The 144,179-nt window shown below is 36.1% G+C and overlaps 1 long non-coding RNA gene across 2 annotated transcripts; it reads left to right on the top strand.

Moving 5' to 3' along the window:
- The first annotated feature begins 55,984 nt into the window (after positions 1-55,984).
- On the top strand, positions 55,985-132,995 carry LOC147581977 (uncharacterized). Of its 2 annotated transcripts, none has more exons than XR_015249820.1 (2): positions 55,985-56,056; positions 132,522-132,995. It is a non-coding gene; the product is annotated as an uncharacterized LOC147581977 (long non-coding RNA). The 2 variants fall into 2 exon arrangements; XR_015249819.1 differs by lacking the exon at positions 55,985-56,056 and adding an exon at positions 97,554-98,678.
- The last annotated feature ends 11,184 nt before the right edge of the window (positions 132,996-144,179 follow it).

Below are 144,179 nucleotides of genomic sequence, written 5' to 3'. Positions count from 1 at the left end.
CAAGGTATACCTATACTAAGCAAAGGCTCTGAAGCAGAGCTATGTAAGTCTTCATTCTGGGTCTTCCATTTAATAAATGTGTGACACAGGAAGTTTTTTACCCCCTTTATATCTCAGTGTCTCCTCTACAAAATAGTGTATGTTAGTATGTTACTAACCATTCTATAACCTTCTCTAAAGTTTGGCCGATGTATGAAAAGTTACTGAAACTGAGTTATTTTGGGGATTAAGTGAATATATGTGATAGTTAGCCTTTTCCGTAGTGTCTGCCACACAATAAGCTTTAGCTAATTTCAGCTATTTTTATTAAATAGACTGAGTTAATGTGCAAAACAACAACTGAACATATTATCTCCATATTTTATATAAGACTACTGAGGCTCTAGAGTGGTAACTTACTTAAAAGTCACCAAATGTGTACATGTTTCAGCTGGAATTCAGATGTTGTTTTGACTTTAAAGCTTTTATCACTGTATTAAGATGCAATTTCCTGTAGTCTTCGGATTATTTTCACTGAAAGTGTCTTTTGACCTGCATTATGCAGTCACCAGCTTTTGCTTTTATGGCAAACAGCTTACATGCCATAGTCAAACATGAAATGAAGTGTTATGCTGGTTATCTGGACTTCTCAAATTGCTAAAAAAATCTTATCCATAAAACATTGTATTTTCTTTGATTGGAACAAAATATCGCAAAGAAAATTCTGTTGTTTTGTTTGTAATTACTCCGGGAGTTTTCTTCTGGTATATGTTATTGCTAATACAGAGAAAATTTGCTTTTCTTTATTTTTTTATTTTTTTACATTTATTTATGTATTTTGAAAGAGAGAGAGTGTGTGCAAGTGGGGAAGGGGCAGAGAGAGAGGGAGGAGAGAGAAAATCCCAAGCAGGCTCCAATGCATTGTCATTGTGTAGCCCAATACAGGGCATGAACTTATGAACCATGAGATCATGACCCAAGCCAAAATCAAGAGTTGGACACGTACCAACTGAGCCACCCAAGGACCCCCAAAAATTGTACTTTTAGAGTTAATATAATGTTACCTAGAAATTTTTTGGCCCTCATTTTATTGATTTCCCAACATTTGGCTCAGTAACTTTTCTTATATCAACCAAACTTTATAGAAAGTTAGAGAATGATTGGATAAATATTTATTGCCTAAAATGTGTTACAGCATATTTTGTTTGTTTATTTTTGAGAAAGAGAGAAACAGAGCCTGAGTGGGGAAGGGGCAGAGAGAGAGACACACAGAATCTGAAGCAGGCTCCAGGCTCTGAGCTGTCAGCAGAGAGCTCCATGTAGGGTTCGAACTCACCAACCGTGAGATCATGACTGGAGCCGAAGTTGGACACTTAACTGACTGAGCCACCCAGGCACCCTGGTATGTCTTTTTATTTTTGATTACTATTGCAGAAGCATTCATGAAAACAAACTAAAAAGTCAATATACAATATATATTTTTAAAAAATCAAGTACCTAAAAATGAATCCCCTTGTGGGATTCAGTGTAGCAAATATTGTTAAATTTTGGTGATTGTTAAATAAAGAATCTCGTGAATTATTTAGTACAATGAACAAGTAAGATACTGTTGGTGTTAGTTTATTAAGTTGAAGGCATTTCATGATGTTCTCTATCCTTGTATTTGAATCCAATTATATCTAAACCCACGTTATTTAAAGGCACGGCTTCATAAATGAAGGGCTGTGGTTTAATAGCAAAGTCAAGAGTACAGTTCCTAGACCACTTTTTTAGCATTGACGGGAAGTACTGAACACTCTGGGAGTTCCTCATTCATAAAATGAGGAGGCTAAAAAAGGATACCATTTAAGTCTCTTATATACCTGTGGAGATAGATATGGTCATGCTAGAGTAATAGCATATTATAAAATGAAAAAAAAATGTGTTTTTCTTTTCTCAAATTCATCTGTATTTTAATTTTCACTTAAAAAGATCAAAGCAGTTTTTATATTTAAACTTATATAGTTGGCTTAAACCATGTATTTTTCTTTTTTCCAATTCATTATATTATTACTAATAAGAACAGATAGTAAATAATCATTTAAAAATTTTTAAATGTTATTTTAGTAGTATTTGAGAGATAATAAACTAGAAGTGATAACATTTAAAATCAAGCCTACTCAAAAAATAAATTGAAAAAAATAAGCTTGTTCATCATATCACTTACATACATACTTGACAATTTCACAGATTGATGCATTCCAACTATATCACTTGAATATGAAGTTTTATAAAGGATCAGTGACATAAGATTATGTGTTCTTCAAAAACATTAATACTCAAAGTGTTTTTATAATAAAGTACTTAAAATTTAGGCAAAGTTAAAAATACTTAGGGGAAATTTGTAGAATGATATGTTATTATAAAAGGGACATTCAGGACAAAATAGATTGGGAGATAATCTATTATGTTATCAGCTGTAATTACTTTGGGTTTCAAGGTCATTTATAAAATAATCCCAGCTTCTTATCCAGCTTTATTCCTTCTCTTTCTTCAATAAATTCTTCAGATGCTCATTTAGGTTGGCTTCCTTGCTGTCTCACAGAGTTGTCAGACTGGGGTAGGCTGAATAATGGCATCCAAATTCTGAAAATTAGATTTGAACCCTTGAAACCTCTAATTGTTACCTAATATAGAAAAAGATCTTTTCAGATATGATTAAATTAAGGACCTTGAGATGGAGAGGTTATTCCAGATTACCTGGGTGGGCCCTAAATGCATCACAAGAACAGAGGGTGAATGAAGAAATCAATGTGGCCATGCAGACAGAGATTATAGTGATTCAGCCACACCCCAAGGATGCCAGTAACACCGGACACTGTAAGAGGCAAGAAATGGATTGTCCCTTAGAGCCTGAAGAAGAAGCGCACTCCTGCTGATACCTTTTGGCCCAGCGATCTTAAATTTTTTTAATGTTTGTTTATTTTTGAGGCAGAGAGACAGAGAGTGAGTAGGGGAGGAGCAGAGAGAAAGAGGGAGACAGAATCTGAAGCAGGCTCCAAGCTCTGAGCTGGCAGCACAGAGCCCGACACGGTGCTCTAACCCATGAACAGTGAGGTCATGACCTAAGCCGAATTCAGACACTTAACCAACTGAGCCACCCAGATGCCTCTGGCCCAGTGATATTAATTTTGGACTTCTAGCCACAAGAACTGTGAGAATAAATTTCTGTTGTCTTAAGCCACTGGTTTGTGGTAATTTGTTACAGCAGCCACAGGAAACAAATGTACATGCTCATTACTGTTCCTTTTTCTCCTCACTTAGAAGTCCATCCCATTTCTCCTTGACCTAGTCAGATTGTATTTGCTCTACAAGTACTGTCAATCTTGATTTCAATGTTTGCTATAAATTTTCTACTGTCACACCAGCCCTCATGATCTCTCATCTCTGAAAGCTTTGTAATACCCTTTTATTACCACATACTTTTAATACTTTTTGATACAAAATCAGTACTTAGTTCACAATCTTGTAATTGATTGATTTTTTCATCAATTTTTTTCTCAAATTTTATTGTACTTCCCTTCAATTTGTATCTGTTATTTCTATATAGCTCATGGTCCTGCAATGTTGATCAGGTGTAAAGTATTCAATATATTACCTCTCAATCAAAAGCATTTCTAACTTTAAACTATTCATTTTTTTATTCTCTTCTTTCCATGCATATTTTTTTCTCCTCATTGTTGTGAATCTCTCTCATTGTCTTATACTCTAATCTTTCATTCAAATGGCAATCTTGGCTTTCTTTTAGATGAAAAATCATTTTGTGGGTTTTGAATGCCATATTAGAATCCAAATTCTTAACACTGACAAATTCTTCAGTGATGAAGAGGTTATGCATATCCAAGAGAATACAGATTTGGATGCGTACCCACTCTGTTTTTATTGCCAACATATAGCTGGCATTTAGGAGATTGTCTGAAGCTGTGGCCACATAACAATATAATTTGTAAGTGAACTACAGGCTTTATTTCCAACTGGCTCTTTTGTATACAAAGACATGGCTAGAGACAAAAGGATCAGTTTGAGCATGGCCTCATACACGTATTCTTACTGGTTAAACCACGAAGGAATCAGTCATCCTGACTACTTGGAAGCCTCAGTTTCTAAGATAAATAGACTGAAGGAAATTAAATGTGGGTATTTGTGAAGTATAATGACTCCAGACAAAGGAAGCTAATGCTATGCTAAGGCAGAAAAACTACTAATTAATCAGATCTTTGAGATAGAAAAACAGAGCCCTTTGAATAAATTTAATGGTTCTGACAGCCCAATTGGTCAGAGAGAAGAAAAGGTATTGATTTGACTGATGTCATTTTGACAACAGTCAGACATCTTGTCTCTAAATATTATATAGCAAACTTATTTGGCAGATTTTCTCTATATCTGATAGTGAGTTTGAGATCATAGAGATATAACTACAGACAGAGCACACAAACACACGTGCATACAAACATGCACACCTTACCCATAAAATGCACACATGTATGACAGACAGCTTGTAAAGAAATGATTAAGTCACCAACTGTATAAAACTTACTAATTGCTTGAGATGAAGAGAAAGAGGGTTTATCTGGCTCTTTCTTAATCCCCAGTGATTCAATCTTGATTGAAAAGAATTTAGTAGCATGAGTAAAATTAGAAGGGAGAGAAGGCCAAAAACAAGTTTTATAGAAGCATCAGGATGCATTTGCCCCTTGAAGTTGATAAAGAAGATGTGGTGTATATATACAATGGAATATTATTTGGCCATCTAAAAGAATGAAATCTTGCCATTTGCAACAACAGTGTGGATGGAACTAGAGTGTATTATGCTAAGCAAAATATGTCTATCAGAGAAAGATAAATATCCTATGAATTCACTTATATGTGGAATTTAAGAAACAAACAGATGAATACAGGGGAATGGGAGGAAAAATAAGATAAAAACAGAGGGGGGCGAACCATAAGAGACTCTTAAATACAGAGAACAAACTGAGGGTTGCTGGTGGGGTGTTGGGAGGGGGATGGGCTAAATGGGTGATGGGCATTAAGGGAAGGCACTTGTTGGGATGCGCACTGGATGTTATATGTAAGTGATGAATCACTAAATTCTACTTCTGAAATAATTTTTACACTATATGTTAACTAACTTGGATTTAAATAAAATTTTAAAAAAAGAAGTGCCAGGGAAAGCAGTGAGACAAAGGCTCTTGTTGCAGAGTGGGGCCCTTTGTGGAAGATACAAATAAAAATCTTGAGAGGAAGTCACACTTCATATTTTGCCTTTAACCTAGAGAAAATAGTATGTATGACAACATCGTTGACAATCAAAGAAGTCCAAGACTTAGAAAGAAATATTTTCAAATACCACAAAAATGATTCACATGCTGCACGACTCATGTTTCTCTTCACAAAAGTTATGTTATATTTCCCAGCCAAAACCCTACCACTCTATTTTTGCTAGGTTTTTAGAATTTCTCATCTGTTCTTTTCCATTTCTGAATCATTTGCAATTTTATGCTACAATAGCTTTATCCACAATGTTAAAAAGTAAAATACATTTACTGAAAATTGTATATATAAGTGTACACGAGAACTATTGATTTAAAATTCATTACTCAGCAGCCAGAAAAGATAATTTAGCGCAGGATGGTGTTCTGACTTCAGAAATAATTTTCTTCTGATTAGCTTCTCTATCTTTTCCTATTTGCTTCCATCATGGCTGCAAATGCATGTAAACTTCTTGTTTATTTGGTTCAGAAGTTTGGTAGTTCTAGTTGTCAATAGCTGACCCATTTCCTCCACTTCTGTAAATGAGCTCCTTAGCCCCAAGCCTGCTCATATCAACTGCACTTCACTGAACAAACTGGTGAGTCTCACGGACCCTGGGTTCCTGCTTTCAGGAATATGCTGCTTTTTTCTAAGATATATATATATATATATATATATATATATATATAGATATATGTATATATATGTATATACATATACATATACATATACATATGTATATATATGTATATACATATACATATATATGTATATGTATATACATATATATGTGTGTATATATATATATATATACACACATATATATAGATATAGATATATATATCTATATATATATATAGATATAGATATATATATATCTATATATATATCTATATATATGTGTGTGTGTGTGTGTGTGTTCTCTCTCCTATTTCTGACCCCTTGCTTCTGCACATCACGACTTAGAATTCATTTTATCAGAGAAGTTAACAAGGAAATGGAAAATGTAGTTCCAATAGTAGGGAGGACCCAAGTTTTATTTTTAAATGAAATGCATGAGATTGGCCGAGCTGCTCATAGAAATTTAAAATATCTCTCTTTACTCACCTTAGATATCCCCAAGTAAGTTATCTCCAGTAAAACTTGGCATGTGTGGATTTCCTAATTGGGAGAGAATTTTTGTCTGGAGTCTTAGATGAGGTGCAGAAAGTTATGATAATGACCCTTACCTTTTCAAGACTAGTCACCATTTTATTTCTAAAGATGTTCAGCTGGGAAGCTAAAGCAACACAAATGAGAAGATTTCAGGGTATTATTATTATTTTTGCTTGTTAGGTAAAGCCAGGGTGCTACTGAAAATCTGCCCTTCCTGGGACAATTATTCCTTTTTTAGCTTTATGTATGAACTTTATGTATCTGAAAACGAAAGTCTGAGGCCTTTCAGACTAAGATGTTCAAGTACTTTACCTTATTGTTTACTGGGACATCAGGGATATTCACAAGCGTGCTTTCTCTTCCTCTGTGAGGCTGTGTCTATTACTCCAGAGTACAGTGGGTTTAACTTCTGTACTAGATGCCCTTGTTAATTACCATAAATAAAATAGTAAATGGATTACTGCTCTGTTTTTTCTTTTTCTACAACCCTTCTAAGTTCTATGGCTACACTGAGTGCGGAGGGAGTGAGGGCGAATTGGTCAGGTAGGCAATTCCCAGTGATGTCCCTTTCTCATCATAGTCCTGTGGGAAGACAGAAGAGCTTTTCACTGCAAGGGTGTTTCATTTCAAATTCCTTTATTAGGTACCCCTTCTTGAGTTTCAATTCCTGGCTGTTTATCTCTCCGGAGAGTCTGCTTCGTCTTGTTAGCTACTCCCCATGTCACCTCTGCAAACCACAGACCACATCCTAAGTTCCACAAAGGTTTTCTTCTCCCTCTATTTGCACACTTATTTTCTGTGGTCAGATACTTGCATTTACTAATTGTGATCTGTTACCTAATTTTGTCTTGGTCGATGCAGAGAATTTCTTCCTCGTGATTTCTACATCACCCAGGTATAGAATATATCAGTCCCATTAAAAGAGGTGTTACTTTTAAGGGAAATAGAAGCAAAATAGAATTAATGCTTCTTTTAATATGACCTTGGGGAAAATAAAATGAGTCAAGGTTCACTGAGTCTTTAGGGTTTTATTGTTTCCAGTTGGAATAAAGTACCTGGGATTTGTGACAGAAAAGGAAACAAAAATAAAATTATATAAGGTGTGTAAAGTGTGGGAAGTTGGCAAAACAGCCCTAGTGAATGTTACGTTTTCTTGTTTAGTTAAACCTTGCCAAGTATTTCTTATGAAAATAATTTGAAGATTTTCCTATTAAAATATTTAAAATTTTTAAGCATCTCCAAAGTTGGAAAGAATTGAAGGCTGAGACTGATAATTTTATGACTGTGCTACCCAAAGTGGACAAATTCACCCAACAGAAATAAACATGAAGTGAATAATAAGGCCTCCTGGGGATAATGTATCATACAGCCGGTATTAGGTATTCTAATATTAGAGAATTACGTAATTCTAATATTTTCTATCTACTCATTATAGTACAGTTAAATATATATTTTAATCCTCATTTTATTTATTTATTTTTTATTTTTTACCTGATAATAAGATAATTTATTGCACATACATATTTTTTAAATATATGAAATTTATTGTCAAATTGGTTTCCATACAACACCCAGTGCTCATCCCAAAAGGTGCCCTCTTCAATACCCATCACCCACCCACCCCCTCCCTCCCACCCCCCATCAGCCCTCAGTTTGTTCTCAGTTTTTAAGAGTCTCTTATGCTTTGGCTCTCTCCCACTCTAAATTCTCTCTTTTTTTTTTTTTTCCTTCCCCTCCCCCATGGGTTCCTGTTAAGTTTCTCAGGATCCACATAAGAGTGAAAACATATGGTATCTGTCTTTCTCTGTATGGCTTATTTCACTTAGCATCACATTCTCCAGTTCCATCCACGTTGCTACAACGGGCCATATTTCATTCTTTCTCACTGCCACATAGTACTCCGTTGTGTATATAAACCACGATTTCTTTATCCATTCATCAGTTGATGGACATTTAGTCTCTTTCCATAATTTGGCTATTGTTGAGAGTGCTGCTATAAACATTGGGGTACAAGTGCCCCTATGCATCAGTACTCCTGTATCCCTTGGGGAAATTCCTACCAGTGCTACTGCTAGGTCATAGGGTAGGTCTATTTTTAATTTTTGAGGAACCTCCACACTGTTTTCCAGAGTGGCTGCACCAATTTGCATTCCCACCAACAGTGCAAGAGGGTTCCTGTTTCTCGACATCCTCTCCAGCATCTGTAGTCTCCTGATTTGTTCATTTTGGCCACTCTGACTGGTGTGAGGTGATATTGAGTGTGGTTTTGATTTGTATTTCCCTGATGAGGAGCGACATTGAGCATCTTTTCATGTGCCTGTTGGCCATCAGTTTAATCCTCATTTTAAGCTGACAGTTCAGTTTTACTCATTTATTATTTTTGCTTTTGCAAATATTTTGTACAGTATCTTTTTATTTTCCTAAAAGAAAAACATTGGCCATATACATGGCTCAGTTTCATGTTCGATTGAATGGACATTAATTTGAACGTGACATGCTTCATGTTCATGGAATATTCAGCCATTGGTTAAAGCTGTTGAAAGATGCCACAAATTACTAAATTCAATTTTTCTACTATTGTATAGCTACAGATGACAGTATTTATACATTATTTGATTATGCATCATTATACTACACACACGTGTGCACACACACACACACACACACACACAGCCATGTACATTTTCCATGCCTCAGTAGCAGTCTGGAACATATTACCAATTGAATTTAAACACATTTACATTAAAAAAATACCTAAAGAAGAATGTATTAATTTACCATGAATTTAAAGTAGTGCTCTTAAAAGCTTTCTTTCAGAAATAGAAAAATAAAAAATGTCTAAGTAAAAACACAAAGAAAATGCATATGTGGAACTACAATTTCCCACATATCTCTTAAGCAGAAGTAAAAGTCTGTTTCCCTCACAACACAGAGTTACTGTTTATCCACTCCAAAGCCTTAAAAGTTTCTTTTTATTGAAAACCCAAACGGGAGATTTTTGAGAAAGACTCAATAATAATGCTAAAATTTTAATTCAAAGAGACAAGCAGGGGAGGGGCAGAGATGGAGGAAGACACAGAATCCAAAGCAGGCTCCAGGCTCTGAGCTGTCAGCACAGAACCTGATGTGGGGCTGGCACTCATGAACTGATCCAAGATCATGATTCCAGATCACGACCTGAGCCAAAGTCAGATGTTTAACCAACTGAGCAATCCAGGCACCCCTTCAGTACATCATTTTATATTGTTTGCTTATGCCACTTAGCTCCTTTCTGCCTCCCTTGCATTGCTGATGACAATGCATGAGATAGCACTCTACACTTTACCATGTATTTTGGAATGATCTCCTAAGTGAAATTGTCTTTCAATTTGTCTTGAAATTGACTAGCTTGTCTTTCAAACTAGTCATCTCCTTATTAACCTATTAAGAATTTCCATAGGTACAGACAACTTATTCGAAAATGCCCTATAATTTGTTTGAGACCAATGAAGATACTTGCAGCACCCCTACTCTTCATATATACTATTACATAAATTCCCATATTTTCCTATTCAGTTGTAAGTTAATAAAGAGTAATATGCCCTGTATTGCTGCTGCTTAATTTTAGAAGTGAATTTGAAAAGTAAACTCAAGTATTTTCTCTGTAAATTTAGGAAATCTCTTTCCTAAGTTTTTCTTGAGCCTTCGATTATAATTTTCTCTTCTAAAATGATATGACATAATTAGAATTTTAGCTGTTAGGTCTGTCTCACCAAGATATATACAAGAAAAATGAAATGAAAATAGTCATTGCTGCAAATGAAAATATAGTTTAAGATGCTCAACACATTCTATTTTAATGACTATTAAAAAGACTATTGAGCCTGTGAGATTTTAAATCAATGTTATTTATACCTGATAAAATGCATTATTAAACTGGACAGATTTTAAGCAAACGGTTTATAAGTTCTGAAATATATATATATATATGTATATATATATATATATACACATATATATATATGTATATATATATATATATATACACATATATATATATGTATATATATATACATATATGTGTGTGTGTATTTATATATATATATATATATATATATATATATATCACTCTAATTAAGATTTGAAGTATACAGAAAAATATAACCAATGCCTATTCACCCCAGAAAGTTCTATTGTGTCCATATTCTGTCACAATTGCTCTTTCCCCACCACCCCTGTAAACCACTAATACATTTTCTATTGCCCTATTTTGCTGTTCCAGAACTTCCTGTAAGTAAAACTATACAGTATGTATTTATTCGTGTTTGGCTTCTTTTGCTCAACACGATGATTTGAAATTCATCCGTCTTCTTGTGTGTGTTAGGTGTTGTTTTCCACTTTTATTGCTTAGTAGTATTCTATGTTTAGAGTACACCACAGTTTGTTTATGCATTTACCTCTTATAGACATTTGGGTTGTTCCAAGTTTTGGCTATTAGAAATAGAAGTGCTATAACATGTGTTCTACAAATCTTTTCATTAAAATATGTGTTTACCTCTCACAGTTAAATGTCTCAGTGTGGAATTGTTGGATCATAAAATAGGTGTATATAAAACTTTATTGTAAGAAGCTGCCAAATTGTTTTCCAACATGTTTGTACTATTTTAAATTTCCACCAGCTGTATATAAACGTAACAGTTTCTCCACATCCTTACCAATTGGTATTGGTATTGTTTTAGCCATTTTAGTGGGTGTGAATGATATTCCATGGTAGTTTTAGTTTGTAACTAATGATGGTGAACAATGTTTTATGTCCATATTGGACATCCCTACGCATTCTTTGGTGAAAAGTCTGCTCAAGTCCTTGCCCATATTTTGTTAGGTGGGTTGTATGGTATCCTGTTTCTAAAAATGGTTCCCAATGAAATACCCCTCTTGGTATTCATATCCCCACCTACGTTGAATCTAGATGGATCATGACCCATTTTAACTAATTGAACATGGTACAAGAAATACTATACCAGTTTCATATATAAACTTAAAAAAAGTCTGGAAACTTCTGCTTGGTGTTGTAGCATGCCAATTGCTATGTACGAAGGCCAATTATCCTGTTGGAAAGAGAGGCCAGGAGGATGACATGCTACCTGAAGGGAACAATCACCTGGAGGGACACAGAGGACCAGACTTCAGCATGAGTTATCTTTGGCATCCTAGTCCCACTGAGGACAGCCTCTGCTACTAACACTCTGGCAAAACAGCCCATCTCATTCAGATCAATTCTCAGAGTTATGAGAAGGAACAGAAAACACTTGTCTTAAGCCACCATGTTTTAGAATGTTTTTATGCCTTTATATAGCAAGTCAGGTTATTTTTATTTTCATTATACAGGTTTAATAATTAAACATTTTTGATATGTCTTTTGTCAAACATATTCATTACGAATTCTTTTCTCCCAGTATGTGGCTTAATTTTTCATTTTTTAACCAATTTTTTATTAAGAATTTTTCACTATTCGTGGAGTTCAATTTATCATTTTAACAGATAATAGTACTTATTCTGAGAAAACTTTACCTATATATTTACAGAAATAGGGTAAAAATAATATGCCTATATTTAATTCTATAAATTATATTGTTTTAGCTTTTATTTTTAAGTTTATAATATATTGATTATTAAATTTTTATGTATGGCGTTTGATAGAAAATAAGGTAGTTTTTTTTTTCCTAAAGATATCTAATGGTTTAGTACTATTTGTTAAAAAGTTTATCATTTTTCCATTATATTAACTTTGGACCTTTGTTAAAAAGTTGTTTAAATCATCTCTTTTTAACAATAGCAATTATATTAATGCATGCTGTAGGCTCAATATCTCTCAGCTTCTGTATTTCTTATTTTTTGACCTTTTTTTGTTTTATTTTTTAAATGTTTATTTTTTTATTTTGAGAAACAGAAAGCACATGCAGGGAAGAGGAAGAGAGAGAGAGGAAGAGAGAGAATCCCATGTAGGCTCGGTGCTGCCAGTACAGAACCCAACACAGGGCTTCATCTCGCCAAAATCAAGAGTTGGATGCTTAATGGACTGAACCACCCAGACGCCCCATCCTTGTTTTTGAAGTATGTATATTTCTCTTGGGTAAAGATTTACAAAATGATAAAATTCTATAAAATTATTATATTGTATCAAATTGTTAAAATTACATTTTGTGTTATAATAATTACATATTATAATTACTATATGTTATATATAATTGCATGCCATAGTATACAATGTATCATTATATTTATGTATTATATACATTTTGCCTATTTTAAAATTTTTTTAATGTTATTTTTGTTTATTGCTGAGATAGTTAAAGAGAGACAGAGAATGAGCAGGGGACAGGCAAAGGGAGAGGGAGACACTGCATCTGAAACAAGCTCCAGGCTCTGAGCTGTCCGTACAGAGCCCGATGTGGGGCTCTAACTCACAAACCACCAGATCATGAACTGAGCCGAAGTCAGAAACTTAACCGACTGGGCCACCCAAACAACCTGCTATTTTAATAATTTTTATTTTAATCTTTGGGTTTCAGCATTATGATGCTGAGTGTCCTATTGTGAATTTTTAAAAGAAATTATTTATACTTGGGGCAACTTAAAGTTGTAAGATTTAATTACTGGCTTTTGCGACATTTTGTTTCTGCTAAATTGTCTCCTACTTTGTGGGATTCTGAATAATCCATATATTGACAATTCAATATTGTCCATAGGTCACTGAAAACTTTTTCTTTTTTTTTTTTTTTTTTTTTTTAAGGTTTTTATTTATTCTTGAGACAGAGAGAGACCGAGCATGAGCAGGGGAGGGTCAGAGAGAGAGGGAGACACAGAATCTGAAGCAGGCTCCAGGCTCCGAGCTGTCAGCACAGAGCCCGATGCGGGGCTTGAACTCACAGACTGTGAGATCATGACCTGAGCTGAAGTCGGTGCTTAACCGACTGAGCCACCCAGGCACCCCTGAAAACCTTTTCTGTTTTAGCATCCTTTTTTCTTAGGTTATTCTTCAGCTGAATGATTTTTATTAAGCTAACTTCAAGTTCATTAACTCTTGCTTCTACAGTGTCCATGATGATGTCGACCCAGCCAATTTTTGCTCAGATATTGTGTCTTCAATTCTAAAAATTTATTTGATTTTTAAAGAATTTTATCTTTTTTTTGCTGAGCTTGCATATCAGTCATCCTAAACAGTTTTCACAGCAGCAGTTGGATAAAATGATTTTTCCCATAGATTTTGGACTATTAGTTGGAAATATATTGGTAAATGTGTTGCTTCTTTAGTTTTTTTTCTTTCTTAATTTGTACCAGGCATTCAAAATATACTAAAAATAGGGGCGCCTGGGTTGCTCAGTCGGTTGAGTGCCTCACTTCAGTTCAGGTCATGATCTCACCGTTCGTGGGTTCCAGACCTGCATCCAGCTCTCTGCTGTCAGTGCAGAGCCTGCTTCAGATCTTCTGCCCCACCCCTCTGTCTGCCCCTCCCCACTTGGGCGCCCTCTGTATCTCTCAAAAATAAATTAAAACGTTAAAAATATATTAAAATATTTTACACTAGGCATTTTTATAGAAGAAAGGTAGAATTTAAAAACGAATTTTCTACATTGTTGACTCTTAAGAGTACAAACTCCTTCCTATGTCCAGCAGCTAATTGAAGAAATCACTCAGATTTCAGTGAGTTTTGAGCTAATTTTATATTGGGCTTTAAAAAGACTGAGTTTCAGGTGCCTCAGGGGTGGCTCAGTCGGTTAAGCATCTGACTTTGGCTCAGGTCATGATCTCAAGGTTCTGAGTTTGGGCCCCATGTCTGGCTCTGTGCTGACAGCTCAGAGCCTTGAGCCTGCTTTGGATTCTGTGTCTCCCTCGCTCTCTTCCCCTATCCACTCACACTCTCTCTTTCACTCTTTCTCTCAAAAACAAACATTAAAAAAAATTAAAAATATAATAAAAATAAAAAGATAAAAATAAAAAGACTAAGTTTCACTCTGGTTAGCCCAACCCCAATCTTAGGCAACAACCCTGAGTGTTAATTTCTTTCATTTTCATCAGTGTTGAGCCAGGAGGGGATTGGCTTAGGTTTCATCTTTGGACTCACTGGGTCTCCACGCTCAAGAAGCTACAAGAAAGTAGAAATCTGTGCCCTCAGTGAGAAATTCAACCGTGTTTTACTTTTTCTTAGCAAAGCTTAGGGAAGGAGAGAATTGCTGAATTAGGTACATTATTCTTAGGCTTGGGCATCATTTAGACTCATTTTCTATCATAATTTACCCCACACTCATTAATAGCTTGTCTGGCCTTTCCTTTGTCCAGCAAAGTCCCTACGTAAATAAGACCTGGCTTCTGTCTCCAACTGGTGTGGTTCACTTCTCAAATGTCTCCTCTCTAGTTTTTCTAGTATCTTTCCATGTGCTTTTCATTGGGAACACCCTAAACATACATGATTTCATTTCATCTAGATTTTCCTTGGCATCGTAACAGGAGTCAAGGGCTTTCCTATTCTTTTATGTTTTAATCAGGAACAGTCACTAATTTAATATTTGTCAAGATCATATTCATGTAATATTTATCTATGAATGAATTATGTGTGGTCAATATATGTCCAACATAAGGAATTCAGCAATGAAACACCAAGTTAAAACAAAAAAAATAACTGCCTTCATGGAGCTTATATTTTAAAGATAATATGATACTTCTCCAAAGAAGACATTTAGATGGCCAGCTGACACATGAAAAAATGCTCAACAGCACTCATCACCAGGGATATACAAATCAAAACCACAATGAGATACCACATTACACCTATTAGAATGGCTAATATTAACAACTCAGGCAACAACAGATGTTGGCCAGGATGTGGAGAAAGAGGATTTCTTTTGCATTGTTGGTGGGAATGCAAGCTGGTGCAGCCACTCTGGAAAGCAGTATGGAGGTTCCTCAAAACACTAAAAATAGAACTACCCTATGACCCAGCAATTGCACTACTAGGCATTTATTCAAAGGATACAAAAATGTTGATTCAAAGGGGCATGTGCACCCCAATGTTTATAGCAACACTATCAACCATAGCCAAAGTATGGGAAGAGCCCAAATGTCAATCAATGGATAAATGGATAAAGAATATGTGGAATATATATACATATATATATATATATATATATATATATATATATGTATATATACGTATGTAGTGGAGTATTACTCAGCAATAAAAAAGAATGAAATCTTGCCACTTGCAACTACGTGGATGGAACTGGAGGGTATTATCCTAAGCTAAATTAGTCAATCAGAGAAAGACAAATATCATATGACTTCACTCATATGAGGACTTTAAGAGACAAAACAGATGAACATAAGGGAAGGGAAACAAAAATAATATAAAAACAGGGAGGGGGACAAAACTGAAGAGACTTATAAATATGGAGAACAAACTGAGAATTACTGGAGGGGGTGTGGGAGGGGAGATGGGCTAAATGGGTAGGGGGCATTAAGGAATCTACTCCTGAAATCATTGTTGTACTATATGCTAACTAATTGGTATGTAAATTTAAAAAAATAAAATTAAAAATAAGATAATATGAAAATGTTTGGGATATGGTGCAATGTAAAACTCGACTTCCTGTCCCCATGCCTCAACACCACTCTTCTGCCAATAGATCTCAAGTTCCATCTTCCCATCTCAAAGTAGAAAATTATGTGATTGATTGCATGTATTCCGTTTTAATCTGATAAACATATCTGCTCTTGATCTTTGCATTATTGGTTATTCAGCTTTTCAGTTGTTATCTTTTCACATTTCCCTAGGCCTTTCCGAAATGTCTATAAACATTTTCCAACCCCCTCTTATGTTAAAGAAACAAAATTTATCTGCAGTCTCTTCTATTTTCTATTTAATACTTTATCTTATTACTTTCAGAGCCAAGGGACTTGAAAGAATGGTCTAGAGTCTACTTCTTCATCTCTCAATTATTATGTTATTCTTGAATCAGGCTTCTGCCAACAACACTGGTAAAAGTTGCCAGCATATGCATTGTTTCCTATCCAAGTCAATCTGTGAGCTCAATTTACTTAATTTTGTAAAACTACCAGTGGTTTGCCCTTTGACATTGTTTTCTTTCTGGGCTTTCAGGAATTCATCCTTTTCTGTTCCTTCATTCTTATCTCTTTGTTGGTTCCTCTTTTACTGCCTGCTTATTTAAAACCAGTATTTAATTTGCATCTCTGATTTTCATGGATCTAATTTAATAATTGCCCCCAGGTTTTTAATATATATTCTAGATATGCCTCCTTAGCTTAACAGTGTATATCAAGCCATACATTGGACATTCTCATCTCGGTACCATTGGAATGGATAAAATGTACTATCTCTACAATTGAATCTATTATCATTCACAATAAATCCTATTCCTAATTTAAATAAATCAATGAACATGTCACTACTCACCCTCTTACTTAAGATGTCATCCTTTCCTAAAATCCCTATAATTTGTTCATGAATATTATTTTAGTTCCCTCTTTCTATACTTACAAATATTGAAATAGTCCATGGGCTAGAATTAAGTGACTGAAGTAAGAGCCAGAAAAAAAACCAAAAACAGGGGGAAGGGAAGTAGATGTACATTAAGAGATATGAGATAAATTGACATGCTTTGTTATAATTTTTTAGATGTTTGCCTATTTATTTATTTTTATTTATTTTTGAGAGGAAAAGAGAGAGTAAGCCAGGGAGGAGCAGAGGGAAAAGGGGAAAGAGGATCTGAAGTGGACTCTGCTGACAGCAGAGAGCCCGACACGCGACTCGAATTCATGAACCATGAGATCATGACCTCAGCCAAAATTAACATGCTTTGATGATGTAAAACAGTGTGGGTGAATTAGCAAAAGGAAAAGGGCAACTGAAAGAGAAAAAATACAAGTTTGAAAAATAAATCAATACTTCTGGTGGCATTTTGAAGAGTGGGAAAAAAAGGGATAAAAATTTTTCAGGATTATTTAAACTTTATTTGATAAGATAGAGGCATGCAGGGGCGCCTGGGTGGCTCTGTCGGTTGGGCATCGACTTCCGCTCAGGTCATGATCTCGCGGTCCGTGGGTTCGAGCCCCGCGTCGGGCTCTGTGCTGACAGCTCAGAGCCTGGAGCCTGTTTCCGATTCTGTGTCTCCCTCTCTCTCTGCCCCTACCCCATTCATGCTCTCTCTCTGTCTCAAAAATAAATAAATGTTTAAAAAAATTTAAAAAAAGATAGAGGCATGCACATTAGATGAAAAGGCAAAAGAACAAAGAATGGATCTAAGATATATAGAATGTCTACATAATCCAAAAGTTTTTGTTAAAACATTTTCTCATTTACTTCTCCTAAGAATTCTACAAATCACCTACTGATGACCTTATTTTATTATATAAAAAAATTATGTTTTTGAGTTGTCAAGCTACTTCCCAATGTCACACCACAATGAAGTATCTAAGTTGGAATTTAAGCAAGATTATTGTAATAGGAGACCCGATAGTATTTTCTTCCCATACTTCTCTAAAAGTAAAATTTAAGATACTTAAAACAAACATGTATTCAACATCGTTTTCATTAATTTATGAGAAAACACATAAATATAGTGAATCCTCTTAATACCCCAGTAGAATTTTCTATGATAAATTGCATTTTTTATATCAGTGATGAGCATTATATATTCATGCACATTCTGGACATATTTTCTTATGATTTGTAAGTAATAAGTTCTGGAGAGCAATACCTAATAAATATTCTACCTTATACATTCTGTTATATTTATGCATAGTTAAAGCATGAAAAATGTTTAAATGAACATAATTTTGTAATTTAGGGTGTCAAACTTTAGCTTTTTTGTGTTTTGATTTATTTATTCCATCACTCCTAATCAGGAACTATTGATTTGTGGGGGGAGGCAAGGGTGTATAGATGTTTTAAATGTGTTTGAATATGAAATAAACTGGGAAACATGTCTGTTCTTGAATGCAAACTTTATGTGGGTATAAAAATTAAGATATTTAGAATATTAATAGAAACTTAAATATCTATGGCTTCTGTACCAAAGTGTAAACCCCTGTCATTTCCATTCTTCAGTTTTATTGCACACCTGATTACGAAGCAAAGCAGGGTTAGGTTTGTGCTGCCATATGCTATCACCAGTCGTAAACTACCTCATGGATTCCACTATTATTCCAAAAAATGCAATCATTTGGTTACCTTACTATGTATCTCTTAAGTAAATATCAATTTTGCAAAACATATAAGTGGATACCCTTCCATCATATAATAAGCCATTCCAACAATTAACCTTTTAACAACCTACTATGTTGTGATCACTGAAATAGGAAGTGGTGAACAATACTGCCACAATTGCTTTTAAAATTCTTACTGGGAAACACAGATTTAAAAAGGAATAATTGTACTTATTTAAATAATTACTTATATGCATGCGCTCTACATGAGTATGTATAGGATGTAATATAAGTTTAAACCCAGGAAAACTAACAACCTTGGGGTGTAAGAGCATATGGGAAAAAAAGTTCCTTAAGAAAATGATTTTTAAGACTAGTGATAAGTATAACAAGGTAAGGAGAAGGAAGACATATATTTCAGATATGTGAAAATTCAGAGGTCAGAGAAAGTATGATGGGTTGTAGGTACTGTAGGAAGTAAATCACTATGAGTTTTAGGTATTGTAATATCAAAATGGCTTGAGAAAAGTATAAATGAAGGACTGAAACTAGATGAGTTTGGAAATACAAGAGGAGCTCAGATTCTAGAACTCCTAGGACCTATTAAGTACTTTCACTTAAATCAACATTGAATATCCTTTGAAGAGTATTAAGCTTAGGAGTGATACGAAGAGGCTTACATTTTAAGATGCCCACACTGGATTAGGGTATGGAGGGTGAGTGAATATACGAAGCCCAATTAAAATACTAGTACCATAAAATGCTAGTGCTTTTGCCTGAAGTGGAAGAGTAGTAATGAACTTTCTCAGAGATTCCTTAGCTGAAAATATTCAATTTTTGTCCATCTCACATTGAAGCAATATTTCTCCAAGCACTAGCACACAGCTGAATAAACTGCCTAGGTTTTTAAATAAATTGCTAACTCCTTGGCAGTTAGGTGTGGTCACATGACTGCATTACAGCCAATGAAATATGTGTGAAAGTGATTGGCACCTATTCCTGTCTTGCCTCATAAAACTATCCCACCTGTGCTCCTCTGTGTTTCTCTGCAGGAAATGTGGGAACCAAACTGTGGAATATGGCAGAGCCTACACCAAGCTGGATCACTGACAACTTTTTCACCTGTCCAGTATTCTTAGGAGAACAAAAATGTTACACATGTGGAGCCGGCTTATGATATCAATTAGGCCGTGCTCATACACAACCTTGGATTTAATTTTAAAAATAAAAAAAGGATGAGATGGGGGCGCCTGGGTGGCGCAGTCGGTTAAGCGTCCGACTTCAGCCAGGTCACGATCTCGCGGTCCATGGGTTCGAGCCCCGCGTCGGGCTCTGGGCTGATAGCTCAGAGCCTGGAGCCTGTTTCCGATTCTGTGTCTCCCTCTCTCTCTGCCCCTCCTCCGTTCATGCTCTGTCTCTCTGTCCCAAAATAAATAAAAAACGTTGAAAAAAAAATTAAAAAAAAAAAAAAAAAAAAAAAAAGGATGAGATGGTGCCATTTGAGACAACATGGATGAACCTAGAGAGTACTCTGCTAAGTGAAATAAGTCAGACTGAGAAAGATAAATACCATATGATTTTGTCTGTAAGTGGGGAATCTAAAAAAAAAAAAAACATGAATAAACAAAAAGCAGAACCAACCTATATATAAGTATAGAGAACAAGTTCAAAGTTGTCAGAGAAAGGGGTAGGGGTGGTGGAGTTTGGGCAGAATGGGTGAAGGGGAGTGGGAGATACAGGATTTCAGTTATGGAATGAATAAGTCACAGGGATAAAAGGTATAGCATAAGGAATAGTATCAATGACACTGTAACAGGGATTATATGGTGACAGATGGTAGCTATACTTGTGGTGAATGTAGCACAACATATAAACTTGTTGAATCATTATGCTGTATACCTGAAACTAATGTAACATTATACATCAACTATACTAAATAAAAAAAAAAATAAGTTGATTTTATATACAATAACTTCAAAATCAGATAATTAGTTATGTATCACCTATTTTTTCTCTAAACGAATAGTTATCATCACCTAAGCTTTTCTTTACTAATTATCATGACATGCTACATATATTGTTTACATATATTGTTCACAATATGCTCTTATAACATTTTTCAAAAGTCAGCTTTACTGGTATAAAATACACTATATTAATTTCCTTAGACTGCCATAACAAATTATTACAAACTGGGTGGCTTACAGAAATTTATTCTCTCCCAGTTCTTGAGGTTAGATGTTTGAAATCAAGATGTCATTAGGGGGTTCCTTCTGGAGGTTCTGAGGATGAATTTGTGCCATGCTTCTTTCTCAGCTTCTGACAATTGCCGAAAACCTTTGGCGCTTCTTGACCTAGAGATGCAGCACTCCAATCTCTGCCTCTTCTGATGCATGGCATTCTCTCTGAATGTCTCTGTATCCTATGCCTTCACATAGCTTCCTCATAGGGACATAAGTCAGTGAATTTAGAGCATACCCTAATCCACCATGATCTCGATTACATCCACAAAGAGCCTGTTGGCCAAATGTCACATTCCCAGTTACTTGGGCTTCAAAATCTTCTTTTCAACTGACAACATACACATACAACAAAATTCACTACTCATAAAAATATAATTGACTTTTAGTAAATGAAACACTGTATGTAAACACCATCATACTCAACATATGGAATACGTTCATCACCCCCCATAGCTTTCTCCTGACACTTTGCAATCAATGCACCACCCTGCCCCAATACCTAGCAATTGCTAAAGTTTGCTCTTACTATAATTTTGCCTAATGTCGTATGTCACATTAATGAATCAACATTCTGAAATATTTTGTGCCTGGCTTTTGTCACTTAGCACAATGCTTTTAAGATCCAATTACGGTGTTGTGCCTATCTGAAATATGTGCTTTTTGTTGCTGCATAGGGTTCTGTTATATGAACCTGCCACAATTTGTTTACGCTCTTACGGATGGAAATTTTGCAGCATCCATCTGGGTGTGGTTCTACATCATCCCCATGAGATTTAGGGGGCAAGAGAAACTGACAAGAATACAAAGCACATGCTACTTGTCATTTTCTGAATAATAAAGCCCTTTTTTTCCCCTCATACCAGAAGCCTCCTGTCTTCTATCGGTAAGTGTGAAATCACGACAAACTAACTTAACAGCTTGCAAGTCGGGTAAAACACGTTTTCTTCGTAATTGCTTTGTTGATACTTATTCCAAGGACTAATGGTTTCCAACTGTGTGCCATGGTTTTAGCTTTGGCTTTGTTGTTTTTCTTATTTTATTTGTTGTACGCTGCCAACCCAGTTTACAGATATTGTTTTAATAGCTATCTTTATATGAATAACTTTCAAATATTTACATCCAGTTCAACTATCCTTCTTTAATTCTAAATCTGTATACCATATCACATACCTGGGCACTCCCTCTTAATTATCAAATACTCATATCAAATATACAATATCCCAATTAAATGTATTAACTATTCTACATAGCATGTTTCTGATTCAAAATATATTATTGAACACCACTTTCTCCATCCATTTACTTAAAGGATTTTTCACTACTGATCTTGCTCCTAAGTATTAAATACTGCAGCTTCCATATCAGTCATTTATCTTTAATCTGATGCTAGTTTCCAGCCCCTCCCCCTTTATTATTGAAATAATTTTCAAAGTTATTGTGTCAGATAAGTAGGGAAGTTAAGGGATAATTTATATATTTTGATAATAAATTGATATGCTTTTGTCATTGCTGACTCAGAGAGGGAGGGAGGGGAAGAAAGAAAGAGACAGAAAGACAAAGGGGTGGGGGAGTGGCAGAGACAGAGACAGAGGAAGACAGAGATGGAGAGACTGAAGATGATAGCCAGTTTGATAGGATACAGATAATTAGAAGAGAAAAAAAAATTGTGAGAAGAATGAATTTTACAGAGAAACCTACTATTCCAGGTTCTTTTGTAAACATTTTCTCATTTATTTCTCATAATAAAATCATAGAGTAACTATCAATATTACTCCTTTCCATCGGTGAAAAATAAGTTCCTGTGCAGTCAAGTTACTTAAGTCTACACTTAGGGTCATTCAGAATAGAATTAAGCTACTTGAAAAAGATAGGATCAAACTAACAAGAATTTGTTTTTCAATAATAGCTTCTGATATTTTCCTTATAAAATATAGCACAGAGAAAATACACAACACACAAAGGTACAATTCAATGACATATCAAAAAGTGAATTCACATAACCAGAACAATGCTAGTAAGTGGAATCTTACTAGCTCCCCAAAGACAGTCCACTCTCATTCTCAATTTCTATGTCCTTCTTCCTCTTCCCTGAAGATAAATATTATTCTAAATTTTATGACAACAATTTCCTTGCACATTAAGCATGTGCACTAAAAACTATAGCTTAATTTGGCCTGCATTTAAAACTAATATAAAGGTGATCATCCATCGTGTATTATTATTTTTTTAGCATGTATTATTTTCTGTCTGGCTTCTTTTCTCACTAAATATAATCTATTGTTGACCATAATTCCTTTGTTTTTTTGACTGCATAATATTCCATTGTATCCATATATTGCAATCTAAGCTACTCTTGGTGGATGGATATTTGGGTTGTTTTCAAGTTCTGGCCTGTTATAGTGTTCCCATGAACATTCAGCTATGTGAATCTTGGAGCTATACAGATGAAGAGAAGTGGACTTATTGTTTCATGAAGTATTCGAATGTTCAATTTTATTTTTTTTTTTAATTTTTTTTTTCAACGTTTTTTATTTATTTTTGGGACAGAGAGAAACAGAGCATGAACGGGGGAGGGGCAGAGAGAGAGGGAGACACAGCATCGGAAACAGGCTCCAGGCTCCGAGCCATCAGCCCAGAGCCTGACGCGGGGCTCGAACTCACGGACCGCGAGATCGTGACCTGGCTGAAGTCGGACGCTTAACCGACTGCGCCACCCAGGCGCCCCGAATGTTCAATTTTAGTAGATAATGGCAAATAATTTTCAAAAGGGAATTTTAACAGTTTACATTACTTCAGGTAGTCTATGGGAGCTCCTCCTGTTCCATATTTTTGTCAACATTTTGTTATGTTTTCTCTTTCTTTCTTTCTTTTTCTTTCTTTCTTTCTTTCTTTTTCTTTTCCTCTCTCTTTCTTCCCTCCTTCCTTCCCTTCTCCCTCCGTTCTTCTTTCTTTCTTTCTTTCTTTCTTTCTTTCTTTCTTTCTTTCTTTCTTTCTCTTTCTTTTCCTCTCTTTCTTTCTCTCTCTCTTTCTTCCCTCCCTCCTTCCCTTCTCCCTCCATTCTTCTTTCTTTCTTTCTTTCTTTCTTTCTTTCTTTCTTTCTTTCTTTCTTTCTTTCTTTCTTCTTTCTCTCCTTCTTTCTTTGCCATTCAGTTGAGTACACATTGGCATTCTGTGGTTACATAAGAGTTGAGCATCTTTCCATATTTATAAGCTACTTAGAATTACATAACTATGAAGTGACTCTATGTCTCCCAACCTTATAAAAATCAAGTTCTTTTTTTAATGTTTATTCATTTTTTGAGAGAGAAAGAGAGCGCGCGAGAAACAGAGCATGAGTTGGGAGAGGGGCAGAGAAAGAGGGAGACATAGAATCCAAAGCAGGCTCCAGGCTCTGAGCTGTCAGCACAGAGCCTGATGTGGGGCTCGAACCCACAAACCATGAGATCATGACCTAGCCGAAGTTGGATGCTCAACTGACTGATCCACACAGATGCCCCTAAAGATTGGGTTACTGATATTTCTCCTGCTTTAAAATAATACTTTACATAAGACAGATATATGGCTTTAATGGGTCATATAGGTTAAAGATACTTTCTACCATTGAACAAATTACCTTTTTACTCTTAACTATATATACTGACGAAAAATAATCCTCAATTTTATGAAGTGAATTTATTACAATCTTTAAATGATTGGTGATTATGTTTTCTATTTTTTATATATCTCTGGATTTACATTACTAATATATTATTTAGGATATTTGCATCCATATTCATGAGTGATATTAGTGTGTAATTTTGTTACAGTATCTTTAGTAGGTATTGGTATCAAGGGTATATGATCTGCATTGAATGCACTGTGGAATGTTCCCTCTTTTTTATTCCCTAGGAGATTTTTGTAAGATTAGCAGAATTTATAACCTACAATTTTGTTATAATTACAGGTGAAACCACTTAGGCTTAGAGGTTTATTTGTGGAAAAAATTCTAAAATTAAAGATTCGTATTATGAAATTAATATATATAACCAGATTTTCTTATATCATTGTTGTTCTAGCATTTTTCTAGGAATTTGTCCATTTCACCAAGTTTTTCAAATATATTGTCATATAGTTCTTTCAAATTATCATCTGTATGTATGGTACTTTTCTCTCTTTCATTCCTTTACTCCTCTAACCTTACTCTTCAACCTTATATAACTCTTTCCACTGTTGCTACTTTGAACCACCTTCATGTTTTTCAGAATTGACCAACTTTGCATTCCTAGAACACTTTTGTTACTTCCAGTACAACTCAGCATTCTCTCTAGTCTGGACTCCTACAGCAATTTCTTAACTTTTTTGATTCTACCTTTTGTGCCTTTCAAATATGTTCACAATGCCACTGGAGTGATAAAAGTAAAACAAATATATAATTGCTCTTTTTAAAAGGCCAACTTTCCCAGCTGTCTACATTATAAATTTGAGTAAAAATATTCCACTGGAATGTTCTTGTCTCTAGATTTTTACCTATTTTATTCATATTCATACTTTGGTTTAGCACAGGCACACTAACCTTAGCCAGAGAGCATTTCCCACCAACCACATTGACATAAGCCTTTTCAAGGCCCTGTGTCCTTCTATGTATCTGCACTATGTCATTGCATCGAATGTATTTTATTATCAGTTTCTGTTTGTATGGCCTCTCTGTAACTAAATAATTAACTATCTACTTCATTCTTCGGATTTTTTATCTTCATAATTATGATTTTTAGCTCAGTAACTGACACTGCTGAAACTCTCAAGAGATATTTACATATTATCCTTCTATATCCTTATAAATATAAGGATTTAAGGAATTTATTAATTATAATAAACAGATGAATGAATGAGCTATTTTCAGTTTGTTTATTTATTTTGAGAGGAAGAGAGATCATGCATGCGAGTGAGGGAGGGACAGAGAGAGGAAGAGAGAGAATCCCAAGCAGGTTCTGCACTATTAGCGTGAAGGCCGACTCAGGGCTCCATCTCACGAACCATGAGATCACGACCTGAGCAGAAATCAGGAGTCAGATGCTTAACCAACTGATCTACCCAGGCATCCCAATGAAACATTTAATATGAATGTAAGTCAGTCTGATAATTAATATAAAGGTTAATGGCAGAACTGAAAGTTTGTTTGTTAGTGAACTTAGAGAATAACAATAAACATATCCCTGCCTTTATTTCTCTGTTACTGCCCACTTTGTAATCAGTACTACTATTATTCAATAGTTTAAAAGGTAAGGGGCAAACCACATCTCTTAAAAGGTTTCTAAGAAGTAAAGGCAGAATATCAAATGTTTTTGAAAATTGTCAGGTTTGAAAAATGTTAATATGTAAAGTTAGGTTTTGGGATGTCTGTATTAATCCTCTCAGTTATTGAAACATGTCATATCCTGGCATTTCTTTTTCAAGCAGTTAATGGAGGAAGAGTTTTTGATATACAAGTTTTCTAAAGAGTAAAATTTTCATTAGACATTGTGGTGATAGCTGTGTGTTGAAAAAGCTGACCAAGGACTGAATCCAATTTTCATATTTAATTATTCTTTGTTATTCTATTTATTTAATAGATAATATTTATGATGCATTTTCTTAGAAAAAAATCTTAATATAGTGTACCTTTGAGTGGATTTCAAGGACCTTCAAGGATTCCAATGCTTAATAGTTGGTTTCTTGGCAAATTCTCCCCACATGTCCTTTTTACCATAGCTTTTTAAATACAAGTGTCCTTTAAAAAGTTCAATATAGATTTTGCCTCCCTGCATGGAATCTCTGACACCTAAGTGCATATCTCTTCACATCATTCTTCTTCCTCTCCATCACCTTCAAATTAAAATACCAACCCTTGGGGGGCGCCTGGGGGGCGCAGTCGGTTAAGCGTCCGACTTCAGCCAGGTCATGACCTCGAGGTCCGTGTGTTCGAGCCCCGCGTCAGGCTCTGGGCTGATGGCTCAGAGCCTGGAGACTGTTTCTGATTCTGTGTCTCCCTCTCTCTCTGCCCCTCCCCCATTCATGCTCTGTCTCTCTCTGTCCCAAAAATAAATAAACGTTGAAAAAAAAAAAAAAACAACCCTTGGGCATAGCACACAAACTCATTCGTACCTCGAGCCATTTTAAAACCCTTCCAAAATTCATCTCTTTCTGCTTCTTTCCTCTGATCTATATGACAGACACGGTGGAGGACCCAAATCCCAAGAACACTTGTTGCTTGCCTTCATGCCTTTGCACATGCTTTTTCTCTGCAGGTTTTCTTTTCCATTTTCTCACAATTCCAACACATCCTTGAAGGGTTACACTCCAGGTAGGATGAATGCCTTTCCTAACCCGCTAATTTGCATTGAATGCTTTCCCTATGGCTTCCCAGAGCACCACTGAACGGCTACTCACAGTGATACCACAATGATTAGTATTAGTATTCCTTCCCAAATCTTATTCAACTCTGGACCCCTAGAACCAAGCACAGAGCCAGAAGGCAAAGTCATTTGGTTAAGACAATGAATGACTAGACCATTTCTGTGGATATGCACTTACAGAGGGCCATTACCAGTTCTGCCAGGTAACTAGTTTCTCTGTTCTTTCTTCTCTCACTCTTCTCATTACAGGACAGTTACCATCCTGTGGATACATGTTTCATTTATGTGCCTGTTGTCCCTGGCAGATTTCTGCAGTTCACCCTCAGTGCTCCTTAGCATCTGCTAGCTTCCCTTCAGCTCCTAGTTTAAATAACGTTCCATATGCATTCTTCAAGGTTTATTGATTCTGCTCTCCAGAGAGTGCCCTATACTTCAAGTGAAGAATTTGAAAATATGGGGATCATTAAAATAAAATCCCGTGTTTTGGCCAAAGTTCAGTTATGGAGCTGTGGTTGCTTGCAGATTTCAGCCTGGAAGCAAAGTTACATAATACAAGAAATTGAACGTAAACACCTAAACAACAGATTAATAAAGAAATTTTCTGGGTCTTAATTTTAATCAGTTTACTTGCCACAGGAGAATAGTGTTTGAAGTCAAGGTTTAAAATTCAAATACATATTAATAGAATTCACTATTGCCAAGCACAGAAGTTATAAATAAAGCTAAATTACAGGTAAAACAAAGCCGGAATGTGAGGAGAGGCTTGGAATGTCACCAATATTGTGGTATAGTTTTATTTACTTGTTTCATAAGTGGAACTTGTAAAATGTATCCAGTAGGTCCCACAACATTCACATATTATATCTCAGAACCTTAGATAATTAATGTAAATATGCCTTGAAAATCTTTACCTCAGAGTTTTACCTTGGGGTTGCAATATTAAAAAAAATTGTCTGCAAATACCCATGTGACTGTCCCATAAACCTCTCAAACTCAGCATGTCTAAGACTAAATTTGACTGTTAGCATTCTCTGCAAATCTCTGGCCACTTTAATTATCTGAATTATCGGAACCTTCATCAACTGAGGACACCACGTATAAATCACCTGCCTCTCTAAGCTATCTACATGACAACCTTTTGTCATCAAATTTGACCAAATTTAGACACTGTAGTGTATTTCTAGGCTTACTATTAGAGATTGTAGTGACACTGTCATTTTTACCCGAATAATTGAAATACATGTCTATCTACCTCTTCAGGACAAACTCTTAGAAATTACTTTTATTTTCATTATTTTCTCAATCCATATCTAATCTTTCAGTAAACCTGATAGGTTCTATTGCTAAAATCTATCCCTAATTTGATCACACTTAATCATTTCCTTTGAAATACCAGCTCAGGTCACCCTTATCTCTCTAAGACTACTGCAATGGCTTCCAAACTGGCCACCTTATCTCTACTCTTGCAACATGGCTTTTGTACACGAGTCTGAAACATTGCTCTGAAGGATAGGTCAGATCATGATTTTTTTTTTTTACTACTTTCAGTGTATTTGTCTAAAATAAGTCTCCCAATGCACATGTTGAAAAGCTTGAAAAAACATGCATAAAAATTCTTTTAAATATATCGCTGAGACTTTAAGAAGTTAAGTAAATACCCAAAGGCTAAAACATAAAAAGCAAGCATGAAACTAGGGAATTTACGTTACACTGATACTCAGCTGCCCATGGGGCATTTATCAATCCTTGTAACTGAGAAGATTATATTTAAAGGTCCGGGGGAAAGGAGGCCACATCTTGGGACCGCACAAAATAAAGAGAACTGAGAACCCAGATTAAATTCTAAAAAGACCTCATCTTTTCGGAGAAATTGTGGGACAAAATAAAACATCACCCATCAAAAGAAATGACAAGGCCCATCTTTGTCTCATCTATGCTTTATATAGAAAAATACAGTTGCAGGGCACCTGGGTGGCCCAATTGGTTAAGCGTCCGACTTAGGCTCAGGTCATGATTTCACAGTTGGCGAGTTCAAGCCCCACATTGGGCTCTCTGCCTTCAGTGAAGAGCCCACTTCAGATCCTCTGTCCCCCCTCTCTCTCTCTGCCCCTCCCCCACTCTGCTCGCTCTGTCTCAAAAATAAATAAACATTAAAAAATATATTTTAAAAAAGTAAAATACCATTGCTCATGAAAATCAGCACAAACACAAACACTGCTGGTTTGACATAGATATATAAATTTATGCCATGGTTTGAACAAGCAATGCAGGCTATATACTAACCAGAGGCAGGTGATTTACCCGTGGTCCCCAGTAGAGTGCATGTCACAAGGAATGCTGTGCACTTCCGAGGGGACACACTCTCAAGGCTAGACTGCAGATCATTTCCACCAGCAAAGCCCTGCTTCAGACTGCTACTAGAAAAAGAAAACCAAATGACAAGCCATAGAAATGAAACCGAACTAATCAACCAACCAAATATCATAAATAATAACAATCAGAAAGAACACAAAACAGAAAGAGACACCCCCAAATCTTTATGTAATTAACATAATGGCCATAATTTGGTGATTGTGCACAGTGTCATAGAGTCCTTTGCAGGTGCTAACACTTAATTATCAAAAGAATACAAACTTGTGTTGGCAGTATTCCAATTTTCCATTTGAGGAAAATTTTAAAAAATAAGTTTGGAGTATTTCTTCTTTTCACATATGAAATTAAAGTTACACATTCAAATTCTGGAATTCTTGCTTTTAACTACTATGCTGTGCTATTTCTTTTTTTTTTTTTTTCAATATATGAAGTCTATTGTCAAATTAGTTTCCATACAACACCCATGCTCATCCCAAAAGGTGCCCTCCTCAATACCCATCACCCATCACCTCCCCTCCCTCTCACCCCCATCAACCCTCAGTTTGTTCTCAGTTTTTAAGAGTCTCTTATGCTTTGGCTCTCTCCCACTCTAAACTCTCTTTTCTTTTTTATCCTTCCCCTCCCCCATGGGTTTCTGTTAAGTTTCTCAGGATCCACATAAGAGTGAAAACATATGGTATCTGTCTTTCTCTGTATGGCTTATTTCACTTAGCATCACACTCTCCAGTTCCATCCACGTTGCTACAAAGGGCCATATTTCATTCTTTCTCATTACCACGTAGTACTCCATAGTGTATATAAACCACAATTTCTTTATCCATTCATCAGTTGATGGACATTTAGGCTCTTTCCATAATTTGGTTATTGTTGAGAGTGCTGCTATAAACATTGGGGTACAAGTGCCCCTATGCATCAGTACTCCTGTATCCCTTGGGTAAATTCCTAGCAGTGCTATTGCTGGGTTATAGGGTAGGTCTATTTTTAATTTTTGAGGAACCTCCACACTGTTTTCCAGAGTGGCTGCACCAATTTGCATTCTCACCAACAGTGAACGAGGGTTCCCATTTCTCCACATCCTCTCCAGCATCCATAGTCTCCTGCCTTGTTCATTTTGGCCACTCTGACTGGCGTGAGGTGATATCTGAGTGTGGTTTTGATTTGTATTTCCCTGATGAGGAGCGACGTTGAGCATCTTTTCATGTGCCTGTTGGCCACCCAGATGTCTTCTTTAGAGAAGTGTCTATTCATGTTTTCTGCCCATTCACTGGGTTATTTGTTTTTCGGGTGTGGAGTTTGGTGAGCTCTTTATAGATTTTGGATACTAGCCCTTTGTCCGATATGTCATTTGCAAATATCTTTTCCCATTCCGTTGGTTGCCTTTTAGTTTTGTTGCTTGTTTCCCTTGCTCTGCAGAAGCTTTTAATCTTCATGAGGTCCCAGTAGTTCATTTTTGCTTTTAATTCCCTTGCGTTTGGGGATGTGTCAAGTAAGAAACTGCTACGACTGAGGTCAGAGAGGTCTTTTCCTGCTTTCTCCTCTAGGGTTTTATTGGTTTCCTGTCTCACATTCAGGTCCTTTATCCATTTTGAGTTTATTTTTGTGAATGGTGTGAGAAAGTGGTCTAGTTTCAACATTCTGCATGTTGCTGTCCAGTTCTCCCAGCACCATTTGTTAAAGAGACTGTCTTTTTTCCATTGGATGTTCTTTCCTGCTTTGTCAAAGATTAGTTGGCCATACGTTTGTGAGTCTACTTCTGGGGTTTCTATTCTATTCCATTGGTCCATGTGTCTGTTTTTGTGCCAATACCATGCTGTCTTGATGATGACAGCTTTGTAGTAGAGGCTAAAGTATGGGATGGTGATGCCTCCTGCTTTGGTCTTCTTCTGCAAAATTACTTTGGCTATTCGGGGCCTTTCATGGTTCCATAGGAATTTTAGGATTGCTTGTTCTAGTTTCGAGAAGAATGCTGGTGCAATTTTGATTGGGATTGCATTGAATGTATAGACAGCTTTGTGTAGTATTGACATTTTGACAATATTTATTCTTCCAACACATGAGCACAGAATATTTTCCATTTCTTTATATCTTCTTCAAATTCCTTCCTAAGCTTTCTAAAGTTTTCAGCATACAGATCTTTTACATCTTTGGTTAGATTTGTTCCTAGGTATTTTATGCTTCTTGGTGCAATTGTGAATGGGATCAGTTTCTTTATTTGTCTTTCTGTTGCTTCATTGTTAGTGTATAAGAATGCAACTGATTTCTGTACATTGATCTTGTATCCTGCAACTTTGCTAAATTCATGTATCAGTTCTAGCAGACTTCTGGTGGAGTCTATCGGATTTTCCATGTATAATATCATGTCATCTGGAAAATGAAAGCTTGACTTCATCTTTGCCAATTTTGATGCCTTTGATTTCCTTTTGTTGTCTGATTGCTGATGCTAGCACTTCCAACACTATGTTAAACAACAGCGGTGAGAGTGGACATCCCTGTCGTGTTCCTGATTTCAGGGAAAAAGCTCTCCGTTTTTCCCCATTGAGGATGATGTTAGCTGTGGGCTTTTCATAAATGGCTTTTATGATCTTTAAGTATGTTCCTTCTAACCCAACTTGCTCGAGGGTTTTTATTAAGAAAGGGTGCTGAATTTTGTCAAAGGCCTTTTCTGCATCAGTTGACAGGATCATATGGTTCATATCTTTTCTTTTATTAATGTGATGTATCACGTTGATTGATTTGTGAATGTTGAACCAGCCCTGCGTCCCAGGAATGAATCCCACTTGATCATGGTGAATAATTCTTTTTATATGCTGTTGAATTCGATTTGCTAGTATCTTATTGAGAATTTCTGTATCCATATTCATCAGGGATATTGGCCTGTAGTTCTCTTTTTTTTACTGGGTCTCTGTCTGGTTTAGGAATCAAAGTAATACAGGCTTCATAGAATGAGTCTGGAAGTTTTCCTTCCCTTTCTATTTCTTGGAACAGCTTGAGAAGGATAGGTATTATCTCTGCTTTAAACGTCTGGTAGAATTCCCCAGGGAAGCCATCTGGTCCTGGACTCTTATTTGTTGGGAGACTTTTGATGACTGATTCAATTTCTTCGCTGGTTATGGGTCTGTTCAAGCTTTCTATTTCCTCCTGATTGAGTTTTGGAAGTGTGTGGGTGTTTCGGAATTTGCCCATTTCTTCCAGGTTGTCCAGTGTGTTGGCATATATGTTTTCATAGTATTCCCTGATAATTGCTTGTATCTCTGAGGGATTGGTTGTAATAATTCCATTTTATTCATGATTGTATCTATTTGGGTCATCTCCCTTTCCTTTTTGAGAAGCCTGGCTAGAGGTTTATCAATTTTGGTTATTTTTTCAAAAAACCAACTCTTGGTTTCATTGATCTGCGCTACAAATTTTTTAGATTTTAAATTGTTTATTTCTGCTCTGATCTTTATTATTTCTCTTCTTCTGCTGGGTTTGGGGTATCTTTCCTGCTCTGCTTCTATTTCCTTTAGGTGTGCTGTTAGATTTTGTATTTGGGGTTTTTCTTCTTTCTTGAGATAAGCCTGGATTGCAATGCATTTTCCTCTCAGGACTGCCTTCACTGCATCCCAAAGCATTTGGATTGTTGTATTTTCATTTTCGTTTGTTTCCATATATTTTTTAATTTCTTCTCTAATTGTCCGGTTGACCCATTCATTTTTTAGTAGGGTGTTCTTTAACCTCCATGCTTTTGGAGGTTTTCCAGACTTTTTCCTGTGGTTGATTTCAAGCTTCAGAGCATTGTGGTCGGAAAGTATGCATGGTATGATGCCAATTCTTGTATACTTATGAAGGGCTGTTTTGTGACCCAGTATGTGATCTATCTTGGAGAATGTTCCGTGTGCACTCGAGAAGAAAGAATTGTCTGTTGCTTGGGGATGCAGAGTTCTAAATATATCTGTCAAGTCCATCTGATCCAATGTATCATTCAGGGCCCTTGTTTCTTTATTGACCGTGTGTCTAGATGATCTATCCATTTCTGTAAGTGGAGTGTTAAAGTCCCCTGCAATTACCACATTCTTATCAATAAAGTTGCTTATGTTTGTGAGTAATTGTTTTATATATTTGGGCGCTCCGGTATTCGGCGCATAGACATTTATAATTGTTAGCTCTTCCTGCTGGATAGACCCTGTGATTATTATATAATGCCCTTCTTCATCTCTTGTTACAGCCTTTAATTTAAAGTCTAGTTTGCCTGATATAAGTATGGCTACTCCAGCTTTCTTTTGACTTCCAGTAGCATGATAAATAGTTCTCCATCCCCTCACTTTCAATCTGAAGGTGTCCTCATGTCTAAAATGAGTCTCTTGTAGACAGCAAATAGATGGGTCTTGTTTTTTTTTTATCCATTCTGATACCCTATGTCTTTTGGTTGGCGCATTTAGTCCATTTACATTCAGTGTTATTATAGAGAGATATGGGTTTAGAGTCATTGTGATGTCCGTAGGTTTCATGCTTGTAGCGATGTCTCTGGTACTTTGTCTCACAGGGTCCCCCTTAGGATCTCTTGTAGGGCTGCTTTAGTGGTGATGAATTCCTTCAGTTTTTGTTTGTTTGGGAAGACCTTTATATCTCCTTCTATTCTAAATGACAGACTTGCTGGATAAAGGGTTCTCGGCTGCATATTTTTTCTGTTCATCACATTGAAGATTTCCTGCCATTCCTTTCTGGCCTGCCAAGTTCAGTAGAGAGATCCGTCATGAGTCTTATCGTCTCCCTTTATATGTTAGAGCACGTTTATCCCTAGCTGCTTTCAGATATTTCTCTTTATCCCTGTATTTTGCCAGTTTCACTATGATATATCGTGCAGACGATCGATTCAAGTTATGTCTGAAGGGAGTTCTCTGTGCCTCTTGGATTTCAATCCCTTTTCCTTCCCCAGATCAGGGGAGTTCTCAGCTAGTATTTCTTCAAGTACACCTTCAGCACCTTTCCCTCTCTCTTCCTCCTCTGGAATACCAATTATGCGTAGATTATTTCTCTTTAGTGCATCACTTAGTTCTCTAATTTTCTCCTCATACGCCTGGAATTTTTTATGTCTCTTTTTCTCAGCTTCCTCTTTTTCCATAATTTTATCTTCTAGTTCACCTCTTCTCTCCTCTGCCTCTTCAATCGGAGCCGTGGTTGTTTCCATTGTATTTTGCAGCTCATTGATAGCATTTTTTAGCTCCTCCTGACTGTTCCTTAGTCCCTTGATCTCTGTAGCAATAGATTCTCTGCTTTCCTCTATACTGTTTTCAAGCTCAGTGATTAATTTTATGACTATTATTCTAAATTCACTTACTGTTATATTGTTTAAATCCTTTTTGATCAGTTTGTTAGCTGTTGTTATTTCCTGGATGTTTTTCTGAGGGTAATTCTTCTGTTTCATCATTTTGGATAGACCTTGGAGTGGTCGAGTCTGGGGGGCACTTCCTCTGTGCTGTGGTGAATAACTTGGGTTGGTGGGTGGGCCTCAGTCTGACCTGATGTCTGCCCCCAGCCCACCACTGGGGCCACAGTGAGACTGGTGTGTGCCTTCTCTTCCCCTCTCCTAGGGGATTCACTGTGGGGTGGTGTGTCCCGTCTGGGCTACTTGCACACTACCAGGCTTGTGGTGCTGGGTATCTGGTGTATTATCTGGGGTGGATTGGCAGGGTACACAGGGGCGGGAGGGGCAGGCTCAGCTTGTTTTTCCCTCGGAGACCAGCCTGAGGGATGGATCCGCAGAAGAAGTGTTGGGTGTTTGCGTGGTGCAAGCAAGTTCCCTTGCAAACTCTTCTAAGTAATACTTCATGTTGCCACAGCCTAAAGGGATTATGTGTTCATCTTGAAGAATAGGAGTCAGCAGACTATAGCCTAAAGGCCAAATGTGGTCTGCCCACTTGTGTTTTGTTATCTTTTTAACAGCCAATTAAGAATGGGGAGAGTTTGGGCACCTGGGTGGCTCAGTCAATTAAGCATCAGATTCTTGATCTCAGCTCAGGTCTTGATCTGAGAGTTGAGAGTTCAAGTCCCACATTGGGCTCTGCATGGGGTGTGAAGCCTACATAATTTATGCTAACCATCCCTGAGCTTTCAGTGAGATGTAATCACTGACCACAGATCATTTTACTTTTAAATCTTGCCTCACAATTGACTACGTTTTCCAAGAGCACACGTGGAGAGAAGCCCCACTGTGCTATTTCTTATTAGAACAATCAACTACTGACTATATTAGTGTATTTAAAATGATTAAATAATAAAAAGATGGACCTGAAAACCTGAACAAGAAATAGGAGCTTATCACACAAAAAAAATCTTAGTGTTTTAAAACAGAATGAAGAATAACTTATTAAAATAAAATATTGTCAACAAAATTAATCTGTGATTATATAACTAGCTGAGTTCATTTTTCATTTTTTTACTTTGTAAAATAGTTATATAAAATGTATTTTTAAGTCTTTCCAATATAACTTTTAATAATTATTTAATGGAAGTTAAGGCAATCAAATTCAGCACTAGTATAAAAGAGACTTCTATTTTTTAAAATCCATCTTCAGGGTCAAGGAATAAAACTGAGAATATTGCACATCTGGTCCAAATTGCCTAGATTCCAATAAAATTGAAAGCTTGATTTGTTTGTATTCTCTAATTTTCTTAGAGTCCTTAAAGTTTTTGTTATGATGTGAGCTAAGACAAATAATGGGATTTTGCAAACATATATTTTCCGAGTATAAGCTCTTTAAAAGTTGGCATGCTTTCTAAATTTTGTCAGTGTGGATTAAGTTAAAATAATCTATGGTGTCCTAAGAATCTCTGCAAAGTATGTTACATAAAATATTCATTTAAATCTAAGATCCTGAGATAAATATGGGCAGTATAGGGGAAAGGCACACTGGGCTGTAGTCACTGAAGTAACTTCAAGTCTCCCCAGACAGAGAAATATCTCTGGCTGGGATTTAATATAGTAAGACCTTGAAGATAATGGAGTTCAGACTTAATTTTTTCAGTACTTTTGACTAAGAAGGTTGAGTGCTTGATCTCAGACTAATTAATTTGATGTTTATCATTAAGAAATTTAGGTTTTTACTTTCTTCGCACTCTAAAATCTTGGATTTTAACCATTAGTTAACTATATATATGCTGTATATAGTTCAGTACAATGGAGTTTGTTCTATATGTTTCTATAGGTCTAAGTTTCCACATGCATGTGTTATCTGCAAGCATAAGTCACCTTATAATTTTTACCACTCTTTTGTTTATTTTGCCTTTAAATTTATAAACTCTCAGTAATATGATCATGATTGTATGCTAGTGTCATTTTTTTCCCCCTAGGAAAAAAGGTTGGCACTGAGTTAATTGAATAATTCAAATTATGAAATTATTTGTGCATTTTATATGACTTTTATAAATTGGTGATATCTAATAATCTCTAAAACATAGTAGAAAATATGATGTTAAAAAACAATCTACGGACCCCACCAAAAAAACTATTAGAAACAATAAATGAATTCAATAAATTTGTAAGATAAAAATCATTATACAAAAATCTTCTGTGTTTCTATACACTAAGAAAAAACTATCAAAAAGAGAGGTTAAAAAAATCACATTTACAATTACATCAAAAAGAATAAAATACCTAGGAATAAATTTAACCAAGGAGGTGAAAAACCTATATACCAAAAACTATAAGACATACATGAAAGAAATTGAAGACACAAATGAATGGAAAGCTATTTTGTGCTTGTCTATCAGAAGAATTAAATTGTTAAACTGTCCATACTACCAAAAGTAATCTACAGATTCAATGTAATTTTTATCAAAACTCCAGTGCAAACAAACAAACAAACAAACAAATGACACTCCAACGCCACTTTTCACAGAATTAGAACAATCTGAAAATGTATATGGAACCATAAAAGATCATGAATATCTCAAGCAATCTTGAGAAAGAAGAAAAATCTGGAGGCATCATACTCAGTGATTTCAAACTATATTACAAAGCTATAGTAATTAAAACAGTATAGTCTTGGCATAAAAACAGACACATAGATTAATGGAACAGATTATAGAGCCTAGAAATAAATGCATATATATGGTCAATTAATTTACAACAAAGAAGCCAATGATATGCAATGGGAAAAGGACAGTCTTTCCAACAAATAGTGTTGGGAAAACTCAACCGCCATATGCAAAAGAATGAAACTGGATGACTATCTTACATCATACACAAAACTAACTCTAAATAGATTAAAGATTTCAACAAAAGACTTGAAACCATAGACTTCTTAGACAAAATCAAGGGGTAAGTTCTTTGACTTCAGTCTTGATGATTAGTTTTTTGGATTTGACACCAAAAGCAATGGCAACAAAAGCAAAAATAAACAAGTGGAACTATATCCAATTTAAGAAGCCTCTGCACAGTGGTGCCTGGGTGGCTCAGCCAGTTAAGCATCCAACTCTTGGTTTCCATTCATGTCATGATCTTATGGCTCATGAGTTTGAGCCCTGTGTGGGGCTCTGTGCTGATGGTGTGGAGCCTGCTTGGGATTCTCTCTCTCCCTCTTTTTCTCTGCTCCTCCCCCACTCACTCTCTGTCTCTGTCTCTCAAAATAAATAAATACATATTTAAAAAAATAAAAAAGGCTTCTGCATACTAAAGGAAACCATCAACAAAATGAAAAAGCAACCTACTGAGAACTCCTACAACTTAGGAGCCAGAAAAAAAATCTGATTAAAAAATGGACAGAGTATCTGCATAGACATTTTTGCATAGATATACAGATGGACAATTGATACATGAAAAGATGTTCACATCACTAATCATCAGGGAAATGCATATCAAAATCACAATATTGCCTCACCTGTTAGAATAGCTATAATTAAAAATAGAACTACTGTATAATCCAGCAATTCTTTAGGTATTTATCTAGAGAAAATAAAGACATGAACTTGAAAAGATATATGCAACCTTATGTTTATTTCAGCATTATTTATAATAGCAAAATATGGAAACAACCTAAGTGTCCATCAGCAGATAAATGGATAAAGAAAATATAACACACACACACACACACACACACACACACACACACAGAGGAATATTATTCAGTCATAAAAAAGAATGACATTTTGCCATTTCTGATAATATGGGTAGATTTTGATGATATTATGCTAAGCGAAATAGTGACTTCACTTATATGTGGAATCCGAAAAAAAGAAGAAAAGGAAGAATAAAAAGTCAAGTTCATAGATACAGAGCATAGCAGATTGGTGGTGAGTGTGGGGTAGGCAAAAGAGGTAAAGGGAGTCAAAAGATACAAACTTTTGGTTATAAAAGAAATATCATGAGAATGTAATATACAGCATGGCAAGTATAGTTAATAATACCATCTTGCTTATTTGGAAGTTGCTAAGAAAGAAGATCTTAAAAGTTCTTACCAAAAAAAAAAGTTCTTACCACAAGAAAAAAAATCCATGTATAATGATGGATGTTAACTACACTTACTGGGGCAATCATTTCACAAAATATGGAAATATTGAATAATTATGTTTAATAACATAATGTGACAAATATAATGTATGTCAACTATACTTCAATTAAAATATTATTTAGTTTACAATATTAGTAGGAAATTTTATTTAATTCTTTACAAGGATTTAATGACATGTATCAACCATCTCTTTCTTTTACATATGCCCACATACATGTGCATGAAACACTAGGATAACAAAATTAAAACTCAAAGAAAATTATAATTTGTAGACAAAACTGCATTTATAGAAATTATAGATAAAAATGTGCCCAATATATAAAACTTGAAGAATTGAGTAATTAAAAAATAAAGGGAAGTTTAGTGGTAAAAATAACAAATTGGTAACAATATCTTATAATAAAAATGATAAATGTTACATGTTGATATTAGAAATATTTCACATTCAACATTAATTGAATTTTCAAAAATTAGTTTTCAAAGAATTATGCAAAATTGGGGATTTAAGTCTTTGTGATTGAAAAATTTTTATCAGAAGAACTCATATGTTTAGAAAAAGGAAAGAAATTTTAGGATATAATAGATAATGTGAGAGGAAAGAACATGTAAATAACACCAATCCAAAACTCAGGTAAATATTCCCAGTACTGTTTCTCTGGAGGATTTTGGAAGTATGGAAACCATCTTTTCTTCCCTCATGATTACTGAGGAATGCTACTGGCCTATGTTGAGTAGGTGATAGAGTCACTACTGTTCTGTAGAGCATAAAACCATTTTGCTCAAAAACTCTTGTTTTTAGCTTTTGGTTATTATTTTCAATGTGGACTGTAGTTTTGTTTATAATTTCAGGTTCTGAGAGAATTTACCATGATACCTAATTTTTAATCTTCTTATTATATGTTAATAAACTCCATGAAACATGAACTTTTTGGTGAAAATTAAAGTATGAATAATTCACTTAGGATGCTATACTTAAGTTTAGGATGACGATACACAATCACATGAACACTTCTCTAAGATTACGTATGTTAATCATTGTGTATTTATTAATTTTACATTTATAGTACAGTATTACTTTATTGGCCTTTAGTTCCGTCTAGAACTCTTAATATTCCATCATTAAATGAAGGGAATTGGGAGAATTTTTTACATGTTTACTACTCATAATACAGTTGCATTATATTTAAGAATATTTTGTATTGGGGCGCCTGGGTGGTGCAGTCGGTTAAGCGTCCGACTTCAGCCAGGTCACGATCTCGCAGTCTGGGAGTTCGAGCCCCGCGTCAGGCTCTGGGCTGATGGCTCAGAGCCTGGAGCCTGTTTCCGATTCTCTGTCTCCCTCTCTCTCTCTGCCCCTCCCCCGTTCATGCTCTGTCTCTCTCTGTCGCAAAAATAAATAAACGTTGAAAAAAAAATTAAAAAAAAAAAGAATATTTTGTACAAAAACTTGTCTTCCAAATATTACATAATATATTTAATGAAAAAAATATAGAGAGAATAATCTAGCTATATTAAGAAAATGTTTTGAGATAATTAAACCATATCTACTTAGAAACAGAAAAAAAAAACTCAAAAAAAAAAAGCAAAACCTCCATTTGACAAACAATATAAGAATTTGAGAATTTAAGTATATCCCTACCTCATGGGCACAGATATATGCCTGGAAAAGCTTGTTTTATCTGTCCTTCAAATAAGGTAGACTTTAAATGTGAATACTTTATAGAAGTTATAAATGTGTGTCTACTCTGAGGGTTTTCCATTTTTTCATTTAATTAATTTAACTGGGAAACCAGGTTGAGATCCTTCTAGCTTGTCTCAGCATTTAAGAAATAACTAATGTGTCCATTGCTACAATGTAGCTATACCTTACTGTCTTTCTACATTAGACTCTTGGTGGCCCAATGTACTTATTTAGGAAACACTTTGGTATGTATTCAAATTCCATTAAAGATTTCATTTTCTTATAAAGATGCATACTTAGAAAGATAGCTTATTTTTGTTGCATTTTCACACACACACACACACACACACACACACACATATATGCCTATATTTAAAATTCAAATATTTTCTGTAAAACTGTAAACACAATACTACCACTTCTATAGAACATCAATAACAAAAATCATATCAGTTTAATATTCAATTTAAAATTAAATATTGATTATTAATATTTAATCAAATAAATTTTTTTAATAAAATCAAGGTAGTATAAACTGGGCATAAATTTACTACTGAGTTAGTATTTCTGTTTTATATACTTTTGTAGGTAAGAATTAGTAAGAAAATATTTTGAGAAAATAATCATCAATATGACAAAGTACCAAGCCTGGAAGTGTAGTGCAGATATTTTGAGAAAAAAAATCAATAAAAACATATACATATTAGATAAATTATAGCAAACATATTTTAAAATATCTTTAAACTCTTTAGACATACAGAAGTTAACTATAAATAGTAAAACAAAATGCATAACACAGAAAGTAAAACCACAGTGGTATTAAATACAGAAAAAATGGCTTTTTTAATTTCTTAACAATTCTAGAAACAAAATGTATAGAGATGAAAGAATCCACAGAGATAGGATTCTGTTCTTGAACTCTTATAGGAAGTCATCATTCAACATAATTTATATAGATTTAGTGCCGATAAATATGAGTTTACAATAAAACCATAGTAACAAATGCCATGAGAAGACTATCCATCATAAGCATAGCTTAGCAGAAACAGTACAAAATAAATTTATATCTCAAGTAATTCAAAATTAGAAGTATTAAGTACAGGTTATAAAGTTTTAAAAATAATGCATATAACATTTTTGAATGAGCAAGAAGAAGATAAAACAAAAACTCAGAATATTACTGCATGTTAGTTTAGAAATAAACAAATTGCATCTTCTAGTAATTAAAAGTATTAGAATCACAACAAAAACAAAACAAAACGAAATACAATCTTAGGGAATATTTTAAAAGGCATATTAGAAACCAATGCAGAAATACCTAGTAGATTGGTCTTAAGTTATGACACAGCCCAAAGAAAGAAAAATGTGAAATTGAAATAAGATGCACACTCAGAAATGTAAGGTGCACCATACATCTAATCTGAGTTCAAAAAAAGAATAAAGGAAACAATGGGGAGGTTATATTAAATAATGTAGTGAGAATTTTCTAATACTGATGAAAAATAGAAATCCTTCATTTCATGAAGGACATCATATTCCAAGCAGCATAAAGAAATTTATATCTGGGGCGCCTGGGTGGCGCAGTCGGTTAAGCGTCCGACTTCAGCCAGGTCACGATCTTGCGGTCCGTGAGTTCAAGCCCCGCGTCAGGCTCTGGGCTGATGGTTCAGAGCCTGGAGCCTGTTTCCGATTCTCTGTCTCCCTCTCTCTCTGACCCTCCCCCGTTCATGCTCTGTCTCTCCCTGTCCCAAAAATAAATAAACGTTGAAAAAAAATAAAAAATAAAAAAAAAATAAATTTATATCTAAGGAATATCAAAGTCAAAGACAAAGTCTAGAAGTAGCCAAATAGAAAAGAAAAATTACATACAAAGAAATGAGTATTAGACTGATAGCACTTTGTTCAATAGTGGATAAAATATCATATTGATAACATCAAAGTGACAAGTGAAAATATTTGTCAATATAAAATCATGTACCCAGGAAAACTATCAATATTGAAGGGAAAACAAACACATTTTATGGTTAGCTAAAAACCATTTGCCAGCAATAGATCTTCTCTAAAAAAGACTTCTTCACAAATGTGCTCCTACAGAAGGTCCATTTTTAAAATTTTCAGTATGGTTATTGTATTATACTCTTCCACTGACATAGATTCCATAACACTATGGAAATTGGAGCTACAGAATACACCAAAATGTTCTGTGCACACTGTTTTTAATCAGAGCTTCATATTATGCAGCAAATGTTTCTTCCAATTCCATTAACTTGCTGGACAACTGATTTTATCATTTTCTTGGACATCAGCGATAGTTTAGAAACAGTATTAGGACAACAGGTAACTGTTTTTAGTGTTGATTTATTTTTGAGAGAGAGAGAGACAGAGAGAGACAGAGCGTGAGCAAGAGAGGGGAGAGTGAGAGGGAGACACAGAATCTGAAGCAGGCTCCAGGCTCTGAGCTGTCAGCCCAGAGCCCAACACAGGACTCAAACTTGTGAACTGTGAGATGATGACCAGAGCCAAAGTCAGATGTTTAACCAACTGAGCCACCCAGGTGCCCCACAATTGGTAATTTTTTAAAAGTGAAGAAAATTTCTGGTAATCTAAAAAAACTGTCCTGTCTCTCAAGCTGTATTTCTAACCGCAACCATTTGCTTAGAAATCTATCAATTTAGCATTTTATTTGTTACCTGAGGTGTTTATATCCTTAGGGTCCTGTAGCATAAGGCATGCTTGTAGCACCTAAAGAAACAAAATAAGAATGTTGTATTATACTAGATTATGTTTTCATTATAAAAGGTAGAATATGGAATAGAATATGAAATATGCATGACTTTAAGATATAAACTAATTCAGTGAAAGCATGCTTAGAGGGAAATTTATAGCATGGAATCTATATATTAGAAGAGAAGAACAATATTAAATCAATGATCTAAGTTTCAACCTTCATAAAATTGAAAAAGAAGAACAAATTGAATCCAAATTAAGCAGGAGAAAGTAATAATAATTAGAGAAGAAATCAGTGTATTTGAAAACAGGAAATCAATAAAGTAAATGAAACTAAAAGCTAATTATTTGAGAAGATCAATAAAATTGATATACCTCTAGCCAGACTATCTATGAAAAAGAGGACACAAATTACCAATATCAGAAATGAAAGAGGAGACATCACTACAGAGTCTATCAGCATTAAGATACTAATAAAGGAATAGTATGAACAAGTGTATGCCCACAAATTTGATAACCTAAATGAAATGGGCTAATTCTTGAAAAACACAGCTGCACAAGGCACAAACTTACACAAATAGAAGAGATACTAAAATAGTCCTATATCTATTAAAGAAATTGAATCTATAATAACTTTTCGAAACAGAATGCAACAGGGCCATATAGACTCACTGGTGTTGGACCAGTTAAGGAAGAAATTATACCAATCCTTACAATCTTTGTCAGAGGATAGAAGCAGAAGGAATATTTCCTAACTGATTTTATAAGTTCAGTGCTACACTAGTACCAACATCTGACTAAGACATTACAAGAAGATAAAACTACAAATATCTCTCATGAAATAGATGGAAAATTCGTAAACAAAATATTAGCAAATAAAATCCAACAGTATGTAAAAAGAATTGTACACCTCTATTATGTTGGATTTATCCCAAGTATGCATGGCTGACTAAAAATTCAAAAATCAATTAATGTAATCTTTCATATGAACAAACTTAATGAACAAATGACATGATCTTATCAATAGATGCAGAAGAATCATTTGACAAAACCAACACCAATTCCTGATTAAAAAGTCTCAGTAGACTAAGAATAAAGGAGAAATTCCTCAACTTGATGAAGCATACCTACCAAAACCTACAGCTAACATCACACCTAATGGTGACAAACTCAAAGCTTTCCTACTGAGATCAGGAACAAGGCAAGAATTTATTCTATTACCATTTTTTTCCCCAACACTGTCCTGGAAGTCCAAGCTATTACAGTAAGGCAAGAAAAGAAAATAGAAGGTATACTGATTTGAAAGGAAGAAATAAAACCGTCTTTGTTCACAGCTTACATGTGATCATTTATGTAGAAAATCCAAAAGAATTGACAAAAAAAGTCCTGGAACTAATAAGCATTTATAGCAAGATTAAAGGATACAAGCTAACACACAAAGTCAATAACTTTGCAAATACCAGCAATGACCAAATGGAGTATGAAATCCAAAACCAATACTATGTAAATTAGCACTCTCCAGGGGTGCCTGGGTGGCTTGGTCAATTAAACAACTGAATTCAGCTCAGGTCATGATCTCGCAGGTCACAAGTCCAAACCCCACATCAAACTCTGTGCTGACAGCTCAGAGACTGGAGCCTGGTTCAGATTCTGTGTCTCCCTCTCTCTGCCCCTCCCCCCTCACAATCTGTCTCCTTAAAAATAAATAAACTTAGGGGCGCCTGGGTGGCGCAGTCGGTTAAGCGTCGGACTTCAGCCAGGTCACGATCTCGCGGTCCGTGAGTTCGAGCCCCGCGTCAGGCTCTGGGCTGATGGCTCAGAGCCTGGAGCCTGTTTCCGATTCTGTGTCTCCCTCTCTCTCTGCCCCTCCCCCGTTCATGCTCTGTCTCTCTCTGTCCCAAAAAAATAAATAAACGTTGAAAAAAAAAATTAAAAAAAAAAAATAAATAAATAAACTTAAAAAAATTAAATTAGCACTCCCTAAAATGAAATCCTTAGGTGTAATTTTGTTTTAATGTAAAATTTCTTATGAGGAGGCATTTACTGGGGAAGATGGTGAGTAGGAAGACGCTGGGCTCACCGCATCCTGCTGATCACTTAGATTCCACCTACACCTGCCTAAATAACCCAGAAAACCACCAGAAGACTTGCAGAATGGATTCTCTGGAGCCAAGTGCAGACAAGAGGCCCACGGAGAGGGTAGGAAGGGCGGAGAGGCAGTGCTCGCTACACGGACTTGCATGAGGGAGCCAGGGCAGAGTGGCAGCCTGCCAGCCAAGAAGAGACCCCGAGTCTGGCTTGCAAAAGCAGAGGGGCCTGATGGAGTGCGTTCAGACAGCAAGTGGGACTTAACATCTGGAAGGTTATAAGTTAACAGATCTGCTCGGAGAGCAGGAGGGCTGGAGGACAATGGGAGGGAGAGTCGTAGAGTCCTGGTCAACAGAGCTCAGCTTGGCGGGAAACAAAGGCGCTCGCGAGCAACATCTTCCTCGCCCATCCCCCGGCCAAAATCCCAAAGGGAACCAGTTCCTGCCAGGGAACTTGCTTGCACCACGCAAACACCCAAGGCTGGGCTTCTGCAGATCCATCCCTCCAGCAGCAGGTCTGACTCCTTCCTGGTGCCACAGGGCCCCTCCCAAAGGAGATAACAGAAGGATAAGTGAGCTGAGCCTGCCCCTCCCCACCCCCCCACCCTGTGCACCCTGCCGCTCCACCCCATCTAATATGCCAGATCCCCAGCACCACAAGCCTGGCAGTGTGCAAGTAGCCCAGACGGGCCATGCCACCCCACAGTGAATCCCACCCCTAGGAGAGGGGAAGAGAAGGTACACACCAGTCTGACTGTGGCCCCTGTGGTGGGCTGGGGTCAGACATCAGGTCTGACTTTGGCCCCGCCCACCAACGCAAGTTATTAAAGACAGCACAGGGGAAGTGCCCTGAGTTCCCTACCACTCCAGGGACTATCCAAAATGATGAAACGGAAGAATTCCCCTCAAAAGACTCTCCAGGAAATAACAACAGCTAACGAACTGATCAAAAAGGATTTAAACAATATAACAGTAAGTGAATTTAGAATAATAGTCATAAAATTAATCACTGAGCTTGAAAACAGTATAGAGGACAGCAGAGAATCTATTGCTACAGAGATCAAGGGACTAAGGAACAGTCAGGAGGAGCTAAAAATGCTATCAATGAGCTGCAAAATACAATGGAAACAACCACGGCTCTGATTGAAGAGGCAGAGGAGAGAAGAGGTGAACTAGAAGATAAAATTATGGAAAAAGAGGAAGCTGAGAAAAAGAGACATAAAAAATTCCAGGCGTATGAGGAGAAAATTAGAGAACTAAGTGATGCACTAAAGAGAAATAATCTACGCATAATTGGTATTCCAGAGGAGGAAGAGAGAGGGAAAGGTGCTGAAGGTGTACTTGAAGAAGTACTAGCTGAGAACTTCCCTGATCTGGGGAAGGAAAAGGGATTGAAATCCAAGAGGCACAGAGAACTCCGTTCAGACATAACTTGAATTGATTGTCTGCACGACATATCATAGTGAAACTGGCAAAATACAGGGATAAAGAGAAATATCTGAAAGCAGCTAGGGATAAATGTGCTCTAACATATAAAGGGAGACCAATAAGACTCGTCACGGATCTCTCTACTGAACCTTGGCAGGCCAGAAAGCAATGGCAGGAAATCTTCAATGTGATGAACAGAAAAAATATGCAGCCGAGAACCCTTTATCCAGCAAGTCTGTCATTTAGAATAGAAGGAGAGGTAAAGGTCTTCCCAAACAAACAAAAACTGAAGGAATTCATCACCACTAAAGCAGCCCTACAAGAGATCCTAAGGGGGACCCTGTGAGACAAAGTACCAGAGACATCGCTACAAGCATGAAACCTAAGGACATCACAATGACTCTAAACCCATATCTCTCTATAATAACACTGAATGTAAATGGACTAAATGCGCTAACCAAAAGATATAGGGTATCAGAATGGATAAAAAAAAACAAGACCCATCTATTTGCTGTCTGCAAGAGAATCATTTTAGACATGAGGACACCTTCAGATTGAAAGTGAGGGGATGGAGAACTATTTATCATGCCACTGGAAGTCAAAAGAAAGCTGGAGTAGCCATACTTATATCAGACAAACTAGACTTTAAATTAAAGGCTGTAACAAGAGATGAAGAAGGGCATTATATAATAATCACAGGGTCTATCCAGCAGGAAGAGCTAACAATTATAAATGTCTATGCGCCGAATACGGGAGCCCCCAAATATATAAAACAATTACTCACAAACATAAGCAACCTTATTGATAAGAATGTGGTAATTGCAGGGGACTTTAACACTCCACTTACAGAAATGGATAGATCATCTAGACACACGGTCAATAAAGAAACAAGGGCCCTGAATGATACATTGGATCAGATGGACTTGACAGATATATTTAGAACTCTGCATCCCAAAGCAACAGACTATACTTTCTTCTCGAGTGCACACGGAACATTCTCCAAGATAGATCACATACTGGATCACAAAACAGCCCTTCATAAGTAGACAAGAATTGACATCATACCATGCATACTTTCTGACCACAATGCTATGAAGCTTGAAATCAACCACAGAAAAAAGTCTGGAAAACCTCCAAAAGCATGGAGGTTAAAGAACACCCTATTAAAGAATGAGTGGGTCAACTAGGCAATTAGAGAAGAAATTAACAAATATATGGAAACAAACAAAAATGAAAATATAAGAATCCAAACACTTTGGGATGCAGCGAAGGCAGTCCTGAGAGGAAAATACACTGCAATCCAGGCTTATCTCAAGAAACAAGAAAAACCCCAAATACAAAATCTAACAGCACACTAAAGGAAATAGAAGCTGAACAGCTAAGAAAGCCTATCCAGCAGAAGAAGAAAAATAATAAAGATCAGAGCAGAAATAAACAATTTAGAATCTAAAAAAACTTTAGAGCAGATCAACGAAACCAAGAGTTGGTTTTTTGAAAAAATAACCAAAATTGATAAACCTCTAGCCAGGCTTCTCAAAAAGAAAAGGGAGATGACCCAAATAGATACAATCATGAATAAAATGGAATTATTACAACCAATCCCTCAGAGATACAAGCAATTATCAGGGAATACTATGAAAACTTATATGCCAACACACTGGACAACCTGGAAGAAATGGACAATTTCTAAACACCCACACGCTTCCAAAACTCAATCAGGAGGAAATAGAAAGCTTGAACAGACCCATAACCAGCGAAGGAATTGAATCAGTCATCAAAAATCTCCCAACAAATAAGAGTCCAGGACCAGATGGCTTCCCTGGGGAATTCTACCAGACGTTTAAAGCAGAGATAATACCTATCCTTCTCAAGCTATTCCAAGAAATAGAAAGGGAAGGAAAACTTCCAGACTCATTCTATGAAGCCGGTATTACTTTGATTCCTAAACCAGACAGAGACCCAGTAAAAAAAGAGAACTACAGGCCAATATCCCTGATGAATATGGACGCAGAAATTCTCAATAACATACTAGCAAAACGAATTCAACAGCATATAAAAAGAATTATTCACTATGATCAAGTGGGATTCATTCCTGGGACGCAGGGCTGGTTCAACATTCACAAATCAATCAACGTGATACATCACATTAATAAAAGAAAATATATGAACCATATGATCCTGTCAACTGATGCAGAAAAGGCCTTTGACAAAATTCAGCACCCTTTCTTAATAAAAACCCTCGAGCAAGTCGGGTTAGAAGGAACATACTTAAAGATCATAAAAGCCATTTATGAAAAGCCCACAGCTAACATCATCCTCAATGGGGAAAAACGGAGAGCTTTTTCCCTGAGATCAGGAACACGACAGGGATGTCCACTCTCACCGCTGTTGTTTAACATAGTGTTGGAAGTGCTAGCATCAGCAATCAGACAACAAAAGGAAATCAAAGGCATCAAAATTGGCAAAGATGAAGTCAAGCTTTCATTTTCCAGATGACATGATATTATACATGGAAAATCCGATAGACTCCATCAAAAGTCTGCTAGAACTGATACATGAATTCAGCAAAGTTGCAGGATACAAGATCAATGTACAGAAATCAGTTGCATTCTTATACACTAACAATGAAGCAACAGAAAGACAAATAAAGAAACTGATCCCATTCACAATTGCACCAAGAAGCATAAAATACCTAGGAACAAATCTAACCAAAGATGTAAAAGATCTGTATGCTGAAAAGTATAGAAAGCTTATGAAGGAAATTGAAGAAGATATAAATAAATGGAAAGACATTCCATGCTCATGGGTGGGAAGAATAAATATTGTTAAAATGTCAATACTACCCAAAGCTATCTACACATTCAATGCAATCCCAATCAAAATTGCACCAGCATTCTTCTCAAAGCTAGAGCAAGGAATCCTAAAATTCATATGGAACCACGAAAGGCCCCGAATAGCCACAGCAATTTTGAAGAAGTAGACCAAAGCAGGAGGCATCACAATTCCAGACTTTAGCCTCTACTACAAAGCTGTCACCATCAAGACAGCATGGTATTGGCACAAAAACAGACACACAGACCAATGGAATAGAATAGAAACCCCAGAACTAGACTCACAAACGTGTGGCCAACTAATATTTGACAAAGCAGGAAAGATCATCCAATGGAAAAAAGACAGTCTCTTTAACAAATGGTGCTGGGAGAACTGGACAGCAACATGCAGAATGTTGAAATTAGACCACTTTCTCACACCATTCACAAAAATAAACTCAAAATGGATAAAGGACCTGAATATGAGACAGGAAACCAACAAAACCCTAGAGGAGAAAGCAGGAAAAGACCTCTCTGACCTCAGCCTCAGCAATTTCTTACTTGACACATCCCCAAACGCAAGGGAATTAAAAGCAAAAATGAACTACTGGGACCTCATGAAGATTAAAAGCTTCTGCACAGCAAAGGAAACAAGCAACAAAACTAAAAGGCAACCAACGGAATGGGAAAAGATATTTGCAAATGACATATCAGACAAGGGGCTAGTATCAAAAATCTATAAAGAGTTCACCAAACTCCACACCCAAAAAACAAATAACCCAGTGAAGAAATGGGCAGAAAACATGAATAGACACTTCTCTAAAGAAGACATCTGGGTGGCCAACAGGCACATGAAAAGATGCTCAACGTCGCTCCTCATCAGGGAAATACAAATCAAAACCACACTCAGATATCACCTCACGCCAGTCAGAGTGGCCAAAATGAACAAGTCAGGAGACTATGGATGCTGGAGAGGATGTGGAGAAATGGGAACCCTCTTGCACTGTTGGTGGGAATGCAAATTGGTGCAGCCACTCTGGAAAACAGTGTGGAGGTTCCTGAAGAAATTAAAAATAGACCTACCCTATGACCCAGCAGTAGCACTGCTAGAAGTTTACCCAAGGGATACAGGAGTACTGATGCATAGGGGCACTTTTTCCCCAATGTTTGTAGCAGCACTCTCAACAATAGCCAAATTATGGAAAGAGCCTAAATGTCCATCAACTGATGAATGGATAAAGAAATTGTGGTTTATATACACAATGGAGTACTACGTGGCAATGAGAAAGAATGAAATATGGCCCTTTGTAGCAACGTGGATGGAACTGGAGAGTATGATGCTAAGTGAAATAAGCCATACAGAGAAAGACAGATACCATATGGTTTCACTCTTATGTGGATCCTGAGAAACTTAACAGAAACCCATGGGGGAGGGGAAGGATAAAAAAGAAAAGAGAGGTTAGAGTGGAAGAGAGCGAAAGCATAAGAGACTCTAAAAGCTGAGAACAAACTGAGGGTTGATGGGGGGTGGAGGGAGGAGGGGGTGATGGGTATTGAGGAGGGCACCTTTTGGGATGAGCACTGCGTGTTGTATGGAAACCAATTTGACAATAAATTTCATATATTGAAAAATAAATAAATAAAATAAAATTCTTATGAGGAATTATGTGACTAATGAAATCAAAGGAAAAATTATCTAAATAAATGAGAGATAATCCATGTTCATGAATATGAGACTCAATAGTGTCAACATGTCATTCTCAATTTTGTAGATTCAATATAATACAATTAAAATCTAAGCAAGTTATTTTGTGGTATCTACAAAATGATTCTAAGATTTATATGCAACAGCAAAAGACCCAGAATAGCCAACTTATTATTAAGGAAGAACACAGTTGGAAGACTGAAACTACTCAACCTCAAGACTTACAATAAAGTTATAGAAATCAATTATAGTATGGTTTTAGTTAAAGTATAGAACAAGAGACCAACGGAATAAGATAGCCCAGAAAGATACCTACACAAATAGAGTCAACTGATTTTGACAAAGGAACAAAAGCTATATAATGTAAGAAATCTGCTATTTTCAACAAATAGTGCTGGAACAACTGGACATCCACATGCAGAAGAATGAACTTAGATATAGATCTTACACCTCTCACAAAAATTCACTAAAAATTGGTTATTGGCCTAAATGAAAAAAGAAAGGCTATAAAACTCAAAGGAGATAACATGACAAAAACCTAGATGACCTTGGGTATGATACAACACCAAAAGCATGATCCATGAAAAACAAAATATTGATAAACTGAAACTCATTACGAAATGAAACAAAAGCCAACCAACCAAAGAAACAAAATACTTGTATCATGCCAAAAACAATGCCTAAGAATGAGAAGAGAAATAATAAACTGGTTGAAAAAAAAAAAGTACTCGGAAAAGACACATCTGATTAAGGATTGTTACCAAAATATACAAATAATTCTTAATACTTAACAATAAGAAAATAAACAACCTGATTTTTTTTAAATGACCCAAAGACCTTAAACAGATACTTCATCAAAGAAGATATGCAAATGGCAAAAAACATATGAAAAGGTGTTCCACATCATAGGTCATCAGGAAAATGAAAATTAAAACAACAAGGAGATACCACTACACATCTATTATGATGGTGAAAATCTGGAACACTGATGATACCAAATGCTGGTGAATATGCTGAACAAGAGGAACTCTTGTTCATTGCTGGTAAGAATGCAAAATGGTACAGGCACTTTGGAAGACAATCTGGCAGTCTCTTATAAAACTAAAAATACTCTTACCATACGATCCACCAGTTGCACATCTTGGAATTTACCCAAAGGAGTTATAAACTTATGTCCACACAAAAACCTGCACATGCATGTTTATAGCAGCTTTGTTCATATTTGCCAAAACTTGGAAGCAACCAAGATGTCCTCCAGTAGGTTATTGGATAAATAAAATGTAGTACATACAGATAATGTACTACAGTGCTAAAAAGAAGTGAGCTATCAAGCCATGAGGAGACAAAGAAGAACCTTAAATACATCTTACCAAGTAAAAGAAGGCAAATCTAAAAAAAAAAATGATGATTCCAACTATATGACACTAAGGTAAAGGCAAAATTATGGAGACAATAAAAAAGATCAGTGGTTGCCAGGGACTGGGCAGCTGGAGAAGGGTGGATGCTAGGTGGATACCAGTGAAAATACTCTGTGTGATACTATAATGATGAATACATGTCATTATATATTTGACCTAACCCATAGAATATATAATACCAAGAGTGAGTGGTAATGTAAATCACAGAATTGGGTGATTAGGATGTGTCAGTGAAGATTTATCAAATGTAACCAAAGGACCTCTCTGAGAGGGAGGACCGCAAAGTTGATAATGGGGGACGCTATGTATATGGAGGGGCAGGAAGTATCTGGGAAATATCTGTGTTTTCTCTCAATTTTTCTGTGAACTTAAAAGTTCTCTAAAAAATTGCTCATTAAAAAATAAATTATAGAATATCAAATCAATTTTGCACTTGTGAGGCTCTACTTCAAAGTAGGTGTCCCTCTAGCAGTGCAAATACTATCTAGTAATAGCCCAGAGGTTCCATGAGATCATGTGGGCATCCTATGGTCAGTTTCCAATGTTAAGAAAAATTTAAGAGTCCTCGTTTTTAATGAAACCCCCTTATAATTTAATGTTGACAACTAATTCCCAAATGTAAATTGGGATATTTGAAGATTCAATTTACATGACCAAAAGCAAACGAAATATGCATTCAAACTCTATTACACAGACCAACACTTCATTCTGTTTGCAATAAAATCTCCTTATAATCTTACACACAACCTCTACAACTGGTGAGTTGACCTAAATTGAACATATTTTACCACTTTAGATAACTCTAGAGGCTCATTGTAAAAGCTAATAATCCACTATTGTATAAGTCCCATAAAGGCAGGCATGTGGACTGTGCCACTCATTATGCTATAGTGACCACTGACTAGAAAACTACCTGGCACGTAACAACAATGGAATATTTTTTAAAAACAAACAAACAAAAACAAAAAACCAAAAACCCCACATGATATACATAATTAAAACCATTAAAAATATGTTTTTTAATTTATATGTGTATTACTGATATATAATAAATAAATGGTGGAATGAAGTAGACCAAGTAATATCTATAGACCCTGTAGCCTACATTCTAATATCTGTTCTTCAAACTAATATGAAGTTTTACCCACAACCTCTAATTTGTTATTCAGACTAATTTCGGAATGAATAAATTTTTCTGGAGTGCCCTTGCTAAATTTCTCATTTCCAGTGTAGTCACTTTAAAATGCTAATTAAGGAACTGTAGTCTGAAATCAGGAGGTGGAGCCATCTCCTTCTGCATCTCTACCATGAGGGGTAGAAATAACAAAAGTTATAAAATACAACTCTTTTTGCTGTAAAAATTGTAGAATATATCTTTTTATGACATGACAAGGTCTGAAGCAAATAATGATTTCTTCTATGTCAATAGTGATATTGATCCAGTTCCATTCAGCAAATTTTTTTTTATAATTATGTCATATTTTAAGATGAACACAAACAATTTTACAATTTTAGCTCTAAAACTTTATTTTTTTCTCTGAATATACTTTTTCTGTTCTGGTCCATTGCCCTTGCTGTCAAGGCTGCCTGAATGCTCTTCAACTTTCCCTCTTACTGGCTCCATGAATCTTTCTATGACACTGCAGGGCTGTGAGAGGGGTCCTCTGTATTATAGGTACTATGTTTACCTGACTAAATTGCCCATTAGACGTCTTCTCTCTTGAGGACTGTGACTGGATCTTGTTCCCTATTATATTTATAGCTCTTACCCAATGCACTGGTCCATTATTGATGTTCAATAAATATTTGATGAATGAGTGAATAAGTGACTTTCACTGGACTTGTAAAGAAAGTGGCTGATACAACCATGGATTTGAAGTTGTAATGCTTAGCATTGGAACATGTAGGTATTTCCTTCACTTCTCTTTCATCCAGTATCATAGTCATCAGAATTATATTAACAAGAATTTCAGCATTTATTTAGAATGATGATAATGTGAACACCTTGATGTTATCTGACTCATTATCTATTAAATTCCTTTCAGCATGATTTTAACAACACTTTTAATATGCTGTATTTGGATTTAAAAAACATGATATGCACAATAGCATTAATCCAAATATTTGATTAACTATAATACCACATTTCCCTGTCATTAAAGATAACAGATAATTTATTATTCCTGTTGTAATTATATTAATATTCTAGCTAAATGTGTCTATTTAAATCTAACATTAAACTCTCAGTCTGGCTGATTAATATACACCAATAATTTCTTATGCTGATTTAGTATGTTTTAATGCAGTATATCTTTTTTCAAAATGCAAAGAATCTTTAGTTTCTTCTAAATATATTTATGAAATGAGAGTAACATCTGAAGAATCACTAACTAATACTCATTTCCCCTCTATACTTTTTATGAGGAGTATATCATGAACATAACAGACCTTGGAGTTTTCTGTGAGACATTTGATATTATGGAGCCCCAAGGATGCATTTTAACAACGGCAAATATTTCCCTTTTGGGAGAGGGGATGTTCCAGTGATATGATGTGTAATAAGGCCTTGTGCTTCTAATCTTGGAGATTTGTGGGTAATGAGGAGATAAAAACAAATAAAATAACTGGAAGCAGTTTGCTTAAAATAAATGCAATAAAGAAGTAATCTGAACCCTGAGCATTGGCTAGCATGGGGCAAGCCTAACTAGATTTTCTAAGTTATAGATCAGTCAACCTTGACCACTGAATTAGTAAGTAAGTGGACACCAGTGGATGGAAAGAGCTGTTGATTAGTGCCTTGCTGTTTCATTTCTCTTAGAAGTAGTTAGTTCTTCTTAGTGAATTATGAGCTGAAAGTAATCCACAATGTAAAATAATATAGAAACTTGAGCTGTCCTAGAGACATAGCAATGTCATCATGAAAGCCAAGGATGTAGATGGGTAGCCATGGGCTGGTCTAAAATGGAATGTCTGATTATAACTGATGTTCTAGCTTCTGTGACACAAGTCACAACACAATAGACAAAAGATGAAATTCTAGTGCTTTCAAGCTCTCCTGGGCAGGATGGCTTTTCTTGAGAAGGAAAACATTATAGCTCCAGGTAATTGTCACACACCATTTCACCATTTACAATGGTATGCACTAAAGTTTACACTTGAGGGAATTTCAAACATTCAGAAGATTAAGACTCATAAAGGAGGACACCACTATTTTATTTTTTTAATTAAAAAAATTTTTAATGTTTATTTATTTTTGAGAGAGGGAGAGAGATGGAGCGTGAGCAGAGGGCGGGGGTGCAGAGAGAGAGGGAGACACAGAATCAGGAGCAGACTCCAGGGTCTCAGCTATCAGGGCCTGACATGGGGCTCGAACCCACAAGCTGTGAGATCATGACGCGAGTCAAAGTCAGATGCTTAACTGACTGAGCCACCCAGGCGCCCCAGGACACCACTATTTTAATCAATACATTATTCAAAAGGAGTTCACAGGTCAGTAGAATTTCTCTTTTCTTTCTCTTTTTAGCCTTATCTTTTCTGCTTCCCATGGTGACTACTCATAATTCCCAAATTAATCATTTTGTTTTTATTAGCTACTTCCATTTAATTTCATAATCATTTGCATTGTACATAACATGAATTTGTTCAGTTCAGCTGCTGAGGCAAAGCTGGTAGGAGGAATATAAAAATGGCTTTGGATCTAGAAATTTTAGGCTTTTCTGCCTATACCACTTACGTATCTGGATTTTGAGACTGAACAAAGCTTTTCCCTGCAAGATTTTGGTGGGGAGACCTTAATCTTAAACCCTATTTCTTGGTTCCTTCCTTTGCTTTCAGTAATGCTAAAATGAGGGCCAAGTAATGTAACCTTTACAATATTGATTTCCTTCACAAGACCCAAAGCCCGTATAGAAGGTTATGCAGTCAGCTGTTAGCTGGAAGTTCTCTGAAGGAAAAAATAAATAAATAAATAAACAAAACAGAGCTAGGAAAAGCCACCAGAGACCCTTCCAAAGAACTTTAAGAATGCTTCACAACAACTCCAAGGAAGAGAACTGCATAATATTTTATGGTTAAACAGTGCAAACACAAGACAGGATTAGTGATAGTTTGCTAAACTTGGGATAAATTAAAATGAATAACATATCTAAAGGGCAATTATTACAACCATTTATTGAATATTTTCTTCATGGTTATACCAAGAAAAAATGTTAGTTGTTCACATCATTATTTAACTGATTCACTTTAAAAAAATGTAAGCTGTCAAATTGCCACATTAAAATGCCAAGGTGTTTTCATCATGGTCAATAACATGACGTTCACAAAGAAATTTTCTGTTTTTCTTTTATTTATAGACTTTTGATCATAGAAATAGCATTTTCCACTGTAAGTTATATGTAATTTATTTGACACAATGTCTGTGTCTGTTACATTGGCAATGTGATACTATTAAACCAAAGGATTAAAAGAAAAAAACTTTGTAAATGAGAATATGATGTAAGTTTCCTATAATATCCCAATTTCCCTGTTTTCTGGCTTTCTTATTCATACAATAGCTTTGGTCCATCCACTTTTTTAAATGTCAGTGGTAGGACAAATTCCATCCATAGGTGTTGTTCTGGAAAACCTGGGTTCTCTCTTCTCTAAATCTCAAACTGATACTTTGAAGTCAAAATGAGCCCCTCTGAAGGCTAATGTGTTTGCCATACATATGGGATAAAAAATTCTGTTATATTTTGCTTTAGTAGATACTGTTTTGAACCATGACAAAGATTATTGTGAAATTTGAATTGTCTTTCCTTGTGGGATCTCTCAGCTCCCATAGTTCTTCATGGCTACAGGCTCAGTCTCAATTACATAATTCCAACTCACTTTAATCAAAAAAAAAAAAGAAATACATCATTGTATTCTAATCTTACTTTCATTTATAAATATTGTCCAAATAGTAATGGTCATACAGCAGTCCTGTATGACATACGATAAGTGTATTTTATTATTAATTTTCTAAATTGTAAAATGAAGACATATATGTATAACTTTTATAATATATTGGTTATTAAAATTACTACATGTTGATATTAGAAAATTTGGCAAAAGTGACATAAATTAAAAAATTAAGGGGCACCTGTGTGGCTCAGTCGGTTAAGCATCAACTTCGGCTCAGGTCATGATCTCACTGTTCGTGAGCTCAAGCCCCACGTCAGGCTCTGTGCTGACAGCTCAGAGCCTGGAGCCTATTTCAGATTCTGTGTCTTCCTCTCTCTCTGACCCTCCCCCATTCATGCTCTGTCTCTCTCTGTCTCAAAAATAAATAAATGTTAAAAAATTTTTTTTAAAAAATTAAAATTTCTCACTTCTATATTTAGAAGTAACTACCATTTACCATTTGTGCTGGTCAATAATGGATGCCATCACAAAATGCCACAAGGTGGGTGGGTTAAACAGGAATTTATGTCTCACAGCTGTAGAGCCTTGAAATCTAAGGTTATAGTGTTAGAGTTCCTTCTGAGATCTGTGAGGGGGAAATCTATTCCCTCCTTATCTTAGCTTCAAGTGGTTTGCTGGCAATCTTTGCTATTTGCTGGCTTCTGTTGCATCATCCTTACTTAATACTTTCATCCTCAAAGGGCATTCTACCTATTTGCATGTCTGGCTCTAAATTTCTCCTTTTTTTTTTTTTAAATTTTTTTAAATGTTTTATTTATTTTTGACAGAGAGGGAGAGAGAGACAGAGCATGAGCAGGGGAGGGGCAGAGAGAGAGGGAGACATGGAAATGAAGCAGGCTCCCGGCTCTGAGCTGTCAGCCCAGAGCCTGACAACGGGCTTGAACTCGTGAACCACGAGATCGTGACCTGAGCTGAAGTCAGACGCTCAACCGACTGAGCCACCCAGGCGCCCCTCTAAATTTCTCCTTTTAATATGAACAACAGCCATATTGGATTAGGGGTCCACCCTACTCCACTGTGACCTCATTTTAACCAATTATATCTACAATCACTCTATTTCCAACTAAGGTCCCATTTTGAGGTTCTAGGTGTTAAGACATCAGCATATGAATTTGGGAGGGGGCACCATTCAACCCATAACACCATCTCATTATGTATATTTTGCATTTCCTATGCTTATGTAGTAATAATTATCATAATTTACTAAGTCCAGACTCTGTACCAGTGACTACATAAACCAATTCAATAATTTATTAAATTTTATTTGAGAAGGTATCAAAGAAATCACACCACTGTCACCATTCTACTATAGAGCAATACTTAGGCATAGAGAAAATAAGTAATTTTCCCAGTGTCACATAACCAAGTATAAATCTAGGCTACCTGAACCCTGACTGTAGAAGATTCGTGTTGTACGTTGTTTTATAACCTGAATCTTAAAAGTCTCTTTGGTGCTATATAGGCCATTTGTCATGTAAACATCCTGGACTTAGTATATGACAGAAGACTGAAATGGGTTCATATTAAGAAATCACCGCATCCAGAACTATCTGACAAAACCACCAAACACTTGATGCTTTTCTCCATGATTTGTATTTATAACTTTGGACTGTCAGATACTGCATCCACAAGTTCCTAGTTGTGTCCATTTGGGAAAAAAAATAAACCCTCTAGTAATAATGATATAATTGCTTTGCTTTGGTGTAAAATTTCAAATAAATATCAAGATATTTATGGTAAAAGATAAGTTTTCTACCATACCATTTCCCATTTGTCAGCACCATATCCAGGACCACTGGATAAATTTCAAATGATACAATTTTTTTTAGAATAATAAATATAATTAAAGAATCTAAAATAACATTTAAGTGTTCTACTATTGAACTATATGAACTATTATTGACACTATTTTTTCATTTTATAAATGATGAAAATTGGGCACAGAATATATAAGTCCTTTGTTTCAAATCATCCATGTGTTCGGGACCAGGTCTGGGACTTGAACCCATATTGCCCCCACTTGAGAGCCAGAGCTCTTGTTCTTAATTACTTTATGTGATAATAATGTGCTATAATGTATTTAATGAAACTCTTTGCCCATCCTTCAGTCATTTGAATACCAATTAACTGTATCCTATATATGCAATAGCCATTATGCCCTGCTCTCCTTCATGAACGCAAAACTAATCCAGAGAAATATAATATTATTTAAAGGGGCTAATAGTTCTTCACATTTTTTAGTTCATTAACAGCACAGGATTCAAATTTATTCAGTAAATGGAAATATAGTATTCATTCTCCATAGATAACTGAATATTATAATCTTATAACCTTAAAATACTTGTAAGTGATCAAACCAATATGTTGTTTCAGAAATATACTAATATTTATGCACATTTTTCTTCTAAATGCAAAAAACAGAGTTAGAATTTAAGATGTGTGTATAATTAAATTAAGAGTGGAAATACAAATGAAGTTTTGACTTTAAGCAGGGCCATGAAATGTAATAGTTCTACAAAGTGAAAAGACTTCCAGACCTGTAATAATTTTCCTCCTTACCAGTTTCAGAACTTAAAGAAGGACATGTTAGAATATGGCCTTTTGTTAGCAATGGAATTTTGTTTTTTCCCCCTAATATCAAAGTTTAATTCAATTGAATGCCTTGCCTTAATTATTTTCCTTTATAAGATAATTAAATTTTATAAAATATCAATAGAGGTCACAAGCTCAAATACTCCTAAGTTGAGAAAACAAAACCTGAGGCAGGCCACCTTCTTCATATCTTTTATCACTTTTTAAAATTTTTTTTAACATTTATTTTTTTTTTTTTTGAGAGAGAGAGAGAGACAGAGCATGAGCAGAGGAGGGGCAGAGACGGAGGGAGAAACAGAATCCGAAGCAGGTTCCAGGCTCCACTCTGTCAGCACGGAGCCTGACATAGGGCTTGACCTCACAATCTGTGAGATCATGGCATGAGCAGAAGTTGGATGTTCAACCAACTGAGCCACCCAGGCACCCCTATTTTGTCACTTTTTACTGAGATGTATTTAGTAGAATATTTCTATATCATAAGAAAACAGCAGGGAAAACATACTACATAATGCAGGTTACCATTAGCCTTGGCTATCAGAGCCACACTAATGGGAGGGAGGGATTGTGGAAATTGGAAAGTCCATGGCCTTGTGTAAATTAGGCACACACTAACCATCTCCTGTTGTTGATGCTGGGCCTAGTACTGCCAGTGTGTCTGACATTTCAAGATAATCTGGAAGACCATATTTTATATGAATTCTCCCAATTTTTAAGTGTTGGCTAAAAACAGTTATGTGCCAAACAAAATAAATCTACAGGCTAAATCTGTTCTTTAAATCGCCAGCATGCAACTTCTGAAATATTGGCTTTGGTTTCCTACAGTCTGTCAGCTGTTTTTCGGAACAGAGAAGAAAAGTTTGAAATAGCACCAATCAAAATCCTATTTGTGATTCAGTTGTCAAAACTAGTCATTTACTTGTTTAATCTTAGATATTGATCAAAGGGCACAAACTTGAAGTTAGAAGATGAATAAGTTCTGGGGATCTAATGCACAGCATTGTAACAACATTATGTACCTGAAAATTGCTAAGAAACTACATCTTAAAGATTCCCACCACAAAAAGAAATGATAAATATGGGACATGATGGAGGTGTTAGCCAAGGCTAGGTTGGTAATCATACTGCAATATATAAATGTATGTGCAATATATAAATGTATGAAATCAATGTATTGTATACCTTAAACTCACAAAACGTTATAAGCCAATTATATCTCAAATTACAAAAAATACATATTCTGCTGTAACAGCCAAGTCATCTTCATTTCTATCTATTCTTCACAGAGTAGCCATTTTGATCTTGTCTAGGCATAAAGCAGGCCATGTCATTCGTATTCCCCAAACCACTGAGCTCCTATTGATAGTAAAAGCCAAAACCTTGTAAGTTCTCACATGACTTGCCCTCAACTTTCTAATCATGACCAGGCCTTCTATGGCTCTTGACTCCCTTCCCTCTCCTTTACCTCCAATTCACTGAACTCCTTGGTATTTCTTGAACATTTCAAGGCTCTTCTCTGAGGACTTTTACTATTTTCTCTATCAGATTTTTTTTCCCACTTATATTTACCTGGCCAGTTCTTTCATTTCTCTCAGGTTTCCATTCAAAAGTCACTCTCCAAATAAAGCCTTTCCTCACCTCTCTATCTAAAATTTCAACCCCGCCCCCCAATACCTCGTTCCTCGTGGCATTCTTACCTGTTTGTCTTCTTTTTTCCCCTCCACAATCTAACACACACACCTACACTATGGATTTGTGGTGTTTTTATCCTTTCTCTCCCTACTTTAACAGCATTTAGTTATGATTTTGCAAAAACTTCATAAATTTTATTCGAATGGACCATTTTTCTATACTGTTAATAAAGTTGAGAGCATAACATTATGCTCTCAATTTGCACAGAGCATTTTAGGGGATAGTATGGATCAATTCAATGTTTTCTGATGACTTATTTTATTAAAGCAATAGAGATTAGTGAGCCAAGGATAATTAATAATTAAAAATAGGATGTCTCTTTCAAATATTTAGTCTCCAGCAAGTCTTGGCTATTGATTGGAATATGTGATGAGTTACTCAAGTGTTTAACTGAATGAAAAAAGGCAGGTTAAATGTTGGGGTTAGCAGTCCAAGGGAATATTTTTTATATTATGTAGCCATAAATATATTTTCTACCAGTATACTCAAATATTACCCACTGAGCAGCCAATGTGATGCTGATATAGCATAAAACAGATTGTCACCCCTCTCTTTCTAAATCCTCTAATGTCTCTAGATAACATTCAGAATAAAACTAAAAGTTATTACAGTGGATTGCTCAGACACCTCCTTCAGATCTTTACTCAAATACCATATTTTGATTTTGCATTCCTGATGATACCAATTAAAAGAGCAGTACCTTCAGCCTCCTTCTATTTCTCTGCTTTGTTTAATTTGCTATATTCTTACTTTTTTCTTTTTGCCTTTCTCCACTATAAATGTAAGCTCTATGAGGGCAGAGGTTTCCATCAGCATTTTTCACTAATGCATCTTCTGTAATTTTACCAAATCAGTTACTTCAAGTACACATGTTTATAATCTATACACATACACAACATAAATGCAAATGCATTGTCTCTCAAACTAAGTTATTATATAGACTAAATAGAAATACAAAACAGTTACTTTTCTTAATAATAATTGTGTTTTCTGCTCATTTACAACTATAATTTAATTTTTTTTTTTAATTTTTTTTTTTTCAACGTTTATTTATTTTTGGGACAGAGAGAGACAGAGCATGAACGGGGGAGGGGCAGAGAGAGAGGGAGACACAGAATCAGAAACAGGCTCCAGGCTCTGAGCCATCAGCCCAGAGCCTGATGCGGGGCTCGAACTCACAGACCGCAAGATCGTGACCTGGCTGAAGTCGGACGCTTAACCGACTGCGCCACCCAGGCGCCCCTATAATTTAATTTTTTAATGTTTTATTTATTTTTGGGAGAGAGAGAGAGAGAGAGAGAGAGAGCATGAGCAGGGGAAATGCAGAGAGAGAGGGAGACACAGAATCTGAAGCAGGCTCCAGGCTCTGAGCTGTCAGCTCAGGGCCCGATATGGGGCTTGAACTCACAAACCGCAAGACCATAACCTGAGCTGAAGTCGGATGCTTAGCGGACTGAACCACCCCTACAACTATAATAATTTAGAATAAATTTAAAATTAAAATCATTCTGAAGTTTAAAAATAGACTTCAACTAATTCTTACTAAATAGGACTCTGTCATTTGTGTCAGGAGGCAGAAGTGATTGAACAAAATTCATTTAAAACCAGTTGAAACTTTGACAAATGTGAGTCCCTGAATAGTTAGGAAGAATTCTCAATATAAATAGGGGTGCCTGTGATTAACATAAAAATGAAATTGAGTTATAAATGACAATTTATGAATTGTCTAAGATTTTCATGTTCTAATATCACAACCAAAACATTCACAAATTCAATTATGCATGGTATTGGTTGGGATAAATTAGGTGGCGTTGTGGTTTCACAAAATTACCAGCTGCTAAACATGTTCACAGCTTATTTTTATTTATTGTTACATGTCTACTGTGGGTCAGGAAGGGCAAAGCCTCTCTTCCCATTGTAGTCCCTCAGGGTTGTGGAGTGAGAGGGTTCACATATTATTTTAGAGAAGTGACTTGGAAGTCACATATGCTTTCACCTTTTGACATCAATATATGCTTTCAAAACTAGACAGAGGGGAGGGAAAGTGGTGAAGTACAATTAATTTTTGAAGTTTTTGTGCACAATTGACACTCATTTCATTAACCTGGGCAAATGGCAGAGACATACCTAACTTCAAAGGGGATATAAAAATGCAGTAGTATCCTGTTCTTTGATGGCAGAAGACAAGAAGTAGAACTGAATTATGTGAATATGTATGAATGGCACTAGTGATTATGCAAGGGTATTTAAATGGGATGTGAAAATTTTCTGTAGATCATTCCAATGGAAATAAAACTATGCTGGGGCACTTGGGTGGCTCAGTTGGTTAAGCATCCGACTCTTGACTTCACCTCAGGTCATGATGTCAATGTTTGTGAGTTCAAGCCCCACATGGGGCTCTGTGCTGACAGTGCAGAGCCTGCTTGGGATTCTCTCTCTCCCTCTCTCTCTGCCCCTCCCCTGCTCTCTCTCTCTCTTTCTCTATTTCAAAATAAATAAAAGCTTAAAAAAGAAAGCTATGTCAATCTGTCTTTAAAAAAAACAGTTCAATTTTTGACAGATCACTGCGAAATCCCACTGATCAAATGCCACAAGAAACACACTGGTAGATAGTAACAATGATGATAAAATTTAGTGAGCTTGCTGCAGCAAGGGGGAGCACAGCTCAGAGAAAGCATGGGGATCCCAATGAGGGAATGAGAGGTGGAGGGGCTCCTAGGTTTCTAACAGGAGGTGAGCTTGTGCTGAAAATTATCAGAAGTTTTTAAGGCAACAGGGGCTACTTCTTGATTGCACCATGTAGAAGTGGGAGGAATTCTGTGACTACATGACTAGGGTTGTCATGGCTGAAGGGCAGCAGCAATCCCTGATAGCAATGTGACTGTGTTTTAGTCTTACCCTTGCACAGTTCAGTCCATCACAGAATGGTCTTGCTGGATCACTTCCTGTATTCTGTGAGCACTATTTGTACCTGGTTGGGAACACTGTGCCCTCGTTGGCAGCACAGCCAGAAGAGGCATTTCTGCTTTTCACAGAGGGTAGTTTGAAATTCATTATTTTTTAAATACAACTTAGTTATCATTACAGCAAATAAATAAATGAATAAAATTTATTTTAACATGATGCTAATGGGTGGGAGTGGGCAGAGGTAGTCTTAAATTCAATGTTTTCACTGTGTCTTCTGTTGATGGGTTTAGTTAGTGATAAATAATGAAAAGAAAATATAGATTTGGACCAGACAAGTGAAGGCTGGTCAAAATGCACTGACCTAAGAATCAAGGACAATTGTAGACTTGAGTCAAAGGAATGAGATAAATTTAGCAAGTACATAAAATTTTACTCTTCACTTTCTCTATTGCAAAACATTTAATTCTATAATATGCACTTAGAATTCAAGGAGTATTGCAACTAAGGAAAAAAAAAAAACACCTAATGGAAAATGTTTTTTCAAAGTGCAAGTTACTTGTCTCTCATTCTTTATCTATAGGGTCATGATTCAGCCAAGCAATTTGTTGATATTTAATCTAAAAAGTTAGCATTTCAAAATGCTAATATTAAACAATTCCAAGTCACTTCTCTAAAATAATATCAGCAACAAAAACTCCATGTCAGAAGTACATTCTTTCACCTTTTGACATTTACCCATTTCTGCCACCTCCTTCCCCAGACTCTGGCAACTATCAATCTGTTCTCTTTTCTAGGATTTCATGATTTTTTTTTAAGATAAAAAGGTTACATTAGAAGACAAATAGTAATGGGGATGTAACATACAACCCAGTGGTTATAGTTAACAATATCGTATTGTATATTTGAAAGTTGCTAAGAGAGTAGATCTTAAGTATTCGCATTACAAAATATTTTGTAAGTATGTAATGTGATTGTTAATTCAACGTATTGTGGCAATCATTTTGCAATATGTACATATATCTATCATTATACACCTTGGACTAATATATTATATGTTATTATATTTCAATAAAACTGGAAAAAAAATTAAAAAATTGTGACAGTGATGTATAGTTTGTTTTTTTTTTTTTTAACTCTCATTAGGTGCAAGGTAAATTTCTCTCTTTCTAAACCCATTTGAGTAGTTTAATAATAAACACAAACACATATACTCAGATATATACACTCAATGTTATTATAAAGTAAGATCAAAACATTTTTACAAAGAAAATTGTATGAGTAAGAAATATAGTGATAATAGAAGTATTTATAACATTTAGCATGTGCTAAGTACAGTAATATCATATATATTATAAATTATTTTAGGAGCACCTGGGTGGCTCAGTCCATTAAGCATCTGACTTCAGCTCAGTCATAATCTCCCAATCTGTGAGTCAAGCCTCCTTCCCTCTCTCCCTGTCTCTCTCTCTCTCAAAATAAATAAACTTAAAAAAATATATTTGGAAAAATAAAATAAAATAAAATAATGAAATGATATTTGCAGATGTAATTGATTAAGGATCTTGAGGCAAGGAGATCAACTTGTATTAAAAAGGTGGATCCTAAATACATTTATATGTAACCTTATACCAGGGAATTAGAGAGAGATTTCACATCACAACACCACACACACACACACACACACACACACACACACACACACACACACACACACAGAGAAGTGATGTGAAAATAGAGTAAAGAAAGATTTCAAGATGCTGGCCTTGAAGTATGGAGTTATGGAGTGCGTGGCAACAAGACAATGAAAGCCAGCAGCCACCAGAAGCGAGAAAGGGGCAAGGGGTGGATTCTCCCCTACAGCCTCTAGAGGGAGCCCTGCTGACACCCTGATATTAGCCCAGTAATTATGATTTCAGAATTCTGGCCTCAGGGTCAGGAAAGAATAAATTTCTGTTGTTTTCAGCCCTCAATTTATGTTAGTTTGTAACAGCAGCCACAGGAAACTAATGCAAGCATTGTATGCAAAATAAGTTTTAACATTGGCTAGATTCTGATTGTTTAAACAGGTCATAAAAATATGAGAAATTTGCTATTTTGACCTTGCTGTTTCAGAGCTTGCTAGCAACATTGCTGGAGCAAACAAAGATAAACCAGTATAGATTCTTTACAGAGATGAGGTTTTAGACAGGCAGGGTTTATTTTTTATAAATGTATGAAAAGTTTATTATTTCTGGATAAAAAGAGTAATTTTTATAGAAAGTGCTATTAATTGTTTCCATTTTGAGAAAAGTTTTGATTTTCTCACAGAATTAACCTGAGTGATAGTTGTCTTCATACCAATTAAAAACTAGTTAAACCTCCGGAAAGCAGACAGCATAATTATAGTACTCTATCCTTGAAAACAACATAATTTACCAAAAGGAAGTTTAGAACAGTATCTGCCAGATAAACTACCATTTAATCCCCATTAAAAAAGGATGCCTGACAATTGAGTTGACAAGGCTACCATTTAATGATAAGGGTAGCTAGAGGGAGAGTGGGCTTCAAACATAATATAAAAAAATTTTTTTACATAGTAATTTCATGAGGATAATTATACCTCAAAGTTAACATGTAAAGTGGGCAATTCAATATATGAGTAAGAAGTTCAGTTAAAATATACCTTTAAGACATATTGCTATATGGTTATAATGTGTCCTAGGACTAGGAAGAGAGTATATAGACAGAAAAGAGAAGGGGGGGTCTCATGAGAAGACCAGGAATTATGCAACAATTTAATATTGAGAATTAGGTTTGTATAGAATTGACCTCATATAAACAAAAAAAGAAAAAGAAAGAGATACATGCAAATAAAATTCAGTAAATGGAAAGTATAGGTATCATACAACAAATAAAGAAAAATAATGGAGAGGAAAAGATTTAGCAAAGATTAACATTCATATTCTAAGTTACAACAAAAAAAGGCAAGACAAAGAACACCCAGGAACTCTATTAAAAAAAAAAAAAGTAAGACAGTGGAATATGGTGAAAATTGAGCTAGGCTAACTAAGGAAATAAATTAAGGAGAAATAACACAATTAGATACAATCAAGTGGAAATGAAGCAGAAAAGGGAGAATCAATAGTATAGAAAACATATCAGTTTTATGGAGGACAAGCTTAGATAATCATATATATAGTGTGAAAGCAAAGGATGAAGAAGGCCAACCAGTTTATATAAAGAATATAATAATAAGAACACAGGAGATCTGAAATAGTGATACTCGAGTTTCCCTGAAGGGAACAAAAGCAATGAAATAGGAAATATTCAAATTTTGAAAAGAAGAAGGAGAAGAAGAAGGAGGAGGAGGAGGAGGAGAGGAGAGGGAGGAGGAGGAGAAGAAAATAATATTAATGAGGTAAATGAAAAAATTGACTCTAACGAAAAATATAAAATGAAATAAATTTGACTATGGCAAAATTTACATTGATCCAGTTCTCCATTCCTCCTTGTATTCACAGACTTTGTTCATGTGACTTTCTAGTTCTTCCCACTGGGAGGAATTTATTTCTCTGCTCCTCTGATGATGGACTTAACCATGAAACTCACTTTGACCACAGATGTATGTGAGGAAAAGGCAGTGTAGAACCTCTAAGCTTAGCATCAAGAAACATCACATGTTTCCTCTTGCTTCTCTTAAGTTTCTTTCATCCCCATGAGAATTTTATCTATGCCCTAGTGTCCAGACATCTCGCTGGCATCTTCCAATCCCCCACACAATAGTCCAGAAAGGAAAATAAGCATGGGGACAGACCTGAGCCAAAACTGAACCTTAGAGCCATGTCTTACTGATCCCAGCCTATACCACACACACCCCTGACAAACCCACCATTATGTGATCACATGTCAACTACTATTTTAAATTAATGAGATTTTTTAAGCCTATTCACTTATTTTGAGAGTGAGAGAGAGAGAGAGAGAGAGAGGAGGAGGGGCAGAGAGAGAATCCCAAGCATTGGCACTGTGAACACAAAGGCCGATGTGGGGCTTGATCTTATACCAGATCATGACCTGAGCCAAAACTAAGAGTTTTGGAGGCTTAAACTGACTGAGCCACCCAGGTGCCCCTAAATCAATGAGTTTTTAGGTGAACTTTTACATGAAATTTTTGTGGCAATGGTTGATATATGCATTGAACCAAAAAAATATTCATTGATCCAATTAAAGTCAACTCTAAAGAAATAATATAATTTGCAAAAATATATGAAGGCGCATGCTTCCAACATATTAAAATAAATAAACAACTGGGGGGCAATGAATAAACACAGAAAAAAAAAACTTTTACCTCTAAAGAAAAAGAATATATTAAACAAATTGATCTCAAGCCTCTCAATAAAATGGGGTAATTCCATAGTATATTTACAAGACAACAGCTAGACAAAATTTTAAAAGTTTAAATCAGATCACTTAACCCCCATTTTTTCAAAACACTGCAATGACTTATGCCATACTTAGATTAAACTACAAACTATTTTCTCCTAAATGACCTGGCCCAAAACTAGATCTCTAATCTCTTATACAACCTTCTCTGTCATTCAATTTTCTCTGCTCATTGTGGTCTCCATGCTACTCCTAGCAAAGCCAAGAATTTTTAAAGCTTCAGAGTCTTTGCATTTGCTATTTCTTCTTCTTAGGCATTTCCTTCCTGATTTCAGATGCCTTTTTCTCAGAGGCCTATTCTAATCATGTCTCCAGAAAACACAGTTCAAATTCCCTACATAGTATACTCTTCATATCCCCTACCTAGTATACTGAATATTTTTTATGTATCTTGCATATTTCTGTGTTTACCTGTTTATTGTATCCAGAATGCAATGAGAGCTCAAATAAGGTTGAGGTTTTGGCTGCTTATTCACTGCTGTATACTCAGCATCTGAAAATGTATTTCAAAGGAAATAGTCAATAGATTATTAATAAATATTTTAACACATTGATAAACAAGTGCCAGTAGTAAAGCAAATCCCTAAATAGTTTTAACTGAAGACCCTAACCAACCTTTCTGTGGAAGTATAGAATCTACATAGTTTCCAAATAAAATCTATTTCATATTACCTTCTGGACAACTGATCAATAAACAAAAACTGCAAATATCTGAACACAACAGTGTAAATTACCGGTGGTAGCACTGAATGTAGTTATAAACATAGGTCTGTGTTAATTTAACAGATCATTATAGATACGAAGTCAGGTTGTAAATTATAAAAAATTTGCTATCTCATGAAAATCTTATGACAGTTTATCCACAAAAACTCTGAGGCAAAAATCTCAAACCTGAAAAAGTGACTTGGGAATGTAATAGGAGAAGGTAAAGTAAATTACTAATTTAACTTTTACAAAGAGAATCAGTACTCCATGTGTTTCCTAAGGTTGATAAATCAAGAAATACAGATTAAAGATTGATATAACCATGCACAGAAAACTCTGTTAATAGAACGAAAGCATTCTATAATTTCAAGATTATCAGAAGGAAGTAGAAATGAAGCAATACTGCAGATCATAAAGTACATGGTAGAAAAGAAAGGCAATTGCTAAGAAGCATTAAAAAACAGAAAATCAAATGAGATGATGGAAATAAAACCAAAATTTTATGCCAGATCAATATATAGAAATATAATAACTTCACACTCAGGGTTACAAAGTTAAATCCAACTGCACAGGGTTATAACATTCAACTGTATGTTGTTTTCAAAGAGACATACCTAGAACAAAGTGATTTAAAAACATGAATGTAAAAGAAGGAAAGAGATGAAAGATGCAAAAGAAAACAGTCTCTACAATGTTAATGCCAGAAAGTAAATTAAATTAAAAATAAAAAATAAATCGTAGCAAAATACATAAGACAAAAAATTCTAGAAATGCAAGAAGTACAAAAAAAAAATGTGTTCATCTCCTCTAACAGATCAAGCTGACAAAAAATAATAGAGAAGTTCTAAATAGACATATTTAAATTTAAGCTAAGAACACAACAAAGAAGCCCTCTAAAAATCCAGGAACATTAGAAATTGTAGAAACTACATCACCAGTAATGAAAACAAAATGGGAAAATGTACAAAGCTATATGAAAAGGGACTCCGTGTATAAAGTAAAGCAAAAGCATAATAATAGCATGTTTAGAAAATAATTATAATGAGCTCAGCAATTTACAAAATCTATGGAATATGACCAAAATTATACTCAGCGATAAATTTGTAGGCTTAAACATTTTCATTACTAAACAGGAAGAGTGAAAATAAATTACCAAACTCAAGAATTTAGAAAAGAGAACATAAAAACAATTTAAAATAATGGTACCTAAAATATAAACGTGGGGGGAAAACACTTTCAGTTAAATTGGGTAGAGGAACACATCAATCCAACAAATTTCTTTTTAACCCTATTTGAGGTCCTAGGAATATATTAGTGTACAAGTGGTCTATAGTCAAGGTCCATCTAATTCTCAAGGAACAGCTCATTCCAATAGTATCAAACTCTTTCAGACAATATGCATAAAAACAAAACAAAAACAAAAACAAACTTCCCAACTACTTTATGAGGCCAGTATATCCTGTAAACTAAATTCATACTAAAAAGAAAAAATATAAAAAATGAAATCATAAATTTTAAAAGATCTTAAATATTAGCATTTGATCAAAATTGCTTATTATACTACAATTAACAATTCTCAGGGAGAAATAAAATTAAATACAAGTTCCTTGAATTTTAAAATAATCATGTGTTTTATTGAATTCAAAATATACTTTTCTTCCTCTTCTCACTTAAAAGTCCAAAGACCAAACTTTAAGTTAAATTTAAATCTAAAACTATTCTTTCCAATTCCTTTTCTGTTGAGTCCACATAGATTCCTTCTCAAAGCTTACGTTCTTTCCACAGCTGTTTTGCTTGGTAATTGGTGAAATTGTCTCTGAACTGTACTGGTTCAACATTAAGTCTGCGTTGTGTCTAATTATATATTTACACTGCCAAGGTTAAGTGTACAATGTAGCACATTTTTCAATATGTGCAGTCATGTAACCACTATGACAATAATGATATATAATATTTCCATCATGCCAAAAATCTCCCTGTAGCACTCTTTAGTGAATCCCTGGACCTTGGCAACCACTCAACTGCTTTCTATCATGTTAGTTTTGACTTTCCAGATTTTGTATGAATGTAATGTTGACATATATACATTGTGTCAGTGTTCCCATTTTAATATGCATCCATGTTTCAACAGTACCTAATCCCAAACTCTAAACCACCCAAATATTCTCACCAACCAGTCAATAAACACACAAATTATACATTCATACAATGGAACCATTCCTATTTTGAAGAGACAAAAATATTAAGAAATAAGATCATTAGGGTTCTAGCCACATAACCACCATAATTTGGGAGACAAATCCATCTTGGTCCTACACACGCCAGGACCCAGTACTTAGCATTACTAACTTCCAAGACAGAGTTTCATTTCTATAGAAGTGAAGGAGTTCAGAAATATGTGTTTGGCGTTAGCCAAAACCCAGAAATAGACAGGCAGTCTGGAACACCAAGCAGTCTGTGCCAGTTGTCCAGGATCCATGATGAATTCATTAACATTCAATTAGGAAAAGTCCCAACAAGAACTTAATTTTGTCACAATACATTTACCACATCTAGAAGCCAGCCATTCTATGAAATCTGCCTCCTAGGCAAAGTTCTCACATTTGTTTCAGTTGGAGATTCATACTCAGCAGATTTCTGGACCAAAGCGTCTGTTACTCGAAGCCTGTGCCAGGGCGGGTAGAAACTGGGGGTGAGGTGAAGTGTTATGAACCAAACTTCAGTTATGTGTTCCTTAATATACTTTTTTCCCTCTATTTTCAATTCTATAAATTTCTCAATAATAATTCCTCTGGGCTCAAGCAGTATCTGCATACCCACTTACTATAATTCTCTCGCCTTAAAATACACTCTAATATTTTTGTAAAGTAGTTTTCATTCTTGAGCTTGTGGACAAGTCTCTATATCCCTCCACAGAATCCTCTATGGCCCCAAATGCAGAATGGAATTTGATTCAGTGTATTTAGTCATGTCTACATAAGCCTAGCTCTAACAATTTAAAGCTAGAAATTCCCCTGTGCTCTATAGAACAAGCAAACTCAGATGCCTTACATTTTAACTGCAGTAGAAATTGTTCTGCACATAAATGCTTAAAAAGACTAGAAATATCCATTTTTTTTTACAATCAAATCTTTGCTTCAGCCAAACATTCCTAGGAAATCTTGCACCTGTGTTGGAAGCTAGTAACAGCCTGCAAAGTGCTACTGCCTGAGCCTGCATAACAGCTTTGGGATTGTGACTACCATATTGGTCACCCATAGGACCAGCATTGGAGAGGTCACCCATGACCACTGCTGTTTTTATGATTAAACTCTACCTTTATTTGTGCCCAGTTAATAAGTTCCCTGTAACACTGTGGTATATTTGAGATACATCCCTTTTTCTTTTTGTGTTTGCTTATACTTACTGCTTATACTTACTTAAACCCATTTGCCTTTGACATTCCTGAAGAACCCAAAATCTTCCCCAAGATTCAAGTATTTTTTCTTACCTCTCTGCTTTTATAAACGTAGTCACTCAACTGTGGACAAAACCTCCATAAATAGGTGTCACCATATGCAATATACCACATAGGCCAAGGCTTAAAACTTGTAGTCCAAATTCCACTAGATATCATTAAATTCAAAATTCTACTGAAATCCTAAAGTGTAAGGCCAAAAACCATGTGGCTAGGCTTTGCAAAAAGCCTCTCCTCCTGTATATTTTGTGTTATAGTTTGTGTTCTCCTACTCCACAATATCTTTGCTCATGGAAAAGCTACTGGTGTCTCCGAGGTCACTCCAGAAATAGTTGTACATAAATAGTAATATTAGGTACTGAGTCCTGGATCTGTACTTTCCCTCCTAAGGTTTGAAAAACTTTTAAAAAATCAAAAAGTCTGACTTGTTAGATGGAAGATAAAATATGACCATTATTTTTTATACCAATTGGATTGGAGAATATAGTTAGTATGGACATCTTAACTGAACTCAAGAATTAAGAAATTCTATACACCCAGTTAATAACAATATCAGGCTTAAGAAGTGGGCTCCATGTAGTTAGTCTAGCCAAGTGACATTTATAGCATCGAGAGACAGAGGAAATCCATGATTTTTATTGACATACAGATCCTTGGAGAAAGAGGATAACCAGGGCTACGCATGCTTGATTTTACTCTTCCTAAATTTATAATCAGCTAAGTCACTGTAGTACCTCAAGGGGAGAGCGATTAACGGAAAGAGAACAGGAAATTTTAAAAAGGATATAGAGCTCTCTTTCTCTTCAAATGTGGAATGCTGGAAAAACAATCTCCAAGGAAAGAAGGAATGCCACGGACAGGCTCATGTGTGGCAGAACATGGGAAGAAGACATGGCTGACAGAGATGAATAAAAATAAATTGAGCTAATGCTTTAAATAATTGTGAAAAATATAAGTATTGTGTAGAGTGACAGGGTTTTTTTTTTGCAGAAAAAAAGGGGGAATCACACAAGGTTTCAGGCTCTTTTTTTACACACATCCATTACATGCTTACAAGACAGACTGGGGGTAGTGGATGAGTCCAAAGAAAATCACTCTTTCCTCAGTGCCTGTAGGAAGGAATTTACTGCTTCTATTGAAAAGGTTCAGGGGCGCCTGGGTGGCACAGTCAGTTAAGCGTCCGACTTCAGCCAGGTCACGATCTTGCGGTCCGTGAGTTTGAGCCCCACGTCAGGCTCTGGGCTGATGGCTCAGAGCCTGGAGCCTGTTTCCGATTCTCTGTCTCCCTCTTTCTCTGACCCTCCCCCATTCATGCTCTGTCTCTCCCTGTCCCAAAAATAAATAAACGTTGAAAAAAAAATTTAAAAAAAAAATTAAAAAAAAAAAAAGAAAAGGTTCAAACTTACTTTTGGTTGAGCCCATCTCTCTTATGGAGAAAACCCTTATCTAGAGAAAGGAACAGAATATTCTGCTATTACCAGAATACAAGTAAAATCTGATTGTGAGTGCAGTAAAAATGGAAGGAAAATACCTTATAAACCTGGAGTGGCAAGAAACATTCCTGAGCTCAGGATTCTATGTCAGTACCATTACAGATCTTCTGCTTCTAGAGTAGCAAACTCTCTCCTACAGAAGGCCCACTAAAGGTACAAAAGTTGACTCTCATAAGGAGGTGGGGAAGAAACAGAGAAAATCTTACCTGTGAGGCCAGGCTACTCCCTCTAAAACCAAATTATTGAGCAGTGACTAATTAAAAGCAATTGCATAACATTGAGGGAGGGACAGGTAATGGAGAAGACACCCTCTGTGGCACAAATATATAGGAATGGCAGAACATCACCAGTAAGACATATGGACAACATATTCTGGAAAATAACTGATCAGGACTTCTCACTGTGTCAACATCATGAAAAACAAAGAAAGATTCAGAAATTTCTACAGATTGGAAGAGACAAAAGAGACATGACCACTACATGCTATGTGGGATTATGGATTAGATCTTGGAATTACATAAAGAGACATTAATGACAAAACTGGATAAATCCGAATACAGTCAATATCTTAGTTCATAAATTGAACCAATATTAATTTCTTAGTTTGGATAATAATGCAAAGTTTATAGTTTAACCTCAGGGGAAGATGGGTGAAGATTACACAAGAAATCCCTTATAACTCTTCTATAAATCTAATAATATTTCAAAAGAAAATAAAAATGAAACAAATTACCAGCATTAGGAATGAAATTCAGAGTATCAGTAGATTCTGCAGATATTAAAAGGAAACTAAAAAAGAATATTAAAAACAAATTTATTCCAATAGGTTAACATGTATGTAGTGCATAAATTCTTTAAATTATAGAAAGTATCAACATTAATTCAAGAAAAAAATAGATAACCTAGATTGCTTAATTGTTAAAGAATTGAATTTATATTTTAAAGCATTCTGACAAATAAATCTATAGGCCTAGATAACTTCACTGATTAATTGTACTTAATATTTAAGGAAGAAATAATACCAATTTTATGTCATTTCCTCTGGAAAGTAGAGGAAGAAGGAATACATCCCCTCTGATTTATTGAGACAAAAATTATCCTGATATCAAAATAAAGGAATTGTAATAAAACTACAGAATAATATTCTTTATGAACATAACTGAAAAAATATTCAATGAAATTATTAGTAAATCAAATCCATAGAAAACATCACTCTTGATTTATACCCTGTACAAGGCAACAGAGGGATATGGAGAGCACTAGAAAAAGAGCAGATAATACATGATTATCAAGTGGATTTTATCCTGAAAATCAATCAGTGTGCTTCTATAACTACAGATTGAAGAAAAATAGAATTATTTCAAATGATGCAGAAGAAGCATTTGACAAAATTCATCATTAATTTATGATTTAAATAACTATAAGCAAAGTAGCAATTAATGTGAACTTTCTCAACATAAGAAGCATCCTTGAAAAATCTACAACTAACATGAACCTCTGTGGTGAAACACCAAACATGTTTTCCTTAAAATTGGGAAAAAGGCAAAGATAATCACTTTTATTAAATATTGAACTGAAAGTCCTAGTAAATGGGATAAGTTAAGAAAAATCTCACAAAATGAATACAGAATGAAAAAAAAGAAGAAAATTATTCTTTTTTTTTTTTTAATTTTTTTTTTCAACGTTTATTTATTTTTGGGACAGAGAGAGACACAGAGCATGAACGGGGGAGGGGCAGAGAGAGAGGGAGACACAGAATCGGAAACAGGCTCCAGGCTCTGAGCCATCAGCCCAGAGCCTGACGCGGGGCTCGAACTCACGGACCGCGAGATAGTGACCTGGCTGAAGTCGGACGCTTAACCGACTGCGCCACCCAGGCGCCCCAAGAAGAAAATTATTCTTATTCACAAGTGACATCATTTTCTAGGTAAAACATTGTAAAGAATCTACAAAAAAGCTATTACAACTGATAAGGTAAATTATCAAGGACATTAGAAATAAGATTAACTCATAGAATATAATCTTTTTTAATACTAGCAAAGAACAATTGAAAATTAGATACTTTCAAAAAGTCAATAAAATTGCAAGAAAATATGAAAGTCTAATCATATATGCACAATACATTTTTACTGAAACTATAAAACATTTATATGGCAAATTAAAGAGGACATAAGTAACTGGGCTGATATTCTTTTTTCACGGATCAGTATTGTAAAGATATCAATTCTTCCCCAATTAAGCTATAAATTAAATGCAATTAATTTAGTTATATATTAAATGAATTTGTGATAAAATGCCAGCAGGTTTTAATATAAATGGACATTTTTTAAATAAAAATTGACAATCCGAGTCTAAAGTTTTTATGGAGAAGCAAAGGAACGAGAAGAGCAAAACCAAACAAACAGAAAAAAACAAAGGACTGGAGTACACATCTACATAATTAAAGGACTTTTAAAGTTGCAATAAAGGAAACAGTACTTATTGATAAAAAGAAAGATTCATAGATCAATGGAACAGAATAAGGATACCAGAAATAGACCCACTTTTATATGTCAAATTGATTTGTAACAAAGGTAATTCAATGGAAAATTGATAGATTTTTCAACAAACAGTGCTGGAACAATTATATATCCACAGGTAAAACATAACAGTCTCGACTTCTCTCTTGTACAAGTCTGCTCTGAGGATATACAGGTCACTAGGGGGAAGTGTGTGTGTGTATGTGTGTTTTGTTTTTTGGAGGGTCTGTCAGGGCCTTTGTCTACATCAGCGATTTGAGGCAGCCCAAATCAATATGTCAGCAACATCCTGGCAGATCATTTTAAGACAATCCTGTGAAAGAAATACTGTGCCAGCCAGAAAGTGATCTATTTCATAACTGCCCTTTTGAAATCAGACCCATCTATTGGGTCCAGAATTACCTCATATTGGGTCCAGAAGCTGGAGCTTCTTAGGGCATCTGTTTGACCTAATTGGTGGTTTAAGTGGTTGGAGAGTATCCCCAACGGGAGAGATACTGACTAGGGCTCTTGTGGATTGTCTCAGCACCTTAGGGATACTTTGAACATTTTGAGAGAAGCCCTAAAAGGTAGAGGGGAAGGGTGTGGTGGTATACAGCCATTAAGTGGGACAAGAGACTCATTTATTCAGGTCAAACACAGGTACTGTGGTGGACCATGCACAAAACTCAATTCAAATTGGATCATAAATCTAATGTAAAATTCAAAATTATAAAATTTCTGAATGATAACATTGGAAAATCATTACGCTCAAGTTAGTCAAAGTTTTTTTTTTTTTTTTTTTTTTTTTTTTAGACAACACACATAAAGCAGGAAACAAAAATAGAATAAAATGTGTAAATTTGACTTTGTGAAAACTAAAACTTCTGGGGGTGCCTGGATGGCTCAGACGGTTAAGCATCCCACTCTTGGTTTTGGCTCAGGTCATGATCTCATGGTTTTTGAGATTAAGCCCTGAATTGGGCTCTGCACTGAGAGTATGGAGCATGCTTGGGATTTTCTCTCCCTCCTTCTCTCTCTCTGTGCCTCCCCTGCTTGTTCTCTCTCTCCTGTCTCTCTCTCAAAATGAATGCATAAACTTAAAAAAAAAAAAAAAACAACTCTGCTATTTGAAAGACAGTTAATAGAATGAGACCAGGTACAGCCTAAAAGAAAATATTTGCATAGCACACATAAATGGTATAGTTTTCATACTTTAAGAATTACAAACACTCAATTATAAGAAAACCAAATTAAAAAATGGTAAGGATTTGAATAGACACATCTCCAAAACACGTAAATGACAAATAAACACAGGAAAAGATGCTTGGCATCATTAATCATGAGGGAAATGGAAATCAAAACTATAATGAGATACCATAATACACTTACAAAAGTGGTTTAAAAAATAACTAAACATTCCAAGTGTGGGGGATTGAAAGGACCAATTGCAACACCCAAGTGTTTCTGAAGAGAATTCAAAATGATAAAGCTACTTTGTAGAAGAGGTTGGCAATTTCTTCTACAGTAAAACAGTTTTAACTTATGACTCAGTAACCTCACTCCTAGGTTTACCCAAGAGAAATGAACTCATCTGTCTACACAAAAACTTATACATAAATATTTATATCAGCTTTATTCATAGGCACCGAAAACAGGAAACAAATTGTTCAGCAAGCTGTAAATAGAAAAAAAACTTATATATCCATACAATGAAATACAACCAAGCAGTAAAAAGGAATAAATTGCTGATACATAAAATAATGTAGATGATCTTAAATGCATTATGCTAAGTGAACAAAGCTGGGTTCAGAAATGACATGATCTGTGATTGCATTTCAATGACATTCTAGAAAACACACACATATTGGGATAGTAAATAAATCAGTGCTTTCCTGGACTTGGGGATGGAGACAAGGGATTTACAACAAAGGGTAATAAAGTAAGAATTATGAAAATGTTGTAGATTTTTACTGTGATATTGATTATAACTTCACTTATCAAAATTCATAGAACTGTACACTAAAACCAGGGAAATTTTTCTCAATTGTATCTCACTCTAAGTTTAATAAAAGAGGCAATAAAAATTACACAATTTTATATATGAAAAATCTATTTTCCCCTACAATTATCCATCATTATTGTTATTTTAGTATAATTTTTGCTTGCAATATTAAATATGGTATTCATATGTGTATATTTCTATAGTTTTATTATCAGTTGTATTTATTTATATATACATATATAAATATATATGAATTATTAAAATAATATTATTTATTATTAAAAGTATATGTACACACAGACCTATTTTTTCTATTTTCTTATTTTTGCACATTTTATTTTCAATTCTTAGTCTCCTAAGAAGTTGCAAACATAGTATAGTGTGCCCTTAAACTCTGTGTTTCCTCAGTGATAACATCTAATATAACCAAAGCACATTATAAAAAACAGGAAATTGACATTAATGCAATACTATTAAACTATAGACATTATCCAGATTTTACTAGTTTTTACATGAACTTATTGTTATTGTTGTTTGTTTGCTTTGTATGCAGCAACTGGGTTATAAGCCATGGGTTATAGCACAACAAACGCTTTAATCAAGGATATGGAATACTGCCCAGGTTTCAAACTGATTTCTGGTTAATACACAGTGAGGAAAAACTTCAAAAACCAAATTTACATGTGAACCATAGCCCAAAAAACCTGAACCTAGCCAGGTTGACTGCCTGCTAAACTAGAAGAATTAAATATAAACCAGGATCTCATAACAATAGTTGAACTGCCCAGGTATGATACAAAATTAATCATTATAACAAGAACCAAGAAAATCTCAATTTATTTATTTTTTAAATTTTTTTTTCAACGTTTATTTATTTATTTGGGACAGAGAGACAAAGCATGAACGGGGGAGGGGCAGAGAGAGAGGGAGACACAGAATCCAAAACAGGCTCCAGGCTCTGAGCCATCAGCCCAGAGCCTGACGCGGGGCTCGAACTCACGGACCGCGAGATCGTGACCTGGCTGAAGTCGGACACTTAACCGACTGTGCCACCCAGGTGCCCCAAGAAAATCTCAATTTAAATAAGAACAGATAATCAACTGATGCCGATGCCAAGATGGCACAGCTGTTTTAAAGATCTAATGAGTATTTTAAAGCCACATTCTTCAAAATGCTCCAGCAAACAATTCCTCAGACTCTTAGATTTAAGTTGGAAAAATAAATAGATGGTCAGCAAGAAATAGAAGATATTTGTATTTTCTAATTATATCTTTAGAAGAACTTCAAGGACCTTTTAGAACTGAAAAATACAAAACTGAAACAAAAGCAAAAGCCTTACTGGAGGAGATCAACAGTACAATGGACAGGACAAAAGGGGGAAAAATTCAGTAAACTTGAAGACAAATCAATAAAACTTGTCCAATGTGAACTATAAAGATAAATTGAAAAACAAATGAATTAAACATGTTCCATAAGACTTGTGGAACAATGAAAACAAAAGATCTAACATTGTGTCATCAGTGTTCCAGAAAGAAAAAGAGGAAAAGTAATCAGATGAAAATATTTGAGGAAATAATAGTTGAACATTTTCCAAACATTAAAACTGAGAATATGCAGATACAAGAATCTCAGTAAACTCTAACCAAGATAAGTCCAGAGAAACCAATAACCAGACACTTACTATACATGATCATAACATTTCCAAAAACCAAAGATAAAGAAAAATCTTGATAGCAGTCAAAATGCCATAACCTTGAGGGCAAAAACAACTTGAATGACAGAGGATTTCTCATCAGAATCCAGGAGGTGAGAGGACTAATAACCATTTTGAAATATTAAGAAAAAGGATAATCAACCCATAATTCTACATTTAGCAAAAATATCCTTCAGGAGTAAAGGAGAATTGAGGACATTAGCATGTAAGGAAAAACTAAGACAATTATTTCCAGTAAAATTGCTTTGAAACAATTTCTAATAGAAGTTCTTTAGACATAAAGGAAATGATAAAATAAAATGTGTTTTTTAATAGCATAAACCTTGATTTATTGATTTATTATATTTAGACATTATTAACAAGTTCCTTGTTGAGCTATGAAACTACTAGCTATCAATGGATTCTTCAGACATTCTGAACTCCTTCTAATCCATGAAATAACCTGTATTAAATTTCTGGCCATTTATACATGCTTTTAGCTCTGAAGTTCATAGGATTAATTTCTACTTATCCTTCAGGTCTCAAATAAAATATGTTGTCTCTGAGTTTATTTCCTGAATTTTCTCAGATAGTTTTATATATTTCCACATATGAGACTACTGCATGGCATTTTCCTATCATAATAATTATCACACTTTAATCTATTGATTTATTTCTCTCTTAAAAGGGCTATGAGTCCATTTTTCAATATTATATTCCCATGAGCTTGCAGACGCTCTGGCCCATAATAAGCATAGAAAACAATTGAAACAGTAGTATAGAATGGGTACTATATCTTTATTTAAAATAAATGGATAACTTTAAGAAAATGTCACATTTTTAATTATATTGTTCTAGATTTCTCTGATCACGAATCTTAAATGAAAAACAGAGTATGTGTTACATAGACTATCTCATTGGAGTCTCAGATTAATTTATGAAAATAACACTATTATTTCCTTTTTTCTTTTCTTTTCTTTCTTTTTCTTTTTTTTTTTTTTTTTTTTTTTTTGCAAAGATGGAAACTGAGCTTCAGAGACATATTGCATTCTCATAAGTTGGTTAGTGACTAGACAGGATTTGAAATAAATGAAATTTTAAGAGGTATTTCAACAACTTGTTATTTTACAATTTCTAATTTTTATTAAGTTTAAAAGAAGAGATTGCTTCAAAGGAAAATCATTCATTGATTGACATTTTCACCATTGGATTTTTTTCCAGATTGTCCATTTCTCCTAGATGATATGATATATTGTTATAGATAAATTTGGAATTGTAGTCATGCATATGTGATGCTTCACCACATTTTTAAGCTTTAACAAAAATATCCAATCAGATGATGACATTCAAGTGTACTTTTGGAAGTACCAAGATTAGCCTGCAAGTTTGACCTTGAAAAATCTTTATTACCAGCATATAGTCAAACTATTGTATAAGATCCACTTTTAAATAATCAAATGTATAAAAATAACAAATAGTAATTTATTTTTCACTATGAATCACATACTTTTCTGGGCAATTAACATATATAATTAAATTAAATCTTGATAATTTCTATATATACAATACTCTTGGTTACTTTGATTTTAGAGGAGAAACTGAGGCCCAGAGAAACAATTTAGCTTGCTCAACACAGTGGTAATATTTGCTAGCAAAAATTTCATAAATTTGTATATTTGAAAGGACTCATCAAATTCTACAATGCATATTCACAGCAAGGCTTTTATTTAAAAGTACAGAAGGAGAAAGAGTGATAGGCAAGCATTGAGAATATGAGAGTCATCTAGGCAAAATCTGCCTAGGTTCCTCATGCACACACGGACCTTCTTTGTCTCTGAATTAAAGCACTGAGATCTATGTTCTGAATTCCTGCTCCAGAATAGCTCAGGGCAGAAGTTTTAGTGGCATCTTTTTATGCCCTTCTGATCAGCTAGTCATACCAGGCAGATTAACTACTTAGGTCAGGTGAAAACTATCAGTAAACAAACCAGCTCTGTGTGTCACTTGGAAATTTCAGACTTTAAATAGCACAACATAAATTCCACTGTTCTTATATTAGTCAATAGTCAAAGTCAGATATGTGGGCATCCCCAGAGGTAAGGCTAGACATTTTTAGGTCCAGCAGTAAATGAGCTCTATCTCACATTGTGGGGGAGCTTCAATTTTAACCCTGCTCTTCTGCATCCAGAGACCATGCACTTGAAACCATGCTGTTGAGAGAGGGCACAGGAGAGAGGGAAGATGGCAGTGTAGGAGGACGCTGGGCTCACCGCGCGTCCTGCTGATCACTTAGATTCCACCTACACCTGCTGAAATAACCCAGAAAACCACCAGAGGATTAGCAGAACGGAGTCACCGGAGCCAAGCCCAGACGAGAGGCCCACGGAAGAGGGTAGGAAGGGCGGCGAGGCGGTGCGCGCTCCACGGACTGGCGGGAGGGAGCCGGGGCGGAGGGGCGGCTCGCCGGCCAAGCAGAGCCCCCGAGTCTGGCTTGCAAAAAGCGGAGGGGCCTGACGGACTGTGTTCTGACAGCAACCGCGACTTAGCGTCTGGGAGGTCATAAGTTAACAGCTCTGCTCAGAAAGCGGGAAGGCTGGAGGACAAAGGGAAGGAGAGCTGCTGAGCCCCCGGACGACAGAGCTCAGTTTGGTGGGGAACAAAGGCGCTCGCCAGCGCCATCTCCCCCGCCCATGCCCCAGCAAAATCCCAAAGAGAACCAGTTCCTGCCAGGGAACTTGCTCGCTTCTGCGGAGCCAAACCTCCGGCAGCGGATCTGACTCCCTCCTGCTGCCACAGGGCCCCTCCTGAAGTGGATCACCTAAGGAGAAGCAAGCTAAGCCTGCCCCTCCTGCCCCTGTGCACCTTGCCTACCCACCCCAGCTAAGACGCCAGATCCCCAGCATCACAAGCCTGGCAGTGTGCAAGTAGCCCAGACAGGCCACCCCACCCCACTGTGAATCCCGCCCCTAGGAGAGGGGAAGAGAAGGCACCCACCAGTCTGACTGTGGCCCCAGCGGTGGGTTGGGGGCAGACATCAGGTCTGACTGCGGCTCCGCCCACCAACTCCAGTTATACACCACAGCACAGGGGAAGTGCCCTGCAGGTCCTCACCACGCCAGGGACTATCCTAAATGACCAAGCGGAAGAATTCCCCTCAGAAGAATCTCCAGGAAATAACAACAGCTAATGAGCTGATCAAAAAGGATTTAAATAATATAACAGAAAGTGAATTTAGAATAATAGTCATAAAATTAATCGCTGGGCTTGAAAACAGTATAGCTGACAGCAGAGAATCTCTTGCTACAGAGATCAAGGGACTAAGGAACAGTCACGAGGAGCTGCAAAACGATTTAAACGAAATGCATAACACAATGGAAACCACCACGGCTCGGATTGAAGAGGCAGAGGAGAGAATAGGTGAACTAGAAGATAAAGTTATGGAAAAAGAGGAAGCTGAGAAAAAGAGACATAAAAAAATCCAGGAGTATCAGGGGAAAATTAGAGAACTAAGTGATACACTAAAAAGAAATAATCTACGCATAATTGGTATCCCAGAGGAGGAAGAGAGAGGGAAGGGTGCTGAAGGGGTACTTAAAGAAATAATAGCTGAGAACTTCCCTGAAGTGGGGAAGGAAAAAGGCGTTGAAATCCAAGAGGCACCGAGAACTGCCTTCAGACGTAACTTGAATCGATCTTCTGCACGACATATCATAGTGAAACTGGCAAAATACAAGGATAAAGAGAAAATTCTGAAAGCAGCAAGGGGTAAACGTGCCCTCACATATAAAGGGAGACCTATAAGACTCGTGACTGATCTCTCTTTTGAAACTTGGCAGGCCAGAAAGAATTGGCACGAGATTTTCAGTGTGCTAGACAGAAAAAATATGCAGCCGAGAATCCTTTATCCAGCAAGTCTGTCATTTAGAATAGAAGGAGAGATAAAGGTCTTCCCAAACAAACAAAAACTGAAGGAATTTGTCACCACTAAACCAGCCCTACAAGAGATCCTAAGGGGGACCCTGTGAGACAAAGTACCAGAGACATCGCTACAAGCATAAAACATACAGACATCACAATGACTCTAAACCCATATCTTTCTATAATAACACTGAATGTAAATGGATTAAATGCGCCAACCAAAAGACATAGGGTATCAAAATGGTTAAAAAAACAAGACCCATCTATTTGCTGTCTACAAGAGACTCATTTTAGACCTGAGGACACCTTTAGATTTAGAGTGAGGGGATGGAGAACTATTTATCATGCTACTGGAAGCCAAAAGAAAGCTGGAGTAGCCATCCTTATATCAGACAAACTAGACTTTAAATTAAAGGCTGTAACAAGAGATGAAAAAGGACATTATATAATAGTGACAGGGTCTATCCATCAGGAAGAGCTAACAATTATAAATGTCTATGCGCCGAATACCGGAGCGCCCAAATATATAAAACAATTACTCATAAACACAAGCAACCTTACTGATAAGAATGTGGTAATTGCAGGGGACTTTAACACCCCACTTACAGAAATGGATAGATCATCTAGACACACGGTCAATAAAGAAACAAAGGCCCTGAATGATACACTGGATCAGATGGACTTGACAGATATATTTAGAACTCTGCATCCCAAAGCAACAGAATATACTTTCTTCTCGAGTGCACATGGAACATTCTCCAAGATAGATCATATACTGGGTCACAAAACAGCCCTTCATAAGTTTACAAGAATTGAAATCATACCATGCATACTTTCAGACCACAATGCTATGAAGCTTGAAATCAACCACAGAAAAAAGTCTGGAAAACCTCCCAAAGCATGGAGGTTAAAGACCACCCTACTAACGAATGAGTGGGTCAACCAGGCAATTAGAGAAGAAATTAAAAAATATATGGAAACAAACGAAAATGAAAATACAACAATCCAAACGCTTTGGGACGCAGCGAAGGCAGTCCTGAGAGGAAAATACATTGCAATCCAGGCCTATCTCAAGAAACAAGAAAAATCCCAAATACAAAATCTAACAGCACACCTAAAGGAAATAGAAGCAGAACAGCAAAGGCAGCCTAAACCCAGCAGAAGAAGAGAAATAACAAAGATCAGAGCAGAAATAAACAATATAGAATCTAAAAAAACTGTAGAGCAGATCAACGAAACCAAGAGTTGGTTTTTTTTAAAAATAAACAAAATTGACAAACCTCTAGCCAGGCTTCTCAAAAAGAAAAGGGAGATGACCCAAATAGATAAAATCATGAATGAAAATGGAATTATTACAACCAATCCCTCAGAGATACAAACAATTATCAAGGAATACTATGAAAAATTATATGCCAACAAATTGGACAACCTGGAAGAAATGGACAAATTCCTGACCGCCCACACTCTTCCAAAACTCAATCAGGAGGAAATAGAAAGCTTGAACAGACCCATAACCAGCGAAGAAATTGAATCGGTTATCAAAAATCTCCCAACAAATAAGAGTCCAGGACCAGATGGCTTCCCAGGGGAGTTCTATCAGACGTTTAAAGCAGAGATAATATCTATCCTTCTCAAGCTATTCCAAGAAATAGAAAGGGAAGGAAAACTTCCAGACTCATTCTATGAAGCCAGTATTACTTTGATTCCTAAACCAGACAGAGACCCAGTAAAAAAAGAGAACTACAGGCCAATATCCCTGATGAATATGGATGCGAAAATTCTCAATAAGATACTAGCAAATCGAATTCAACGGCATATAAAAAGAATTATTCACCATGATCAAGTGGGATTCATTCCTGGGATGCAGGGCTGGTTCAACATTCGCAAATCAATCAACGTGATACATCACATTAACAAAAAAAAAGAGAAAAACCATATGATCCTGTCAATCGATGCAGAAAAGGCCTTTGACAAAATCCAGCACCCTTTCTTAATAAACACCCTTGAGAAAGTCGGGATAGAAGGAACATACTTAAAGATCATAAAAGCCATTTATGAAAAGCCCACAGCTAACAGCATCCTCAACGGGGAAAAACTGAGAGCTTTTTCCCTGAGATCAGGAACACGACAGGGATGCCCACTCTCACCGCTGTTGTTTAACATAGTGCTGGAAGTTCTAGCATCAGCAATCAGACAACAACAGGAAATCAAAGGCATCAAAATTGGCAAAGATGAAGTCAAGCTTTCGCTTTTTGCAGATGACATGATATTATACATGGAAAATCCGATAGACTCCACCAAAAGTCTGCTAGAACTGATACATGAATTCAGCAAAGTTGCAGGATACAAAATCAATGTACAGAAATCAGTTGCATTCTTATACACTAACAATGAAGCAACAGAAAGACAAATAAAGAAACTGATCCCATTCACAATTGCACCAAGAAGCATAAAATACCTAGGAATAAATCTAACCAAAGATGTAAAGGATCTGTATGCTGAAAACTATAGAAAGCTTATGAAGGTAATTGAAGAAGATTTAAAGAAATGGAAAGACATTCCCTGCTCATGGATTGGAAGAATAAATATTGTCCAAATGTCAATACTACCCAAAGCTATCTACACATTCAATGCAATCCCAATCAAAATTGCACCAGCATTCTTCTCGAAACTAGAACAAGCAATCCTAAAATTCATATGGAACCACAAAAGGCCCCGAATAGCCAAAGTAATTTTGAAGAAGAAGACCAAAGCAGGAGGCCTCACAATCCCAGACTTTAGCCTCTACTACAAAGCTGTCATCATCAAGACAGCATGGTATTGGCACAAAAACAGACACAGAGACCAATGGAATAGAATAGAAACCCCAGAACTAGACCCACAAATGTATGGCCAACTCATCTTTGACAAAGCAGGAAGGAACATCCAATGGAAAAAAGACAGTCTCTTTAACAAATGGTGCTGGGAGAACTGGACAGCAACATGCAGAAGGTTGAAACTAGACCACTTTCTCACACCATTCACAAAAATAAACTCAAAATGGATAAAGGACCTGAATGTGAGACAGGAAACCATCAAAACCTTAGAGGAGAAAGCAGGAAAAGACCTCTCTGACCTTAGCCGTAGCAATCTCTTACTCGACACATCCCCAAAGGCAAGGGAATTAAAAGCAAAAGTGAACTACTGCGACCTTATGAAGATAAAAAGCTTCTGCACAGCAAAGGAAACAACCAACAAAACTAAAAGGCAACCAACGGAATGGGAAAAGATATTTGCAAATGACATATCGGACAAAGGGCTAGTATCCAAAATCTATAAAGAGCTCACCAAACTCCACACCCGAAAAACAAATAACCCAGTGAAGAAATGGGCAGAAAACATGAATAGACACTTCTCTAAAGAAGACATCCGGATGGCCAACAGGCACATGAAAAGATGTTCAGCGTCGCTCCTTATCAGGGAAATACAAATCAAAACCACACTCAGGTATCACCTCACGCCAGTCAGAGTGGCCAAAATGAACAAATCAGGAGACTATAGATGCTGGAGAGGATGTGGAGAAACGGGAACCCTCTTGCACTGTTGGTGGGAATGCAAATTGGTGCAGCCGCTCTGGAAAGCAGTGTGGAGGTTCCTCAGAAAATTAAAAATAGACCTACCCTATGACCCAGCAATAGCACTGCTAGGAATTTATCCAAGGGACACAGGAGTACTGATGCATAGGGGCACTTGTACCCCAATGTTCATAGCAGCACTCTCAACAATAGCCAAATTATGGAAAGAGCCTAAATGTCCATCAACTGATGAATGGATAAAGAAATTGTGGTTTATATACACAATGGAATACTACGTGACAATGAGAAAAAATGAAATATGGCCTTTTGTAGCAACGTGGATGGAACTGGAGAGTGTGATGCTAAGTGAAATAAGCCATACAGAGAAAGACAGATACCATATGGTTTCACTCTTATGTGGATCCTGAGAAACTTAACAGGAACCCATGGGGGAGGGGAAGGAAAAAAAAAAAAAAAAGAGGTTAGAGTGGGAGAGAGCCAAAGCATAAGAGACTGTTGAGAACTGAGAACAAACTAAGGGTTGATGGGGGGTGGGAGGGAGGAGAGGGTGGGTGATGGGTATTGAGGAGGGCACCTTTTGGGATGAGCACTGGGTGTTGTATGGAAACCAATTTGACAATAAATTTCATATATAAATAAAAAAAAAAAAAAAGAAAAGAAACCATGCTGTTAGTGGAACAAGAAAAATTTACTATTCATTTGCCCTGACATTACTATTCAGGATGAAAATCCAGGTCTCAGAGTGGTAAGTTTATGTAATAATATTAATAAATCATAATTTTACTAGCTGACCTTTACAACAATATTATGAATTAGATAATTTTATACACATTCCCACTTTACAGGCAAAGGAACTGTAAAACTGAGACTTATAGAGGGTATATAATGCTATATAGCTATTTTGTAAGTGCCACCCATCCACCCACACATGATCCACACATCTAGCCATCACACTACTGCACTGGTGACATGTTTAAAATCTGGATCTAGATTGTTTGGATTGCAGCCCTCTCTCGGGCTCTAACTAGCTGTGTGTTTTGACCACACTTCTTTACCTTCTTGTGCAACAGTATTCTTATTCCTGAGCAGAAATAAACTAAACAGATAACTGTTTTAGAGAGGGATAAATGGATGGGGCTGCTATTTATTACGTATGATTTAAGGTGAAACCTAGCAGAAATGAAGAGAGGGTAATGTACACATCTGAGAAAGAACATTAATGGCGGAAAGCAGAAATTGCACTCACTGAGGCAGATACATGTTTGTTGTGTAAGGTACAGCAAAGGAGGGCAGTGTAACCAGTACAGTGTGAGAGATTAAAATTAAAAAAAAAAAAAAAAAGAGGGAGAGAGTGAGAGAGTGAGAGATGGAGTACCTAGGTGGCTCAGTCAGTTAAGTGACTCTTGATTTGGGCCCAGGTCATGATTTCCTGGTTCCTGAATTAGAGCCCGCATCAGGCTCTGTGCTGACAGCTTGGAGCCTGGAGCCTGCTTCGGATTCTGTGTCTCCCTCTCTCTCTGCCCCTCTCCTGCTCGCACTCTGTCTCTCTCAAAAATAGACAAACATCGGGGCGCCTGGGTGGCGCAGTCGGTTAAGCGTCCGACTTCAGCCAGGTCACGATCTTGCGGTCCGTGAGTTTGAGCCCCGCGTCAGGCTCTGGGTTGATGGCTCAGAGCCTGGAGCCTGTTTCCGATTCTGTGTCTCCCTCTCTCTCTGCCCCTCCCCCGTTCATGCTCTGTCTCTCTCTGTCCCAAAAATAAATAAACGTTGAAAAAAAAAATTTTTTAAAAAAATAGACAAACATTTAAAAAATTAAAAAAGGGAAGAAGAGGAGAAGTCTAGGTCATTAAGGTATAGAGGGAAGGAGAGGGCAGATCATGTAGTATCTACACCATAGGGAATTCAGGCTTTATTAGGAGTGAGATGGGAAGCTTCTAGAGTATTTAGGGAAGACATAAAACCTGAGTTACGTTTAACAATATTCTGTTAGCTCCTGTGTGGAAAGCAGATTGTGTGTCTGAAAAGTGGGAAGGCAGGGAGGAGTCTACTGAGGGCTGATTGATTGCTCAGACAAGGGCAGTGGATTGATGTCAGAGTAAGTGGTCTAAAATGGAGTATATTGGAAAGGTAAAAGCAGGACTTAACCTGCCATGCTTAACTTCAATGACATAAGTCTATGGCCAGACATGCGACAAATTTCTTTATATCATAACTCCCAGGATTAAAACACATCTCTGCCTCTCCAGCAGAGGAAGGACTCTATGCTAATTCCTTTCCCACTATGCCCTAGAGCTAATATTCCCTCCCCGGGTCCCAACTCATGCTGCATTCTTTTTCTAGGAAAGCTCACTCCTATTCTCTCAATTATCCTGTATACACAGATGTAAATCTAAAATTCCATCTCCAAAACCTTTCTAATGTTCCTGAAACTGTTTACCATTTCCTACTAAATAAAACTCTTTCTTCATGCTTCAGGCATAGCAAACTCAAAACTAAACCCAATATCCAACTATCTCCCCCTGCATAAGTCTGCTTACTATCCAACAGACAAAACTAAATTTGTTTCATCTGTTCTGGTTACTATCTCAGTGAATTTCAACTTTATGAAAATGGATGCCAAAGCACATTGACAACTGAAGATAAGAAGTTCAACTTATATATCATTTTTTAACAATCAGTAATGAAGGAACTGGAGGAAGATGGCGGCGTAGGAGGACGCTGGGCTCACCGCGCGTCCTGCTGATCACTTAGATTCCACCTACACCTGCCTAAATAACCCAGAAAACCACCAGAGGATTAGCAGAACGGAGTCGCCGGAGCCAAGCGCAGACGAGAGGCCCACGGAAGAGGGTAGGAAGGGCGGCGAGGCGGTGCGCGCTCCAAGGACTGGCAGGAGGGAGCCGGGGCGGAGAGGCGGCTCGCCGGCCAAGCAGAGCCCCGGAGTCTGGCTTGCAAAAAGCGGAGGGGCCTGACGGACTGTGTTCCGACAGCAAGCGCGACTTAGCGTCTGGGAAGTCATAAGTTAACAGCTCTGCTCAGAAAGCGGGAAGGCTGGAGGACAAAGGGAAGGAGAGCTGCTGAGCCCCCGGACCACAGAGCTCAGTTTGGTGGGGAACAAAGGCGCTCGCCAGCGCCATCTCCCCCGCCCATCCCCCAGCCAAAATCCCAAAGAGAACCAGTTCCTGCCAGGGAACTTGCTCGCTCCGCGCAAACACCCAACTCTGCGCTTCTGCGGAGCCAAACCTCCGGCAGCAGATCTGACTCCCTCCTGCTGCCACAGGGCCCCTCCTGAAGTGGATCACCTAAGGAGAAGCAAGCTAAGCCTGCCCCTCCTGCCCCTGTGCACCTTGCCTACCCACCCCAGCTAAGACGCCAGATCCCCAGCATCACAAGCCTGGCAGTGTGCAAGTAGCCCAGACAGACCACCCCACCCCACAGTGTATCCCGCCCCTAGGAGAGGGGAAGAGAAGGCACGCACCAGTCTGACTGTGGCCCCAGCGGTGGGCTGGGAGCAGACATCAGGTCTGACTGCGGCTCCGCCCACCAACTCCAGTTATACACCACAGCACAGGGGAAGTGCCCTGCAGGTCCTCACCACGCCAGGGACTATCCAAAATGACCAAGCGGAAGAATTCCCCTCAGAAGAATCTCCAGGAAATAACAACAGCTAATGAGCTGATCAAAAAGGACTTAAATAATATAACAGAAAGTGAATTTAGAATAATAGTCATAAAATTAATCGCTGGGCTTGAAAACAGTATAGCTGACAGCAGAGAATCTCTTGCTACAGAGATCAAGGGACTAAGGAACAGTCACGAGGAGCTGAAAAACGCTTTAAACGAAATGCATAACAAAATGGAAACCACCACGGCTCGGATTGAAGAGGCAGAGGAGAGAATAGGTGAACTAGAAGATAAAGTTATGGAAAAAGAGGAAGCTGAGAAAAAGAGGGATAAAAAAATCCAGGAATATGAGGGGAAAATTAGAGAACTAAGTGATACACTAAAAAGAAATAATATACGCATCATTGGTATCCCAGAGGAGGAAGAGAGAGGGAAAGGTGCTGAAGGGGTACTTGAAGAAATAATAGCTGAGAACTTCCCTGAACTGGGGAAGGAAAAAGGCATTGAAATCCAAGAGGCACAGAGAACTCCCTTCAGACGTAACTTGAATCGATCTTCTGCACGACATATCATAGTGAAACTGGCAAAATACAAGGATAAAGAGAAAATTCTGAAAGCAGCAAGGGGTAAACGTGCCCTCACATATAAAGGGAGACCTATAAGACTCGTGACTGATCTCTCTTTTGAAACTTGGCAGGCCAGAAAGAATTGGCACGAGATTTTCAGGGTGCTAGACAGAAAAAATATGCAGCCGAGAATCCTTTATCCAGCAAGTCTGTCATTTAGAATAGAAGGAGAGATAAAGGTCTTCCCAAACAAACAAAAACTGAAGGAATTTGTCACCACTAAACCAGCCCTACAAGAGATCCTAAGGGGGACCCTGTGAGACAAAGTACCAGAGACATCACTACAAGCATAAAACATACAGACATCACAATGACTCTAAACCCATATCTTTCTATAATAACACTGAATGTAAATGGACTAAATGCGCCAACCAAAAGACATAGGGTATCAGAATGGATAAAAAAACAAGACCCATCTATTTGCTGTCTACAAGAGACTCATTTTAGACCTGAGGACACCTTTAGATTGAGAGTGAGGGGATGGAGAACAATTTATCATGCGACTGGAAGCCAAAAGAAAGCTGGAGTAGCCATCCTTATATCAGACAAACTAGACTTTAAATTAAAGGCTGTAACAAGAGATGAAGAAGGACATTATATAATAGTGACAGGGTCTATCCATCAGGAAGAGCTAACAATTATAAATGTCTATGCGCCGAATACCGGAGCGCCCAAATATATAAAACAATTACTCATAAACACAAGCAACCTTATTGATAAGAATGTGGTAATTGCAGGGGACTTTAACACCCCACTTACAGAAATGGATAGATCATCTAGACACACGATCAATAAAGAAACAAGGGCCCTGAATGAGACATTGGATCAGATGGACTTGACAGATATATTTAGAACTCTGCATCCCAAAGCAACAGAATATACTTTCTTCTCGAGTGCACATGGAACATTCTCCAAGATAGATCATATACTGGGTCACAAAACAGCCCTTCATAAGTTTACAAGAATTGAAATCATACCATGCATACTTTCAGACCACAACGCTATGAAGCTTGAAATCAACCACAGAAAAAAGTCTGGAAAACCTCCAAAAGCATGGAGGTTAAAGAACACCCTACTAACGAATGAGTGGGTCAACCAGGCAATTAGAGAAGAAATTAAAAAATATATGGAAACAAACGAAAATGAAAATACAACAATCCAAACGCTTTGGGACGCAGCGAAGGCAGTCCTGAGAGGAAAATACATTGCAATCCAGGCCTATCTCAAGAAACAAGAAAAATCCCAAATACAAAATCTAACAGCACACCTAAAGGAAATAGAAGCAGAACAGCAAAGGCAGCCTAAACCCAGCAGAAGAAGAGAAATAATAAAGATCAGAGCAGAAATAAACAATATAGAATCTAAAAAAACTGTAGAGCAGATCAACGAAACCAAGAGTTGGTTTTTTGAAAAAATAAACAAAATTGACAAACCTCTAGCCAGGCTTCTCAAAAAGAAAAGGGAGATGACCCAAATAGATAAAATCAGGAATGAAAATGGAATTATTACAACCAATCCCTCAGAGATACAAACAATTATCAGGGAATACTATGAAAAATTATATGCCAACAAATTGGACAATCTAGAAGAAATGGACAAATTCCTGAACACCCACACTCTTCCAAAACTCAATCAGGAGGAAATAGAAAGCTTGAACAGACCCATCACCAGCGAAGAAATTGAATCGGTTATCAAAAATCTCCCAACAAATAAGAGTCCAGGACCAGATGGCTTCCCAGGGGAGTTCTACCAGACGTTTAAAGCAGAGATAATACCTATCCTTCTCAAGCTATTCCAAGAAATAGAAAGGGAAGGAAAACTTCCAGACTCATTCTATGAAGCCAGTATTACTTTGATTCCTAAACCAGACAGAGACCCAGTAAAAAAAGAGAACTACAGGCCAATATCCCTGATGAATATGGATGCAAAAATTCTCAATAAGATACTAGCAAATCGAATTCAACGGCATATAAAAAGAATTATTCACCATGATCAAGTGGGATTCATTCCTGGGATGCAGGGCTGGTTCAACATTCGCAAATCAATCAACGTGATACATCACATTAACAAAAAAAAAGAGAAAAACCATATGATCCTGTCAATCGATGCAGAAAAGGCCTTTGACAAAATCCAGCACCCTTTCTTAATAAAAACTCTTGAGAAAGTCGGGATAGAAGGAACATACTTAAAGATCATAAAAGCCATTTATGAAAAGCCCACAGCTAACATCATCCTCAACGGGGAAAAACTGAGAGCTTTTTCCCTGAGATCAGGAACACGACAGGGATGCCCACTCTCACCGCTGTTGTTTAACATAGTGCTGGAAGTTCTAGCATCAGCAATCAGACAACAAAAGGAAATCAAAGGCGTCAAAATTGGCAAAGATGAAGTCAAGCTTTCGCTCTTTGCAGACGACATGATATTATACATGGAAAATCCGATAGACTCCACCAAAAGTCTGCTAGAACTGATACATGAATTCAGCAAAGTTGCAGGATACAAAATCAATGTACAGAAATCAGTTGCATTCTTATACACTAACAATGAAGCAACAGAAAGACAAATAAAGAAACTGATCCCATTCACAATTGCACCAAGAAGCATAAAATACCTAGGAATCAATCTAACCAAAGATGTAAAGGATCTGTATGCTGAAAACTATAGAAAGCTTATGAAGGTAATTGAAGAAGATTTAAAGAAATGGAAAGACATTCCCTGCTCATGGATTGGAAGAATAAATATTGTCAAAATGTCAATACTACCCAAAGCTATCTACACATTCAATGCAATCCCAATCAAAATTGCACCAGCATTCTTCTCGAAACTAGAACAAGCAATCCTAAAATTCATATGGAACCACAAAAGGCCCCGAATAGCCAAAGTAATTTTGAAGAAGAAGACCAAAGCAGGAGGCATCACAATCCCAGACTTTAGCCTCTACTACAAAGCTGTCATCATCAAGACAGCATGGTATTGGCACCAAAACAGACACATAGACCAATGGAATAGAATAGAAACCCCGGAACTAGACCCACAAACGTACGGCCAACTCATCTTTGACAAAGCAGGAAAGAATATCCAATGGAAAAAAGACAGTCTCTTTAACAAATGGTGCTGGGAGAACTGGACAGCAACATGCAGAAGGTTGAAACTAGACCACTTTCTCACACCATTCACAAAAATAAACTCCAAATGGATAAAGGACCTGAATGTGAGACAGGAAACCATCAAAACCTTAGAGGAGAAAGCAGGAAAAGACCTCTCTGACCTCAGCCGTAGCAATCTCTTACTCGACACATCCCCAAAGGCAAGGGAATTAAAAGCAAAAGTGAATTACTGGGACCTTATGAAGATAAAAAGCTTCTGCACAGCAAAGGAAACAACCAACAAAACTAAAAGGCAACCAACGGAATGGGAAAAGATATTTGCAAATGACATATCGGACAAAGGGCTAGTATCCAAAATCTATAAAGAGCTCACCAAACTCCACACCCGAAAAGCAAATAACCCAGTGAAGAAATGGGCAGAAAACATGAATAGACACTTCTCTAAAGAAGACATCCGGATGGCCAACAGGCACATGAAAAGATGTTCAGCGTCGCTCCTTATCAGGGAAATACAAATCAAAACCACACTCAGGTATCACCTCACGCCAGTCAGAGTGGCCAAAATGAACAAATCAGGAGACTATAGATGCTGGAGAGGATGTGGAGAAACGGGAACCCTCTTGCACTGTTGGTGGGAATGCAAATTGGTGCAGCCGCTCTGGAAAGCAGTGTGGAGGTTCCTCAGAAAATTAAAAATAGACCTACCCTATGACCCAGCAATAGCACTGCTAGGAATTTATCCAAGGGACACAGGAGTACTGATGCATAGGGGCACTTGTACCCCAATGTTCATAGCAGCACTCTCAACAATAGCCAAATTATGGAAACAGCCTAAATGTCCATCAACTGATGAATGGATAAAGAAATTGTGGTTTATATACACAATGGAGTACTACGTGGCAATGAGAAAAAATGAAATATGGCCTTTTGTAGCAACGTGGATGGAACTGGAGAGTGTGATGCTAAGTGAAATAAGCCATACAGAGAAAGACAGATACCATATGGTTTCACTCTTATGTGGATCCTGAGAAACTTAAGAGAAACCCATGGGGGAGGGGAACAAAAAAAAAAAAAAAAAAAGAGGTTAGAGTGGGAGAGAGCCAAAGCATAAGAGACTGTTGAGAACTGAGAACAAACTAAGGGTTGATGGGGGGTGGGAGGGAGGAGAGGGTGGGTGATGGGTACTGAGGAGGGCACCTTTTGGGATGAGCACTGGGTGTTGTATGGAAACCAATTTGACAATAAATTTCATATATAAATAAAAAAAAAAAAAAAAAAAAAAAAAAAAAATTCATGGAAAAAAAAAAAAAAAAAAAAAAAAAAAAAAAAAAAAAAAAAAAAACAATCAGTAATGAATGGCTGGCCGGGTTAGAAAATGAAAAAGCATAATATAGTTCATCTCTCACATCTCCTTCAGAGTTAAATAGAAGTTCAGTTAAATTATTAAGTAAAGGTTCCTTTAAGCACAGTGAAAATCTATTGAAGGTTAGACGGTATCTGAGTGGATGATTTTCATTCTAACTTTTTAGTAAAATCCCACATACCATGCAATATTACAGTATAGTGTGGGATTTTTAAAATTCATAATCAGTCATGTATTTAATTTGAGCAATATCTATTTGTTTGAAAGACAGTAAGTACTTTGGATAAGAGTGTATCTTAAAGTCTCTCTCTTGGAAGGTACACTTAAGAATATCTCACCCAATGTAGGAATCCCCCGTAAAGCAATCCGTGACAGTCTTCCAGACTCTGCATGAGCCTGTTCAACAATGGAGTAATCATGAACCCTTATGGTAGCTAATGTACTTTTAAAAACTCTAATCATTAGGCTATTCTTTATTTCTTATTAAAGGAGTTATGGAAATACGGAGCAGAGAAATATAATAAAGTCCAAACTACTTAGCATGCTGTTCAAACATTTTTACAAACTAAATTCAAATAGCTGCTCTATCTGCTTCATTGTTTACCCTTTAAATGAGCCTCACATACCTTCCCAGGCATAACTACTGTAAATATGTCTCTAAGCCAACTTCTTTCTACTTGAATATGAGCAAGTTTTTATCCTCACTGTACTTCAGTCTCTGTTAAAAACATTGGTAATAACAAGGTCCGCCCAAAATTGTGTGGAAAGGATTCAATGAATATTCTCCAAGTGTCTAGGACACCACCTAGTATGTATAACTAATTTATGCTAGGTCTTATTGTTGCTATTGCTGTTTTCTCATTAATATTAGAATTTTCCATATTTTCTTATTGCCTATCTCTGATTCTAATCCATTATTTTGACTATTTTCAGCCATATATTTCCTTTGACTGGAGTCATCTTTGGCTTTTTCCATCTTGATTTGGTATTCTGCATATTCCAGCCTGTGACTCCTGGTTTTCACCACTGTTAGCTTCACATACAAAGAAACCACTTATGAACTGCACAGGCTGGACCGCCCTTCATTCAGCCATGAATTAACGGTCAAGGTGAGAGCAGAAGAAAATTCCTAGAGCAACTGCTGCAGGTCCATATTGCAAAATCTGAGGTCAAATCTCTAACCACAGATTTTTTTCACTTCTAAAGTTCACATCAGCTATTAATCCTTATCATAGAGTGCAAACTGTAGCTCTAATCTCTGACCTCCAGTCTTATTGGGATGTCATCGTGACTCCTGCTTGGTAAATTTTGCGATGTCCTCTGAGACCGCCTATTTTCTCTGTTAAAATGACTCAACAATGAAGACTCACATTTTCAGGGCATTCGAAGAAATACTTATCATTAATGTCTAAAAACTGTATCACTGCTTCTTTTCTTGCTTTGTTGTCTATTCTGCAAGGGGTATGTGGGCCTCATGGTGGTAAGAATCACCAAGAATTTTGCAACAACTTTCATCCCCAAAGAGCCAGTGTTTTAGTGATCTTCAAATTTACTGATATTTTCACTCCTTTTGCCAATAGCCCAGTAAAGGTAAATGAATATTCTGGATTTATATTGTTATGCCTCTTTTGGTATTTAGGCATAGCTATGAATCTCTTTTGCAAATGCTGTACATGGCCTCTTAAGAGGGAGCTCAACACAGAACTTCCTGTGCAACTCAGTGTTTTAGATACCCTTTTATATTTTATTGAAAATAACTTTTGAGCATATTTTAAGATATGTTTTTCTCTAGCTTTTCATTAATCTTTAGTTATTTTCCTTTGGACTTATTTGTAATAATGTCAGATATAACTCATAACTCCATTCTTACCTGCTTTTCACAACTAAATCTATGAATGGCCCCTATTAACATCTCAATCTTATTTCAGTCCTTGAGTTAGCCCTGTTAGAGGGTTATATCTGGATGTGACTTTTTAAAGAAATAGCCTACATAGACCTTAAAAAAATTGTGTCCTTAAAGTCTAGGATATTGATATGCAAACAATCCATGAAAAAAGAACCAGATTTTCTCAACCAATCTGTCATGGATTGATTCTTCTGTAACACACACACACACATGCATGCACACACACACACAAACACACACACACACACACACACACACACACACCAAGAACTAGAAAATGAAATTTGAAAAAATATACTCAAATTATAAACCCCAATTTTTTACTATTAAAATTACATTTCAATAAATATAAAAACTTATTTAAAAAAGTATATTGAAAATATAGGGAATAAACACAGAAAATTTTATTATACTTGCAACTATTTGATATCCTGCAATATAAACAAATGCCATGAGTGAAATGATATTATCCATAGTAAGGGTGTATCTGCACTTTTGAATGACAGTATGCAATGAATATTTAGTTTTAAGTGATGGGGGTGCCTGGGTGGCTCTGTGGGTTAAGCATTGACTTTGGCTCAGGTCATGATCTTGCAGTTCAGGAGTTTGAGGCCCACGTTGGGCTGCGTCAGGCTCTGTGCTGACAGCTCGGAGCCTGGAGCCTGCTTTAGATTCTGTGTCTCCCTCTCTCTCTCTGCCCCCAACCCCCTCACACTCTGTCTCTGTCTCTTTCAAAAATAAATAAACATTAAAAATTTTTTAAGTTTTAAGTGATGACTTTACATCTTAGTTGTTATTTTTTTGTTAATGTTTATTTGTTTATTTTGAGAGAGAGTGTGTGCGTGAGCAGGGGAAGGGCAGAGAGAGAGAGAGAGAGGGAGAGAGAGAATCCCAAGCAGATTCCATGCTGTCAACACTGAGCCTGATGTGAGGCTTGAACCCATGAACCATGAGATCATGACGTGAGTCAAAATCAAGAGTCGAACGCTTAACTGACTGAGTCACCCAGGTACCCCCTTAGTTGTTAACTTAATTTAGGTTGTGTTGATGACAATAACACAGACACAGATAATCTATAGGTAGTTTCTACCTATAGATTGGGTGCCACCCAAGCACCCCTCTGTCCTATTTTTTAAATTGACTTTCCTCCATTCTCTAAATATGTCTGATTATTTTTTGCTTGCCTTATCTAACATAACTTTATCATGACAGTGGTATCCTAAATATTTGGAGGTCTGAGCACATTAAGTGGGAGACTTATTTAATTGCCTTATTCCTGGAGACCACCCTAGAACTCTATTCCAAGTATTATTCTGTTTTTGCAAAACCAGTGCCCCAAATACCTATTTGGCAGGTAACATATGCTTATTAAGGCATTTTAAAAATAGACCGTGATACATTATTTCATGTAAGAATTAGCAAATTACTTTTGGCATTCATCAGAAAACAGACAAAATTTTTAAAAATCATGCCTTAGCCTAAATATGGCCACCAAAATGCTAATGATCCACACACAGACTAGATGTTTCTAATTGAATGGGGTTGATCTAATGGAGCGTGTTAATATTTGTCGTCAATAACAACAGTTTAGCTAACATACCAGATGTAACAAACCTTTTATTTTAATGTAAGCAATTCCATGTTTTCCTGATCCACGTTGGCATAAGCATTTTGTCTATTACTTTCCAAATGGCACCAACACCACCCTAACAATTGTATACCTTAAAAATACCTTATAAATTGTACACCTTAAACACTTCCTTAAAGAAATCTATGAAAACACATTTGGACAATCACCTAGTGGTATTATAATAGTTTCACATGTTTCTTAGAAAGCTTTCACACTCTACAGTGAACTTCTCTTTTTTCAATCATTTATTAGCTTCTCTGTATTCATACATTGAATCTAGTCCCTGGGAATGAACTTTAATTCTCACCATCTGTGCCTTGGCCAGGAATGTCCATATTCCTTTGATGCATAAATACATCCCAAATATTTCTCATTCTGTTAGTAAGAGCTGTGAAGCACAGAAAATCATGTTTCAAAGAGGAACCATGAGGGATCATTTATTGCTCCAGCACTTTGAAAAATCTATGAAATTCCTTTATGTCTTCTTCATTATATTTTCAATGGAACAATTAGTTTGAGTGGCTACAAACACTGAATTTTCATGACCACATTAGCCTTTGAAGCCAAAATTATTGAATGCATTATTCTCTATGTGAAATATAGTGGGATGTGATGAGTTGGCGATTAAAAATCATAAGTTGCCTCCAACTGGAAAACTCATCGAGAGTTAATTTCCTAACAGCCTATCTGGTCACACTTTAAAACCCACGTAGTTTGCATAATTCAGTAGTTTGTTCCAAGGATATATTTTACAAGTCTTGAGAGCTGTAACTATGGCTTTTTTAATATTTAGTAAAGCTCTTGCAATGAATGGTAACATCTCAAATACAAAAGTAGTCCCCTGAAAACCTCGGCTATAATTTCTAAAGGTAATAAGACATTCTCATGACTATTTTATTCAAGCACGCATTATAATTACCTCCAAATTACTGAGGGTACAGCTCTAGCACCAACTGAGATAATTTCTTACTGTTTGACAGAGTAAATGAATGACAAAAAAAAAATCTTCAAATCATCTGGCTTTACTTCTCCTTACTGGACCTTATCTGTTTTGCATTTTTAAATTCTAAGCAGTTAAGATAATACATAGAAGTTCTGACTCTAGGCCACATATTGGCAGACAGTATCTATAAATTTAAAAAAGTGAATATTTTAGGCTTTGGGTAGTACAGTCTCTGTGACGACTACTGGAATCAGCCTTTGTAGCATGAAAACAGCTGTAGACAATGCTTAAATTAATGGGTATGGCTGTGTTCCGATAAAACTTTATTTACAAAAGAAGTGGCTGATGAGATTTGGCCCTCAAGATTTGTCATGCTTGCTCAAAACAATAGAATAAGACCCATGCCTCCCATTTCCTCAAGTAAAAACTACTTTCCTGGTTGCAGGAGGCAGTCATATGAAAAAAAGGGTATATTGTGCTTTATGGAAATATATTATATATTTGTTGCATCAGTCCTACTTCATTCACCAGCCTTTTGATAGTTAATTTTATATATCAAATTGGTTAGGTCCAGGTGCCTGGATATTTTGTCAAACACTGGTCTGATTGCTGCTCTGAAGGTACTTTTTGGATGAGATTAATATTTCAATCGGTAGAATTTGAGTAAAGCAGACTATCCTCCATAAAGTAGGTGGGCTTCATCCAATCAGTTATTTAACAGTATGTTCAAACATGATGACTTAATAAGTACAATTGTAGAAGTTAAATTCATATGTATCTCTACAAGAAGCATTTTTCACTTCAATAATTCTTCTGAAATAATCCTGCTCATTTATTTGTGCACGATTGCAAGTGAGGTGATAGATGTTAATTGGTTGGCTTCATTGCAACAGAAGTGTACAAAGAATATTTATATCGTTAACATTATAGTCTCTGTATAGAATATCAGCTGAACTAATTCTAATGAGGATTTAAGTTTTCAGCCAATTCATAGCATTAGTTAGTAAGTCCTTGGAACATAAAGCCTCTGGTTAACATGAGATATCTGAAATTATTGGAATTATTAATATAAATTCAACTGGAAAATTCAAAGTTCAAAACAAATTGTTGGTTCAATGCAACACAAATACAAATTTTGCTACAACACACGATCTCAGTAAACATATTGCTTAGTAAACTGTGGAGTAGAAATCTGTTTGTAATTATTTACTGGGCACATGTAATAAAAATTGCATCTAAGTAAGCTATAACATTAAAGAAATAAAAATTGTCAAAAAATACTTATTTATCTTGAGAAAGATAGAGAGTACGTTTGTGCACAAACAGAGGAGGGACAGAGAGAGAATCCCAAGTAGTCTCTACACTGCCAGCGCTGAGCCTGGTGTAGGGGCTGGATCTCACAAATCCTGAGATCATGACCTGAACCAAAATCAACAACCAGATGTTCAACCACCTGAGCCACCCAGGCGCTCCCCTCCAAATGTCAAAATTTAAAAATATTGTATAAATACAATGTATATTATATAAAATGTTGAGATAAAAATATAAATTTCTGCATGCTAGAATATGTTTTTCTCTGCTAACTTATCAGGTAGATTTTGGAAACGTTTGCACCTTTGAAGAACTACTTTGCAAATTACCCTAACTCTGCTACAATGTCATATATTTTTTTTGTGAGTACTCTAAATTTTGTTTGCAATCTATTTAAAATCAGTTGACAATTATTTGTCAACATAAAAAATGGAGGCAAAAAGCTTCAAGATTTTTGTTACATAAGTAAATCTCCCAAATTAAAAAGATATTTGATTTCTTCATTATTTTGTAGGAATAAACAAATTAAACAGTACAAGCTCAAATAGTAATTTTGAAATTCTATCATTGGGGTTTGTTTTATCTCAGCCTTAAGAGAAAAATATTTTAATAGTTTTTTTCATATTAATTAAATAAATATATTTCAATATTAGAATAAAATAAATCAAGAAAGACAGATATTGCAACATCTAAACTTGGAAAAATTCAAAAGAATTTTAGAGACACCTTAAGTGACTTACCTTTTCTGGGAAAAACATTTTCATGTATAAATAATTCATTTTCTTTAGTCCCCTTTATATAATTACCAGAGCCCATCTCTCCAGTGTAGAGAGATGGAAGGTGGGAAGGGGGTTAAAGATGTATACTCCTTTTAGAGGGTTATGCAAAAGTGAACAATGTTATTAACTATGCTTCATCTGGGATTCTCAAAAATTTAGATAAATATATTGTGGAGGAAAGAAATACCTAACTTCCATAGTCTCGGGCAAGATTTTATACAAATCCTATTTAGCATCTAAATAATTTATGTATGTATTTCATTAAAAATCTCATTCATGTATCCACTGTTAACTATTACTTACATAATAATACAAATATTATTTTCGATCTTAGGGCAAATGTGAAGTTTCAGAGAGAAGGTCAGTGTATGCCATGTTCAGACTGCCCATATCCCTGGGCTTCATGCTGACAGGGGTAAATCTCAATGAATTTAATCTTTAATAAATTCTTTGATAAAATAAGGGGTAAGGTGTAGCCTGTGAAGCAAAATGACCTTCATGTAAAACCAGTTACATCATACATCAAGCTTGCTTTCTACTTAATGATCTTTCAAGCACTTAGGCAATTGATAGAATCAACATGTCTGTAAGATGAATAATCATGTTCAGACATAGACTACAGAAGTTTTATGTATTCTCTGGAGTAAAAAGCAAGTATTATGTAAATACATGGAATTAGAAAGGAATACATACAGTAATAATAATAAAGACAGTTTTCTCAACAAAATATTAAAATTAGTCAGGAATTTGCAATCTTTGAGACTGTTTATCAGATTGTCAGTAACATTGATACATTAAAAGATTTGTGGCCTTTTACACCCCAGTGATCCCAACTATAAGTCATTTATTGAAAATTATTAGTTCAAAAATAATTCTATTTAAGGTTTTTATCCTTTCATCTTGTTTTTATTCTTTTGTTGAAATGTATCTATTCATAATTATATACATAGTATAAATGTTAAAGATGAAATAAAAAGTCCTTGATTGCCCAACATAATGTTTTTAGAAGTCCTTTGATAATAGATTACAATTCCATTCTCTGTATTTTTACCATCGAAGTCTTTTATCTAACCTTAAGTAAATTAAGCTAACTATTGCTTCAGTAAATGAGATCAGTTGGACCAAGTTACACTGCATACAGAAGTAATTTCTGTCTCCTAATAATATGTGGGCTGTATTACCTTTTTATTTTCTCATTGTTGATATGGTAACTGAATATTTTGATTCTTCAAATTTATTAGCAGCCAATTTTCCTAATATTAAATGATAAGAAAAAAATACCTATTTAACTATACGTCTGAACTCTGATTAGCAGAAGTTTGATTCTATATCTATTCAGAATTACAATCTGGAATGGAAAATAGAAGTTATTTATTATTTTATTTCATTATAGAAACATTGAATTGAGTAAAAAGCAATAAGATGCTTCCTTTCCTCTTACTTTTGTTCCTAGTGGTGTTTATAATCTGGGAACTTGGCATAGCTTCTATACCCTTCTTCTATCCCAAACTCCAACCACATTTCTTTCCCAGAAACACTGAACAAAATTCTCTAACAAGAGGAAATAAAAACTTAACCTTTCCTCCCCTATCAAATAGAAGTAACAGAGACAAAGAATTAAGTCCTCTGAGAGTTTACAATTGCACTTATTCTTTAAAGGGAGCATTTTAAAATGTTCCTTCCAGGGGTGCCTGGGTGGCTCAGTCAGTTAAGCATCTGACTTTGGCTCAGGTCATGATCTCCTTTGTGAGTTTGAGCCCCGCATCAGGCTGTGTTCTGACAGCCTGGAGCCTGCTTCAGATTCTGTGTCTCCCTCTCTCTCTTACCCTCTCCCACTCATGCTCTGTCTTTCTCTCTCTCAATAATAAATAAAATTTTTTAAAAAATTAAAAAATAAAGTGTTCCTTCTAAGAAGACACAATTGCATTTGATAATTACCTTCCTACTTGGTCAATAGTAATAATTTAAGAATCTGAAAAATGAAACTCAAGTACTAGAAAATATAAAAAAAATCTACTAGAACATGTAATCTGCTGAGAAATTTCCTTCATTATTTTTTATTTTTTATTATTTTTAATGTTTATTTATTTTTCAGAGAGAGAGAGTGAACAGGGGAAGGGCAGAGAGAAAGGGGGACAGAGGATCTGAAGTGGACTCTGTGCTAACAGTGGAGAGCCCAATGTGGGGCTTGAACTCATGAACCATGAGATCATGACCTAAGCTGAAGTTGGATGCTAAACTTACTGAACAACCCAGGCACCCCTCCCTTATTATTTTTTAAGATAAAAGTTATCATTCTTATAAACCTGTAATAATGTAAAATGGCTAGAAAAATTTTTGTTTCACAAAAAAAGAACTGGCCTAAATACCATTCTCAAGTTTATCATTTTTCAAATTCATAGGTTAGAGAAGCCTGTGGAAAATAGTGAACAAAACAGCCTATGGAGGCAGACTTTATTATCTGACATGGGCTAAAAGCTTAACATATCAGCTACATGATTAGGGCCAATGGTTTAACATCTCTAGACATTTCTGTGGGTATGTACAAGTACACAACTCATAAGATGTTTATGCTGAGCTAGGCACTGTGGTAGGCATCTTATATACTTTTTTCTCACATAACCCTCATGACAACTTTATGAGTTACATATAGCATTCCTTACCTTATAGATAAATTGAGATTACTTTAGAGAAATCAAAGCAATTTGCTCACAAATACTACACCAGTAGCAAAGGCAGAATTTTAAATTAATTGGTCTAGCATCAAAGCCCATTAATATATAATTGTTACATTGCATCACTCTATTAAGAATGATCTGTTTACAAATAAAATTATCCTTGGATTATGTTCAATATGCTTTAACAGTTACTATTCATTATTCCATGAAGAACTAGAGGGATCAAAAATTTGGCAACAGAAGTTTTCTAGCATCTATCTACTGACCCCCCACCCCCTGAGTATGCAATCTTCTAATGTAACCCTTTAAAATGGCAGATTATAAACCCATGAGAATATTTTACATGATGGGTGCAGGAAGGTTGCATTATTCTTCTTTATAAGAATTATGGAGTTTACTAAATAGACCTTAATTTTAGAAACCAGCTTGGGGCTAATCTTAAGAATGAATCTGTTTCTACCTCAGGACACTTTAAAGAGAAGGAAGTACAAATTCAGGTTTCAAATCATTTGAAAGAAAGTGATAAGACAGAGTGCAGGCTACCTTCTGATCCTGTTACTTGAAATAGTAGAAATTACTTTTTTAAAAATTCCAAAGCAAGTATGGCAAGAAGCTGACTTCCGGGTTGATTGAATGCACAAGCTGGATAGTTTTTTATGGTTAAAATGCAACATCTGATTAATAAAATGTGATTAATAGTATCCTTATAGTTCACAAACTCCCTTTCCCTCTTCTCTCCTCCTGCTTTTAAGTTGACTAATTAGATCTATATACTTTCCAACTAAGAAACCTAACAAGGTATTCAGTAACTATTAGCTCCTTTCACATCACACAATTTAGTATTAAATAGCAAACATGCACACATTTTACTACGTATGAAATCTTTGTGAAAAATTATCACTACAAATACATTATTGTATACTTGACTACTTATCTATGCCAATAAGATTTCAAATTTTTCTTACTGATTCTATCTTATTTACTCACGTGTTCACATCTTTATTCATTAAGTCATTCATTATGTCAGCACTGGGACAGCTACAAAAAATAAGACAAAGCTCTAGAACTAGAGAGACCAGTCTATCTGATAAGGCTGGCAGGCAAATAGACAATCACAATAGTGAAAAAGAAGCAAGCCCAGTTCTGTGGAATCACAGATAAAGTAACAGACTATAAGAAAGACAGACCATGTAGCCCATTACTTGGGATTTAGTCTTTAATTATAGTTTATGTTAGATTAACAGATTTGTTTATACATTTCCCAACCATTTATCTTTTCTGACATAACAATTCACTTAACTGGCAATTCGAAGGTTGTTTATTTCAGCTATAAGAAAACAATTCTGGATTGTATCTTGAAAATCTGTCTTTTAGTTTTGTGGGAGGCAAACTAGTGGTGGATGCATGTAATAGCTTAGTAATCAAATCCTGTTTAAAAGTCAAAGTGTAGGAAGTATTATAATAATAAAGATTTCATATTTTCCTTATGCAGTGTTCAGAAACACTCTGCAGGAAGCTTATATACATAATAAATACACTGGAAGTCTGAAGAGAGACAGTAGAACCAAATGTTTACTTAGGAAGCCACTACACTAGCAAAAACAAATGAACGAACAGTGTTGTGAGTAAAGAGCTTGATGCTGATGTTTTCTCCAACAGAATTCTACCTCTTTTATTTTATTGCAAACACTTCTATAAAACATAGTAAAAAACAGAGTTCAAGAGGTTTCCATCTTGTGTAATTCCTGCAAAAGACAACTGCAAATCCTGTCAGAAAATCTGTTTATTCCTCCATTCTTAGGGATCATTCGATTGACATTATATAGCTTTCAACATTGAGTATTGGAAGAAAACCTGACAATATGATAAAGTTTTAAAATTTAATTTTTAACAAACATTTTGAATCTTTGTGATCCATTAGTTGGTAGTCTTAAAACCTGATGCAAAATTATATTGCTTCCATTTCTTAAAGAAAAAAATATATGTCCATTTTTTTTGGAAAATACATTTTATGTGTTACAAATTTTAATTTATATAGAGAACCAGAAACTGCTTTTGATATAACCTAAGTTGACAGAGAGAACTGTTTGTACTAATAATTAAATATTTATTCTGCATTTCAAAAATATATCTAATTTTTAAGTCACTTTCACCAGCTGTAATATGGTTACCAGATATATCTCTAACTTATATAATTTTATAGAACCATAAAACTGATTTTTTAAAGGTTGACAGCTATTAAATCAGGACGTAAAGCAATGAAGAAAGTCAGAAGCCTTTATCCTAAAGACCTTACTTTAATAAATCAGGTCACCTATTACCTTGACAAGTGAAAAGGGTCTTCAGAGGAAAGACCCAGACTTTATACTTTTATAGAGTGATAATGAGCATGATTTTGATCTAGAGACATTTACAGGGTCTAAGTTACAAGATAAAGACTATTTTTAAAGACCAGCTGAAGTTAATTTATAGGATTTGAAAGATGATTAATAATGCTGTGACAGGAAACAAGAGAGAGAAAATGTTTTCTGGAACTCCTTTCTCCTGTTCTCTAAGATAGGGTCAAAGGTGTGATGTGCCCAGATGCAGTCCAATGCAAATCAGTTATATCCTGTTTATGCCCCTGCCACCATCTGTTCCTTCTTCTAGAGTTAACTGCTCAGGTTGGGGAAGAAAGACTTTCAAAGAGGGTGAGATAGAAAACAAAGTCTTCTGAATTCTTCTTTATTGTAGGAAACAAAGGCAAAAGGAAACATTCAATTTTCTTACTACCTACAACCCATTGACAAGTCCTTGAAACAGGCAGAGTGACCTTCCTCTAGGAACTCAGCTGCCTCAATGTTAATACTTTGTTCAAGGCAAAAGGCAATCTTAGCTTAACATTATCCCGACCTCCAGGATCCTGTAAGTCTATTTTCCCATGTCAAAATTCCTTTGGAAACTTCTTATATTTCTAACCCCAAAGATACATGTTAGCAATCATCCTCCAAGCATATGGCCCCCTGATATACATGTGAAGGGTCTCACAACAAGGCTTTTCTAAACAGTAATAAATGACCTTTCCTAACAATAGCTAGCCCCCTCAAGGTCCTGGCAACCTACTTCTAAAATGCCTTAGAGACTTATAGTATCCCTAACCACCTCCCAACTTGAAAGTATGTAATCAGTCACCTGTCACAACCCCACTACAGCTTTTTCTGCCCATGGGTCCCCTCCCCATGCTTTAATAAAACCACCTTTTTGCACTGAAAATGTCTCAAGAATATTTTCTTGACCATTCGTTCCAAACCCTAACATTTCCATATCAGTCTTTACCCACTGTGGAAGGACATGGTAGTTTTCTAAACTGTTTTGTTTTCAGAGAGCAAATATACAGTAAGTTGGAATTACACTAATAAGAACAGAATACATAAGCTTGTCTTGTAAAAAAAAATGTTAAGAGGGTTTTAGGGCAGTGGAACCACTCTGTATGATAATATAATGGTGAATACATGTGCTTATACATTTGTCCAAACCCAAAGAATATAACAACATCAGTAGTGAACCTTAATGTAAACTATGGACTTGGGGTGATAATGATATATCAATGTAGGTTTATCGATTGTAACAAAGGTACTCCTCGGTGGCGGTCACTGACTATAGGGGAGGCCATGAATGAGTGGGAACAAGGGGCTACATAGGATACTTCAGCACCTTCTTCTCAATTGTGTGGTGATCCTAAAACTGCTTGAAAAAAATAAAATCTGTTTAAAATATTAAAAAATACTTTATAAAGTGATTGCCTACTCTAAAAATGTTGTCTTCAGTACTTAATGTATTTAGTGCCATTATTTTTTAAATGTAATTTTACATCAAGGATTGAATGAAGCAACACATTTTCAAAAAAAATGGGAAAAGTTAAAAAAAAAAAAAAAGTAGAGTACCAAGAAAATATCAAGTGTGTCTGAGTAAAATGTATAACTGACACAATACAAATAAACATTTGCATTGACATATAGTCTACATTTGAGTAAATATATGGATTGTAAAGTTCTTGAAAGTTTTTTAATATTTACCCTTTATTTATTTTTTAAGTTTATTTATTTATTTATTTGAGAGAGGAGCATGAATAAGGGAGGGGGAGAGAGGGAGAAGGAGAGAGAGGACCCCAAGCAGGCTCCATGCTTAGTGCAGAGCCCAATGCTGGGTTCCGTTCCACAACCATGAGATCATGACCTGAGCCAAAATCAAGTCAGACACTCAACAGACTGAGCCACCCAGATGCCCCTGTAATATTTATCCTTCATATAAAATGAATTGAATAATAGAAACCTCAAATTATAATTGCAAATAAATTGCAAAATTTCTATCTTTCTTACTTATAGCATTGTATTGTTAAAGTAATTATACAAAGAGGCCATTGGACTGAGGTGAGTCTAACATCTTCGTGACTTAGATAAGCAACCCAAAACCTGAGCTAGAGTCAATGCATTTGAATCAAATGTGAAATTTAACAAAAACCAGTAACAAACATCCACTTGGTGTTTCCCAAATACTTAAATTATAATCAATCAAATAAGTTTCATGCTTTGCTTCCTCATTTTCTTTTAAAAACCTCTCCCTTAGCTCCTCACTCTGGGGTGGTCCTAACTCCCCCTCATTTGGCTCTATTCAGTTGGAATCATATATGTGCAAACAAGCTCTTCAAACATTTTAATGTGCCTCAATTTACCTTTATACAGTTCATATACCACTCAATCTGAATTTAAGGAAATACACATGTTGTCCAAATGCTACCACATAAATCTGTAGTAAGTGCTTCAATTTAATTCTATAGTTCTGTAACAGGGATGGGGATTTGGGTTATTCTACATATTTTAAAGAAAATGTTAAAAAAAGGTAATATTTAAAAACATTTTAGTAACCATAAATATATTTTATTCCCATTTAGTAGATTAGAAATACCAAATGTTTGAATTAAAAGTGGCCAGCAGAGCTTCATTTGTTCTCTGTGTAAGAGCCTCTTTCTTGCTAGTATACAACACTTCACAGTTATCTGGAATTAAGGAGGTTATAGAATCTAAGAGCTTCCACTAAGATTATCCTCATCTAGAGCATAACTACCTAGGAAAATTCTCAAAGAGAAGGCCATATTCTTCCTAGACTGGCTTCTAATCTGGCTCCATAGCAAATGCTCTCAAATCTTCATTACTTCTCAGAACCTATCCTTCATTTGACTTCTCTAAAATTCAGCTGCCCCTTGAGACCAATAACAACCTTGCAGATGTCTTAGCAGTGACTTCCCCTCCACAACCAACACACCATAACATCTACCAGAAGTACAAGTGCCCCTTTATTCATCATTGCTGTAATTTCCAGGAGGCTGGCATGGTTTCTGTCTCTTTCTCTGGAATCTTATTTAAGTGTAGTGATCTCAGTTCTTTACTGTGATATGGTTCTTAGACTTTCACATAAGCGGTTTGTTTTCCTGTTCATAATAAACGTTTAGATTCCCATCATTCTTCTGTCTTTATGACATTTGTGATGCTAATTGACTTCTGTGTTCTGCTTCTTGTCTATGACTCTGTTCTGAGATTGATGCTAATTGACTTCTGTGCTGTGCTTCTTGTCTATGAGTCTGATCTGAGATTGAATCATTGATTTCTCCCAGTTTATGTGGGTTATTGAAGTATTCCAATGTTTTGTATATTAATGTCTTAGATCCAGCTGTTATATCAAAATACCATAGGCTGAGTGGCTAAAATGATAGAAATATCTTTCTCATGGTTCTGGAAGTGGGGAAGTCCAAGGTCAAGGTCCTGGTTCATTGGTTCCTGGTAAGCGTTCTTTTCCTGACTTATAGGTGACAGTCTTCTTGAAGTGTCCTCACATGATAGGGAGAGAGTAGGGGAGACTGGGAGAGGGTGGAGGGTGAAAGCTCTGATCTTTCCTTATAAGGGCACTAATCTCATCATGACGGCTTGACCCTCAGGACTTCACCTAAATATAATTATCCCCAAAGATTTCATTTCCAAATATATCACATTGAGGGTTAGGTTTTTAACACAGAAATTTGGGTGGGATACAAACATTCAATTCATAACAATTCATTAATTTATAATTCTATAATGTCAATTTGAAGAAAGGCAATATATCCGCCTCATATTCAGCAACCATTAGCCTTGAGCTACACTTTTCAGAAACATGAACCTACTCATGGTTCCTCTTGGCAAAATTGGCTGCTTATTATTGTGTCCTTTATAATTTTGCTTCTCTTCCTGGGGCACTTATTATTCTTTTTCACCTGAACCTCGCATGGACAATATCTATTCAGACCCCTCATATGAGGAACCTTTAGTTGTTGCTGTTTTCAAATCTTGCCTTTCAGACTGAGTAAAATAAATCTTCTACTAAGACCTGTTTCATAGCAATGTTTATATTTGTAGCATCCAGTGCACAAACTCAATTGGTATGTAATGAAACAATGCATGGAACCCCATGAAATAAGTTTTCTTACTCCCAAAGCACAAAGGAAGAGAGCCAAGGATAAAATAAAAAGGTAAATAAAATGATGGACCAGATCATGTTGATTAGTTACCCATAAACAAATGCGCACTTCTTCCTTATCTCTTTTTTCATTTGTATGTAGTAAAATGTTCCCTGTCCAGGGAATGAATAATATTTGATGTATGTTGATTATGGAATCCCATCCCAACTTGCAAGTAATTGGCTTAAGACTGAACATATGACACGTCTGGCATTTGAATTATAAATGTAACTAGGGTAAGGGGCTTGCAGGAAACATTTTCCTCCAAGTAAAACAGATAGATTAGGATAAATAGTCCTTGCTCTCTAATTAGGTCATTGTAATAAAGAAATGATGTTTGAGGGTACTTCAGACTTTTGATAACAGAAAGAAATAATATAAGAATATATCAGAGAAACGAACATGGAGGCCTAATTTACTCAACTGTTTCATCGGCTCTGGAATTTTCCAGATGTGGACTACTTATTACATGAAAATGTAAATTTCTATTATTTAGTATGCCTTAAGTCAGGTACCTGTTTCTTGAAAATAAATGAATCCTAAGTGACTCAGAAGTCTGATGACCATGAGTGACAGATTTTCACCTGTTAAGAAACACATCTGGGTAGAGACACTCCCTCATTTAGGTCCTTTCCTATCTGTCTTTCAAAAGCAACATGTTGGAACTGGAGGCTGACTTAGATACAGATTTTCCAGGATGTTGCCCATTATATTTTGTCTATGTAGGGGCCCTGGGCCTTTCACTCAGCTAATACTATCTATGAATGTAACCTTGTATTACCCACTGAGAAATTTCCTTCCGTTGCTTTTCTAAGCAGAAGTTAATTCTCTGAGAATGTAGTACAAAGAAAACCCCTGCATTTATAAATAAACTATTAGAAGAGGCATGATCTGTGGACTAGATAAAACAATTAAACCACTGTCTTAATGTCTATAGAATTTTTTAACTCTTATTATTTCTCTCCAGAAAGAGTCAGCTATCCCGAAATCTAAAGTGAAGAAAAACTTCCTTCCTCTGAAGGAACTCGATTTTTATTGGGTATCAGGCATTGATGGAAAACCACCTCTTTGCATTCACTCCACTCACATCTTGATGCACTCATCTTCCATAAAAATTCTCCTATTAAAGAATTTAGTCTTTTGCTAAATGAGCAGCTCCCTCAGCATATGACATAGGACATACCTCTTACCCCAGTGCACAGAGTACTTGAAAATGAACATATTGGCAGGTGAATGTGTGTGAATGTATTATGAATGTGATATTTTTAGCTGCCATACAATGACTATTATGAACTAGCAGACCCATAATATTGCATAGAATAATTTTCATTTGAATTTACATATAATTTCCTGTGAAAAATGTCATACAGTTGAGTCTCAGTAGTTTATCAGTGACACCTTAAAATTCCTGTTCCCTAATTACTCCATTCATAAAATTGAAGTAAAAACTACTTTTAACATGATGTAATTAGAAATGAAAGTATGCTACTTTCAAAGAAGCAGTAAACTTTATTGTTAAATAGCTCACAATGTGTCACCTATGAAGATACAGGTAAATTCAGGAAATATTAATCAGATGTGGATACTGCCAAATGTATTCAATCACAGAAGTAAACTCAAGTAGAATTAATTTTGTATTTTAAAAATTTAGATTAATTCACCGCCATTATGGATTACTTTTCATACTTTTAGGTATTCTTTTATTACAATATTGAAAAAACAGGATAAAACTATAGGAAAAAAGCTTAATGAAACAGTTCATTAATTTACCCAATAAAAGGTGTAAAGTACTAATCCTAAAAATGCTCAATGACTAGGGAGAACAAAAGATGAACGCAGAACTTCAACAAAGAGATGAAAAAATAAGAAAGTATCACATAGAAGCCACAGAACTGAAGAATACAGTAAACTGCACCAAAAAACACACTAAAAGAATTCAACATCAGAGTAGATGAATCAGAAGAAAGGATAAGACAATCAGAAGAAAAGGCAGAATTTACCAATCAGAAGTGTGAAAAGGAAAAATAAAATTAAAAGTAAAGATAGCTTGGAGGCTTCTGGGAAGATAGCGGCATAGGAGGACGCTGGGCTCACCACGTCCTGCGGATCACTTAGATTCCACCCACACCTGCCTAAATAACCCAGAAAATCGCCAGAAGACTAGCAGAACGGATTCTCCAGAGCCAAACATAGACAAGAGGTCCACGGAAGAGGGTAGGAAGGGCAGACAGAGAGGCGGTACGTGCTACATGGACTGGCAAGAGGGAGCCGGGGCAGGGGGCAGCCCGCAGGCAAAGCAGAGCCCCCGAGTATGGCGTGCAAAAACTGAGGGGCCGGACAGATGTGTTCTCACAGCAAGCGGGGGACTTAACATCTGGAAGGTTATAAGTTAACAGCTCTGCTCAGAAAACTGGAGGGCTGGAGGACAACGGGAGGGAGACTTGTTGAGCCCCAGAAAACAGAGTGCAGCTTGGTGGGGAAAAAGCACCATCTTGCTTGCCAACACCACCTCCCTCGCCCACCCCCCAGCCAAAATCCAAAAGGGAACCAGTTCTTGTCAGGGAACTTGCTCACACCACGCAAACACCCAAGCTGTGCTTCTGCGGATCCATCCCTCAGGAGGGTCTGACTCCCTTTAGGTGCCACAGGGCCCCTCCCAAATCAGATCTCCAAAGGAAAAGCAATCTGAGCCTACCCCTCCCGCCCCTGTGCACCTTTCAGATCCACCCCAGCTAATACGCCAGATCCCCAACACCACAAGCCTGGCAGTGTGCAAGTAGCCCAGATGGGCCACGTCACCCCACAGTGAATCCTGCCCCTAGGAGAGGGGAAGAGAAGGTACACACGGGTCTGACTGTGGCCCCAGTGGTGGGCTGGGGGCAGACATCAGGTCTGACTGCGGCCCCACCCACCAACGCAAGTTATTAAAGACAGACCAGGGGAAGTGCCCTGCAGTTCCACACCACTCCAGGGACTATCCAAAATGACAAAACAGAAGAATTCCCCTCAAAATACCTCTAGGAAATAACGACAGCTAACAAACTGATCAAAAAGGATTTAAACAATATAACAGAAAGTGAATTTAGAAAAATACTCATAAAATTAATCGCTGGGCTTGAAAACAGTAAAAGGACAGCACAGAATCTATTGCTACAGAGATCAATGGACTAAGGAACAGCCAGGAGGAGCTAAAACATGCTATTAATGAGTTGCAAAAAAAAAAAAAAAATGGAGATGACCACAGCTTGGGCTGAAGAGGCAGAGGAGAGAATAGGTGAACTAGAAGATAAAATTATGGAAAAAAAGAAGCTGAGAAAAAGAGAGATAAAAAAATCCAGGTGTATGAGGGGAAAATTAGAGAACTAAGTGATGCACTAAAGACAAATAATCTATGCATAATTGGTATTCCAGAGGAGGAAGAGAGAGGGAAAGGTGTTGAAGGTGTACTTGAAGAAATAATAGTTGAGAACTTCCCAGATGTGGGGAAAGAAAAAGGCACTGAAATCCAAGAGGCACAGAGAACTCCCTTCAGACGTAACTTGAATCAATCTTCTGCACAACATATCATAGTGAAACTGGCAAAATACAGGGATAAAGAGAAAATTCTGAAAGTAGCTGGGGATAAACGTGCTGTAACATATAAAGGGAGACCGATAAGACTCGTGATGGATCTCTCTACTGAACCTTGGCAGGCCAGAAAGGAATGGCAGGGGATCTTTAATGTGATGAACAGAAAAAATATGCAGCTGAGAATCCTCTATCCAGCAAATCTGTCATTTAGAATAGAAGGAGAGGTAAAGGTCTTTCCAAACAAACAAAAACTGAAGGAATTCATCACCACTAAACTAGCCCTATAAGAGATCCTAAGGGGGATCCTGTGAGACAAAGTACCACAGACATCGCTACAAGCGTGAAACCTACAGACATCACAATGACTCTAAACCCATATCTTTCAATAATAACACTGAATGTAAATGGACTAAATGCTCCAACCAATAGACATAGGGTATCAGAATGGATAAAAAAACAAGACCCATATATTTGTTGTCTACAAGAGACTCATTTTAGACCTGAGGACACTTTCAGATTGAAAGTGAGGGGATGGAGAACTATTTATCATGCTACCGGAAGTCAAAAGAAAGCTGGAGTAGCCATATTTATATTACACAAACTATATTTTAAATTAAAGGCTGTAACAAGAGATGAAGAAGGGCATTATACAATAATTACAGGTTCTATTCATCAAGAAGAACTAATAATTATAAATGTCTATGCACCGAATATGGGAGCCCCCAAATATATAAAACAATTACTCACAAACATAAGCAACCTTATTGACAAGAATGTGGTAATTTCAGGGGACTTTAATACCCCACTTACAACAATGGATAGATCATCTAGACACAGGATCAATAAAGAAACAAATGCCCTGGATGATATATTGGATCAGATGGACTTGACAGATATATTTAGAACTCTGTATACCAAAACAACAGAATATACTTTCTTCTTGAGTGCACATGGAACATTGTCCAAGACAGATCACATACTGGATCACGAAACAGCCCTTCATTAGTATACAAGAATTGACATCATACCATGCATACTTTCCGACCACAATGCTCTGAAGCTTGAAATCAACCACAGGAAAAAGTCTGGAAAACCTCCAAAAGCATGGAGGTTAAAGAACACCCTACTAAAGAACGAGTGGGTCAACCAGACAATTAGAGAAGAAATTAAAAAATATATGGAAACAAACGAAAATGAAAATACAACAATCCAAACATTTTGGGATGCAGCGAAGGCAGTCCTGAGAGGAAAACACATTGCAATCCAGGCCTATCTCAAGAAAGAAGAAAAACCCTAAATACAAAATCTAACAGCACACCTAAAGGAAATAGAAGCAGAGCAGGAAAGATAACCCAAACCCAGCAGAAGAAGAGAAATAATAAAGATCAGAGCAGAAATAAACAATATAGAATCTAAAAAGAACTGTAGCACAGATCAATGAAACCAAGAGTTGGTTTTTTGAAAAAATAACCAAAATTGATAAACCTCTAGCCAGGCTTCTCAAAAAGAAAAGGGAGATGACCCAAATAGATAAAATCATGAATGAAAATGGAACGATTACAACCAATGCCTCAGAGATACAAGCAATTATCAGGGAATACTATGAAAACTTATATGACAACAAACTGGACAACCTGGAAGAAATGGACAAATTCCTAAACATCCACATGCTTCTAAAACTCAAACAGCAGGAAATAGAAAGCCTGAACAGACCCATAACCAGCGAAGAAATTGAATCAGTCATCCAAAATCTCACAACAAATAAGAGTCCAGGACTAGATGGATTCCCACGGGAGTTCTACCAGACATTTAAAGCAGAGATAATACCTATCCTTCTCAAGCTATTCCAAAAAATAGAAAGGGAAGGAAAACTTCCAGACTCATTCTATGAAGCCAGTATTACTTTGATTCCTAAACCAGACAGAGACCCAGTAAAAAAAGAGAACCACAGGCCAATATCCCTGATAAATATGGATGCAGAAATTCTCAATAAGATACTAGCAAATCGAATTCAACAGCATATAAAAAGAATTATTTACCATGATCAAGTGGGATTCATTCCTGGGATGCAGGGCTGGTTCAACATTCGAAAATCAATCAACGTGATACATCACATTAATAAAAGAAAAGATAAGAACCATATGATCCTGTCAATCGATGCAGAAAAGGCCTTTGACAAAATTCAGCAGCCTTTCTTAATAAAAAAACCTCAAGAAAGTCGGGATAGAAGGAACATACTTAAACATCATAAAAGCCATTTATGAAAATCCCACAGCTAACATCATCTTCAATGGGGAAAAACTGAGAGCTTTCCCCCTGAGATCAGGAACATAACAGGGGTGTCCACTCTCAATGCTGTTGTTTAACATAGTGTTGGAAGTGCTAGCATCAGCAATCAGACAGTAAAAGGAAATCAAAGGCATCAAAATTGGCAAAGATGAAGTCAAGCTTTCACTTTTTGCAGATGACATGATATTATAGATGGAAAATCTGATAGACTCCACCAAAAGTCTGCTCAAACTGATACATGAATTCAGCAAAGTTGCAGGATACAAAATCAATGTACAGAAATCAGTTGCATTCTTACACACTAATAATGAAGCAACAGAAAGACAAAGAAAATAATCCCATTCACAATTGCACCAAGAAGCATAAAATACCTAGGGATAAATCTAACCAAAGATGTACAAGATCTGTATGCTGAAAACTATAGAAAGCTTATGAAGGAAACTGAAGAAGATATAAAGAAATGGAAAGACATCCATGCTCATGGGTGGGAAGAATAAATATTGTCAAAATGTCAATACTACCCAAAGCTATCTACACATTCAATGCAATCCCAATCAAAATTGCACCAGCATTCTTCTCAAAACTAGAACAAGCAATCCTAAAATTCATATGGAACCATGAAAGGCCCCGAATAGCCAAAGTAATTTTGAAGAAGACCAAAGCAGGAGGCATCACAATCCCAGATTTTTGCCTCTACTACAAAGCTGTCATCATCAAGACAGCATGGTATTGGCACAAAAACAGACACATAGACCAATGGAATAGAATAGAAACCCCAGAACTAGACCCACAAACGTATGGCCAACTAATGTTTGACAAAGCAGGAAAGAATATCCAATGGAAAAAAGACAGTCTCTTTAACAAATGGTGCTGGGAGAACTGGACAGCAACATGCAGTAGAAAGAAACTAGATCGACTTTCTTACACCATTCACAAAAATAACCTCAAAATGGATAAAGGACCTGAATGTGAGACAGGAAACCATCAAAACTCGAGAGGAGAAAGCAAGAAAAGACCTCTCTGACCTCAGCCTCAGCAATTTCTTACTTGACACATCCCCAAACGCAAGGGAATTAAAAGCAAAAATGAACTACTGGGACCTCATGAAGATTAAAAGCTTCTGCAGAGCAAGGGAAACAACCAACAAAACTAAAAGGGAACCAACGGAATGGGAAAAGATATTTGCAAATGACATATCAGACAAAAGGCTAGTATCCAAAATCTATAAAGAGCTCACCAAACTCCACACCTGAAAAACAAATAACCCAGTGAAGAAATGGGCAGAAAACATCAATAGACACTTCTCTAAAGAAGACATCCAGATGGGCAACAGGCATATGAAAAGATGCTCAATATCGCTCATCAGGGAAATACAAATCAAAACCACACTCAGGTATCACCTCACGCCAGTCAGAGTGGCCAAAATGAACAAATCAGGAGACTATAGATGCTGGAGAGGATGTGGAGAAACAGGAACCCTCTTGCACTGTTGGTGGGAATGCAAACTGGTACAGCCACTCTGGAAAACAATGTGGAGGTTCCTCAAAAAATTAAAAATAGACCTACCCTATGACCCAGCAATAGCACTGCTAGGAATTTACCCAAGGGATACAGGAGTACTGATGCAGAGGGGCACTTGTACCCCAATGTTTATAGCAGCACTCTCAACAATAGCCAAATTGTGGAAAAAGCCTAAATGTCCATCAACTGATGAATGGATAAAGAAATTGTGGTTTATATACACATGGAATAATACGTGGCAATGAGAAAGAATGAAATATGGCCCTTTGTAGCAACGTGGATGGAAATGGAGAGTGTGATGCCAAGTGAAATAGGCCATACAGAGAAAGACAGATACCATATGGTTTCACTCTTATGTGGATTCTGAGATACTTAACAGAAACCCATGGGGGAGGGGAAGGAAAAAAAAGAAAAGAGAGGTTAGAGTGGGAGAGAGCCAAAGCATAAGAGACTCTTAAGAACTGAGAACAAACTGAGGGTTGATGGGGGGTGGGAGGGAGGGGAGGATAGGTGATGGGCATTTAAGAGGGCATCTTTTGGGATGAGCACTGGGTGTTGTACGGAAACCAATTTGACAATAAATTTCATATATGAAAAAAATAATTTAAAAATAAATAAATAAAATAAAGTAAGACCTTGAAAAAAAATAAAAAATAAAAAAAAAAATAAAAAGTGAAGATAGCATTAGGGGCTTATGAGACAACACCAGATTGACTATCATTCACATTTATAAGGCTCCCAGAGGAGAAGAGAAAGGATCAGAAATCTTATTAGAAGACATAATGTCTGAAAGTTTTCCTAACTTGGAACAGAGATTCACATTCAGGAAGCTCAGAAAGTTCAAAATAAGAGAAACGCACACCAAACCACACCAACACACGTTAAAATTTCCATGTCAAAGTTTACAAACAAGGAAAGAATATTAAGAGCAGCAAGAGAAAACAATTTATTATTTACAATGGAACCCTAATGAGAACATCAGCAGGTTAGTCGCACAATATATGCAAAGTATTAAAAAAAAATATCCAACGAAGAATACTCTATCCTCAAAATTATTAGTCAAAATTGATGCAGACATAAAAAAAAAAAAAGTCAGACAAGCAAAAACTAAAGGAGTTCATCAGCACTAAACTGGCCTTACAAGAAATGTGATTGGGACTTTGTTAGGCTGAAAAGAAAGGGTGCTAACTAATAACAAGAAAACAGGAAAAAAATTTATCTTACTGGAGAGGTAAATATATCAGAAAGGTAGTGGATTAGTCACTTGGAAAACTAGTATGAAGTTTTAAAGACAAAAATTATTTAAAAAAATCCCTACAATTACAATAATAAGTTATGGGATATATATGATAAAAACATAAAATGAGCTCTCAAAAACTTAAAACAGTCAATATACGCAAAAATGATAAAGAAATATAAGACTATCATTAAAGAAAATTAGCAAACCACAAAAGATGAAAGCAAGATAGAAGAGCTAAAAACGTCTAATAAACAATTAACCAAATGGCAATAAGTAGATAACTATCAATAATTACTAAAATGTAAATGAACTAAATGCTCAAATCAAAAGGCATAGAGTGGCTGGATGCATTAAAAAAGAAAAACACACAAGATCCATCTATATATTACCTACAGGAGACTCACATCAGATCTAAGGACACACATGGACAAGAAGTGAAGAAATGGAAAAATATATAAATGGAAACCAAAGAAAGTTGGGGTAGCTATACTTATGTTAAATAGACTTTAAAGCAAAGACTGTACCAAGAGACAAAGATGAACACTACATAATGATAAAAGGGTCAATCACACAAGATGATTAATATTTGTAAATATTTATACACCCAACATAGGAATACCTAAAAATATAAAGCAAATATTAACAGATTAAAGGGAGTACTAAACAGCAGTACAATAATATCAGGGACTTTTAATATCCCCCTGACATGAATAGATCATTCAGATACAAAATCAATAAAAGAATATCAGTCTTACATGACAAGTTAGACTCTATGGACTTAACAGTTGCATATAGAATGTTCATCAAAAACCAACATTCTTCTCAAGTACACATGGAACTTTCTCCAGGTTAGGTCATGTGTTAGGCCACAAAACAAGTCTAAATAAACTTAGGAGGGGGTGCCTGGGTCACTCAGTCGGTTGAGCATCCGACTTCAGCTCAGGTCATGATCTCACGATTCGTGGGTTCGAGCCTCGTGTCGGCCTCTGTGCTTACAGCTCAGAGCCTTGAGCCTGCTTTAGAGTCTGTGTCTCCTTCTCTCTCTGCCCCTCCCCTGCTCATGCTTTGTCTCACTCTGTTTCTAAAAAATAAATAAATGTAAAAAAAAATTTTTTTAAATTTAAATAAACGTAGGAGGATAAATATCAAGAATTTTTGACCACAATGATATAAAAATAGAAATTAATTACATGAAGAATACTAGAAATCTCAAAAATATATGAAGTTTAAACAACATGCTACTGAACAATGAGTCAGAGAAGAAATAAAAAGGGAATGAAAAATGCTTTCAGATTTTTTTAAAAAAGGAAATATACCAAAACTTGTGGGATGCAGCAAAAGTTGTTTTAAGAGGGAAGTTCAAACCAATAAATGTGTACCTCAATAAACAACAAAAATCTCAAATAAATAACCCAACTTTACACCTCAAGGAACTAGAAAAAGAACAAAAAACCCTCGTTAGTAAAAAGAAGGAAATAAAGATTAGAGCAAAAGTAAATGAAATAGAGACTAAAATGACAAGAGAGAAGATTAATGAAACTAAGAGTTGGTTTGTTTACAAGTCTTTTGTCACATTCACCAAGAAAAAGAAGAGAAGGCTCGAAATTAGAATGAAAGTGGAAATATAATTAACACCTCAGAAATACAAAGGATCATAAGAGACTGCTATGAACAATTACATGCCAATAATTGGACAACCTACAAGAAATGGATAAATTCCTAGAAACATAAAACCTACCAAGACTAAGTCATGATGATAAAGAAAATCTGAGCAGACTAATTATTAATAAAGAGATTGAATCAATAACTAAAAACCCCACAACAAACAAAATATGGTTTAACTGATGAACTCTACCAAACATTCAAAGAATTAATACCAATTCTTTTCAAACTGTTCCAAAAAATGGAAGAGTGAGGAATTCTTCCAAACTCATTTTATTAGACCAGCATTACCCTAATACCAAAGCCAGAAAAAGATACCATGAGAAAAAAATAATACATGCCAATCTCCCTGATGAATATAGATGAAAAAATTCTCAACAAAATATTATCAAACTAAATTCAACAATGCACTAAAAGGATTATACAACATGATTAAATACATTTTTTTTCCTGTGGATACAAGTATGTTTCAGCATCTGCAAATCAGTCAATGTGATATATCACAGGAACAAAATGAAGAATAAAAGTCATATGATCAATCATTTCAATAGATGCATAATAAACACTTAAAAAATTCAACAAACTCATTTATGATAAAAATTCTCAACAAAGTAGATATAGACGCAACATGATAAAAGCTGTATATAACAAGCTCACAACTAACATTGTACTCAATGGTGAAAATCTGAATACTTTTCCTCTAAGATCAGGAACAAGACAAGGAAGTCTACTTTTGCCACATTTATTTAACATAGTATTAGAATTTCTAGCGAGGGCAATTAGGCAACTACAAGAAATTAAAGGCATTCAAATTAGAAAGGAAGAAGTAAAATTGTTATTTTTTGCAGATGGCATGATAATATATATAGATGATCCTAAAGATTACATTAAAAAAAACTGTTAAAATCAAGGAATGAATTCAGTAAAGTTGCAGGATATAAAATCAATACACAAAAATCAATTGCATTTCTATATGACAATAACAAACTATCAGAAAAAAATAAAGAAAACAATACCTTTTACAACTGAATCAGAAATAATAAAATACCTGGGAATAAATTGCACAAAGGAGGTGAAAGTTCTATACATTGAAAACTATAAGATGTTAATGAAATAAATTGAAGAAGACACAAGTAAATGGTAAGATATTTTAGGGTTTTGGTTTGTTAGAATCAATATTGTTAAAGTGTCCATACTACCCAAAATTGCACAGGTTCAATGTAATCCCTATAAACATTTCAATGGCATTTTTCAAAGACATAGAACAAACAATCCTAAGATTTTTATGGAGTCACAAAAAACCCTAAATCACAAAAGCAATCTTAAAAAGAAAGAACAAAGCTGGAGGCATCATGCTCCCTGATTTCAAACTACATTACAAAGCCATACTAATCAAAACACTATGGTATTGGCATAAAGACAGACACATAGATCATTGAAAAGGAATGGAGAGACCAAAAATAAACCCATGCATACATGGCCAATTAATTTACAACCAAGAAACCAAAAATTGGGGGAAAGGACTGTCTCTTTAATAAACAATTTTGGGAAAATTAGACAACCATTGAATGAAATTCAATCACTATCTTACTCCAAACACAAAAATTAACTCAAAATGGATTAAAGACTTGATTGTAAGAACTGCAACCCATAACATTTCTACAAGAAAGCATAAGTGGTAAACTCCCTGACATAGACGTTAGTGATAATTTTTTAATCTGGTACCCACCAAAAGCAACAAAAGCAAAAATAAATAAGTGGGACTACATCATACTAAAAAGCTCTACAGAGTGAAGGAATCCATCAGCAAAAAGGCAACCTACTGAATGTGAGAAAATATTTTTAAATCATATATCTGATAAGGGACTAATATCCAAAATATGTAAACAACTCATATAACTCAATAGGAAAGAAAATAATCCATTCAAAAAATGGGCAGAAGGCCTGAATGGATATATTTACAAAAATGGAATATAGCTGTCTAACAGATACATGAAAAGAGCCTCAACATCACTAAACATCAGAGAAATGTAAATCAAAACCACAGTGAGGTATAACCTCATACATAGTATAAGTGCTATAAATAATTACATTAAAAAATGAAAAGAAAAAACAAGTGTTATTGAAGATGTGGAGAAAAGGGAACTTTTGTGCACTGTTGATGGGAATGTAATTGGAGCAGCCACTGAGGTAAACAGTATAGAATTTCCTAAAATTAAAAATAGAACTACCATGCAATCAAGGAATTCTACTTCTGGGTATTTATCCAACAAAAACACAAACACTAACACAAAAAGTTATCTGCACTCCCATGTTCATTGCGGCATTATTTGCAATAGCCAAGACATGGACACAACCTAAGTGTCCATCAGTGGAAAAATGGATAAAGAAATTGTAGATACACACACACACAAACACACACACACACACTGAAGTATTATTCAGTCATATAAAGAACTGAAATTTTTCATTTGCAAGAATAAAAATGGCTCTCAAAGACATTATGCTAAGTGAAATAAGTTAGAGAAAGTCCCATACCATATCAGTTATATGTAGAATCTAAAACAAACACACACACACAAAAAAAAACAACTCATGGATACAGCGTAGATTGGTGGTTGCCAGAGGCAGGGATTGAGGGATTGATGGTTGAAGGTCAAAAGATAAAAAAAGAAAAAGAAAAAAAGAAAAAAAAAAAGAAAGAAAAACAATGCCAAGGATAGTTTGACTGATTTACGATGTATTGAAAAATAAACTGTGCTTTTAATAGTAGGTGAGCAAACAATATTTAATGAATGTATTAGCTACTCAACTCTTGATTTAAAAAACAACCAACCCGGGGTGCCTGGGTGGCGCAGTCGGTTAAGCGTCCGACTTCAGCCAGGTCACGATCTCGCGGTCCGTGAGTTCGAGCCCCGCGTCAGGCTCTGGGCTGATGGCTCAGAGCCTGGAGCCTGTTTCCGATTCTGTGTCTCCCTCTCTCTCTGCCCCTCCCCCGTTCATGCTCTGTCTCTCTCTGTCCCAAAAATAAATAAACGTTGAAAAAAAAAATTAAAAAAAAAAACAACCAACGAAACCCTCCATTATACATTTTATATTAAACACGGAAAGTGGGAATTAAACGCTGTTTAAAAGTAACACATAAAACCTATTTTTTCAAAGTAAATAAAATTTATAACAAAAAATATGATTAGAAAGGAGAGGGCTTTCATAAATTTTTTTATACTCTGCTGATATTTAATGTCTGACTTCAAAAATTTTAAAGCATAATATGTGTTGTTAATTATTTATTTTTATTTATGTACAAGATCTAAAAAAAAAATTGTTCAGAGTGATCATACCACACAGCTTACAGAAAATAAAGTTTCAAAATATTTTAAAAGATATATTTAAAATATATGTATGTGTTTATTGTTTTTATGTATTATTTTTCTTCAGTTTAGGAAGAGAGGGAGAGAGAGCATGAGTGGGGAAGAGGGGTAGAGACGGATAGAGAGAAAATATTAACCAGTCTTCATGCTTAGCATGAAGCCCAACACAGGACTCTATCGCATGAACCATGAGATTATGACCTGAGCTGAAATCAAGAGTTGGATGCTCAACCAACTGAGCCGCACTGATGCCCCAGTATATATTTATTTTTTGTTGTCTCTTTCTACTGTGAATTATTGATAACTAAAAATAATTGTATACCTGGGCACTAGGGAGGCTCAGTCAGTTAAGCATCTGACTCTTGATTTCTCATGGGGGTTGTGAGATCAAACCCTGTATTATTAGGCTCTGTGCTGACAGCATGGAGCCTACTTGGGATTCTCTCTCATATTCTGTCACTCTGCCTCTCTTCACTCTAGTTCTCTCTCTCTCTTGCTCTCTTGCAAAATAAACATTTTTTAAACATTTAAAAAATAAAAAAAATAAAAAGTAATTGTATACCACTGATCTAAATAGCAGATATCTAAAATGAGAAGTGTACATTATTTATTTATTTTAGAGAGAAAGAGAGAGAATATGCTAGTGGGAGAGAGGGGCAGAGGGAGAGCCAAGAATCTCAAGCAGGCTCTGTGCTCAGCAAGGAGCCCAATCCCACTAGCATGGAATTATGAACTGAGTCAAAAGCAAGTCAGACACTCAACTGACTGAGCTACTCAGGTGCCCCAGAGAAGTATACATTTTAATACAAAATTTTTTATTTAAAAATTTATATGGAATTATGCTTTACTAATTTTTAGTATTTAGACTGGCACGTTTTCTAAAGCTGTTATATATCAGAAGGTCATGTATAATGTAAACAATAGGATATTACCCTTAAGGAAGAGTAAAGTTCTATGAGGCATTAGGTAAAAATGGCACTCTCAGAGTTTCTTCCTTTTCAATGTACAATAAAAACTCGAATTGTGGGTAACTTATTCTTTGGGTGTTCCACAAGAGAAGCAAATATTTCTAATAAATTTTAACTTGATAAACGAACCATGTCTTGCAATACAAGTACTAAGTGATGCCGAATGTTACATGATCACAACTGAGCCAATGGTTCCTCGCTCTCTCTCTCTCTTTTGCACACATGCATGCTGTGGGATTGTGGGTGATTGTCTCCCATGCTTGGATGCTCAGTCTCAGACAGAGGTGTTTGGCAGAAATCAGTGATTTTTCAGAACATTAGAAGGTGCCCACAACTGGCACTAGTGTATTTTTTATCACTTCAAACCACCTATGGACAGTCCTTTGCTTTTGCATACAAGAGGAAGCTTAAGAATGCTTTGCCTCACTCTAGGTCAGGCTGCCTGCAGATAGAGACCCTTTCCTCTGATGCCTTATTGCCATTTACATTAAATACAGTATATGACAGTTTATTAATACTGTACTGTAGTCAAAATCCATTAGTGATAGTGAAAGTCGTCCTGCACAATAACCCTCCTCTCTCTTGTTCCCTCACACCAGCCATGAAAATTTTCAAAGGTAAGTGCAGGTTAATTTGTTTGTTTTTCTTATATTTTGTATTTCCTTTATTATTTAGTATTATATTACAGTATTATAATCATTTTTATATGGATATTTTTGGGTTGTGGAACAAATCATCTGAGTTTCCATTATTTCTTATGGGGAAATTTGCTTTAATATACAAGTGCTTTGGATTACAAGCATGTTTCTGGAACAAATTATGCTCACAAACCAAGGTCTTAACTGTATTCTAAACAAGTCCAGCTTACATATGGCAAGTTAACATGGTATATGGGTTATATTAACTAGTTTAAGCTAAAAGTGTCAAAATTAGAAAATGACTTTAAAACATTCCTATAAGGAAACAGCCTATTAAAATTGGCACCAATGATTCAAAATATACAAAAACAAAATAGCAGATACAATATTTACACCTCCTAATTTAAGCTCTTATCTGCTACGTCATGAGACAAAGCAATGATGATTTTTATCTTATCTGATAAGCTGGCAACATTTGGGAAAAATATCAAATTATCAGAAATAGGGATTTAGAACCATTACATTTAAAAACTAATAGTGCTCTGTCTTGTAGTTCATTTTCTGAGTTAAGAATGCTCTGACGTTCTTGTGATTAGAAAGATTAAAAAAAATATTTCATCTTCATTTTTTAAAGATCTATATTTTGAGTATTCTGACTATGATTACAGAATGTATAGCATGTCAGGATAATTGCTTACATATACAATTTGTTTTAAAGTTTATATTTGGGAGTAATTATTAATAATTAGTAAGAGGTGGATTTTTTTTAAGTTTGAATACCACTTTTCTGTGAGCTGAGATTTGAACCTTTTTAATGAGAATGGAAACTCCGTTTAATATTTGTAATTGAACCATTAAAACTTCAACATAAATCAGGGCACCTGAGTGGCTCAGTTGGTTGAGCGTCTGACTTCAGCTCAGGTCATGATCCAGAGGTTGGTGAGTTTGAGCCTGGCATTGGGCTCTATGCTGACAGCTCAGAGCCTGAAGCCTGCTTTAGATTTTATTTCTCCCTCTCTCTATGCCCCTTCCCCACTCATGCTCTGTTTCTCTCTCTCAAAAATAAACAAACATTAAAAATGAAAAAAATTCAACATAAATCTAACATACAATCTACAAATATGAATATTTTAAAACAAAATATATTAATTACACAATCTGGAATCTGGTATTCTTTACACTTGCAACATAATTGATTTCTACGCAGCTAATATGTATTGGAATTGATTGTTATTTGTTAACACTGAGAAAAAAAATCTATACCTGTCCATAGATGCAATATTTATATAAACACTGTTTTGATTTTCAAAAAACATATCTTACTTTTGAGAATTTTTAACTGCAAACTGTTGGAATGTATATCTATGTTAATCTGGGCTTCATCTTTCCTATGGATAGATTGCAAAGGGAATTGGTTCAATTTCATAAATAAAATTTGGTCAAGATCATGTTCAGAGACATACATTTCACCTTTGAATTACTTAAGATAATCTATTTTATCTAAGAGTGAAACTAAGTTACGTCAAAGGCCCCATACAATTTTTCTGGTGGTGACACCTCCTCTCTATGCTAATCCTCACTCCTGCTAATCCTTCAAGTTCCAAATCATTCCAGGATCCTCTGTAAATCCCTAATGTGTTCCTTTAATTATATACTCTGTCTGTCAGCACAGCTTAATGTTTAGAAACAGATATTTTGAGTTTGAATCTTGACTCAACGCATATTGTGTGTGACTTAAAAAAAATCTTTTTTGATATTTATTTATTTTTGAAGTCAAGAGACACAGAGCATGAGCAGGGGAGGGGCAGAGAGCCAGTGAGACACAGAACCCGAAGCAGGCTTCAGGCTCTGAGCTGTCAGCACAGAGTCCAATGCTCAACACGGGGCTGGAACTCACAAACCATGAGATCATGATTTGAGCCAAAGTCAGACGCTTAATGGACTGAGCCTTTGAGCAAGAGGCTAAGGTCTCAGGATTTAGTGTGTCAATACACATAGCCCTTGGAAAGTATGTGGCACAAGGATTCATGGACATATCTTCTATTATCATCATCACTGATAACTTCTGGTATTATGGACAACAAAGGGAGTTGTTCAGCCACAGGTGCCACCAAATCTACTGCCAGCACACTGTGCTCTCACAATACCCACGGGGATCTTTTGCCAGGAAAGATGCCAGGTCCTGATGCTGTAAGCACTGACATGTGGTCTGAGGTCCTGCCTGCTCTGGGCACCGTGTGCATCCCTGAAGTTGGCTGCTGATGCTGTGGCATTCATTGTTCCATGGAGACCTTAGTTAAACAGGTCATTCTTCTATTTGCTCTTTTTCCGGATGTTTTGCCTGGAGCAAACATAGTGGCCCACTTTCCTTTATCCAAATCTTAATGTCCAGAATAGAGATTACAAACTAATAGCTCACAGACAGTATTTAGTGTTTGTTAATATGTATTTAAGGGTTGCCTGGATGGCTCAGTTGGTTAAGCATCTGACTTTGCTCAGGTCATGATTTCAGGATTCATGAGTTTGAGCCCCACATTGGGCTCACAGCCTTGAGCCTGCTTTAGATTCTGTGTTTCCCTCTCTCTCTGCCCCTCCCCCATTCACACTCTGTCTTCTCTGTTTCTCAAAAATAAACATTAAAAAAATAAATGCTTTGAATGCCTTTAGTTTGGCCTTTATTTTCTTTTTTTAATTGAAATATAATTGACACAATGTTGTATTAGTTTCAGATATACAACACAGTAATTCCATTTTTTTTAGTAATTCCATTTTTAATTGACTATAGACTTATTATTAATTATTACCTTGAAACCTAATACAGTTCCTTGTTTGGTTCCTGAAGGCATTTTTCTTGGGGTCTAGTCTCTTTCTTGTATTGTAGGGTAAAAGTATTTCCTCCAGGCTCTTTGTTACCACATCTGCATAAACTCTGGCAAGTTACCTCATTAGTTCTATAGGTGTTTAAGAATTTAAGACTGGTGTGGTTTGGGACACCTGGGTGGCTCAGTCAGTTGGGCGTCTGACGTCAGCTCAGGTCATGATCTCATGGTTTGTGGGTTTGAGCCCCGCGTCAGGCTCTGTACTGACAGCTCAAGCCTGGAGCCTGCCTGGGATCCTGTGTCTCCCTCTCTACCTACTCCTCCCCCACTCACACACTGTCTATCTGTCTGTCTCTCTCTCAAAAATATAAATGTTAAAGATTGGTATGGTCTGGGGTTTGATATGGAAGTTTTACTACAAATATAACGTGACAAAATAAGATCTTGACAATTTTATAAAGTGTTCTCCATCCTGGCTTAAAAAAAACACTACAAAAGTCCTTATAGATAAGTTTTAATTAAAAGGATAAATTAATAATATTATAAACATGCTTACCATATGTTCTTACACAGATATTTATATTAACATTTTAGAGAGTTTTGTCATGCATTTATTCTTTTTAATAATCAAATTTATAGATGGAATCTAATCTAACTGAACTACTTTAAGGTATAATAAAAGATATGCTGAAAATAAAGCATGAATTTGAATAAACTGTTTTTGAAACCTAACTTGTATTAAAAGTTAACATTATATAACAGGTCTTAAAAGTTTTGAAAATCTGTATTAACAAAACCCAAAGTTATTCTGGGCCTAATGTGAATTTCTTCTTTTAATAGAAGTTTTACGTGGCTGGCTTTTTAATTCTATATCTGTATAACACTACAAAGCGATCACCACAAGCCCAGTTTTTTTATCCATCACCATACGGTTGACCCCTTTCATCCATTCTGCCCGTTCCCCAATCTCTTTCCCTTCAGGTAACAAATAGTCTGTTCTCTGTATCCTTGAGTTTTCTTTGTATTATTTTGTTTATTTATTTGTTATTTTAGATTCCACATAGATAAATTTTAATTATCAAAACTACCTTCACTTTTCAGAAATCGGACTGAAAACAAAACTGTTAAAAGTGCTACAAACACACAGGGCTATATAAATTGTGGCAGTTGAACAAAGACTGAGTTATGGAAGCATTGCCCTGATGGTGACTGAAGCCAACAAAGGAAGAAGGGAACTCTCAATCAAGACACTCAAACTTAGGCTATGAGTCCATCTACAATCCAATATCCATCCATCTAACAAGTCACTCTGATCCAACCTGATTGTTCTTCTTCAGAAGTCCCTGAAAAGCTCTTTGATTTCCTTTTCTCAACCACCTGTGTTAGAGACAAGTGACTATCTCAATCTATAGGCTTCTTTTCTTCCTTTATAAGTGAACCCTCTATTTTTTAGTGAGAAATCTGACAATCCAGAATTCAGACTACATTTTCCAGCCTCTCTTTAAAATGTCTGTGACTCATAGATCCAAATTCTGGCCAATGGTATGGAGGTAACATGAAGTATCAGTTACCAAATGAGAATCAGTCCTCTTATTCTGTATCAAATGGTGGTAATACTTTTAAGAATGCAGGTAATGGTGAAACCCAGATGAAACCTGAAGCAATCAGGATTACCAAAACCATTCTCCAGGTCTTGGCTTTTCATGTTAGGATGCTGCCTGGCCCATTTTAACAGAGGAGGTCCCTAAGTGATGTGTGTTTCTCAAAAAGAAGCTATTTTGGCCTTGAAATATCTTCACTTTATACTCCAACAGTTACATAGTTCAGGTGACATTTTTTTTAATGGAGCCATGTCTAAAAGATTTCATAGATTCATAGATTCCAGGTGTGTTAACCAGAAATGACTGTAAACACATTGTCTATATCCTGATAAAAGTATCTTAGAGATAAGTATTCTCCAGCTAGTAAATGCCATTAGTGAGTTTGTCAAGGTATTAGCACGTTCACAAGAGGATTTGGTTTGCTTCTTACCTTTTACTGATTAGATTATATAAATCAAAAATCCATGTGTGGTCTCCAGGATTCCTTCCTCTAATGTTATACCAAACCATTTCCACCAACTCAACTGCATTTAGCATTGACCAACATGGAGTCCAGATGGTCAAACAACCAGGAGTTGGTGCTTTTGATAAAGAATTTATATGCCCCTACTGATGAAGCCAGTTTTAGTTAAATGTAAGACTCTTCTCTCATGTAGCTTTCTGAATCCATTTCCACAACAGTTGCAGGATTTACACTGACATAAATTAATATGATTTTATAATTATTTTGCTATGTAGGTCTTTTTCTTTTGAGTTAAAATTGCATACAATTCTCTGTGCAAGCTAGATTTAATATAGTTATAAATCTAGAGGTAATTACGGATGGATGAGAGAATGGGGCATGAAGACATTGACAATGTAAATAATGCAAATGATGTCATTACAAGGTTTTTCAGGGCATGAATTACTTCAGTGCACTTTTAAGGGGACAGTCTCTGCTGTCAGAAGAAGTTCATGGAATTTAGAATTTTGGGATATACAAGGGCACCTGGGTGGCTCCGTCGGTTAAGTGTCCAACAATTGGTTTCAGCTCAGGACATGATCTCGCAGTTCATCAGTTCAAGCCCTGCATTGGGCTCCATGCTGACAGAGCAGAGCCTGCTTGGGACTCTCTCTCTCTATCTCTCTGCCCTGCCCTACTCGTTCTCTCTCTCTCTCTCTCTCTGTCTCCCTCCCTCCCTCCCTCCCAAAATAAATAAATTAATTAAAAAAAGAATTTGGGGATATACAAATTTATTTGAATTCACAAACATGTCTCCTTTACATTATTGGGATCTCTGTGTGTACCTATCAATACATCAACTTTCATAAAAAAGACTTGCTAGGGCTGCTGCTTTAAAAGATCCTGCACTGGTGGTTTGTAACAGCGGTACCATAACCCAGAATGGTAATGCTGTCACCAAATATCTATGCTTGTTTTACTGGTTTTTCATTCTCTGATGGTGATAGTTTCTTTGCAGTCTTAAACCCCAATCATGTTAGATAACCATTCCTGATTCCCATTTTCTTTAGAGATTGTTTTGTTGCCTTTTTTTCCTTTTTAGTAACAATTACTAAACACAAAAAGTTATAATTTCCAATTATTTCCAATGACTTTAAATAGACTTGGGTTTATTAAGAGAGAATTAGTTAGAGGATGAAACCAACACACTGAAACCTGAATTTCTAGGCAATATTCCCTAAATTAAACCATAGACCCAGAAACCAGTGTACATGCCACTTCTGCCCCTTTAGAGGGGACTGACTAGACATTGCCACCAAAGCTGTTACCTCCAGGACCATGACACCTCTGTAAGAACTCTCATTAGTAAACATGTTTGCTCCCTGCCCCTCTTGTGACAAGTAACTCCACTCAAAAGTAAACTCACTTAAGAAATTTTCTTACCTCCTGTGGCTAAATGTTGCTCAATCTAATTTGTAAAAACTAAATCATATCCAAAACTCTAATGTTGATGAAATTTGAAAAGTAATATCTTTGTCTCATTTCTTTATACACTGACTACAAATTTAGGTTGGTATTGAGCAAGACAAGCTACTGTATTACATTATGATGGACTTTCTAATGGAAGTCAACCATCAAAACAGAATGTTAATGTATATATGTTAAAATAATAAACAAAGTTAATGTGTTCTTTACTGTGGACATTTTAAGAGCCTTTTATATGTAAAATTCCTCCAAAGGGATACAATAAGAAGCACTTTAAGGCTTAACCATGAGAATATTCTTATAACACATCTATCAGAAACTAATGGGATATTGGTATTTAGTGTAATAGCGTTTTGAAAACAAGCAGCCTAGCAGCTGTCTTTTAAAACAACCACTTAAGTTCAGTTAATCATCTCCATCCACCCCCTGACCCACACAAAAAAATCATAAAAAGGAATGAAGCTAAAGAGAAATGTATACGCATGCATGTGTACACCGTGATATCGTGTGTGTGTGTGTGTGTGTGTGTGTGTGTGTGTGTGTGTGTGTGTGAAAACATAAATACATGGAAAATTGAAGTAGATCACATAAGAATTAACTATAAATAAACTCAAAAATATAATAGCAAAGGGGTGCCTTGGTGGCTCAGTCGGCTAAGCATCCAACTCTTGATTTCTGCTCAGGTTGTGATCTCATGGCTTTTACGATATCAGAAAGTGTGAGATATCAGCCCCCACATTGGGGTGTGCACTGATAATGAGGAGCCTGCTTGGGATTATCTCTCCCTCTCTCTCTGCCCCATCCCATCTCATGCTTTGAATTTCTCTATCTCTCAAAATAAATAAATAAACTAATAAAAAATAATAGGAAAACGGACACCATATGACTCTCAGTCAAGGCTCTGGAATATAGAGAAAAACAACCATAAAAAGACTAAATCAATCAAGGGGAAGTTGATACATCTGAAGAAGCAGAACTGGAGGGGACTCACTGTAGTATTTCTTTTGAGGAACAGGTAAAAACAAAATCAACAAAATAAATGTATTAAGCTCACTCTGGTGTTATAAATGATCAGAATGTGCTCTTTTAAAAGAGCACATTTTTTGAATATTGTCAAAAAAATCTGAAAATCCAGGCACCTGAGTGGCTTACTTGGCTAAGTGTCTGACTTTGGCTCAGGTCATGATCTCATGGTTTGTGGGTCTGAGCCCCGTGTCAAGCTCTGTGCTGACGAGGTGGAGCCTGCTTGGAATTCTCTCTCACTCTCTCTGGCCCCACCAACCCACATTTTCTCTTTCTCTCAAAATAAATAAATAAATGTTTAGAAGTCTGAAAATCTACACATACCGTATAACATTTTAGAACCTTAATAATTAAGAAATACCAGGCTTTCACTAAAAATGAAAAATTTAGGAGCTTTGTTTAAAGGAAAAAAATTAGTTTCCTTCATAAACAACAGAACAATAAATACCAGAACATATGGAATCTATATCTATACTTGTAAGAAAAAAATATTCTCCAGGAATTTTTAATATGGCCAAATATTTTTCATTTTTAATGCAAATGAAAGTTATTCACAAAGAAGCAATTGCTCATAAAATGTATTCAACATATAATTTCTTAAAACTATTATTTGCAGAGCTCCTCGGTGGCTCAGTCAGTTACGTGTCTGACTTTGGCTCAGGTCATGATCTCAGGGTTCATGAGTTCAAGCCCCTTGTCAGGCTCTGCGCTGACAGCTCAGAGCCTGGAGCCTGATTCAGATTCTGTGTCTACCTCTCTCTGCCCCTCCCCCACTCACACTCTGTCTCTCTCTCACTCTCAAAAATAAATAAACATTTAAAAAATTTTTAAAAAACGCTAATTACTATTGTACTCAAGTTAATTATAAAGTTAATATGTCATAAGGCATCATCAAGTAGGAAGGAAATCACAGTGCATATATGTTAACAGGATGCTCTTTCACTTAAATTGCCATGTGACATGAAATCTAAATGACGAGGAGCCAGCCATTCAAGGATCTGAGAAATGTAGAGTGGGAAGCCTTAGTTCATGAGCATTATGAAAATGTTATCAGAAATTCAGGGAGGTCTCATGCACGTAAGTCCAGCAGTATAGAGTAAGTGTAGAAAGTTTAATCTCTTTGTGATAGAAAGACATTGCAGGATTTTGAGCAGTGGAGTTACTTGACATGATTTACATTTTGGAAATATCCCTAGATCTTCAGTGCAAAAGAGAGATTCTGGACTGGAAGTAAAAACAGAAGGCCAGATAGGCACGATTCTAGTAGTCTAAGTGAGATATGGTTGAGGCTGATACCAGGGACATAGTAATAAAACTGGAGAGAAGTAGAAATAAGTAGAATATGTTTTGGGGGAAAAATTGATAAAATATGATGTGGATTGGATGTCAAGAGTGAGAAAACTAAAGAAATTAAGGGTGATCTCTTGGATTTGGTTTTAGCAACTAGGTGAATAGTGGTATCTCTCCCTGAGATGGAAAATATTATCTAAGAAATACATTTATAGGGGAGGAGGAATAAAGAGATCTATTTTTGAAATGTTTAATTTGAAAATACTTATTATATGTGAAGTATGGTGAGGCTTGAATATATTATATAACTAATGCTTTGTGTGACAGCAACACCAAGGATCTCACCCAATGTGCCAGACTGAAGGTGGGAAATACCATGCTTCCCGAGATATCCTAGGCATCTAACTCAAAGGATGCTGAACAGTGGCCTGGAGATGCCATGAATTACCTGAGATAATTGAATTAGGGAATGGAAAAGGAGTACATTCCACACAAAGGGTAACTGTAAAGCCACAGAAATTGTTTTGCAACTGTTATTTTAGACCCAGTTTTTCCCTGCTAAGCTAGTGCAACTTCAGACATATTTGTGCTATTACGTAAGATGAATGCTCTAATGGATTCAATGTGAAACGTGTATGCATCTCACAGTAAATAATCTTGAAGAAATAGAAAATAGGAAATTGTAGTTACCCCATTTAATGCATTGCATTGCATCCATAGGAAAGATAGGCAGGGAGTCCAGGTTGATATTAAAACTAAAAGGTATACAAAACTTTATAAGTTACTATAGGTTTTCTGAAAGTCCAAGTTCTATATTTTTTCAATTTTTCTACAATGAGCATTTATTACTTTTTTTTAGTAAAAAAAATGCATGAAAACTTCTAAATTTTTTCACTCCTTTGAGAATTTAAATTCCCGTCACTTTTTTGGAAATTTAGTTCGTCGTGTAAATTTGAATTCAGCAATTTCTCTATGAAGGAAAACAGTGTTTGGGTCAAGGATTTTTATAACAACACTATGTACAATGGTGAGAAATTGGGGAAATAACTTAAATCCCTAGTACAAAGGAGATTCAAAGAAAAAGATGCATCTCAACCATTGACAATGGAAGGATTAAAATTAAGCTTATTGGCATCTTATGAACAAGGAAAATGTTTATATCATAATTGTTAATTGGCTGTACCAGAATATAAATTATATTTTCAGGTAATCACAAATATTTAAAATAATCATTAAGAACCCAATATGCACAATGAAGCAACAGAAAGAGAAATCAAGGAATCAATTCCATTTACAATTGAACCAAAACCCATAAAATACCTAGGAATAAATCTAACCAAAGAGGTGAAAAATCTATACACTGAAAACTATAGAAAGCTTATGAAAGAAATTAAAGAAGACATAAAAAAAAAAATGGAAAAAGATCCCATGCCCCTGGATAGGAAGAACAAATATTGTAAATATGTCAATACTACCCAAAGCAATCTACACATTCAATGCAATCCCTATCAAAATAACACCAGCATTCTTCACATAGCTAGAACAAATAATCCTAAAATTTGTATGGAACCAGAAAAGACCCTAAATATCCAAAGCAGTCTTGAAAAAGAAAACCAAAGCAGGAGGCATCACAATCCCAGACTTCAAGCTATACTACAAAGCTGTAATCATCAAGACAGTATGGTACTGGCACAAGAACAGACACTCAGATCAATGGAATAGAGAGAACCCAGAAATGGACCCACAAATGTATGCTCAACTAATCTTTGACAAAGCAGGAAAGAATATCTAATGGAATAAAGACAGTCTCTTCAGCAAGTGGTGCTGGGAAAACTGGACAGCGACATGCAGAAGAATGAACCTGGACCACTTTCTTACACCATACACAAAAATAAACTCAAAATGGATGAAAGACCTAAATGTAAGATAGGAAGCCATCAAAATCCTCGAGGAGAAAGCAGGCAAAACCTCTTTGACTTTGGCCACAGCAACTTCTTACTCAACACATCTCTGGAAGCAAAGGAAACAAAAGCAAAAATGAACTATTGGGACCTCTTCAAAATAAAAAGCTTCTGCACAGCGAGGATGAGGAGAAAGAGGATCTCTTTTGCACTTCTGGTGGGAATGCAAGCTGGTGCACCCAGAAAATGCTCTACTAGGTATTTATCCAAGGGATAGAGGTATGCTGTGTTGAAGGGACACATGCACTTCAATGTTTATAGCAGCACTATCAACAATAGCCAAAGTATGGAAAGAGCCCAAATGTCCATCAATGGATGAATGGGTAAAGTAGATGTGGTATATATATACAATGAAGCATTACTCAGCAATCAAAAAGAATGAAATCTTGCTATTTGCAACTATGCAGATGGAACTAGAGGGTATTATGGTAAGTGAAATTAGTCAAAGACAAATATCATATGACTTCACTCATATGAGCACTTTAAGACACAGAATAGACGAAAATAGGGAAGGGAAACAAAAAGAATATAAAAACAGGGAGGGGGACAAAACATAAGAGACTCTTTTTTTTCCTTTTTTTTAATGTTTATTCATCCTTGAGACAGGGAGAGACAGAGCATGAATGGGGGAGGGTCAGAGAGAGAGGGAGACACAGAATCTGAAACAGGCTCCAGGCCCTGAGCCGTCAGCACAGAGCCCGACGCGGGGCCGAACTCACGGACCGCGAGATCATGACCTGAGCCGAAGCCGGACGCCCAACCAACTGAGCCACCCAGGTGCCCCAAGAGACTCTTAAATATGGAGAAAAAACAGAGGGGGGATGGGCTAAGTGGGTAAGGGGCATTAAGGAATCTACTCCCTAATTCATTGTTGCACTCTATGCTAACTTGTATGTAGATTAAAAAAATAAAATTAAAAAAAAACAATATGCTGTGACAGAATGTTAGCTATAGCTAACGATTTTATTCTTTTATTTTATCTGTTTAAATCTTATTATAGTTGTTAGAAATACATATGCTCTTTTATTCTATTTAGATTTTATTATATTTAGTATAATTATTATACTTATTAAGTATAGGTCTTCTACTTAATTTTTATAAAATTTTCAATACATTTTGGTTTTGTAATCAGTCAAAACTGACAAAAACAGAATAACATAACTTGACTTATTTGGGGGAAATTTTGAGCTATGTTTTCAATATTATTTGGAATCCCATCCGATAATTGTTATGGACTTAGGGAAACAATAAATAACATCCATCTCTCCCAACTCAAGTTTGAACTAAAGGAGAACTAGGACAAAAAAGAGTACAGAAGATGAAACCCAAATATCCTTTATTGCTAATAATGCCAATTATCTACTGATTAGTTTATTTCTTGATACCAAACCCCCGAATTTAATATACCCCTCCCTGATCATAGGTATCCTATGACAAAAGAGAAGAAATAACCATTTATGCAGATCAGGTTCTGTTCTTTAACTCTGTGGCCAAATAAGTGTCTCATCTTTTGAAAAGGAAGGAGTTAAGGCAGGTGGTAAAGGGGAGGAGGAAGAGAGGGGAAGAAGCTAATGATGTTATGCTTTCCTCACCACAGGGAAACATGGAAGGAAATCCCAGAAGTAAAGAAAGGTTGGCATATGAATCCTATTACATGTATGAACAAATTCACTTCGATGGATTGCATTTATTTTGAAAATTTGTTCACGATGTCTAGAACAAACAATATGTGCACTTCTGTTTATAAATATATACTTCTTTACTAATTCTTCTTGAACAATCCAACCAAGTTTAGGAAAAAAGAATATTCAGAGAATTTATCAAAAGTCATCTTGATATATCTGATATAACAAAGCTTCTACATTTACCTATAGGTTTGATGTTGCTGTTGGAATATATATTCTAAAAGGGAAGTATTCCTTTTTATATATAAAGAGATAAAAGTGCTCTTTACTCTTTCAAATGGAAAATTATATATGATTATTAATTACCATTTTTTAGAGAAACAAAATGATGCCATGACAAATACATTTTTATGTCCTTCATCAAAATACCTTGGACATTCTTCTATGGTAGCATATGGAGATCAATTTTTTTAATAAATATAAATATTCTATTGAATGGGAATATTTATATTTACCTAGTTCTGTTTTGGTGAACAATTAAATTTGAGGGCATTAACAATGCGGCAAATCATATTGTTGGAAATACATAGTTCTTCACTTAGATTTTTTTCTAAATTAAAATGGTACAATCAAAATGTCCAGGTAAAGAAATGCATAGCTAAATTTTGGTACTATTCCAGAACTGGCATCCATAAAAAAACTTAATTGAATAACAGTTCATCAAAAATAATTATTTGGGATAGATTTCCAGTTCATTCAAAGTGCTATGTGTTTCATTTTCACTGTATTTGAGTATAGAAAAAAAAAATGATAAAATGTTTAATTATTTATGTTATTCTAGCAGTATTTCCACAGTCTAGCAAAACATATGAATGTAATATTTAAGGTTCATAATTGCAAAATAGTTCAGGAAAAAATTAGTAAAATATGGTGAATTTGTACTTGTTCCAAGATATAATTTTAATGTGTTTCTAATTAAGACACTTAATGAGTGAAAGAATAACTGGCATGTTTTGTTTAGAAATATATCTAACAACTGTTCAACTAGAGCCTGAACAAAAAGAAATGTTTTCCTTTGGACTATGTATTCTAAAAGCAACACCCAATCTGCAGGTATATTGAAAAGTTTCATTGTGTTACAATTTCTAACCTGCAATGTTTCTGTAAATAGCTCATTCATTCATTCATGAACAACATATACGATGAACATGAATGCTTCAGTTACAGGGGTAAGTGACACAGATGTGTCAAACAGGACTTCTGCCCTCTATGATTTTATAGAAACTATATCAGTTGGTTAACAAAAAATGCTGCAGCAGTCTACACAGTCTAAAATGAGCAGTGTAGGCTCAGGTGATTTAAATAATACACATATTATATTACCATAAGATTTATTGCTTGAATGAATGTGTGAATTACACCATTTTCTGATTATCACTGTAAAGTGTGTACAGTGCTTATTCATGCATTTAGACAAATGATAAAGTATTCAAATGTGTCCTCACAAAATCTATTTTAATGTTTTAGAGTTTAATGTTTATGATATATAGTGTACCCAACCATCTCTCTGCTCCCAGAGAAAGTCAATATTGTCATGACCATCAGATTGACATTTCTACATAAAGATAGAAAAATAGTTAATCTGGTATCCCTGGAAGCACACCGTATTTTCCACCATATTCTAGTTCTTTTCTCAATCCAGGATTCTATGATCAAAACACTGTCCATCACATATCTGTAGAACTCTTAGTTAAGGAATCAGTGACCTACTGAAGAAGGGAGAGAAAACGGTGAGGAAGGCAGTTAGTGTTTTTGTTTGTTTGTTTGTTTTGTAATTCATGGATAAAATGACTATGGAGTATTTATCCTTTGTAAGACACTGTGCTGGGTGCTAAGGATCAGTGGGAGAATGGAGCAGAACTGAACCTGACAGGGAGAGGAAGACTGAGATGTCAAAGTGTTATTTTGTTATGGATGGTGGTATCTACAGGGTCATTTGAATGGGAGGTTTAGTATCTTCCACTTTCAAAACATCCAGTTGTATACATGAGACTCTTCTTGTTTCTATGTATTTTGCCCACAAGTGTTTTTTAAGATAGTGAAGAATCACTGCTTTCATATCATGCCAATTATGCATTTAAAATATCCCCCATGGGGTGTATCTGACAGATTCAACATCGCAGAGAAATAGGGAGACCCAAAGTTCCCTTGTCTCTCAAACACAGAAGTGTTGAGGCCAAAGGACTTTGAATTCCAAGAATCCAGGCTGCAGAGTGTCACAGATGTCTCCAGGGGCACTTGTGGACAACCTCGTGGGCCATAGGTGCAAGATTGCAAACTGGGAGAGATAAAATGGGCGGTGTAGGAATGGACGGGAGGGATCCCCTTCAGCAGAGAGACAAAGGGAAGAGAAAGAGAGGCTGGGGAAGTGTAGGACTGTATCTGGACAAGAGGAAAACCATGGACCGGGACAAAGAAAGATCCAATCTCTAACTGCAGGGCTTTCTCCAGACTGGAGTAGGCTGCCCTGTTCTCACACCTGGGGATGAGAGGACCCAGTCCCTCTCTTGGTAACTAGTTCAGATGTGCAGTCTACAGTGGGAAAAAGCAACTCCCTCCCTGGAGTACTGGTGAAAGAAGGTATATATCCACTCAAAGGAGGTACTTCCCTGAGACCAGGGCATATGGAGTGGGAACCTTAAAGACACCTGGGTTTAAGTGCCAGCCAAGCACCAGGGAGGTATGGGAGGCAGCGGAGAGGGACAAACCACTGGAGCAGCACTGTGAGGTGGTGGGTGGCTCTTTCCCAGAACCTGGATGCACAGAGCGGGAATCTTCAAGACATTGGGGTTTAAATCCCAATCAAGCACCAGGGAGGCACAGGAGTTGGCGGAACAGGACAAACCACCTCATTTGTGCCTGTGGCACAGTGAGGACAGCTTGAAGAGAATAGTTTGGGACACCCAGTCCGTGGAGGAGAGACTGGGGTGTCGTCATGTTTCTCCCCATCACCAAGGTGAGGCTTCAGGAATCAGACACTGGGGACCTCAGGGGAGGTGGGACCTGCCCACACCAAACCACACCCCTCTGTGCTTGGTAACTGCATATCTACTGGAGCTGGATTGATGCTGAGGAACAAGGCAGCCCCTCCTCTAGACCTGTTGCACTGTTGCATTACCTGATTTAATTCTTGGACAGTTCTCATTTTATGTATAAATATATTTTATATATTTTCCTTCCTTTTCTTCTTCTTATCTCTTCTCTCCTCTAGTCTGGTTACTCTGGTTGTTGGGTTGCTTACGCAGACACATTCAATCTATTCTCTTTATACA

Source organism: Puma concolor, chromosome B1 (assembly GCF_028749965.1).
Source record: "Puma concolor isolate L17-30 chromosome B1, mPumCon1.1.hap2, whole genome shotgun sequence".
Taxonomy (NCBI): Eukaryota; Metazoa; Chordata; class Mammalia; order Carnivora; family Felidae; genus Puma; species Puma concolor.
This window is presented reverse-complemented; position numbering and strand designations above follow the sequence as displayed.